At 39.7% G+C, this 144,179-nt stretch overlaps 1 protein-coding gene across 1 annotated transcript; it reads left to right on the top strand.

Moving 5' to 3' along the window:
* Positions 1–40,113: 40,113 nt before the first annotated feature.
* LOC128742538 (mucin-5AC) lies at positions 40,114–132,666 on the top strand. The gene is made up of 13 exons (XM_053838937.1): positions 40,114–40,157; positions 71,768–71,927; positions 103,334–103,491; positions 103,552–104,524; positions 104,582–105,067; positions 105,140–105,922; positions 106,189–106,699; positions 106,796–106,875; positions 122,416–122,593; positions 122,675–122,827; positions 122,896–123,011; positions 132,285–132,440; positions 132,506–132,666. Exons 2-13 carry the CDS (start codon positions 71,768–71,770, stop codon positions 132,664–132,666), a joined length of 3,915 nt encoding a protein of 1,304 aa, XP_053694912.1. The 5' UTR covers positions 40,114–40,157.
* The last annotated feature ends 11,513 nt before the right edge of the window (positions 132,667–144,179 follow it).

The raw sequence follows: 144,179 nt of genomic DNA, 5'->3' as shown, positions 1-144,179 counted from the left end.
CAGTTTTTTATTTCTGCTGCAAAAGCATGAGACTTAAAGGGTAAAACCATTGCCTGTCTGGTGGCCTTCCGTTGCAGTGTGTGTAGGAAAAATCGTGTTTTGAGTGATCTTGTAGGAGCGTATATAAAAGGTGTCCCACATCAACTTGTACCACGGAAGAATCGCTATAGAAAATTACCCGTTGGGTATTTTCTCTAGAAAATTTGGGTACAAGTAGTTTAGAGTGTGTGTATTGTTTACACTGTAATTTTATCGCGGTCAGTTTTTCGAAACTTGGCGTCACCCGAAAAGCAACGTCGCGAATTCATTTTGCGCAAGCACCTGAAAAACCCTAAACGCTTTCATCGGGACATCAGAAAACAAAACGGAATCGTGCAGTCAACGATGAGTCGTGTGATTAAACGTTACTACGAATCTCTGAGCATCGAACGGAAGAAGAAATGCGGTCAGAATGGATGTTCTATTAGTAATTACGATCACAAGCGTGTTACGAAAGCGTTTAAGCGGAATTCCAATGCTTCGGTCAGGGATGGGGCTAAAGAGTTGAATCTGTCTAAGTTTTTCGTTCAGAGAGCCAAATAACGGGAGGGACTGTATACGTACAAAGTGCAGGAGGCCCCAAATTGTGACAAACGGTAAATTACGGTGGGAAAGTCACGGGCCCGGAAACCCAGATGCTGACGAAGCCTCATTTTCTCATCATGGATGATGAGATTTAGAACAAAGCGGACTTCCGGCAGCTTCCGGGGCTACTGTACTTCACCGCCCAGCACAAGTTTGATGTTCCGGAGGAAGTAAGGAAGCTGAAACTTTCAAAGTTTGCCAAGAAATACATGATTTGGTAAGCGATCTGCTCATGTGGCAAACGTAGTCCGCCGTTTGTGACTACAGATATACCTCGATAGTACGTACACCTTTGCTTCGTTTAGCGTACGTATTACCGAAATGTACGTACTATCGAATCACAATTTTAGGCTTTTAAGCATTGTTGTATTATGCTTAATATTGCGTGAAATTTGCAAATTTGCATACACTATTGAATAAATATATGTTTTAGTGGTATTGATTTAATATCGTAGTTAATTTTTAATTTTTTTTAAATCAATGATTTTGCCCTTTGTGAAGCTTGGAATGAAAGAAAGTATTGCTGGAAAATGTACGTACTATCGAGGCAAAATGTACGTATTATGGAGGGTACGTACTATCGAGGTATACCTGTATCGGGACTGTAAACGGACAGATCCAACTCAAATGGTGTTTACAGAACCGTCTGCTTACCCTGTTGAAGCAACACGAGGGCCCTACGATTTTCTGGCCGGATCTAGCTTCATGCCAATATTCAACGGATGTCCTGGAGTGGTACGAAGCCAACGGGGTTACTTTCGTACTTTCGTTCGTTCTACTACTACTTGCCATGAGGGTCAGTGCAGACTTGTTGGCAACCAATTTAGCTGCGTTTGTCCAAGATTTTCGAAATTTATCTATAGTTGTTGCTTGTTGTTTGTGCTGGGACAGCTCTCTCTTCACCAAAGCCCAATACCGCTCGATGGGGCGTAACTCTGGACAGTTAGGTGGATTCGCCTCCTTCTGAACAATACCCAAGCAGCAATGTGAGTTTTATTGTACTCTTATGGTGGTCTTCAAGACCAATTTTGGTCTTGAATGCTATCATAAGAGTGTAATAAAACCCAAATTGTTTCTTGGGTATGGACTCCATCACCATACCATTCCACAACATCTTTGGCGTATTGACAGGATGCCAAATCAAGCCAAAACAGCGAGGGTACATCATGGCTGTGTAGGAACGATAACAATCGTTTCTGCAGGCATTCTTCACGGTATATTTCCTTGTTAACCGTTCCCGTAGTGATGTAACTTTTGCTTGCTTGACCACAGCTGCATATGGCCTGCCATACTACATCTTTTTTGGGGAACTTGGCTTTCTTCGTTGTCCTAAAATGCTCTGCAACGCCATTCCGTTTCATGGCAGTGTAAAAAGACATACCAGGAAGCTGTTTAAAGTCTTCTAGGACATACGTTTCATCGTCGTCATCGTCAATTACAACTTTGTTAAATATTCGCGTTAAAGCTTACGAGAGCGTGTTTTGACCGTCGTACTTTGCTTATCATTACGGTTTGGCACAGTCCTCACCTTGAAAGACTTCATGCCTTGTCGTTGCTTTGAAGTGTGCACGAATGTTGGCGACATTTTTATTTTACGAGCAATGGTACGTACAGAAATATCTGGTCTCCTCCGTAATATTTGTTTTACCTTCGCATCCTTGTGGTGGTTCCTCAGATCCGTTTTTGTTCCACTTCCCTTCTTCCTAGCCTTTGTCAAGCGAGTATCGAACGATTTTAAAACACTGTTAACAGTGCTTGGAGGAAATACAAGCTTTTTGGCAAGTTTTCTTAACGAGAGATCCGGCTTTTCATTGCGACCGCACACAATTGCTTTTGCACCTGCTATTCTTTCGACGCCATTTTACGTTGAGCGCTTGTTAAATAAACAAGTGTTATATTTTCAAAAAGAAAAGACATACGTCTACCACTCTGCAAAATATTTCACTTATTGTTAATGTATTTCCGAAACTGTGTGTGTTTAGGGGTGTCCAAATTTTTTCGCAAACAAACCTTATCTATAAAGGCTATGAAGATCATCCCGATCCGGTGAGGTGGCGTGTTCGCTACAATACCGGCAACAAGTGTGAGTACGAGGAACGTCGATCGACGCCCAATCGCATCCATCCAACAACCAGAAGGGAAAGCGGCGTCGGTCTCCGGAAGATGCGAAGTGGAAGTAGGCGACAGTGGATAGAAAGTGGGCCCGAAGTGAAAATAGAAAGCGAAGAGGTAGGAGATAGACGGTAAGAAAGTGGGATAGAAAGAGAATAAAAAGGAAGTTTGCTTCAGATCGATTCCAAGTGTTTTCTTATCCGGTAGCCAAGCGCGTATGCTGACCTTGAGACAGTGAAGAGGGGAGACTCCGCATTTCTTTGTGTGTCCTCTACCCGCGAGTTACAACAACAACGTCATAATCACATTCGGTGGCCATCAAAAATTTGTCATCAATTTTACTCTGAAGTCCACGAACACTCTGGTAGTATATCTGATATCCAGTAGCCAGAATGTCGTCAATAAGGTCATGGCTCTTGTGTCAAGACTGGAATGGCTCTTGAGTTTAAATATAGTACTGCGAAATGAATCCAGCCATTCGTTCAGAATCAAGGTATCACCATCGTTCTACAGCGACTCCTGGGTCCTGTTAGCCTCAAACTATTCAGTGGGGGCCTCCCAAGCTGCGAATGCAGGCACAGTCAAAACTATACTTATGATCACCATGCAACTCGCAATAAGCGAGCCTTAGCCAAGAGAAAAGTTTACTAGTTAAACAAATGATGTGTTTAACTGTCGTCCCTGTCTGTGAAGCAAGGTAATCATGAAGAAAATGTATGAGGAAATTTGACCTTAAAACTTTTCCTGAATTCTCACCAGCTAGTGATTGAAAATTGTAATAAAATCTACATAATTGAAACATCTATTATGAATCGATTGGTATTCAAACCATCAAAATGCATTAAATAATTGGCAGAGCTATTAGCGTTCAAAATTTTTCATTTTTTCGTGACGCTCGCAAGTTCTGATTTTTTGGAATTGCCTCTGACCAGCTGCCTTTATGAGAGACCTAGTAAAATTTTTATTGTAAATAAAGAAAGTAATAATAGATGTAACAGTGTGTAATATATGAGAAGGTGAATGTGAATATGTGAACGTATACTGACAATTTATCAGTAATTCATAAACTATACTCGATGTAATGCATGAATTGGTAAATTAAATCACTGCCGCAATTAACGAACAAAGTTCCTAGACAAACCAATTAGCATAAAACAAACATGAGAAGTAATATCAAACTACCGTTCCGCTAATCTATTTCACACCCGATCTGGTTCAGCTGCAAACCAGACAGTGCATTCCAGTTGCACTTTCTGGTTCGTATCAGCGGCGATCGCTTGCATGCAAAATAACAATACACTCCGCCAGCCACATGCAAACGACCTCAGCGCGCAGGAAGCGAGGAACCGCTCCGAGTGAAAAAAAATCGACTCGACTCACGCACATCCCCAGTCGACAGTTCGGATTTCCAATGCAACTCTCCACAATCAACTCCAGCAACATCTTTCTGATGATGATAACTCTCCACCAAACAACCACACACAGCTACTAGCTAGGTATGTACATACGTTCAGTGCGATTAAGCTACAACATAAAACCGCACCTCATCAGCGCAGCCGGACAGCCAAGCTGCAGTTTGAAACTGTTGTTTTTCGCTTCTTTCTCGCCGGCTCTTTCTTCTTCGCCACGATCGGGCTTTGACTTCGCTCTCTAACAACATACTTTTGCATCCCCCTTAAGGCAAATTGGCTCTCTCTTGCTCATCTAAGCTGCGCTATGGGATGGCTGTGCCATCGCCGACCGTCGAGTTTTCAGCTGCGCGCTGCGCGGATGGTTCACTCTCTTTCGAATTTTCTTTTCTATATTCCCTGCCGTTGTTGATGAACGACGACGACGACGACGACAACATCATCGGCGCTCAGTGTTGTAGCACACTAGCACACAATCAGACCTCCTTTAGACCACAACGACCGACAGCGTCGACAACGGAGACGACGACGCCGCCACTGCCGCCACGGTCAGGTCACTAGCCAGCAAGTACGGTGTCCATTTCCAAGCCAGTCAGTGTACGTCTAACGTCTTCAGTGTCAAGGTCTCTTGATTCTTTCTCCCTTGCTCTCTGTCCGTGCGACGAAGAAGAAGGTGCTGCGTTGGGTGCAGCAAGGAGACTCCCTAGTTGGCGCTACGGATTTAACTTCAAGTGTTTGGACTCGACTTTATGAGCATTTTTGGCACCTGTTGATTGAATTGCAGTTTTTTCTTGTGAAGTTGTACAACAAGTGATGTTGAAGACGTGTCCGGAAAAAACGCTACTACCGGTTGAAGTTGTCTGCTAGCGTGCCGTGAACTGTGTGTGTCCAGAAGTGCCAAGAATTCATCAAGTGCTGAATCGTGGAAAATAATCTGTACTTCGACTAAATGGAATTAACCTTCCGCTGGGAGTGAAATCAAGTGAGTTCTTTTTTGCTCCTACTGGGGATGATGGTTTTGTTTAAAAGAATAATAATCTGTGGTTGATAGCGTAGCGAACGATTGTGTAATTACTGGAATCTTTTCTTTTTGCTCGAAAGTAGGAAAATGAGAAAAAAAACGCAATGTAGCACTATCGCGGCGAAGAAAAAAGATGCAAAACAACTTTCAAGTGGAAATAACTGTGAACTAAATTAAAAAACCGCGTTTGGCCTCAGTCGCGGATCGAACCACGGATTTGGAGAAGGGGGACACATACGGGTGATTCGATCCGCCGACCATTCGATGGTGCTGGGTCCAAACATACCCGGATAGCAAGAGAGCGAATGAGTGTGTGGCGGGGTTCGTCTTCGTCACCAACTGGGGAAGGGAAAAGCTTTAAGCGTTGAGCACACAAAGTATAAAGGAAGCATAAAAATCATCAAGAAACAAGTCCCGGACGGCGGTGTGTGTATTCTGATGCTGTTGCCACTGTGGCGGCAGGCTGCGGTGACTTTCTTTCTGCCTCTCGTCGGTAACGGAGCTGGCTGCTAGATGATCTTCTTCCCTCTTTTCGGTCCCTCAGCGGGGATGTCGCAGCGCAAAAAGGAACTCCTCGGGGAAGGGAAAAAGTGACCATTAATTAAGATAAAAAAGAAATAATTTAATGTTTTGTTCGCCTTCGGCAGGAAAAGGTAGCATTTTTTTGGAGATCTGGAAATTCCGCTTTAGCGATTCCAGGAAAATCATTGCCGCTTTGTGGTTCAATTCGCGGCTCGAAGTTTAATTTGCAAGACAGTGCCAGCGCCAGAATGCACTGTTTACATAGGATCAAGCGAGTATAACTTTCACATACAGTTTAAAAGGGTCGATGCATTTGTTAATGAGCAATGTAAGCGATGTTGTTTTTGGTTTACTGTTGCGTATACCTAAAAACAGTTATCAGCTTGTGAGCAGTGCTTGTAACTGTACATCTTAGTTCCTGGCGCTGCTGCGTGTATCTTACATACTACAGTGTTTCAACGCAGCACGTTCGAAAATCGATGATTAGCCGGATGTGCTTTCGACGTCCGACTGTATGTTGAATAAATTTTAGAGTAGAAACAGAGCATAGATTTAATTTTTATTACTAGATTGTTGCTGGCAGTATTGGCAGTACAGTGGGATTTTGAATTTGGCAACTGATGCGTGTCGCCTATGTTGCCAAAATCGAAACCGTGCCGAAATCGAGACCCTTTTTTGATATGAAAAAATTGAATGTAAATGCGTTAGAAATTGATTAAATATTGTTAATCAACGATTGCAACCATTTTATGTTTGAAAAGTCCGCCAAGAGCAATCCGTCCGGTGCAAGTAAGCTTCTGGCATTCTCCGGTAAGCCGTAGTCCTACGACAATAAAAATATTATTGTTCGAAACATTCTATAATAGCAAACTATTTTTCATGAAAACACTGAGGGTATCATTTTTGCGTCATTTAAAGCATGTATGTGGACTCTGATTGATATTTATGCATATTTTTGTAAGGGAAATATTTTGTGTTGTCAAAAACGGATACTTTTGTTGCCAAAATCAAGGCATGCTAAAATCGACCTGTGCCAAATTCGAAATCTCACTGTATTCCCTTTGGTTGAACCAAAAACGTATACGTGTATTATTGTATTGCATTGCAGGAATGAAAGTTTAGTGTTTTGAATTGTTAATTATGAACAATAAAAAATATTTGATTTCTTCTATCATGCTGGCTGCCAAGGAATCGATTTACGACAAACACTGAGGTACTAAAAATGATTGTTTGACCCAAAGTGACATTAACCCACTTTCTACGAGAAAACCCCCGTTTTAAACCACCTGTTGGTGAAAGGAAGCTTTGTTATACCATCTTACTTGTTATTTGATATAGAAAATCGACCCGTTTGCAGAACAAAATGCAACTATTTTTTATATGTTTTTAACCCAGAGGGTCATTCTCCAATTCAACTATTTTTCAATGCTGTGTTAGTTGATTTATATCGTACATATAAAACGAATAACCTTACATTTGATTTCAAATCATGAAAATCCGTTCAAACGTTCAAAAGTTATATTTTTTTATGAAAGGTGTGTAAAACGAGAAAGAGGCATACCAGGCGCCAAATGAAAAAATGCGGGTCTAAAATTTTCTCGAAAGGATTAGGTTTACAATATTTGAAAAAATCAGAGCACTTTTTAATTTAAATTCATCTTTTTCTCATGGAATTGTTAAGTAAGTACAGTAAGTAAGTTTTTGGTGATTGGTGTAAGTGCAAGTAAAAGTGAGTTATGAAAGAAAACATAAATCTTTACCATATAATCAGGATTGACTTTCAGTCGTCGTCACTTGAAACAGTCACCAACTTGAACTGAAACTTGCTTGAAACGTTCTGTTCAGCAAAATAATTGAATTGCTTCATCTGAAGCGAAGGTAAGAAGAAGTCAGATTCATTTATTTATTTCGACGATGATTAATCCCAAGTAACAATCCAACAGCAAATTGGTCTTATCCATTTCTTATAGTAATTTTATCGTAGCATTACAGAATCTATCAGGGTTTTTAATGGTTTTCTTCAAGTAAATTTTATCTTAGTTGATTAACAGTTATGAAGTATGATTCAGGAAGCACCATAAAAGTACATTATCAATAAGTGTAATTTACCTTATGAGTGGTTGTAAATGATACTTGATTCTCGGTTCTTACAGTTTCCTTAAAACTCTTAAATAGTTTTGAACGCATACTTGTGCAAGACGAGTTCATCTTGACAATGCTGCCATAAAACTCTCTTAAAACGCATGTTCTTGAAAAAGAAATCATTTTCTTAAAGACGAACATTCTAGCATAGACAACTAATCTGTCAAAATGGACATCTGGATCTGGAGAGCAATGAAAAAGTATGGATGTAAACGAAAATAACCAAAAATCGGTCCAATATTTTGAACACTTCCTTATCTGAATAGTCAGCGAAGCCACAAAACGGCAAAGATGTACAGGGTAGTAATGCGTAATGTAAAAAGTATAAATTCCAACTAAGCTAGTGATGATGCATCAATGGAATATTTGCATGCAATTCTATAAATTTGGTTCGATTGTACCATATTAAGACGATTTCGATAACCAAAGAAATGGACAGCAAAATAGACAACAATGTAAACAACAAAATAGACATCAAAATGAAACATAAGGAACAACAAAATGTACTTGTACAAAACGCAAAGCTAAATGAACGGAAAAAGACAATGAAACCTTCAATAAAATTAACAACAACATAGATAACAAATGGACAACAAAATGGACAGTGAAATGAGTAACAAAATGAACAAAACTAAAAACAAAATTGGCAACAAGACTGACAGCAAAATGGATAATAAAATGGGCAACAAAATTGAGAACAAAATAGACAACGAAATGAACACTAAAATGAACAACACGATGGATAAAAAATTAAAAACCTAACTGACAACAAAATGGAAAAAATGAAAAACAACGGATAACAAAATGGGCAATAAAATTGACAATAAAATGCACATCAATATGGACATTAAAATTAACAACAATATGGATGAAAAAAGTACAACTAAATGGATAACAATATGAAAAATGGATGACAAATGGATGACAAATGGGGAACAAATTGTACAACAAAATGGGCAACAAAACTGAAAGCATGATGGACCATAAAATGGACAACAAAATAGACAACCAAATGTGCAGTACAATGGACAACAAATGAACAACGAAATCGACAATAAAATGCACAACAAAACTGACAATAAAATGCATAACAAAGTGGACATTAAAATGAACACCAGAATGGATAAAAAATTAACTACAAAGCGGACAACTAAATCTATGGATAACGAAATGTGCAACAAATTTGACAACTATGTGAACAACAAAATGGAGAAAAAAGTAAAAATAAAATGGACAACGAAAATATGAAAGTAAAATGAACAACAAAGTGGACAATAAAAACAGCAACAAAAATGTAAAAATTGTAAAACAAAATTGACAACAAAACGACCAACAAAATGGACAATCAAATAGACAACAAAACCGACAACCACATGTACAACAAAATGCATAACAAAAGTGGCAACACATTGACAACCAAATTGACAACAAAATGGATATCAAAAAGGATAAACAAAATGGGAAAAAGGAAATGGGGATGCCAAAGTAGACAATAAATGCGAAATTAACAATAAGGCCATTACACATATTTTATGAAGTTATTGTCCTTCCGGCGTTGAGGCACTGAAGGGGAAGGGGTGGAAACTAAGAGATTTTTTAGTCGAGCAAAAAAAATGCGTTTTAAGCTTTTTTACTTAAACTTTAATCGTGCGAATCAAATCAAATCTTTCTTTTCACATACACGTTATTAGGTTATTACAAATATTTTAAAAAGTTTTTGTCCCTCCGGTGTTAGACCACTGAGGGGGGGGGGGGGCGAAAAAAAACAAAGAGAATTTTTTAATCGAGCAAAAAAAATGGATTTTAGTCATATTTATTTTAAGTTTAAACGTGGAAACCAAATCTATTCTTGCTTTTAATATATAAGTTGTTAATTTCCATGCAAAAATCTACGAAAATAAGACAAAAACGAAAGAAAATTTTTTTGGCCGATTTTCGGAAATTCCGCTGTTTGAATTTCCATTTCTATTTCATGCTAGAAGCGTTTACTCAACTCGTACACCCATTTTTCAAGTTTTTCAGGCTGTACAGCCCACAGGTTATTGATTTAAAAAAAAATTAACTCATATCCTATAAATTATTTTTTTGTCCCCCGATTTTTCAAGCCAATTTCCAAGAGGGGGGTGACAAAAACTTTTAAAATGATTTGCATGGCCTTATTTTCCATGCAAAATCCTACAAAAAGCAAGACAAAATTGATAGAAAAAATTTTCTGCCGTTTTTCGGAAATTCCATTGCTCGAATTTACATTTCTGTTTCGTGTTAGAAGCGTTAACTCCACTCGAACACTCATTTTTTTAGTTTTTTAGGCTGAAGAGCCCACCGGCAATTGCTTTTATAACAAAAAAAAATTGACGAATATCATACAAATTATTTTTTTGCCCCCTGATTTTTTTTCAAGCCGATTTCCAAGGGGAAGAGGGGGGGGGGGGGGTGACAAAAACTTCAAAAATAATTTGCAATGGCCTAAACAAACTAGATAACCACATGGACACTAAAATAACTGAAGAGCAAGATGTATATAAAATGGACAACTAAAACGGACTAAACGGACTAAATGGATAACAAAGTGGACAACAAAATAAAAAAAAATACAACTACATGAAAAACAAAATGGCGAACAAAGAGGACACTAAAATCGACTATAAAATGCACAGCAAAACGAAAAACAAAATAAAAATAAAATAGAGAACGAAAATTAAAAGTGTAAAATGAACGACAAAGCGATTATTAAAAACCGCAGCAAAAATGGAAAAATAGGACAACAAAACTGACGACAAAGGTGACAACATCACAGACAGCAAAAGGAACAACAAAATTGATAAAAAATTGAACTCAGAGTGAACTAAAAATGGACAACATATGGATAACAATGTGGTCAAAAAATAGACTTAAAAATGGACAGCACAATGTACAACAAAATAGAGAATGAAACGTACAACGAAATAAACAACAACATTTACAATTAAATGGACAACAAAATGTACGACAAAATAGACAACAAAATGAACACCAAAAAAGACAATAAGAGGGATTAAAAATATGAAACAACAAAATGGACTACAAAGTGGACTAAAAATGGACTACAAAATGGACAACAAATAGATGTAAAACTGAAAAACAAGATAGATGAAAATGGACAACAAAATGAACAACAAAATGGACAGCTAAATAGATATTGAAAAGGGCAACAGAAACAAAAATAAAGTAGACAGCTAACTAACCGACGAAATGGACAACCAAGTGAAATTGAAAACATTTAAATTGGCAGTTTAATTTACAATGAAATGGACAAAATAGACAACAAAATGTACTCCAAAATGGATAATAATATGGATCCAAAATTGTTGTTGCTATATTTTGAATCAAATATAGTGGTAACCCGATTTTGTTACGCCCCTATTTCGTCTGCCCCCGATTTTGCTACGATTTTTTGCCCTGTTTTAATTTGTCGAAATGTATATTTATATTTATGTTTATTTAGGTCATTACAAATATTTTATAAAGTTTTTGTCCTTCCGGTGTTCGGCAACTGAAGGGGGGGGGGGGGGACGAAAAAAAAAACAAAATGAATTTTTTAATCAAGCAAAAAAAACATGGATTTTAAGAATTTTTATTTAAGATTTAAATGCGAAAACCGAATCTATTCTTGCTTATAATATATACGTTATTATTTTCTATGCAAAAATATACGAAAAAAGACAAAAACGAAGGAAAATTTTTTTGGACGATTTTAGGAAATTCCATTGTTTGAATTTCCATTTCTGTTTCGTGCTAGAAGCGTTAATTCAACTCGGAGACTCAGTTTTCGAGTTTTTCAGTCTGTAGAGCCTACAGACAATTGATTTTATAAAAAGAAATTTGACTCATATCCTGCAAATTATTTTTTGCCCCCCGATTTTTCAAGCCAATTTCCAAGGGAAGTGACAAAAACTTTAAATATGATTTGCAATGGCCTTATTTTCTTCATCTGACTTGAAGACTTTAAGAAAAGGATTCGAAGGAAGCGTTATTCGACTGCGAAAAGCCCCTTTGAGTAAGCCTCATATTCTTAATCAAAATCACACAAAAACGCAGTGTCTTTTGAACAGTCTATAAACGTATATCAATAAGTACAAAACCAATAAATAACTAAAGAATATAAACAAATCAGTAAATAACTTAAGAATAATAAACACACTTTACAATTCCATGAAAGTAGTTAAAATAACATGTTTTTTCTGTGACGATTATACTCGTACGCCATCGGACGAACTAGATCATGAAATCCATAGTTAGGCCATTGCAAATCATTTTAAAAGTTTTTGTGTCACCCCCCCTTGGAAATTGGCTTGAAAAATCGGGGGGTAAGAAAATAATTTGTAGGATATGAGTTAATTTTTTTCATAAAATCAATTGTCTGTGGGATCTACAGTCTGGAAAACTTGAAAAATGAGTGTACGAGTTGAGTTAACGCTTCTAACATGAAAAAAAAATGCAAATTCAAACAGCGGAATTTCCGAAAATCTGCCGAAAAATTTGCTTTATAAACCACGTTAATTCAACAATCGACGTAAAAATAAACTGTATTTTTACAAAACTCATCGTAAAAATAACCACGTAATTCAAAAATGGTAATAATAAATCGTGCAAAAATAGACATGAATGTGAACTTAAACGTTAATTGCGAAATTTATGGCTAGTTATATTACAGTCTTTATCATATGTGCATGTTTGCACTAAAGCACTAGCCCGTAGACGTCTTTGCTTTTATAATATCAGTGGACTGTTCGGAAAAGTTAAGCGAATATTAGATCTCATGCAACGCTTTAAAAAGTTTTTTGTATTTTTTTGCACTTTTATGCAATCAGTCTACTTAAAAATCTTTATCCAAAAATTTATTAGCAATCTCCGATTCACATATGTGTTTACGTATTTTTCCCATGAAGTAAAATGATTTGACATGTATAAGGCGTACTACAGATTGTGAGGCACGATACGCATAGAAAACGAAGCAGTTTATTTTAAGTTATTTAGAAAACTTAAAATAAACAAATTTGCGCTTAAACGGGAGCAAATTTCAATGGTGCGTAAAATTGTTGTTCAGATCACACAATACCGTGCCAAACTTTCCGTTTACCATGAAACATTGTTTACTCTGCCATCCACAAGTAAACACAATCGAGCAATGAACCTCTTCTACTTATGAGACAAAGCTTTTTGAAGGACTACACGACGACCGGGTGCGAAGCACGATGAAGGTGTGAAAACAGTAACTGGAAAGGCTAATCATAAAATGGAGAAAGTAGCAATCTGAAGACCTGTGGTATTCTGTGGTCAGCTCGATGTTAACTACAGGAAGTCTCTCATCGAAAGCGGCGGTTTAAACTGAAGAATGGTTCAGTCATGGTTCCGTGACGCAGGATGTAAGAAAACTGAAGTATGATCAACTTACAACATATTGTCTCGAAGTACCACACCATACCAAATCAGTTGAAATTTCACTATTTGAACAGTTTTTGACGAAGTGCGTTCACTCGTCAAAATATTAAACTCACGGTACTAAGTAAGCACCACTTCACTATCGGCATATGTCTATCCTCGGCAATGCGATGGTGTCATGAAAGCACGTACACATTACGGAACGCCGCCAATTTCACTTTCACCCTGCTGAAGTAACAATAACTGAAACTTCTCATTAGCCATGCATATTCATCCCTAAGCGGCATCGAAGTGCTAAATACATGCTTATTCACCCCCGATGATTTAAAACTTATAACGCCGATCTCACCATCAACAAAAGCACTTAAAGTGACGCATGAAGTATGAGAGCCAAACATATGAAACTAGCCACCATCATCAATATACATACCTACTGTACTGCTAAAAGATGATTGCTCAAAATTAGAGCCACTCACACCGGAGTTGTTGTCTGCTTTTATTTATTTTATGCCGTGTCGTAAAACTGTTCTACCTGTACGCTGCTGTTCAAATGCAACGGGAATATGAGAAAGAATTTTTTCACAGTTCTTGTCTAGTTTTTTTTTTTCATTTTAATTTTCTTAGTGTTGCTAATAACCTTGCAGAACATCTACCATCTTAACCCCATCCAAAGATGGGGCACTCCAGATAGCAGCGTTCTGAGAAACATCGCAATAACAGGTCATAATAATTATAATTATACAACTCTTTTTGTTCGGCTTGGAAGCAAGTCAAGCAAGCAGAAATCGGAAGCTGAGCTTTCGGGTTATTCACACAGCACAAGGAGTTGCTCCTTGATTGACGTGCGGTTCGATGCGTTTAAAGTTATTTTAGTTTCGTTGCATCATGCTCGTGAGTTGATTATGTTACATTTTCTACTAGAGGAATATTGGATTGGATCTTTATTCTTATTGAAAAATACGATGGTCTTGTATTCATCGCATACAGTATAGTGGGATATTAGCGTTTTAAATACTCGAACACATATTAATCGCTTCTACCAAACAATTTTCACTTGAATATTTTATTTCTCAAATTGAGGTTACTTGATAAATAACATTATCACCTCTTGTAAAAATTCTGACATTCACGTAGGCCGCAGTCATACCTTTACAGAGTAAATTTATAGATAAAAATGTATGTACCCACATACGTCACCCGTATTTTTCGATATACGTTTGTACGAGTGCCCAAGCGATCAAAGAGAAAGCGGTAAATATACAATATTCAGCTAATTTGTGCATGCTTATTGCTTACGGCTACAAGGTGATGGATGTACCAAAAGTAGAGTAGTTAAGACGAAAATATAGTGGAGTAGTAGACGAAAATATAAAATTACTTATTAGTTAATAATAATTTTGAATAAAAAATTTAGCTAATATAATTTTAAATCCCAAGATTGTACCATACCATACCATATTATAATTAGTTAAAAAATAATTATTGTAAAATAATATATCGATAATACCAAGAAATTTTTGAATAACCAATTACTAGTTGAACCACAGTAATTCGCTGTAAATAAATTACTACGAATTGAGACAATCTCAATTTATATTCGATACCCGAACATAAAATCAAGGTTGGTTCTAATCATAAAAGCTGAAAGTGTAAACAACAACTGTGGTTCGAATCACCCAACAGTTAATATTAAATTTTTGTTAATTTTAAAACTTTCGGGATTAAACTTACTGTCTATGCAAACTTTGAGAATTTCAACCTGAAACCTGAAAGTAATCTTAAATTGAATTGGCATATTAGTGGTATTTTGGAGACGATATACGTGATGAGGAATAAACATACGCGTTTCATCGATATAAGTAATTATATACGATAATATCCGATTAACGATAAGGTTATCAGAGTACATTTATGGCAGTCAGTATGGCACCGAAAATCACTCTTTCCTTCCCTACTACAGTGTACCAACATGCTTACATAGACTCAGGAAACCATCCCAAAAAATAAAATTAGTTCAACTAACCTGCTAGGCTGGTAGGGCTGGTAAACGGCTTGGTAATGCGTACCATCGGTGCCTTGTGCACTGGGCATAAAATAAACCCCACAGTGGTTTACAGCCTCTTACCTAGCAACTCCTACCCCTACCTTCTCGTGGTACCAGCCGGGATACGAGCAACCTCGGTGGAGATCGGGTAACCAACCCCGGTGGAAACCAAGGTCGTATGCTGACAGGGGAGGAGGGCTCCTTCGAGCTACGTTGGCCCTCCGGCGATACTGTGGGGTTGGTTGCGGGCTTTGCAAGCCTGAACCACTAAAAAAACCAAAGCAATGGACTCCGTAAGTAATAATAATAACTCTAATCGGAACAATCGGCAAAGACCCAGGCGACGAAAATGGATTAACGATTGGAAATTAGGAACACTGAACTGTCGGTCTCTAAATTTCCTCGGAAGTACTCACGTGCTTTCTAAAGAAGTGAAGAGCCGCAAGTTCGACATCGTAGCGCTGCAGGAGGTATGCTAGAAAGGAACGATGGTACGTACGTATAGAGATGGTCATACCATCTACCAGAGCTGCGGCAATACACACGAACTGGGCACAGCTTTTATAGTGATGCAGGGCGCGATGCGGAAGCGGGTGATCGGGTGGTGGCCGATCAACCCCCGAATATGCAGATTAAGAATCAAGGGCCGATTCTTCAATATAAGCATAATTAACGTGCACAGCCCTCACCTCGGAAGTACCGATGATGACAAAGACGAATTCTACGCGCAGCTGGAGCGTGAATACGACCGCTGCCCAAGACATGATGTCAAAATTATCATCGGGGACTGTAATGCTCAGGTTGGTCAGGAGGAGGAATTCAAACCGGTGATTGGACGGTTCAGCGCTCACCCGCAAACAAACGAAAACGGCCTAAGACTTGTCGACTTCGCCGCCTCCAAGAACATGGCCATACGTAATACCTTCTTCCAGCATAACCTCTACCATCGGCACACCTGGAGATCACCCAACCAGACAGAATCACAAATCGACCGCGTTCTGATAGATGGTCGGCACTTTTCAGACATTATCGACGTCAGAACCTATCCGGGCGCTAACATTGATTCGGATCACTACCTAGTGATGGTAAGGATACGTCAAAAACTATCTGTTGTGAACAACATACGATACCGCCGCCCGCGACGGTATAATCTAGCGCGACTGAAGCAACCGGAGGTCACCGAAAACTACGCGTTATCTCTCGAAACCGCGCTGCCGGAAGAGGGTGAGCTGGATGAAGCCCCTCTTGAGGACTGTTGGAATGCCGTGAAAACAGCCATTAACAGCGTAGCGGAGAACGTCCTAGGCAGTGTGGCACCGAATCGACGTACCGAATGGTTTGACGAGGAATGCCAGCAGATATTGGCTGAGAAGAACGCAGCTCGGGTACAAATGCTGCGTAGAGCCACCCGTCAGAATGTGGAGCGATACAAACAGAAGCGGAGGCAGCAAACCCGACTCTTCAAGGAGAAGAAGCGCCACCAAGAGGAGAAGGAGTGTGAAGAACTCGAACAGCTGTACCGCTTTCACGACACACGGAAGTTCTATCAGAGACTCAACGGATCTCGCAAAGGCTTCGTGCCGCGGGCCGAAATGTGCAGAGATAAAGAAGCAGGTATCTTGACTGACGACCGTGCGGTGATCGAAAGGTGGAAGCAGCACTACGATGAACACCTGAATGGCGTGCAGGCGGAAGACCATGATAGCGGAGGAAGTGACCACATTCGTGCAGAAAGCGACGAAGATGTGCCACCCCCATCGATAAGGGAAGTTAAAGAAGCCATCCAGCGGTTGAAGAACAACGGGAGCGGGAAAAAATGGCATTGGTGCGGAACTTATTAAAATGGGCCCGGACAAGTTGGCCGGCTGTCTGCATCAACTGATTGTCAAGATTTGGAATACGGAACGACTACCGGAGGAGTGGAAAGACGGGGTTATCTGCCCTATCTACAAGAAAGGTGATAAGCTGGATTGTGAGAACTATCGAGCAATCACTATCCTGAATGCCGCCTACAAAGTGCTGTCCCAAGTCATCTTTCATCGACTATCGCCAATAGCCAATAGATTTGTGGGAAGTTACCAGGCCGGCTTCATGGAGGGTCGGTCTACAACGGACCAAATCTTCACCCTGCGGCAGATCCTCCAGAAGTGCCGCGAATTCCTAGTCCCCACGCACCACCTGTTCATCGATTTCAAAGCCGCATATGATAGCGTAAACCGACAAGAACTATGGAAAATTTTGGACGAAATCGGCTTTCCGGGTAAGCTTACTAGATTTATCATGGCTACGATGGATGGGATCCAGTGCTGTGTGAGAATCTCGGGTAGATTGTCGGACCCATTCGAATCTCACAGGGGACTTCGACAAGGAGATGGTCTTTCCTGCCTGCTATTCAACATTGCGCTTGAAGGTGTTAGAGGACGAGCGGCGATCGAAATGCGGGGCACAATTTTCAATAAATCCAGTCAATTTATCTGCTTTGCTGACGACGTGGATGCTGTCGGCAGAACATTTGAGGCGGTGGAAGATCAGTACACCAGACTGAAACGCGAAGCAGAGAAGATTGGATTGAAGATAAATACGTCTAAAATGAAGTATATGCTGGCGGGCGGGACCGAGCGCGACAGGGCTCGCTTGGGCAGTACCGTGGTAATCGACGGGGATGAGTTCGAGATAGTCGACGAGTTCGTATACCTTGGCTCACTGGCAACAGAGGACAACAATACCAGCCGTGAGATTAAAAGACGTTTTATCAGCGGAAGTCGGGCCTACTACGGACTCCACAAACACTTGCGGTCGAACAATTTGAGCCCCCGTACAAAGTGCACACTGTACAAAACACTAATTACACCGGTTGTCCTCTACGGGCACGAAACGTAGACACTGCTAGAAGAGGACCTACGAGAACTCGGAGTTTTCGAACGGCGGGTGCTAAGAACCATCTTTGGCGGAGTGCAAGAGAACGGTGTATGGAGGCGAAGAATGAACCACGAGCTCGTGCGTCTCTACGGCGAACCAAGTATTCAGAAAGTTGTTAAAGCTGGACGGATACGTTGGGCAGGACATGCTAGAATGCCGGACAACTATCCTGCAGAAATGGTTTTCGCATCAAATCCGGTAGGAACAAGACGAAGAGGGTCACAGCAAGCGAGGTGGCAAGACCAGGTGGAGCGAGATCTGGCGAGCACTGGGTGCCCGCGGAACTGGAGATGAGTTGCCATGGACCGAAACAGATGGAGAAATTATACTGCGCAGGCCTTGTCATAAGACGTTAGGCCAATTAAGTAAGTAAGTAACCTGCTAGCCATAACAAGATCTTGCAACTCAAAGCACAAAACATTGCATTCAAAAGTAATAGGTTCTATTGCTTTTTGGGGCATAAATTACACTAAATACTGAGATTTCTGCCCAATTAAAATTCATCACTATATTTTCAGTTTTTCGCCGTCGAATTTTCATTAATTTTGTTCGGCCGCTTCATTCGTCACATCACTCGCGAGACTTAACTTGAGGTTCAAAAGACTTTAATTTATCTCCCGAACAGTTACTTAGTAAGATATTATAATGTTTTTGCCCAAACCGTTTACTTAAATTGATAGGAAAAACTTTACTTCGTTTCCATTGCAATTCCGAAACCCCGACCGTCGTTGCTGTACGTTTCCAAGGCAACGGATATATATATGGAGTGATGCCAACGTAAACATTTGAGCGTGAAATTGACCAATTAGGAATTTTCGCTATTAAAACCCGAATTAATCCACCTAGCGGCGTGACCTAGCCTTTCTACTGCCACAATAATCATTATTTAATTCCTCAAGAACTTAATTGTAGATGTATAGATGTTATATTAGACTATATTTTTAAATATCCGTTCCGTATTCCTCAAAATCCTTATTTGCCAGTAAAATTCACAACGTATTGTGTAGAATAATTATATTTTCTTTCCTTGGGTGCGTAAATACATGTAAGCGTCATTTATGTTACTTGATGAACACCTTATTTAGTTTTATAATATTTATAGAAAAATAATGTAAACACAAAAGATAATTTTTACAGACTTGAATGAATATGTATAGAAAATTAGAAATTAACCCTCTAACGGGTCTACAGACGGCCTTAACTTTCGGGCTTCAGAGCCACATACGAAACTTGTTTTGAATTGACAATATGAAGTATTTGTTCATAGCAGATTTTTTGATATTTTGATATTAATACCATGCATTCAAAAGTTAGCATCTTTGAAAAACAAGAGTTTAGAAAAATTATTATTATATTTCGCTTTTGAAGAAAAAGGATATCTACAACAAAATGATTGATCTCAAAATTTTACTATTGGTTTGCTTGGCTTCAATTTTGCAATATATCTGAATTAGAAAAAAATTACTGAATAGAGCATGAGATATGAAAAAACGAGAAATGGAACTATTTCTTAGCTAGCACTCCTTCAGATAATCATTTTTACATGAAAATCAAAACTTAAGCTTCTTTTGAATGTACTTTCATGAAAAGATAGTCATTAGCTTGATCGCATCGTTTTTACAATGTTAGTGGGTTAGGAAAACAAGATGAGGTCGAAAAATAGTGCCAAAGCTGCGCCATAAACATGCTTGAGAATGGGAAATACGATCGATATGATTCCCAGTGCTTGTCTTTTTTGATTTATTTATTAAAACATGACACATGACATAAGACATCTGTCCTTTAAAATGTCACTAACGAAAACAAATCTTGCAAAGTTACTACCGTGCAACGTTTACTTCCTATTTTTCATATAACATTTCTAAGCTCTAGTATCTATTGATTGGAAAGAGCATCTATTGATGCGCAGAATTTGTTTGGAATTTGTACAAATTTATTTGGAAAAATCAACTCACTAGTATTTTTGATTCTATACACCACTATACCTACATGCTTAAATAAATTGCTTTTCTTCAATATTTTTTTGAAACGATGATTCTACAATTGATGAAGGGACGGTAAGGGAAAGTAATGAAGAAGGGTTTTTTCGGGAATGAAGGGGAAGGGTGGAAAGGAAGGGGGGGGGTAATAGGTAGCTATGCTTAATAAGGTGTCGTTGTGACTCCTATCTTTTGTCCAATGCTGGAAGGTGCATGGGTCGAACCAAGCTGTAATCAGAGATTATAACCGGATTCGAACCCACAACACCTGCCAGGGCGTGTCGCTCACTGGTACCCGTGTACCTTTGAACCACAGAGGCGCTGGACAAAAGAAGTCTGCACAACCCCCCTTATTAACCATAGCTGCTTTTCTTCGCTTTTTGCTTTTCTTGTACAATTGTGAGTAACAGCAAGTGAAGAAAATGACAATTGAAATCTGAAATCAAAGAAAAGAAAAAACTTTTCGATTGAATCCGACTATTTAATATTTATTTGCAACAGATACGTAGTTCGCCTACGACGCGCAGGCTTTATCAGTGTCTTATTTCAAAGCGTATACGTATTTGTCGCGAATAAATATTAAATAATGGAATTTAGTCGGTAAAAGTTTTATCTTTTCCTTGAATTCAGAGGTCGTATTCCACTAAGAAGCTTCAAAAACTTCAGTTAATTGGTATGTTTCTCACTTCTCTTGAATTTCAATGCAAATTTAAAAATTGCAAATTGTCATCACATACACACACATACATACATACATACATACATACATACAAACATACATACATACAAACATACATGCATACATACATACATATATACATACATATATACATACATACATACATACATTCATACATACATACATACATACATACATACATACATACATACATACATACATACATACATACATACATACATACATACACACATACATCACACACATCTCATACATTGAATACAATCAACATTTGATTGATATGTTTTGATTTCACACGTTTTAACGGTTTAATATACGGTGCTTAAGTGTTAAAGTTTGAATAACTTTTGAATGAACCGTCCGATTTTAAATAACTCGGTTTCGTTTGATAGATCTCAGCAATAATTTTCAAATAATCATAAAATGTGTGATGTTTTTCATTAAATTAATGCTTATATGTTACATAAATATGTTTTAAATACTATTTTTTCACATTTCTTTACGTAACTTTCAAACTACAAGTCCAATCGTCATGAAATTTGGAAGTTAAGGGTTTGCAAGGCTCCTCTTTCATATGCAATCAATTTTGTTCAAATCGGTTAAGAGACCTATGAGATAATGAAGTCCCATATTTTTCGTATTTTTATACATAACTTTTGAACTAAAAGTCCGATCAGTATGAAATTCAATAGCGACCAATGGGACACCTAGACCTTTCATTTGACACTAAGAACATTAAAATCGGTCCAGCCATCTCCGAGAAAAGTGAGTGAGATTAAAAGCGTCACACACACACACACACACACACACACACACACACACACACACACACAGAAAATGCTCAGTTTTCGAAACTGAGTCGAATGGTATATAACATTCGGCCCGCAGGACCTTCTTTCCATTTCCGGTTTTCCAAGTGATTTCTATACCTTTATACTATATATTTATATAGTAGAAAGGCAAAAAGGGTCGTAGAGTGTCGATAATCTTCTATACATAAAAGTGAGCGTGAGTATGTTTGTATGTTTGTATGTCCCACCATAACTCCAGAACGCCTTGACCGATCTCCACCAAACTTGGCACACATGTTCCTTGATATAAGAGAATCAGCACTGGGGGTCTACAAAAGGGGGGGAGGTTCCCTAATGGGTGGGGGAGGGTCCCTAATAGGGGGGAGACCATAATTCCGAAACGCCTTGACCGTTTTTCATCAAACTTGGCACACATGTTCCTTGACATAAGAGAATCAGCACGGGGAGTCAACAAAAAGGGGGGGAGGTTCCATAATAGGTGAGGAAGCGTCCCTAATAGGGGGCACTGAATCAATCAGCACTGAAGGAGTTGACAACAGGGGGACCGAAATGTTTAGACGGTTCTCCCATAAGTGACGGTAGGACAAAAGGAGGAGTTGATGACCGTAAATTGATGACAAGAAAGGGGGAGGAACGCCCATATAACTGTAACAATTTATCCGTACAATAGAAAAAATCAGTATACGGAACACTAAACTGCAATGCTCGCAGCGTTGCGTAGCGTAAATTTGTCAAGTATAATTATGCACCGAATCGAAGTGACCTGTATAAAAAGTGTTCGATTGTTGTTGTCCGACTCTGTTTGAGTCACAGGGGCAATCATTCAAACAGCGTGGAGTTCATCTGAGAACACCATGTTTTTCCCATGGTAAACTTTATGTGGTATGCTTTAGAGTGGGCTCAGCCAATAATTTGTGCATACTTGCTACTGGTGGTGACACTAAAAACCTTGTTTACAAACAAGTTTTGTCTTGAAGCATGTAATACTAAACTAATAAATACATAAAAAGCTGTGTTAAGAAAAGTACAATAACAAAACTATTCATTTCCTATGGGTGGGGTGGCCATTGTTAAAAGTGGAAGGTGCAAATAGGAAAAATGGCTTTGTTTTTCTTTCTTTATAGGGTTTCGTAGGGATTTCCATTAAGAAAACAGATGTGCAGATGGCCGGGTAGACAAAAGAGGGGGAGCTGACAAATGGGGAGGAACGTCCGAAAGACGAACAAGCGTTGTATTTTTGTATTATAAGCATTTCGGTTACAATAACCGATGTACAAGTGGCTATGAGACAAAGGCTCACCGAGTAAGATCTGGCACTCAGCTAGTCTATATATATAAAAGTGAGCGTAAGTTTGTATGTTCCACCATAATTCCAGAACGCCTTGACCGATCGCACCAAACTTGGCACACATATTCCTTGTTACACGGGAACCAGCACTGGGGGGTTGATAAGAGGGGGGGTCGTAAAAGGGGGGAAGCCATTACTCCTAAATGCCTGGACGGTTCTTCACCAAACTTGGCATACATGTTCCTTGAGATAAGGGAATCAGCACTGATGGGTTGACAAGAAGGGGGCGGAGGATTCATAACAAGGGGGGAGGCCATAACTCCGAAATACCTGGACGGTTCTTCATCAAAGTTGGCACACATGTTCCTAGACAAAAGAGAGCACTGGGGGGTTAACAAAAAGGAGTCCATAATAGGAACGGGGAAGGGAGGAGCCATAACTCCGAAACGCCTTGGCTGTTCTTTGTCAAACTTGGCACACATGTTCCTTGACATAAGGGAATCAGAACTGAAGGAGTTGACAGAAGGGTAAGGCTCCGAAAAGTTTGCACGGTGACGGTGGGACAAAAGGGGAAGTTGATGACGGGAGGTTGCTGACAGGAGGGGGGAGTAACGCCCGCATGACTGTAACAATTTATCCGTACAACAGAAAAAAATCACAATACAAAACACTAAACTGCAATGCTCGCAGCTGAAGGTTTGTCAAGTGTAATTATGTACCGAATCAAAGTGACACGTATAAAAAGTGTTCGATCTTTAGTGCAAAGTGTTGTTGGCCGAGTCTATTTGAGTTACAGGGGGAATAATTCAAACAGTGTGAAGTTGATCTGAGAACACCATGTTTTTTTCATGGTCAGCTTTATATGGCATGTTTCAGATTTCAGGATAAGATGCAGTACTAAACTAATAAATAAATAAAAAGCTGTGTTCAAAAAAGTACAATAACAAAACTGTTCATTTCCTATGGGTAGGGTGGCCATTGTTAAAAGCGGAAGGTGTAAATAGGAAAAATGTCGTTGTTTCCCTTTCTTTTTAGGGTTTTGTAGGGATTTCTGTAAAGAAAACAGATGTGCAAGCGGCCGGGTAGACAAGAGAGGGGAAGCTGACAAATGGGGAGGAAATTCCAAAAGAAGAACAATATTTTATTTTTTTTCTGCATTTTAGAAGCATTTCGATTACAATAACTGATGTGCAAGTGGCTGTGAGACAAAGGCGCCCCGAATAAGATTCGGCACTCAGCTAGTATACCACGTATGAGCCGTTCAACCTGTTTTTGTATGTTGAATTTTTGGTATGGAGCAGAATGATCAATTCCTCCGCATTATAGTGGTCTATGTACATAAGGCTTGTTAATAATCGATATTTGACCATTTTTGATTTCAAAACTACGTTGGAACACAATATTCGGCTCCTGCTCGTTAAACTCTTTCATCTGATACCCGTGTTGTGGGGATTTTTCATTATTTCTAGTCATATGCGATCATTTTCAGTTAACCGGTAGTCGCCATCTTGATTCCAGAATGGCGTCTAAGCATGATATTCCATACCCAGTCGACATACTATTTTCCCAACACCCGTTTTATGGAGGTTTTGCATCATTTGTTAATATTTACAAATCCTATGGATATAGACCACTATGTAGCGGAACGTTTTGGGGATTGCAGATAAATTATATTTGAAATCATAATGGGTTACATTGGTATGAATCCTAAATCGCATATTTTGACAAAAGTTGAAATTTTTAAGCATTGTCATGTTGAATCACATTATGCCCTGCACATTAGAACAGAAGAAAGAACATAATTGAATGGAATTTTTTATAGAGTTTTTTAGACAATTGCGTCTGCTGTGAAATTTGCTGAATGGTCAATACACCACTATAATTCGGAACGGCTCATATAACTATCCACTTTAACTACCCTTCATTTAGTTCAAATTGAAAACATACAAATCAATAATTAGCATTAGCATTAGAATAAGCATTGGCATTAGCAATCAATAATCTTCACGAAATCGGCAAAGCTCAATACCCAATTCACGTAGGGGAACAAGGGGTAAGAAGGCCCGGCGGGGTAAGAGGGACCACATCGATTTCGTCAAGAAATCCTTAAATTTTCTACAAATGCCCCAGTATGTTTTGTTTATTAGCCTATCTAAACACTTTCGAGACAACCTGTGGCACTCGGCCGTATCCAACGTCAAAACTAGAATCAAAACAAACTTTTCGTTCGCAGTGTCTTCATGCGATATAATTTCAGCAGCAACAAATTTAAGGTTTTTCAGCAAAAAAAGCTAAGTATTTTGACGTTTCTCTTACCACTGACTTTAATTGGGCAATTCTTGTTCTGCGTGTGGCGGAAAATGTATATAAAATAGTACGGATTGAGAGATAAAAGCAAAATAATGTAAATTGTTAGTTAGGGGTAAGACGGGCCATTTTTCACGGGGTAAAAGGGCCATACGTCATAGTGCTCATAATTGCCTAAAGTTCTTCTGTTTAGTGTCTTAATAGATTTTAAAAATATTGAATGGAAAAACCAACCTTTTTCCTGTTAAATTTGACTAACTATTTTATTATTCTGACAGATACGCATTTCGTTTACGACTTGCAGGCTTCATTTATCTTTTTCGAAATAGAGTACACCTGTAATAAAAATTATCCCTGAACCTGAGATCATCCTGTCTAACACAGCGCCTTCCACGTCAAAAGAAGCCAACAAGTGCCATTCGAATAACACAATCAATGTAAATTTGGATCTAACGGAATCAAAATTCGATGATTCTAATTCACTTAACGTTGCCTTCTTTACCTTTACCACCTAAAGTTAATGGTATTCGAAGAGTAAACGTCCTGCTGACAAATCAACAAAAATAACGCCAAGAAAAGAGTAAATAAAAACCAGTGGAGTAAAATAACGTCTACTCTTATTTTCAAAATTGAACTAGTAGTAAAGTTCCTTCTTTTAGCAGGTGTCTAAATTAAACTATACCTTCTTTTAGCATGTACCTAAAAACCCCTTAAGAACTTGTTCTTACTTAGTTAATAATATTGAAATTGTGTTTACAACCCAAAAAAACCTTCAAATCTGCCACAATCCGCCTTACTCCGCCATGGTCCGTCTTACCCCTTTGGTGGTCCTTCTTACCCCGCCTGGTTGTGAACGAGTAATTTTTAGACGTTCCGAAAATTGATGAAAAATCACGGAAAAATAAACTAATTAATTCTTTATATAATTTTTAATAGTAGATAAATGAATGCTTTTCCATGTGTGGAACAAGAAAATGTGAATTTTCGTACACATTTTATGCTAGCAATTTATTCGCTTAGGGTGGCCGTCTTACCCCGTCTTCCCCTACTACATCCACCAGCTCCACAATCGGGCATCGGAATCAGCGCCCGGGTTAGGTACGACCTGCTCTGAGTTAGGCTAATCTTCGCCCGCTACCGTACTTTCCTCTGTTCCCGGTCTGCTGGCACACATAGGACTGCCCCTATTCTTCGTGCGATGGGCGATTTGATGGACCAAACAGGTTTTCGAAGAAGCATTCTCAAACGTCGGATTTGGAAATCTGGTTCTAGCAGAGGTCGGTCACCGGCGAAGGTCGTACGTGGCAACACTTTCGATTTTCTTTTCTCTCCCACGTCTCATGTAAACTAATGGAAGGGAGATTGCGCAGGTGGTGGAATGTAGGATTAATTTCACTTCGAAATGTGCCTTCATTAACAGGTTATGAAATTTGAATGGGTTGCATGTTGTTAGCTGTGATGAATGAACTTCAATCGACAAATAGTTTCGAGTGTTCCAATGGACAACACTTTTAAAGATCGAACAAAAAAGACAGCAAAACAACAGAAAAATAAAAAATACATTAGCGCGGTAACTACTCCAGGGTACAAAACGTTCCTAAATGATTAAATGAAGTTATAAGATTTACGTGTTAATTCAAGTTTGCAGCCATCCCATTCTGCGGTGATATTCATTTGTTGGTGTCGACTACTGTCAAGCCATGCTGTCTATGTGGAAAAACCAGATTAATGTGTCAATTAGCATCTTCGTTAAAGTCAATCCATCTTCTCCGGATTATCCACTAAACTGTACCGAGGATAATCTGTTGAATCGATTTGCTCATGTCTACCTAAAAACAGGTCTTGCAGAAAACTCCTGCCAGCAGATGCGAATTCCAATCCATATGCGGCTGCGTGAAAGGGGCAAAGCGCTCGTTTTTCGCTGACAGTCAGTTGGTTGGTCGGTCGGTCGCTGGTAGCTTCAATAAAATTGATTCTTTCCAGGGGAAAGCAACCCAATGACAGCAGTAACAACAACAACAACAACAGTAACAAGTAAGCCAGAGAGAAAGAATGAATGACCTCATAACGATGGAAATGCGAGAGGCTTGCGTCGCCGACGGTGGAGAATGCGTTGGTCACTGCTGCTGCTGGTACGGCATCGAACACTGACCACGCCGCCGTGCCGCCAGGCAGTGCTGCAGTGAAATGGTGAGGTGGAACTGTTAGCATAGCATGACTGGCAGCAGTTCGCGTAACCTCAATTTCAGGTGACTGGCGGTATTAAAGTGTAAAGAATTTCTCATTTCCTATGGCATTTTTAGTAGGGTACCACACAGACCACACAGTGATGATTGAGTTGTACTGAAATATTTATCTGACTACTGATAATATATTGAGTTTTATTCCAGTTTTAAAAACCTCGAGGTCAACGCATCCATTTGATAAAATCGGAAAGGTTGTATTCCACCCTAATAACACAGTTGTTAGAAAATAGTTGTAACAACCGAAATACGACTAATTCCAGTCATAAACAAGTTGCTGCAACTCGAAATGTTAAAATTTAGCTTTCATTTTAAGATACAACTATTGAAGGTTTCTATAACATAAACGTAGTGATGCATTTTAACACAAATAATTAAATTTTTTAAATGATAACTTTTGACGTAGGACTACGTCTTTGTTTACTATACTGGGACTGGGTAGCATTTTGTGAAAACGAAAATAGAAGTGTAACGTTTGAATGAAAGATTTTAAATGATTATAACTACTAAACTACTGGACGAAACTGAACAGTTTATATGTCGTTGGATAGATAAAATGACCAGCAATTTTATGGGGGGATAAAAGAGCAATTTCAAGGAAGGTGTAAGAGGGGGAGGGGGGCTCCTATACAAATGAGACATAAATTTCCTCATAACTCGAGAACTAATCAAGCAAATGAAACCAAAACTGGCATGTGGGGGTTTCAGAAGACAGGATTGTTTTCTATGGTGTACTTAGACCCCTTCCCCTTCTAGAAGGGGGGGACTCCCATACAAATGAAATACAAATTCCTTCATAAATCTAGAATTAATCAAGCAAATGGAACCAAATTTGGCATTTGGCGGTTTCACAAGGCAAGAATTTTTTCTATGGTGAATTGAGACCTCCTCTCTTTAGGAGGGGGGGGGCTCCCATACAAATAATATACAAATTTTCTCATAACTCGAAAGCTAATCAAGCAAAAGGAACCAAATTTGGCATGTGGGGGTTTAAGAAGGTAGGATTTTTTTCTATGCTGTACTGAGACCCCTTCCCCTTCTAGGAGGGGCATACGCAAATCTTGTGATCTATATCATGTGATATTTCATAAATTTGCAATGAAACTACTAACAAATTGCCCGGTTCTGTAAAGAAGAAGAGCAGGGCTTTCAAATGAGGTAAAATTTTTTTGTCGACCATTTTGGATTTGGTCGCCATATTGTATTCTATGAATAAATCGCCTTTTTCGCCATGCGCCCCCAACCGATTTTCGTTTTTAAACCACCACTGGAAAGCTGAGAACAAACATGTATAACTTTGCAAAATTTTTGTTAATCAATAGCTGTCCTGAAGATGAGGGGATATCCCTCGAAACGTCGACTGTAAACGGAAAATAAATATTTTCGCACGTAACCCGTGACCGAAAGCCAACCAAAAATTTTAAAGCTGAGAACAAATACTACAAGAAACATTCATAAAATTAGGTGTGCAATGGTATTTACTAAATAAAACAACCAGTTAAGGTTCACAAGTTTCGTATAATTATTGTGATATTTCCAAAATTTGCTATGAAACAAACTACAAACGACAGGGTTTTGTAAAAAGGAGAGATAGGGCTGATAAATGAAGTAAAAAACTACAAGGTATACAGCCCTAAGGGTTGTTCGTATGGTGACGTAGGACTATATCAGATCATTAGATCAAAGACTAATGTAAACTGCATTTCTGGCATATGTATGTTTATAAGAATCTGTGAGTGCCATGGTTAAGTGAATGTTTGAAAGAGAGCGAAATATTCAGATTCAATTCTTCATTGAATGCAATGGTGGCTTTGAAAATGCATGGACGGGGGCTCATAAGCACAACGCCTGCAACCATTGAGACATAGAGATTTCTTAGAAGAGATTCTTAGAAGGGTCTCAGTACACCATAGAAAAAATTGTTACCTACAAAAACTCCCACATACCTAATTTGGTTCCTTTTGATTGATTAGTTCTCGAGTTATGAAGAAATTTGTAGATTATTTGTATGGGAGCCCCCCCTCCTAAACAGAGAAAGGTCTCAATTCAACATAGAAAAAAATCTTGCCTTGTGAAACCGCCAAATGCCAAATTTGGTTCCATTTGCTTGATTAATTCTAGATTTATGAAGGAATTTGTATTTCATTTGTATGGGAGCCCCCCCCCCCCTCCTAGAAGGGGAAGGGGTCTAAGTACACCATAGAAAACAATCCTGTTTTCTGAAACCCCCACATGCCAGTTTTGGTTTCATTTGCTTGATTAGTTCTCGAGTTATGAGGAAATTTATGTCTCATTTGTATAGGAGCCCCCCCCCTCTTACACCTTCCTTGAAATTGCTCTTGTATCCCCCCATAAAAATGCTGGTCATTTTATCTATCCAACGACATATAAACTGTTCAGTTTCGGTGGACAATTGTCCACCATCTTGGATTTGGCCGCCACGATGGATTTTATCCATAGGTCGCCGTTTTCGCCATGATCCCCCAACCGATTTTAATTTTAAGACCGCCATCGGAAAGCTGAGAAAAAAATGCTAGAAGAAATATTCATCAGACTGGATGTGTATTGACATTAACTAAATGAAACATTTAGTTTTCTCTAGCAAGATATATTGTTATAGGAAAATTGTAAACCTTGATACAGATAGGGTAATGTCGTTATCGTCGGGCCACTGTTATGGTCGGGCCACCACGATTTGTTCAGTTTTAGTAACTCGTGATACCTTTGTACAAGTATTGTAAAACTTCTTACTGTGACAGCTAACTTTTCACAATATTGTGAGTTTCAATCGTGTATTCAAAACACGCGTACTGAATTCACTGATAGAAACAATACAAAAAAAGTTTTGCAGGTGCAGTTAACTTTTCTTCAAGAAATGATTCCTGAAATGCAATTATCGGGATAAATATTGAAAATTTATTAAGTGTGTTGTGCTCTTTTCGAAGGCTATTGAAAAATCCCGTCCTGTTAGGTATTTGGGTAGGGTAAGGGGGAAGATGCTACAAAAGCGCTTATTGTAAAGGTCGGGCCACTTGTGTAGCCATGATTGGGCCACCATAATTTTAAGCACAGAAGCGCAATTTTCGCTTGAGAACGTCAGTCGCGGGAAATGTGATGAAATAAAGCCCAATTAGTCCAATAAAAACCTAGATTGTTGTTGATTTTTCATTGCAGTAGTACACATCGGAAAACGCGATTGTAGTAATATTGATTTTACAAGATCACCAAAAATTTCGCAAGGATGTTATTAAAAATAGGATATTTATACTTATATGGGCCGTTGCTCACGAAATTCATTCTTTTAATGTCTCTACATAGAGTTTCAATACGTATTTCTTGGATTAAAAGCGGTGGCCCAACCTGTACAACGTGGGCCGAGTATGACAACATTTTTTGTCTTTACGTAAATGCCTATAACTTTATTATTTTTTAAGCAATCAGTTCAAAATTTTCCAGAAGTATAGCTTATTCTTAGACCTTTCCAACGATCTATTTAGATTTTAAAAAATCTTTTTGAAACCGAAGTTATGGGCGGATGTCAAAAAGGCGGCCCAACCACGACGACATTCCCCTAATTAATTGTTTCGCAGTTTCTGTTATTTATAATCTGAAACTAGAGCCTATATAACTTCCGTCGCAAACTTTTACTACATAGTTTCACACCGATAACATAATCCGACATCCCTTTCGCGAAACTACCGTTCGAACAGTACACCTCTACAAAACAACAATTTTGACCTCGATTCGAACCAGTACCTAGGAGTGTGCGTACCCTCATCTTCGAACCGTGGCCACCTGTTTCCCTTTGGTTGTTAGGTTGATCGCAAATTTCCAGATATTCTTGCAATTATAGAGTGCTCGTTCGATGACTCGCGTCGCCCAAGTGCTCCGGTTGCCAGTCAGGCAGTCAGTGTGAAGATATTTAAAAACCTCTCTCTTCCGTTTCGCACATTTTCCATGCTGAGGCTGGCGATGATGCTGTTGGTTGGTGTTAGCGTTCGGCTGACGAGAACTCATTAGGCCCGCTTTGAGCATCGACTTACGAGTTTTCCGGTTCTCTCCATTTGCCCTGCCGGCCCGGCCCGATGCCGATGGGACGGCCCCACTTCTCTGCCGAGTTCATAACCGGTCAGAATGGCTCGCTTAGGTTTTCTTGAACTTGCGTTTGGACGTGGACGTGTTTGTGTCTGCATATTCCTCACTGCAAAGCAGCACTGTGAAACTCTGACGAGTAGTGCTGGAATTCATAATTACACTAGATCGTAGTTACAGCCAAGAAGAGGAGCATATAAATAATAAAAACAAAACAACAAAAAAGAACCGTCAGACTAATCGTTAGAAGCATGAAGTAGCGTAGAAAAACGGTTGTTTCCACTAACGGTACGACCGATTGGAAATCGATTGATTCTATACCCGTCTGGACCGCCACGCCGCCGCTGGTCGGGGACGTTTCACGGGCGCCGCCCTCCGGTAGAAAATTGTTTTAATTCTTTGCGCTCGAGGTAAAATCTAATCAAGTGAGATTATTATTAATTATAATATTTTCAGTTGGACAAACTATTTGATATTTAACTAATGCATCATATCATACAAATATCACATGTAACGGAATGTCCTCGTGATTGAACCATCATCTTATGAGTGAATACGCAAAAAAATCTGCTTCAAAAGGAATTATGGAAAACTAAATGCATCGTTGGAAAAGTTGGAAAAGGAAAACATTTTGCGTGACTGTCGTCCATTAGTGAATACAATAATGCTCCGATTTTGTCAGCCCCATGTTAAATTTTGGGCTGACGAAATGGGAAAACTGACAAAATCGGGAAATTTGTTCAAAATTCAATACCTTGCAATATCGAAGACTTATACTAAAAATTAAATTTTAACCTTCAATTGGTCAACCGGAAGCTCAATGAACCGGGCACAGCACTCTGGTCCAGAACCTTTTTTTTATTGCGCATTGGCTTTGAGCGGGAAAACTTGGTTCCAGGTTTATGGAACCTTTGGAATACAGTAGACTCTCGGAAAAGTTAATCGATTGGGGAATGGGTCGATTAACTTTTCCGAACTATTAACTTTTCCGAGTAGTCCTAAAAATCACTGAAAATGATAAATACAAAAGCGAAAAATGCATTCTGGAATATAGGATACACATTTTTATGTATTTGGAAGTTGTAATGGAAAGAAATATGTAGCAAGATCTTTATGAAATAATACTTAGTTCCTTCCAGTAAGTTTAAAATAATCGGTTACACTAGTTTACTTTTGTTTTTTCTGCGACTACGTTTTGATAATGTTCGCGCATATTTTTAGTTCCTTGCTGTTCCTTCTTTGGCATTTAAAATTCATCTGAGTTTGCGCTTTTCCAGTATGTTATCAATAATCCTGAAGTATGTACCTGTATTGAATTATTGTTGCGACTATCCGGTACAAAAGTTTAATTTAATCCCAGTTATGATGCGACTCTGTTTGAAACTGCGCAAAGGCGACAATAAACTGAAAAATGAGAAATAAAGATAGAAGGTAAACTCACGTCCACGTGTGTGGACGAACACTTGGACAACCAATAAATTCAAACTCTCAGAAAAGTTAAGGCAAAAATTAACTTTTTAGAGCGTTGCTTGAGAGCTGATATACGCTTAACTTTTCTGAACAATTAACTTTTCAGAGAGTTAACTTTTCCGAGAGTCTACTGTACTTTCATAAAATTAAAGGTTCTATCGTCCAACGGAATTCAAATTTTGATTAATCCCCCTAAAAGTGCAATAACAAATTTGGTTTTCTTCAGTTTCAATATAACACATTGATGTGTTCTGCAAAGTTCTACAGCATATTATAACAAGAAATTTTGCTGAAGACAGTAACCTTTTATCTCTTCACCAAAGATAGAAAACTCCTATTTCTCATAAATGAAAAATCGTTAAAATCAGTTTTCCTATTTTAGCGGTTTTTGTTGTTGTTGTATGACTTTTTACTGTTTTACAAAGTTGTACAAATAGTAAACATACACAACATTACTGAATATAGTATACTTCTATCATTGTTTATTTAGGAACTATAGAACTTTTACTATAAAAATACCCTAACTTTGACCCCGAATTACTTGCAAGAAGGCATCATTTCATTCAAAAACTGTCCACAGAGAAACAGAATAGTTTCAAAAGGCTGAAAAGTTTTATAAATCATGTTTAAAAGCACAAAGGTTAAAAAAAATTCATAGGCTGACAAAATCGACATAAAGCTGATAAAAACGGGGGTAGACAAAATCGGAACATTACTGTATTGCGTTCTGCGCTCAAAACTATGGTGGTCCAACCCTTACTATCACAAGTGGTCCGATCTTTACAATTAGCGTAACGGGACCGGTTTGGTATGGTCTTCGTATAAAGTACATAACATTTAAAACGTTCTGTATAACTATAATGTATAATTCTTGATAATTTCATTATATGAATCACTAGCTGAGTGCCCGATCTTACTCGGGGTGCCTTTGTCTCACAGCCACTTGTACATCAGTTATTGTAATCGAAATGCTTATAATACAAACATATTAAAATATTGTTCCTCTTTTGGAAGTTACTCCCCATTTGTCAACGTCCCCTCTTTTGTCTACCCGGCCACTTGCACATCTGTTTTCATTACGAAAATCCCTATGAAACCCTATAAAGAAAAAGAAACAAAGAATTTGTTTTCTATTTGTACCTTCCGCTTTTAACAACAGTTACCCCACCCATAGGAAATGAATAGGTTTGTTATTGTACTTTTTTGTATGCAGTTTTTTATTTATTTATTAGTTTAGTACTGCATCCTATCCTGATATATGAAACATGCCATATAAAGCTGACCAAGAGAAAAACATGGTGTTCTCTGATCAACTCCACACTGTTTGAATGATTGCTCCTGTAACTCAAATAGAGTTGGCCAACAACACTTTGCACTAATTATCAAACACTTTTTATACGGGCCACTTTGATTCGGTGCATAATTACACTTGACAAACCTACAGCTGCGAGCATTGCAGTTTAGTGTTTCGTATTGTGTTTTTTCTGTTGTACGGATAAGTTGTTACTGTCATGCGGGCGTTACTCCACCCTTCCTGTCAGCAATCTCAGATCATCAACTCCCCCTTTTGTCCCATCGTCCCTTATGGGAGAACCGTGTAAACATTTCGAAGCCTCACCCTGTTAAGAACCCCCCCAATTTTCACAACTCCTTCAGTTCTGATTCCCTTATACCAAGGAACATGTATGCCAAGTTTGATAAAGAACGGTCAAGGCGCTTCGGAGTTATGGTCTCCTCCCTTATTACCCTCCCCCCTTCTTTGTCAACCCCTGGTGCTGACTCCTTGATGTCAAAGAACATGTGTGCCAAGTTTGACAAAGAACCATCAAGGCGTTTCCGAGTTATGGCTCCCCCTTATTAGCGACCCTCCCCCCTTCCTATTGAGGAACCTCCCTCTCCTTTTTGTTAACCCCCCAGTGCTTCTCTTTTGTCGAGAAACATATGTGCCAAGTTTGATGAAGAAGCGTCCAGACATTTCGGGGTTATAGCCTCCCCCCTGTTATGAATCTCTCACCCTCTTCTTTTCAACCCATCAATGCTGATTCTCTTATGTCAAGAAACGTGTGTGCCAAGTTTGGTGAAGAACCACCCAGGCATTTAAGAGTTATGGCCTCCCCCCCTGGAGTTATGGTGGAACATATAAACTCACGCTCACATTTATATATATAGATAGATAGATAGATAGATAGACAATGGGGCGAATATTTGTGTCCTAACAAAGATTTTATTACAAGTGGTATTTTCTAATTTAGATAGTCAGGTTACAAAACGGTGAGCGCTTATGTATGAAAGCTAATCTGATATATAAAAATGGATTTCTGTGTGTCTGTCGGGATGTTCCTTATAGAATCGGAAGCTACTGAACCAATCGGCGTGAAAATTTGCATGTAGAGGTTTTTGGGGCCAGGGAAGGTTCTTATGATGGATAGAGACCCGTCCCCCTACACCCCCTAAACACAAATTGTTGCATTATTCGCGAACTAATCAAGCAAATGGAACAAAATTTGGCATGTGGATGTTTTTGGTGACAAGAATTTTTTCTATGGTAAATTGAGACCCCTCCCCTCTTTAGAAGGGGAATTATGACTACTCTGCCCTTTAAGAGGGGGGGGGGCTTCCATACGAATTTCCTCATAACTCGAGAACTTATCAATCAAATGGAACCATATATGGCATGTGGGTGTTTTCGGATACAAGAATTTTTACCTTTGTTATAGTATATAACAAAGGTTTAGAAATTGGTCGAAAAACGGATCAACTTCGTATCCGAGGCCCGGAGGGCCGAGTCACATCTACCAGTCGATAGAGCTCGACGAACTGAGCAATGTCTGTGTGTGTGTCCAGCTCATTTTCTATCGTCTGTTTCTCGGATATTGCTGAACCGCTTTATGCGCTATTAGTCTCATTTTCAGCACAAAATCGTAGAGTAGTACGGAGCGACTGGCGCTTAATCAGATATTATCGTATATAAATACTTATATAGTCGTAACGCTCAAAATTATTCGTATTCACGTATATCGCCTCCAAAATAGTACGGATATGCCAATTTTGCGCATGAAATACGATTTATTTAGCACGTATATCTGTACGTAATGCTGATTTTTACCTTTTTTATACATATGAAAATGCTAGCTGGGACTCCCCTGATTTTGTAGGTATGATTGTTCCATTTCAATTCGGTCGAGAGTGAGAGACAGGAAGAAAAAGAGAGAGTGAGAGAGGAAAATGAGAGATGAAGAAAGAAAGTGAGTGAGAGACGTAGAAAGATAGTGTGTGTGTGTGTGTGTGTGTGTGTGTGTGTGTGTGTGTGTGTGTGTGTGTGTGTGTGTGTGTGTGTGTGTGTGTGTGTGTGTGTGTGTGTGTGTGTGTGTGTGTGTGTGTGTGTGTGTGTGTGTGTGTGTGTGTGAGAGAGAAATTTTTACAGATTTTACAATCATTCGAAGAAGAGGCGAACCAGCCGCAGGTTGAAAACTTCTTAAATAAGGCCATTGCAAATCATTTTCAAAGTTTTTGTCACTCCTTCTTGGAAATTGGCTTTGAAAATCGGGGAGCAAAAAAATAATTTGTAGGATATGAGTTAATATTTTTTTATAAAATCAATTGTCTGTGGGTTCTACAGCTTGAAAAACTCGAAAAATGAGTGTACGAGTTGAGTTAACGCTTCTAGCACGAAATAGAAATGGAAGTTCAAACAGTGGAATTTCCGAAACTCGGCCAAAAATATTTTCTTTCGTTTTTGTCTTTTTGTTCGTAGATTTTTGCATGAAAAAAACAACGCATTTATTAAAAGCAAGAATAGGTTTTCTGAAGTTTTTGGAGCGTCTTAGTAGAATACGAAACCTAAAATTAAAAATCAGAGGGGTTGTGTACAAGACACGACCGCGTATATAGGTGACGGACGCAGGACTACGTTAGTCTCTTTGTAGTGATAGTGGCATGTATTCATGCTTGTAATCATTGGATTCTTCATGTATACATGCTATATGCAACATATATACATGCTACATGCGTAGTATGTAACATTTATCAAAGTAATAACATTGCATACGTTCAGTTTGTGATTGTGGATTTGAAAATAATTTAACAAAATCAAGAACACAAACTATTGCTTTCCTGCTACCTTACTGAAATTAAAAATTGTTTTTATTATCCATGGTTTCCCACGTAGAAGGGATACCAATTCAATCCTATTTTATCAACAGCACATCTTTTCACTACACTTATAATGGAACGGCAAGCACGCGTATTCATACAGAGTCGTATTATAGCCGAACAGTACAGCTGTAGCATATTTTCCAACACAGATATCAAGTTCGCCGAGGTTTAATCGTCTCGCAGTAAAAAATTTGCGATCTGTTGGGACAATGAACTTGCGTCATTTTTTCTGGCACATTTCTCTAACACAGACATCAAATTGGACTAGGTTTAATCGCGTTCGTAAGAAATCTGTTGGCACGAGGGGGCTTTGTTACTCTCTCTGGCGTACTTCCCAAGCAAGGACATCAAAATGGTCTAGGTTGAACCGCGGTGTTAAGAAATCTTGTTGAAATGAGGAAACTTGGTCACTTGTTTTGGCTTACTTCCCAAGCACAGATATCAAATTGGTATAGGTTTAGATCATCGTAAAGAATCTTCCAACCAATCACGAAGCGAGAATTCTAGTAAAACATAGGTTCATCATTTTCAATTTTTCAATAGTTCAACATCAAGAATCCATACTTTTCTTCATTTGGGTCAATTCTTAGAAGACTTTCCGATCGATTGGTGTAAGAGTATTGAAAATCGATCAGAAAACCGCTGAGCTATTAGCACTCAAAACCTATCGCTCGCATTTTTCGATTTTTTGGAATGACACCCTATCTCAAAACTTGCCGTAAGAAGTAGTCCTACGTCAAAAATTTATTCGTGTCCAACAAATTTTTTTTAATATAGCCAGTTTTGAAGTGGGGCGGGGAGTTTACAAAAACATCCTCAACGACAATGAATTAAGCGTATTTTATTATTAGGAATAAAAAATTCTCCAAGATTGCCCAGCCTGATGAGTTTTTATAGTTCTCCCTTGCACAATACTGCCTTGTATCTTGCACTGTTGTGTCACTTTGCGAGGATCGAGTGTGCCTAGGGTGATTGATCTATTTTGGGCAGGCTTCACAAGTACTCTATTTTAGATATTTCCATTCGATTTTGCCGTAAATGTCTAAAAGAGAGTGTGAGTAAAGCCTGTCCGAAATAGATAAGTCGCCCAAACATTATATTAATAATTAATACAATCAATCAAGTTCCAAATATTTCAAGAATATCACAAAACGAAAACAACATAATGTGGTATTATCCTCATAAAGCCAGTGGAGCTTGTGTCCTATACTCTAATTGGTCTTAATTAAACCAATCATACAATACGCATTAACCAGAAAAAAAAACAAACAAAAAATTAAAAATTGAAATATATCAAAAAGCATACCACTGTGCCAAAAATACAGACAAATCATTAACCCGAGAAGAGTGCATCATGTTTTGCGCAGCTCGAGTCTCAAATTGAGTAAGAGGAGAAACACGCGAACTAGTAGTAAGGCAAGTTCGATTAAATAATTACATACCTCATCCGGCTATCTCCCTGGATACAAAAGATACCGTAGAAGATGAAGAAGAAAAACGACCATGAAAAGAAAAACTCACCGATATCGAATTGATAAATTTGCATCCACAGACAAACCTAGCGAAATAAAAAGACTTATGCTTTCCCTTCTTTTTTCTCCGTATCGTTTCAGTTCATCATACAACATTTAGCAATCGGTGCTCTCGTGGCCAGCTGCCGTCGATTGATCGGACAAGCTTTACCCGACGAACGCAGGCAATCAGCTTTGCTCCGTGCAGACCACGGGGAGGAAAGTTCGGTGCACAGCACAGTGAAATTCGGCAGCATCGCGAGTTTCTTTAGAATACGACTCGGTCAAAACCGGGCGGTGACGCGTCCCCGCCAGTGAGTAATAGCTTTTGGCCGCGGTAACATCGCGTGGTGGGTAGAGAAAAAAGTGAAATTTCGGTTGGCTTTCGCTCGTTATTACTTTGCATCTCGCGAAGAAACACACGCCGATAATGGTGTTAGTCAAACACTGAGTGTCATTGGCAGTTGAGTGGCAGACAACGTCAGGGTTAAGTGTATTGGCGAAATATTTTTGGTCGCGATCAGGAAGTTTTAGTGGAAACCAGCGGTGACATCCTAAACTTACACTGTGCCCGCAGAAGTGATTCGAAGTTTAGAAATCGATTCTCAACCGTTCCCAGCGAAACTTGTTTCGAGTGTTCCGTGAACCGCGTCACCCTGTTCGGGGCAAAAAGTGTGTTCGATATCGAATGTGCAGCGCGAAACTCGACAGCTGAAGAGTCCTTCCATAATGATACCGATTTGCATCGCTAACGGTAGTGTCTATAATCGTAGTTCCATCCCGCAGAGGCAAGTCGTCAAAGTCTGTAGTTATTACCACGTTAATAATCTGCATCATTAACCGCCGAGGTTTGTCCCGTGAACTACACAGCGCCATCAGCATCAGTAACATCCGTGCTAGAAAATAAAATCGATCGGTTTCCTGTCGCCGTAGTTTCGCCGACATCAGCGGGAGAAACTAATGAAAATAGGCCTTCTCTGACGGGTTGATAAATCGGGATCGCCGCCACCTGTGTCTGTGCGCTCGTCTTCCATCTTCCCGTGTACCCATTCGGTCCGTTTAACTCTCCGTCTTCTTATGCTGAGTGCGGGGCGTTTCCGACGCTCTTGAGAAAGAAAAAAGTGGAACACAGTCAGGCCCCAGTTCAGAGCATCCGGCGGCTAGTGCCGCGCAGATATAACGGGTTCAGTGGAGCGTATCATAGAATTGGTCGAACAAACGCAGTTTGAACAAGCGAAAAAAAATCTAGCTCGCGCTTCAACACACACGTGCAGGAAGAAAACATACAGGTGCATGCGAGGTTCCAAGCTGGACGTGGAGACGTAAAGTTCGAGTTCAAGTGCCGCCGATAAAATACGTTGTCGTCGTTCAAGACGAGCTGTCAAGGTGAGTTGAACTTGGAACGAAGTATTACCACGCGCGCTGGGGCGGGTTAAATATTTTCATAGCAATTTCAAGGAGGATTTCTGTTGTGCTGCCAGCACTTTGAGTGATTGATTTTTATTTCACACGGTTAAATGAAAACAAAACGTGCTCTGTACTCGCATGCAAATTAGAATATGTATTTTATAGCACGATGAATACAAGTGATATTGGCGAAAAGTTCTTCCCTTTGCCTACAAGTTGCATTAAACACGTCATTTCAAACTGATCTTAATACAATTTACTGCACAAACCCATATCTAATCATTCCCCTAAAGGATAGCTTTCAGCTTTACTTTTCCGTAATAAACCATCAGTCAACACAATGCGTTGTTGAGTGTAAATTTCACGCCTATTTTCCACAGCTCACTCTCCCTGCTGGATTAAGATTAAATCCAATTACCAATAGTGGTTACGGATGCTTTTAACACCTCTAGACTCCGGCAAGACTGGTTCATGACTATAGCTTAAGTCTTAACACTCACTTGTAACGTATAAGTGATTTAGCTTAAGAAAAAAAATTTCTTAAAAATAAACCATTTTTTAACCTTGAAAATAAACCAAAAGACACATTCCGCCGTGACGTTACAACGTTTTGACTCTTCTTTGCACAGTATTTGTGCTTCAGCTGGGAAAATCGTTGAGAAACCCCCAAATATTATTATATATTTGGAAAGAGCATAAAATTTCCTATTAAAAGTGAACAAATTAATAGCATTTGTTTTACCTAGATGGTTTTGGGAAGCAAATATGTAACGTGACGTTACAACGCGCCAGAAATTCGTCTATTGGTTCTTCTGTTCAAAAACATGAAAATTCTGCTCTCTTTCAAATTTTATCTAAAAACTTTCTTCTATGATTTAATAAGAGATGAATACTGAACAACTTGCCATTTACAGAATTCCGATAATCAGTGAAGTTAATTTTAAACGAGCTTTTACTTTTCGTGACGTTACAACGCTCTGCTTTACACAGAGAGGGTCGTAGCTCCGTTGTAACGTCACGAAAAATCTGTCCAGTTAATATTCGTTAATTATCGCTGTTGCTGCCTTCTGTATATAAGAGATAATCCAAAAACGTGTTGTTAGTTTGTCTTTCACTATTTTGACTACGTAATTGTGGGGTTGTTCACAAATTACGTGGCGTAGTGGGAGGGATTCTAAGAAAGTGATACAAGTAATATCATCGAAACCTTAAGACATAGCATAATAGTTGTTTCAGAAAAATTTCTTCATTTAAAATGCACTTTCTAACGGTGAAAAAATATTCGGACATTAGGGTGTCCTCAAGCAGATACAAAAAATATTTTCTTTATTTTAAGTCAGAAATGATTGGTGGCTGCAAAAAATTTGTAGTCAAACTAATTTTAAGAAACTTTGTTGACCACTGAAGATTTCTATTTCTTACATGAAAAAAGTTATAGAGAAAAACTCTTAGGGACACCTTTAAAAATAGTTTTTTTTTCATCTAGCGCTTTAATAACGCTTCGTATACCTTGCAAATGTTCTAAGAAATTGGTCATCTAATCAAATTGCACATTTTTGTCGAAAATAGTAGAGCTCTATCCTTTTCCCTTTAGAAGCTATCACTGCTTTTTTTTTAATTGTACATGTAATCTTTAAGGGGGTGTATCTCGGGGGAGAGCAGCTATGAGCAGCTAAACTCACTTGTTTTTTGTGAATCAATTTATGCTGTATTCCACCATGTACAACTTAGGGTAGAACATTGTGGAAAATCTAAAAAAAGTTATTATGAGATGCCAGAAGTGAAGACATGTCTTCATTTTGAAGACATTTTTGTTACAAAAAAGTGAAATGTCTTCACTTGAAGGCATGTGAAGACATGTCTTCACCATGCAATTTAAATGGGCGGAAAGCCGAAAGCAGACAAATGAAGACATTTTTCCTTGATTCGTGAAGACTTTTCAAAAAATCACCTGGCATCTCTGGGGATAGCTCCTAACGGGAAGAAGATGGATCTCTACTATTTTCCACAAAAATGTCCAATTTAATTCGATTACCAATTTCTCAGAACATCTAAAAGGCGTACGAAGTGTTATTAAAGAGATAGATCGAAAAAAAACTATTTTTAAGGGTGTCCCTAAGAGTTTGGCTCTATGACTTTTTTCATGTAAGAAATAGAAACCTTCAGAATTCAACGAAATTTCTTGAAATTAGTTTCTCTACAAATTTTCTGTAGACAGCAATCATCTCTGACTTGAAATAGAGAAAATAATTTTTGTATCTGCTTAGGGACACCCTAATGCCCAATTGTTTTTTCATCACTAGAAAGTGCTTTTTAAATGAAGAAACTTTTCTGAAGCAACTATTATGCTATATCTTAAGGTTTCGATGCTATTACTTATATCTCAATTGTTTTGAATCCGTCCGGCTGTCTGCCGTGACGTTACAACGCAAGCTTTAATCAGTTGTAATTTAGGTTCTACTTAACTTAACTTCATTCTTTGGGCACCGTTTTAAAGGTGATTATGAGTACAAAGAGAATACGGATTATTAGATTGCTCGAATTTGTACTTTTCTGCGAAAGCGAAAAAGTACACCTTTTTCGTGACGTTACAACGCAAAAAAATGGTCCTATTCAATCCACTTGAAATTAGTGTTCGACATCGGAACGAAAATTGAAGTCCGGGTTCCGGTCCGGTCCGGTCCGGTAAAAAATCGGAACGAATTTTTTAGGTCCGATTTCGTTCCGGTCCGATTTAGCTCTGTTCCGGTTCCGGTCCGATTCCGGTCCGGAAGTCCGAAATTGTCCGGATGCAAAATTGACCAATTTTTAAAAAATAGGTAAATGTCAAAGGCAAAGCTTTGAATGTGTGGAACCTTCCGTAACTACTAAACGCTAACCGGCCTGAAACGGATAATTTAAAAAAAATGGAAATGCGACACCATTAACTGGTGCTTGGTAGCTTACCAATCATGGAATGGTACACTTTTAGACATGAAAGTCAGCTTTTAATTAAATAATTGCCTGTCAATCGCCAGTTTATGTTCTTTTAATGAAAATTAATTCAAATTCGCGATTTTTTATTTTCTCAGGAAACTTCCAATCAAATTTTACAGTTTTCTCGGACATCACTTGCTTCAAAAGTTTATAACTTTTGAACAATTTGTTTTATGAAACGGCAAAAAAATTCTTAGCCGCTTGACAAAAATACCAGTTGGAAAAAATATTTCTCACGGTGGCGGAAAACTCCTGTAGAAAAATAAAATCACTGCAGTTTCTTACAGAGTCTCATCATAACTGGGATTAAATTAAACTCTTGTACCGGACAGTTGTAGCAACAGTTCAATACGGGCACATCTTATCTCAGGATTTTTGATAACATACTGGAAAAGCGCAAACTTAGATTGAATTTTAAATGCTAAAGAAGGAACAGCAGGGACGAAAAATAAACGCGAACATTACCAAAACGTTGGCGTTGATTTCGAAAAATCAAAAGTTAACTAGTATAACCGACTATTTTAAATTTACTGAAAGGAACTAAGTATTATTCCATAAAGAGGTTATTTTTCTTTTTTTTTTTTTCTTTTTTTCGGGTTATCTAACTGGTCGCTTAATCTTCTATACCTATAAAAATGGATTTCTGTCTGTCTGTCTGCCGGTAAGTTCCTTATAGAATCGAAAACTACTGAACCGATCGGCGTGAAAATTTGCATTGTAGGATTTTTGGGGCCAAGGAAGGTTCTTATGATGGCCAGAGACCCCTCCCCCCACCAAGAGGGAGGGCTCCCATACAAATCAAACACAAATTCTGCATAACTCGAGAACTAATCAGGCAAATAGATTAAAACTTGACATAAGGGTATATTTGGAGATAATTTTTTTAATGGTGCACCCTTATTCTCTTTAGGAGGGGAATTATGACCCCTCCCCCTTTAGGGGAATGAAATACAAATTTCCTCATAACTCGAGAACTAATCAAGCAAATGGAACCAAATTCGGCATGTGGGGGATTTTGTAGGCAGGATTTTTTTGTCATAGTTTAAGATCCCTCATCCCTGTGGTAGGGGAATGAGAACTCTCATACAAACAAAACAGAAGTTTTTACGTAACTCGAAAACTAATCGAACTCCGGAAATTTTAGACTTTTTCATAAAACATAACAGACAATAACAAGACCACCAAAAACTTTCTGCAGCCCCCCGCAGAAATCAGCTCTGTCTAGGTTGATTTGTTTTCCTAGGTCTACCTCTATTACTTTCCTTCAGTTGGGTCCGAACGAGCGACAACGAGTGAGGAGAGGATCACCCCGAAGATCGAAATGGTACTTTTCATGAAAAGGTTTTCCGTGAAATGGGACATTCCGCGTAAGGTTTTTCGCGAAATGGTATTCAGCGAAATGTTATACAATCACGGCGCATATTTAAGTGCTATCCGCTTAACAGGGGGATTGTTTTCTACTTTATTGTTAGGAAAAATTGAAAATTTGTAAATTAAAATACCCATGCTCTCATAGTGACGTAACTGCCAAAATGAGTTATCTTAGGTTGAGCTCCTCAGAAACTTGCTAAACTCGAGATTGTGACAGATTCACGATTTATGTACAACACATTTTAATTTGTGGCAATACGAAGTTTGCCGGGTCAGCTAGTAGCATATAACACTCTGCGCTGAGCCCTTTTGTGATGTTAACAAAGTGTCAGGGAGACCTCAAACATCAGTTATACCTGACGAGGCAGGCAATGTCGCCCACTTAAAAACAGGTAGAGTCCCAAGCATAGCCGTCACGCCTTTGCCCGCAGGCGGAGGCGTTCCGGCCCTGCGCAGACTCCATGAACTGGCTCTAAGATCTCTCTGCGAAAGGCCGGAATGCCATATTTGAAATATAATGATGATGATAATGATGATGACGATGACGATGATGATGATAATGATGATGATGATGAGAAGAAAAATGATAGATCGAATTTGTAAATGTGCTTTGGACTTTTTGTACTACTTGAGTTAGACTAATCTCACATTTTTATTCTTGACCTTGAAATGCGATCATACTTGAGTTATAAAATGTAGTATAGTGAAGTGGAGGATTCGTCAGCCCCGTCTGACACCGGTCATCAACCGCGCGGCCGCTTTCTATTTTCTAACACAAACAACGACAAATGAACTAATAGGAAAGACAAATTTCGGAGCATTGGCGGTTATCAACTTATCAGGGCAAATTGAATCTTTCATTCCCCCAGCATTTATGCACTGTCCCAAGATACAAAGTAAATTGAGCGCAGTACAACTCGGACGTTCGCGGTAGTCGACAGAAGTTTTAGAGCTTATAAAGCTTTATAGAGACGCACCCGCCTTCCTACCCTCGAGACCAAAGAGCTAGTGCAGTAAAGCTGTGGGCTTAAACGTCTCTCTAAGACTCAACCCCTCCCTATCGACAGACCCCGCGGCCGGCCATCAGAGCACAGGTCAGCCACGGGGTCAGTGCAAAAATCCTACTGACTATTTAGCAGCACCGCCCAGCTGAGACTCGAACACACGACACGAATTGACCTAATTTTCCCATCTGCTATCTAAGCACATCTATTATTATACCCGTAATCATTATAGAGTGGTCCTTCGGCATCCAACAGGATCTGGTATCCCACTTACATCCCCTTACTAGCCCTAAGCCAACCAATCCGACATTTTTCGGACATATTTGTGACAGCTGTGATAAATAGGGATGAATCCCAAAAATCATCTATTAATTATCAGAGATCCCCATACTGGCCTTATTCTTAAACGGAATAAAAGCACTTTCTGAACAACGCAACAATCGCATTTGGTAAATTTTCACCCCGAGTTCTCAGCTCGAAATCACAAAAGTATTTTGACATATACCCACAAAGCCCTACACCACGACAAGGTTCAGTTTTATCGTAGGGAAGCATTATTTCATAAAGATCTTGCTACATATTTCTTTATGTTACAACTTTCAGATACTTAAAAATGAGTATTCTGCATCCGAGAATATATTTTTCGCTTTTGTGTTTATCATTTTCAATGACTCTTAGGACTACTCACAAAAGGTAATATTTCGAAAAAGTTAATCGACCCATTCACCAATCGATTAACTTTTCCGAGAGTCCACTATATTTCAAAATTTCTTAAGACTTAGAACATGGGCTTTCCAACATTTGATTAGAATTTTGCACCGTCATAGAAAATGATGTGGAAAGCTTGTTCCAACTAATATTTTTCCTGGATTGCTGAGAAAATTTTATTGCATTTTCATAAAAAAAATGTTCTGCAATGCTTGGTTTTAAAACTATAAACTTTCGAAATGAGCTGTGTTCGAAAAAATCGAAAAATTTCTAGTGGAGTTTTCTGGGAAAATAGGACAGCATATTGTTTTCATTAAAAAGTTAACATCCTATGCTCGTAAGCAAAATTTCATGAAAATCTGAGACTCTTCGGCCTAAACCTATACGATAATTTTGAAAAATCCGATGAAACTATTGAGTTATCTTTCATATTGGACCATAAGCGTGAATATCGGTTACCTTTGAAATTAAATTTGAGGGATCATAAGGCACGAACCGATGCTGCGAAACGTTCGGTTTTAAGACCCACAGATATTTTCTAATTTTTCAAAAATAAATCGATTCGCTGGACTTGTTTTGGAGCCTTCAACAGAAAGTGTATTATTGCTAGCGAAAGTATTGCCTTTCCTCAATACTGAGGAAGTGAAAGGAAATTAGTTTTAAACATACATAGAAAGCAAGTCCTAGTCATCGTTTCCACTGCGGTCAGTTTTACGATCAAAAGTGCTCCGGACTTTTCCGGACTTTCAACGGAAGACCTGGTCCGGTCCGGTTCCGGAACGCTTCGTTCCGGTTCCGGTCCGATAAAAAATCGGACTCAAAAATTTCGTTCCGATCGGACTTCGGACCGGGTATCGGACCGGACTTTCCGGACTTTACCCGGTCCGATGTCGATCACTACTTGAAATACAAAATAACTGCAAAATTACATCCAAACTATTTTTGAAATGGATTCAGTATATATTTCTTTGTATGTTGGTCGAAAACAAGTGATATTATTAAATGTTTTAGCGCACTGTAGCAACATTTTTAAAAATATCACGAAAAATCATTTATTTCTTGTAAATTTTATCTATTTTCGATGCACGTTTTATATAACTTCCGAAAATGCTAGAATCCCACTTATGGCAGTTTTTAAAGGTTCAAACATTGCCCAATCATGGAAAAATATTCAACTATGCTAAAAGCAACTTTTATAAAATGTCTGATTGGTATACCGGCCCGCGGAATGTGTCAAAAGCATTTTAATTAAATGGTTGAAAAATAATACAAAATCTGTCGAAGAATGGTTTCAAAACCATGCTTCAACTGCAAAAGACTAAAAATCACAACGCTCGCACAAACGACGAACCCCGTATTAAGACAGACCTAAAAAATTATCGCACTCTAGCAACATTCTTTTTCGGTAGAATAATTCTAAAAAGCTGATCCGATACGCTATATGCAGAGCTCATTTCGCAATGCTTTAAACTAATTTCGCTGCTTTCTAAGGCGCTCCGTGGCGAAAACCACCCAAGCAACGCAAACACCACCGTTTCCCACCGTCGCGACGCGTCGATCGGAGAGTTTTTTTTTGTAGCACCTACAGTGTCATTGACAGCTAGATCCTATCTTGAATTGTTTTAGTCCATCACAGGTCAGAAACGGATTGCATATTGTTAAAATATGCGAACATACTGACAAGCACAGGAGGAAACGTCCGTGATGCGCCGAAGCGTATCACCGTAAAGTGGCCGAAAATATGTCCGTTCGTTCAACTCGGGAACCAGGTATGCGATGGCGTCACACAGTGAGACACGCCACTGAAGACCTGGGACAAAATTGCAAAAAATAAAGTCAAACATTGAGAAAGAATGTCTATGTAGAAACATGGAAAATAAACCAGCAATTTTAATGTAAAAATTCAAAATTAAAATGAATTGAAAAATCTTGATATTAGTCTAAAAATATTAACTAAGCGAAGGTGTGAATGACCTGGGTATTCTATCCCACCATGCAACCGTGAGCTTGGGATTCCTTGATGTATATGTCTGATAGTTCGAGACTGATATTGAATGTGAGACTTCTGGTTGTTCAAATTATGCTATTAAATTAAATGAAATGATATATTATGAAAGAGTTTCGCATTATTTCCTTTAAAAGGGCTGAGTTAATAACTTCTACACCAGTTAATGGCTTAATTGCTTTCAGTCCAAAGCAGTTGTTCTTGGCAACTGTTGGCAACAATTAGTTAGCCACCAACTAATTGCGACTTGTAACTTACAACTTTACTATCGAAACCGAATAACTTAATAAATTAGACGTCATCATCAAACCGCACATCTACTAGTACATCAGCATCATTTTATGGCAATTTATATTATTTACTAGCTGACCCGACAAACTTCGTATTGCCACAAATTAAACTGTGTTGTTCATAACTCGTGAATCTCGGATGACCTTTCTCACAATGTTGAGTTTTGCAAGTTTCTGGGGAGTTCATTGGTGTTTTAATATACAAATTTTCCTCACAGTAAAGTAGCAAACAACTCCCCCCATTGCTTAGCCTGATAAAATAAAGCGGATAGCATTTAAATATTCGCCATCATTACAATACCATTTTGCGGAACATCAATTCTCGGTTGACCATAACGCGGAATATAGAATTTCGAAGAATACCATTTCGCGAAAAACCTTACGCGGGATATACCATTTCGCGGAAAATCTTTTCGTAGAAAGTATCATTTCGCAGGGGTGATCCAACTGAAGGAAAGTAATAGAGGTCAGTAGATCTAGGAAAATAAATAAACCTAGACAGAGGTGATCTCTACGGTGGGATGTCTCCCCGCAGTGGCCGGCAAATCCGACGGCAGGTCGCCGGCAACACTCGCGGCCTGTGGCCGTCTCGCGCTGAATTATCTAATGTTACTATTGATAGTTTTTGGTGGTCTTGTTATTGATTAATGTTTTATGAAAGAGTCTAAAATTTCTCGAGTTCGATTAGTTTTTGAGTTACGCAAAAATTTCTGTTTTATTTGTATGATAGTCCTTACCCCTCTACCACAGGGGTGAGGAGTCTCAAACCATTAAAAAAAAAACTTCAAAAAAAATCCTGCCTCCAAAATCCCCACATGCCCAATTTGGTTCCATTTGCTTGATTACTTTTCGAGTTATGAGGAAATTTGTATTTCATTTGTATGGGAGCCCCCCTCCTAAAAAAGTAAGGGGTCCTAATTCATCATAGAAAAAATTCATGCCTCCAAAATCACCCACATGCCAAATATGGTTCCATTTGATTAATTAATTCTCGAGTTATGAGGAAATTTGTATTTCATTTGTATAGGAGCCCCCCCTCCTAAAGTGGGGAGAGGTTTCTATTCACCATAGAAAAAATTCTTGTCTCCAAAAACACCCACATGTCAAATTTTGTTCCATTAGCTTGCTTGAGTTATGCAGAAATTTGTGATTCATTTGTATGGGAACACCCCCTCTTAATGGGAGCAGGGGTCTCTAACCATCATTAGTATCTTGCCTGGCCCCAAAAACCCCTATATGCAAATTTTCACGCCGTTCGGTTCAGTAGTTTTCGATTCTATAAGGAACATTCGGGCAGACAGACAGAAATCCATTTTTATAGGCATAGATTTGTATGGGAGCCCCCTCTTGGTGGGGAGAGGGATCTCTAACCATCATAAGAACCTTCCCTGGCACCCAAAACCCCTACATGCAAATTTTCACTGCGATCGGTTCAATAGTTTTCGATTCTATAAGGAACATAAAACTGACAGAAATCCATATTTTTAGGTATAGATTTGTATGGGAGCCCTCCTCTTAGTGGGGGGAGAGGACTTTTGCCATCTAGAGAACCTTCCGTAGCCCCAAAAACTTCTACATGCAAATTTTCACGTCGATCGGTTCAGTAGTTTTCGATTCTATAAGGAACATAGGGACAGACAGTCAGACAGACAGAAATCCTTTTTATAGGTATAGAATATTATTAGTTTTTGATTAACTATTGACGTGAGACTACTCTCTTGGACCTTCCCTTACAAAGTTAACGCTTATTTAAGTTTTATTTTTCCTTAACATCACGAGCCAAAAGCGATAACTTTGTAAGAAAAGGTCTTAGAGATTTGCAATCTTCTGCAAAAACATGTATTTTGAGTTCTTCAATAATCGCCTGGAACCATATATTCTCGTAAAATGCAACCAACATAAGCCAAGTATGAAAAACTAATTTTTGAAGAATTTTCAAGAAAAATGCTCTATAGGTCTGCACTCGATAGAGATAGAAATGTCATTTCTTTAGTAAAGTTGTTTATCTTTATATTTTCCATAACTTTGCCGAAGAGACCATGTGTCTATCTACTTACATAAAAGAATGGACGTGTATCGAGCCTTTAGCGAACGCAAACGTATGCTTGCCCTACTCTTATTTGGGTGGTTGAGGACAAGGAGAACCCATAAAGTTTATAGTACTCGACTTAAGCTTTAAGATGAAGCAATGATTTCATAAACCCAATTTCCCCATTCAACCCCATAGGCTCGTGAAACTATGGAAATTTAAAGCTTGAATATATGATATCTTAGAAAGTAAAAGTCCCAGAGATTTGCTGTCTTCTGCAAAAACGTGTATTTTGGGTGCTTCCATAATTACTTAGAGCAATGCGTTCTTGTAAAACGCAACCAACAAAAGCTAAGAATGAAAAACTAATTTTTAAAGAAATTTCAAAGAATTTGTCCTATAGTTCAGCACTCGATAAAGATAGAAATTTTATCTTTTCAGCAAAGTTTCTTGTTTTTACATTATTTATAACTTTGCCGAAGAAACTATGTCTGTATTTTCTAAAACAAAAAAGTTATTTTTTTATTATAGGGTAGATGCTCCAGTAGTTGTGGTATTACCAGTAGTGGTAGAAACTCGAAATATATCATAATTTTAGCGGATTTCGAGATAATTTCAGTTGTCTATTGTTAAATATATATTTGTTAACAGTTTTATCTAAGATACACAGTTCAAATTTAAGATGTTGGTGGAAAAATTACAAATTCCTTTTGAGCAGACCAATAAAGTGCAATTGCTTTAGAAATTCGAACCAATCCATAGCATTTTAACAATCCTGCGCTGTTATCCACCTGCTGCCATGCTCACTGCAAGCGTTACTAAGGCGGTAAACAACATTCCACTATTATAGGCAAATTTTCCACTATTAGAGGAACATTACCACTACTTTAGGAGCACATACTAATGTCAAAAAAGCAATATTTTAGATATCTCAACCAGTAGAATGGTATAATTTTGGTATGTATTTAAAGCCAGCATTATGGTGCACCATATTATCATGTAGTTCAATTGGAAACTGATAAATTAAGCGTTCAAATTGTCTTTACACACTATCCCCGGACATAATCCCTCCATTACTGGAGCTTCTACCCTAGTAAACAATGATTAGCTTTTTACAGATTTAGATTAAGAGGGATGTTCGTACGAACAAAAATGCTGAACACCATAAATGATCAAATGAAAACAAAAGAAACTAGAAAAAAAAGTTCCACTTTTCGCCCTTTTGGAGTATAGTGCACCGTAGCCTGCCACATTGTACTACCTTCACTATATCATTATATGTATTTGTATACTTGATGCCGCTCGTGGTTCTTGCGCTTGTGCCACACTCCTTTTTTCCATTTTGCCACCAAGTATTGATCGCGGAATTTTACGCTCAAAAACCCCAAATACTCGTCGATTCCTTTAGCGTCCATATTTCATGTCCATACAAAGCCACAGGGAGGATTAGTGCGAATTTACAAACTATGGGACTTCAGCTGGCTACGTAATCCATAGAAAGCCCGAATCGCGGCAATTCGTCGTTTTACTTCGCGGTTTACATCGTTGTCACATGTCACGAGCGAATCAAGGTATTTTTTTAGCGAGTAGGGAAATCTGCTCAGCACCTTAGAAGATACGGTACTATCAGATACCTGAGAAGACAACTCAGGGAGTGGGGTTTGGTTTCCCGACCCCCCTAATGGGGCGTGAGGACCCAGACCCACTACAACTCTACTCGAGTCTCCAGCCTCAATCCCCCCTGGCACCACCTTATCGGTATAACTTCAGGGAGGAGCTATTGTGCTCAACGCACCCTCCTAAAAACTACTGGACTATGGTAGTTAGGCTGCCTATTCGCCCTTGATCGGTTCTCCAGCGGTTTTGTAGCTCAAGTACAATCTGGGTAGCAACTGCATTGACCGCTCCCCAGACGTCCGAGCTAGAACACATCCTTTCGACTAAGTTATCCGGTGTAGTGTCCTGTCCGCTCACTGCCTGCATGTTGCTTCTCGCGCCCACGAAACGAGGGCATATAAAAAAACATGTTCTGCAGTTTCTTCTACAACCACGCATTCGGGACACGCGGGGGACTCCACATGCCCGAACTTGTGCAGATACTGTCTAAAACAACCATGCCCTGACAGAATCTGTGTCAGGTGGAAGTTAACTTCGCCGTGGCGCCTGTCGACCCATCCGGATACTTCCGGAATAAGTCGGTGTGTCCACTGGCCCTTTGTAGAATCAGACCATGCCCGCTGCCATGTGGTCATCGAGGCCGATCTTGTGGTACTCCGTATGCCTCTAGTTCCACGTTGGTTGAAGCACTTTGCGTCCTCACTGATGATGATGCAAATAGGCATCATACCCGCTAAGACGCAGATTGCGTCATGTGAAACTATACGATACGCACTCGCCACTCTCAAGCACATGAGACGATAGGTACTTTCCAGCTTACCTAAGTAGTTTTTGGTTCCTAACGCCGATGACCACGCCGGCCCGCCATACCTGAGTATGGACTGAACCATGTTGGCTAATAGCCTTCGCTTGCTGCCATATACCGTAGAGCTATTAGACATCATACGAGACAATGCCGAAATAGCTGTGGAAGGCTCTCGCATGCATAGTCGACGTGGCTGCCCCGAACTTGAGCTTGTTGTCGACCATGACTCCCAGGAATTTTAGGGACCGCGTTGACGAAATAGTGCAATTCCCGACTCAGATATTTGCTTGCTGCACCGACTTGCGGTTGTTCACCACGATAACCTCCGTTTTATGATGCGCTAGCTACAGATTCCTGGATCGCATCCAATCTTCAACAATGCTCATAGAGTGGGCAGCCGTCAATTCAACCTCTCTGATAGATTCATCGTAGACTACCAAGGTGGTATCGTCCGCAAAGCCGACAATCACCACCCCTACCGGGAACTTTAGCTTCAACATCTCGTCATATATGACGTTCCACAACACCGGGCCCAGTATAGAAACTTTGCGAAACCCCTGCGGTGATTGGAACACACTTCTGACCCTCCTCCGTGTTGTAGCATAGCACACGATTCTGAGATAATAATTTTCCAGAATTCTGTACTCCCCCGGTCCACTCGCCACCGGTACTTGAACGTTCCGAAGCGAGCTGGCTATGGAGTCCCAGCTAGCGCTATTAAACGCATTTATCACGTCGAGCGTGACAACTGCGCAATAACGGATATCTGTCCTCTTGGGTTGGATTGCCACCACGGCTGTCTTAGTGACAGACAAGATGGCATCCACCGTAGATTTGCCTTTTCAGAAGCCATATTGGTTCCTTGACAGACCGTTTGTACCCTCCGTGTACTGTACGAGTCTGTTAAGGTGGGTTATCCTTCCTCCTTGCTGGAGGGTTATCCTCCAGCACCTTGCCGGCAGTATCGAGCAGACAAATCGGCTTATTTGACGAGGGGACATCTGCAGGTTTTCCCGGCTTCGGCAATAGGACCAGGTTCTGTCGCTTCCAAATGTCCGGGAAGTGGCCATCTTCCAGGCATCTACTCATTACTGCCCCGAATAATTCGGGAGCCTCTAGAATAGCCGCTTCAATGGCCATATTCGGGATTCCGTCTGGCCCCGGCGCCGTGCTCACCTTTAGGGATTTAGCGATCTCAATGAGTTCATCGTTCGTAACCGTCACTTCCTCCCCGACCTCCAAACCGCCGTCGCCCACGTTACTATGGATGTTCGGCTGGGAGGCCGACCATCCTACGCTATGGCCTGAGATACTGGAACGTCGACCGTGGGACGACTCAGCGGCCTGGGGCCAGGGCCTTGGCTCGTGGCGTGGAAAGAGGCCCTCGATGATCCGCTCCGGCATCTCTGGCGATTGTTTTGCGGGCGCCATCACGCGCTTGGTCTTTGCCATTACGACCCTGTAGGCATCACCCCACGGGTTCGCATTGGCACTAGCACATAACCTTTCAAAGCAGGCTCATTTACTAGATTTTATCCCACTCTTAAGCGCTGCGCGTGCAGCAACAAGTGCTACTCGATATTCAGCCCTGCCTTCGTCCGAACGAGCTCTTTGCATAATTCTCCTCGCACGAAAGCGCAGTTCCGCAATTTCACCTGACCTAGGTCGACCTTTCCTAGGCATGGTAGCGTCACATGATCGCGACAGTACCTCAACCAAATGACCAGCGTTCGGATCGGGCATACCGCGATCACTGTACTCTCTCCGGATCGCTTCCACAAATACTCCGGGATCGAAGTATGATGTCTTCCATCCCTGGGTAGTTGGAGTGTTGGCTCTACTCGCCGCCTGCCGCCTCGTTATCTGACCGATACCATAGCGGACCGCCTGATGGTCACTGTGAGTGTGGCCATTGTCTACCCTCCAGTCTCCTATCAGACCAGGACTGCCGAATGTCACGTCGATGATAAACTCCGCACCGTTCCTACTGAAGGTACTTGTGGTGCCGACGTTGGCCAAATCTACGTTGAGCTTTGCTAGAGCCTCAAGCAGAATCCGACCCTTATGGTTCGTGCGACGACTTCCCCACTCTACCGCCCAAGCGTTAAAGTCTCCCGCCACAACCACCGACCTTAGACCAGTCAGCACAACTGATACCCAAGTAGCACACGTTGTCACAATTAAGTCGCAGCGGCTGATATGCGACAAATTTAAATGTAAAATTTGGGTTACAGTAACTCAAAATATAACCTTTGTGTAGCCGAAATAGCGCAGCTTATGTAACTAAATATGGTTACATTAACAGTTACTCAATAACCAATATGTAACATACACAAAATGGTTACTATTGAAGTTACACTTTAACTATAAAATGATTTTCAATTGGTGGCAAATTAGTTATCTTGAAACTATTATTGCATGGCGAAAACAATGCAGCAGGTTACAATATTGCTTGAATGCAAGAAGATTTATTTCAATCTATGGCTATCAACGTCAAGCAGTAAACTTAACTGATGAATATAGAAGAGCGTATTAATTTTGCCCGTTATCTCAAGAATAATTTTAATGCAGTTTCAAATTTATGGTGAAACCTATGATTCTAGCTTTAAAATATTTACGCGCCCTAATTTAATCTAGCTTTTCATTACTTACTACTTTAATAAATTTATTTTTTGCAAAACAAATTTTACAAAAATATTAAGATTTTAATTTTTTTCTGATTTTTTCAATTTATTCTTTGCCAGAAATCATTCAAAAAAAAAATTGAAATTCAACAAAAGTAATTTTTGAGTTTTCGAGTGATAACTTAGAAAAATTCATAGCCATTTTGCCTTTAGTTAATCATACAAGGTTACATTTCAGTTACATTCTAATTGTATGTAACCTAAACTTTGCATCTGGTTACGCTATTGGTTACGGTAACCAATATCAGATCTGTTGTCGTCACCTGGTAACTAAAATATTTCTTATATCATTTTTAAGTTACACAGTAACCTTTTTACATTGCCGGTTTCGTTTCAATGTAACTTGAACGTTTTGACGTTTGAGGGTAAACAAAATTGATAATTTAATAACAGTGTCTCCGGAGAAGATTCCGTATATCAATCGAGTAAGCAAACGCATTTTCAAGAGCATTTTGCAACCCGTGTACCAATGGTTTATCTTTACTATGAGTAAAATTTTCGAGATCTACGTGTTTACAAGGTACAGTGGACCAGTTGTTGCGAAAATGTTACTAGCTAACTTTTTTCGACTTCGTAACTGCTCGTAACGGAAAATTAACTGTTTTGCGACCACCAAGTTGACAGCATGAATAATGGTTTCATTTGTGTCATTTGGTAACTACTTGGTAACTTTTTGAGATTTTGGTCATCACAAAACTAAAATGGAATAATTTTTAATTTTATGTGACCTAACTCGTTACAGGTATCATAATTCATTTCATTGTTGTGCAATCTTTTTTTTTTGTTATTTGTTTATAGAAACTTATAAGTACAACTTTGGAGGCGAATCAAATTATTTTTTGCTCAATCCGTCGTGTTTACAAGGTACAGTGAACGAATTGTTACGAAAATGTTACTAGCTAACTTTTTTGCGTTTGTAACTGGTCGTAACTGAAAATTAACTGTTTTGCGACGAACAAGTTGATGACAGTTCGAAAAAAAGGTTTCGATTTTGTCATTTGGTAACTATCTGCTAACTTTTTATGATTTTTGTCACCACCTAACTAAAAAGTAACTGTTTTCAATTTTATGTAACCTAATTCGTTACAAGCGTCCTAAATGTAACTGTTGTGTAACCTTTTTCATTTTTTTATTTGTATAATTAGTTACAAGTGCTACTTGGGTACTGAAATGATCTGCGTAAACTGCTCGATAGACCATCTCGGCGGAGCATAACAGCTGCAGTAGAACACTCCACCCACTTTGGCAATCGCAAATCCCTCGTCTGCGGTTGACACAACCTCTTGAACCGGGAACCTGCTTGTCGTCCATATAGCCGCCGTCCCGGACCTATCCGAGACCCAGTTGCCGTTTCCGGCAGGGACGCGATATGGGTCCGAGATGATGGCCATCTCCGTTGCCGACTAGGAAACTGCTTGGTGTAGCAGCTGCTGAGCCGTGCTGCAGTGGTTCAGGTTGAGTTGTGCCACTTGCACTATGATCGTGGCTCGGTCGCCGGCACACCGGCCGGACACCATGGACCTCCCGTTACGTGCTTTGCGTCCCGTTTACCGGTACAGATCAAGTACTTGGGTGGCTCCGCGCAGTCCCTTGCTTTATGACCAGCAATGCCACATCTCCTGCACAATTGACTCCTATCTGGCCTCTTGTAGTTCCAGGCCTTATGCCCGCGGTCGAAGCACCGGAAGCAAGCCTCCGACTGCTTGAGCACGCTCAGTGGGCATACCGACCACCCCACTTTTAGCCTGGCAGCTTTCAGGGCTTCGTTTTCGTCCGTCAGCGAGAGTCGTATGGTGGCTACCTAGGTCCCGACAGGACCCCTACGCAGGCGAATCAAGGTATACAAATCGCTCAATTACTTCATATTATTCCCCATCCAGCTCCACTACGGCACCAACACCATATGGACTTTCACGTTCCCTGCCAACGGCCATGTACTACATTTTAGAGGTATTAATGATAAGTTTGAATCTTACTGCCTCCCGTTGAAAAGACCTAAATTCCTCTTTCACTGCTCGACAGTTGATTCCGATGATATCGACGTCATTCGCAAAACCAAGAAGCATGTGAGATTTCGTGATCATAGTCTTGTTCCTTTCCACGTTTGTTCTTCGTGTTACACATTCCAAGGCAATGTTTAGTAACAACTTAGAGACTGCATCCCCTTGCTTCACGTCACCCAACGTCACGAAAGCGACTATTCTGACGCTTGGTTTTGACCCATTCATCGTCGCACGAATCAGCGTAATTAGTTTCGTCGGAAAACCATGTTCTAGCATTATCTGCCACAGCTTATTTCGTGTGACTGAATCGTGCGCCGCCTTAAAGTTCACGAACAGATGATGAGTCTGCAAGTTGTACTCCTTGTGTAGTCTAGTAACGGACGCAGGGTTAACATGTGATCCGTCGTGAAGCGACGCTCACGAAAACCAGTTTGATAGTCGCCGGCGAAGGACTCCGCTAACGGTTTCAGTCAACAAATCAGGACACGGGAAAGCACGGCAATGTTATTACTCATCGCAAGCATGGGAAAATTCCTGCACCTCACCCTTCTGTAGAAACTCTGTATGTCATTGCTGGCGAACAAAAATAAAATTTAGTGTGAATTTCATTATTTGATTATTTATGACATTTCTGTAGACTCATAATCATTTGTTGATATAACTGAAGTACAACAATGTTTTCAAAGACGTCATACCGAACAGAAAATTTAATTTCCCGTATAAAAAAGTTTTAAACAGATTTAAACAATGATGTTAATCATTTAACTAACTTATTATGTGGTCGACCACGCAAATGAAGAAGCAAAAACATAAATCTGTCATATTAGATTTACAATCTGCTTTGAACGAGCGGTGATGTCTCGTGATAAACATCAACAGCACCTTCCGCAAACAAAATAACCGGACATTTTTTTTTTTTTCTTCTTTGGGCAATCGCTCGAAATCTCTAGGTCTCCGATAGTCGAAACCATTTTCCTACATAATTTGCTGCACAACCGCATTCGACTGGCAAGATCGCCAGAGAAGCCAACGAACCGTGGCAAGACATCCGAAGCCGGCGCACCATCGCCATCGCGGCAAAAACTGAATTACAGCCTTCAACTTGAACCTACTTTGTAAGGCCGCTTACCGCACGCAGCTCATTCGAGCAACATTTCAACGCGATTTTTCCCGTACGGGTTTTTTTCCTGCTGCCTCCGGTCGCTCCGATGGAGTTGGCAATGGTCGTATTTACATTGAATCCCACATTTCCACTGTGCAGTCTCACACCGGATGATCGCGATGAGAACGTGTTCGGTATTGTTCCAAGCCAGATGTGAAATCAAACCACGACAGATCGCTCGACCGGCAGATCGAATTAGCTACTAATTGCCGTGAGCCGTTCGGTTCACGTTCAAATAGCACATATTTTTCAATCAGCTTTCCAGGCATTCCTAGCATTGATCCGACTACAAACCCTTTGAACCAGAGACGGAGCGAAGAAAATTGGCTTGAGAAATGCGGTCACCGACATTGCTATTGTATAAGGTCTTAATAGAGAAAACAAAACATTGAACCCGAAAAGGCAAACATAAGAAACTGCTACATGGGAACATTATGCAAATATGGATTACGACCTGCCGGGCGGCGGTACGCTGTGATGGTAGACAATAAAGAAAATCGGGAGGAAAAGCGATGGAATTCTCCCACGACAATGCCAAGATTTGTTGCAAAACGTTGAACTTTGATGTTATTCTTCAAAGCTATATAACTTACAATGTTAATCATTAGTGTAGTTTGGTATACACTGAACACCAGAACTTTCACTACAAAATTTTCGATATTTTTTTTATAATCAAAGGCACTTTAAAATAGCTTTGTCGTAAGATTCACCAACTATTAAAAAAGCGCATTCTCACTCGACTGTTATTAAAATCGTCGACATCCTTGGGCTGGTGAAGCTGAAAGGGGCTGACAAATTTGACCCATTTCAGGAATGATTTATTGTTGCATTCCACACACGTTCGAAACCTGTTCCCCGATCTGAATCTCGCACCTTCGTATCACTGCATCCATCCTTTCACAAGTGTTGCCTTTCTCTGACCGACGCGATGCAGCTCAAGCATATGAAGCACAACAGCCGCTAGTGTCAGAACAGGTTCACCGATCGTTTAGGACCATCAATCTTGATCTCGATAGTTGTTGCTGCTGCTGCTGTTGCTATGTTAAAGTGTTGATCCCGAAGAAGAAACTATGCATTGAACTCAACTGGACGTACATGATCAAATCCGTCAATCACTTGCACAGCGGGACAATTACCTTTAGAAAGAAAATAAATCTACCATAATTGCTACCTGTTCTTCATCTACTGATCGTTTTGTTGTTCAAGTTTAATAGAGCCTTCCGCTTCAATCTTATTAACAAGATTTGTGTACTATTTTGTTCAATAAAGAAAATAAAAATAATTTTACAATTCAGTCTCTAACGGTTAACTAATCAACAAATTTTAGAGCATTATTGGCAACAACTTCCTGACTATCATTTCTTGATTGAAAAAAAATTACATACTGGTTGTTTTGCGGATAAATAAATTAAACAGAACTCATTCTTTACGAGAGGAAGTTGAACCATATCTACCACAGTATCATCATATTAACATCTATACAGCATTGATACTGCATTCAAATGCTGAATGAATGTTCAGTTCTCATTGATAAAACCGTGAATTGTCAATTTGTCGACTGGTGCGGAAGTTGACGATGAATGGGAAGGTTTTGTTCATTATTCATTCATAAGATTGTGCTTAAACATACTTCTCTGAGGCATAGAACCATTATCATATGCTGCAGTACATTAAACGACGATTGCTAGTTCGAGCATTCTGATTTAATGTGACTGCATTTTTTATGTTTTGCTTCCCTTCCGTCGTATTGCACTCATCGATAAAATGATGAAAAAAATATATTTCATCAGCAATCCAGCCAGAACACTTATAATCCTATATTTTCAAATTAAAAATGCTTTAAATATAACCGTTCGCATCCTATACCTTGGGCATAATCGGTAAGACTTGACACTAATAAAAAATGATAAAAGACAGTTGATGGCATTGTGCATGGAAAAATAACAAGTGACATAACACGACTTATTTTTTATTCATGTTGTCTACCAATGAGCACAATATCCCAATTATTTTGCTAAAAGCTGAGATGCTGAAAGCATCAGTTTTCGTCTAAGCACAATCTGATTAATTCCGAACAAAAAACAATTCCACGCAGCTTTTCCGTGCTTTTACTCACTGCGTGACTCACAGGTGCGAACATCCGTTTCAATCGAGCGCATTTCCTCCACTTAGTGGCACACTCCGCAGTGTCCTGGTTGACTGGGCATGAAAACGAAACTGAAAACAGTGCTCATTTAGTCAACGATCTGTAACGTTGCATAACCGTCTGAAACTAGCGGAATAAACTACGCTCTATGAACACCTATGAACAACATAAACAGAAAACTGTTACAGCATGCCTGTTTCTAGTAGATTAAACAGAAGCAAAAACTTATACTGGAAGTCGATAAATCACCGATTAAATCAACGGGTATTGTTAGCAATGCTGGTGAAAAGTTCATCTGTAAAACTGAGATTTGTTTCTGTTTATTATTGAATACAAAATTGTTACTTCCTTCTATAAATTCGTATCATTATTTAATCACCCATCACGAATAAAACATGTCGATCAGGTCAACTCTCATCATTACGTTTAAGTTTTAATTCTCCCTTCTTTATAATTATTATCATAGCACCGGATGAGGGCAACTGTTTGCGATCTGCAAGTAACTACGGTGAAGCCTCTAACCATCGGAAACCTTTTGTTGACCTTTCGTACAATGCCGTCGGTTTATCCGAGACTTCCTTCCTTCCTCGGTACATACCTACCTACACCGAGAGGAACGCTTACTCCCCAAGCAATCTCGTTAGCTAATTTACAAATCAATTACAGTCAACTATTTCACACTTGCCGCTCTGCTGCCACTGCCCATCTCCGAAACCTCCGGGCGCATACAATGAGACGCATTTCATCGACAAGAATGGGTATTAATCCTTCACAGTCCTTTACAACATCCCGTGCTAATTTTATGGTTATGCAGGCATCATTAACTTTATACCGACTGAACTTACGACTGAACAATTATCATCGTTTGTGCAGTGCAAATCCCGATGGTGATGCCGATTAACAAGTCACTGAGCTGGCCAATCAATCAGTGACGGGACCTCCCTGGAGTTGTCGGATCATTAGTCATGCCGTAAATACTCTCGCAAGGAGCTGTAATGCGAAGACCACCCTAACTTTACGCTATGCTGAAAATGTTTAACAACCGCAGGATTCGCTCGCGTATTGATGTTGCTTGTCACTATGCGCTGCTGCTGTTGCTGCGGAGAAGAGTAAGTCGTAATCACAAAACAAGAAGCTACACAAAATGGATGCATTCTTTTACGATGGTTCCTAGGAATCTTAAGTTTATCTTTACTCCATACGCATCATCTCTGAAACAGAGGGAAGAGATATTTTTAAATATTTTATTTTTTTTCCATCTTTTTGTTAATTATTTCTTCCTTTAGGTCATTACAAACTTTGCACGTCTTTTAAATGAATGTCGTAAAGTTAGCACCATATAAACCGAAGCTTTCAGATACATCCTGTTGATTCTTAAGGATTCTCCTACGTTTCGTACGTTGAAACATAGCAACATTCCGTAATGAATGTAGTTAATAATCTTTAGAAATATGACGTTGTATTTTATGCTGATTCATAGATTTCCTGAATTATATTAAAATTTTATTCTCTTGTCGAAATATGAACGCTGTGAGGAAATAATTATATGCCTATAGGCACTTTTGAAAACTCATGTGTTATTTATACTTCATTGCTGAATGGTGTGTCAGATAGAGTATGAATTCACAATCGTGAATAAATATTTGCCAACTACACTATAATGATTGTAATCAAATTAAATTGGATTAAGTGTCACTATCGTTACAATTAGATGCTTGATGCCATCACCAAGGTATTCTCAAAATAATCAAAATGTGTGCAGTAAGTTTATCCAGCTTTAAATTTCACTGAATGTCTGACAAATGTCTGACTCACTACTCTCGACATTTATGCGGGAAACTGCCAACTGACTCCGACACTTTCTCGCTGTGCCAATTTCACGCTACCGGCAACTACCCTAATAATGAATAAACAATACATTTCATACATGCCAGGAAAATCCTCTAACTCTAAAAAGCAAAGCTAAACCTAGGTGCTACATTCCGTTATCAAAACTTGACCTTCTGTTTTTATACGACAGACTTCGCAGCCAGCTGTTAGAGTCCAGGACTATTGCAGGGTCAGTTGCTACGATCTAACTCTAGTAAGGTGCTAATCCTCTAAGTCTAATAAGGTGTAAATATCGCGATGCCACATCGTTCCCCTGCGCAAAATGAACAATTCAACATATGATATTATTCCAGGTTTTATTGATTATTTACCAATATTTTCACTGGTGTTGTTTTACACACCTATCGACGATATAGGGTACCAAAGAGATAAAGCCCTTAATCAACCGACTACGCAGTCTACGCAAACCTACTAAATAGGAAAAAAAGAAAGAGGGTTCGGCCAGTTTCGTTTGTTGTTATGCAACTAGCTACCCCTTTCCAGGCTAAACCTTTGAAATCCCATTAATGCAGCACTGTTCCACCCGAATAACCAATTTATGGCCCTACATAATATATTCACTTTTTCTTACCTTATAATCAACCCCTAAGGTTAAATTTGGCAATGGATCACCAATGTGATATCCTGCGATTCGCGATCTACCTGACTCACGCCTTTTACGCTGGAAACTGTCAACTGACTCCGACACTTTCTCTCTGTGCCAGTGAATGTTGTGAATCGAGCGTAAATTCAACGTTGCCTACTCACACGCGAGTGAGTATGAGAAGCATTGCATTCAACGCTCAAGCAGGCGTAAAAGAAACAGCCACCGTTGCTGTGTGCAAACATTCTGCTACCCACACACTCGCGCGCACACATCTTCACATCGTCTTCTTGCATAGCTTATTCGCGAGTCAAATAACTCGTGAGCAATCAGCTGCTCTTGAGGTTTCTAGCCTTCGCAGACGACTTTGACATCATTACTAGAAACCTTGAGACGGCGGAGGCAATCTGCGCCAGACTAAAAACGAAGGCTAGGAGGATAGGGTTACAAATCAATGCGTCGAAAACCAAATTATGGTAGGAAGAGGCTCCAGCGAAAGTAACGTTTGTCTCCCACGGACAGGGACTATTGACGGCGATGAACTGAAAGTGATTGATGAGTTCGTATATTTGGGATCTCTGATCAAAAGCAAAGCAAAGAAAGCAAATTGACCAAACTCGTGACTTTAGTCATGACCTTGAAATGCGGTCAGGCATATATTAATGTTTTTTTTTTGAAACGATGATTCTACAATTGATGAAGGGACGGTAAGGGAAAGTAATGAAGAAGGATTTTTTCGGGAATGAAGGGGAAGGGTGGAAAGGAAGGGGGGGGGGGGGGTAATAGGTAGCTATGGTTAACAAGTTGTCGTTGTGACTCCTATCTTTTGTCCAATGCTGGAAGGTGTATGGGTCGAACCAAGCTGTAATCAGAGATTATAACCGGATTTGAACCCACAACACCTGCCAGGGCGTGTCGCTCACTGGTACCCGTGTACCTTTGAACCACAGAGGCGCTGGACAACAGAAGTCTGCACAAAATTAGTATGAAAGTCTTGCCTCCAAAACACCCACATGCCAAATTTGGTTTTATTTGCTGGATTAGTTCTCGAGTTGATTAAATTTGTATTTCGTTTGTATAGGAGCCCCCTCTCTTAAAGTGGAGAGGGGTCCTAATTCACCATAGAAAATATTCTTGCCCTCGAAAACTTTCACATGCCAAATTTTGTTCCATTTGCTTGATTAGTTCTCGAGTTATGAGGAAATTTGTATTTCATATGTATGGAAGCCTAAATTCGGGGGGCTCTGTAGCCGCAAGGTTACCGAGTCTGCTTTGACAAGCGAATGGTCATGGGTTCGAATCTTAGTAGAATCAGGCCATTCGATGTCAAAGTGACTTTAGCATGGGTTTATTCTCAGGCCCCTCATCGCCCTTCCTTCATGCTGAGTTCTATATTATCCCGATATGGCCTATTGACAGTGCAAAAATGAGACCCTTGTAGTAAAAATGCACTGGTTTGCTACGCCAGGGATGACTATAATTGGGGACTGTGCGCTGTCATGTGGAACGAGGTGGATAAAGTAGAGTAAAGCATTGAAAGAAGGGTACCCAATTACACACAAGCACGCATAAAAAAAAGAAATTCAATAAGCATATCGCTCACTCAATAGCGACTATAGCTAAAATAAATGCAGTGCGGGTTATACAACAAACACCCGGGCGATATCACAATAGATCTAACTTACTGGTCGCAGTGATGAGTCCATACAGGAAAAACAAAAAAAAAAAAAAAAAAAAAAGCCTAAATTCTAAAAGTCCCTTTCTAAAGAGGGGAGGGGTCCCAATTTACCATAGAATAATTTCTTGTCACCAAAAACACCCGCATGCCAAATTTTGTTCAATTGGCTTGATTAGTTATCGAGTTATGCAGAAATTTGGGTTTTTTTGCATGGGAGGCCCCCCTCTTAGTGGGGGGAGGGGTCTCTAACCATCACTAAAATCTTTCCTGGTTAATAAGGGGGGTTGTGCAGACTTCTTTTGTCCAGCGCCTCTGTGGTTCAAAGGTACACGGGTACCAGTGAGCGACACGCCCTGGCAGGTGTTGTGGGTTCAAATCCGGTTATAATCTCTGATTACAGCTTGGTTCGACCCATACACCTTCCAGCATTGGACAAAAGATAGGAGTCACAACGACAACTTGTTAACCATACCTACCTATTACCCCCCCCCCCCCCCGCCTTCCTTTCCACCCTTCCCCTTCATTCCCGAAAAAATCCTTCTTCATTACTTTCCCTTACCGCCCCTTCATCAATTGTAGAATCATCGTTTCAAAAAAAATAGAAAGAAAGCAAAGTTTTTTTTTGTCGGAAGATTTGACCACTGCGACCATTATTTTGATCTATTGTGGTAAAGCAAAGCCTAGGTGCTAATGTCTCACTACGTGATGCTAATATATATGTAATATTCTTATATAAGGCTTGTTCGCGACAAAATATGGACACCCCTAAACACAAACAGCTTCGGAAATACATTAACAATGAGTGCAATATTTTGCAGAGTAGTACACGTAAGTCTGTTCTTTCTGAAAATATAAAATTTGTTTATATTACAAGCGCCCAGCGTAAAATGGCGTCGAAAGAAGAGCAGGTGCGAAAAGCAATTGTGTGCGGCCGCAATGAAAATCCGGATCTCTCGTTAAGAAAACTTGCCAAAAAGCTTGGATTTCCTCCAAGCACTGTTCACAGTGTTTTAAAATCGTTCGATACTCGCTTGACGCGCATGCGTTATAATGGACGATGAAACGTATGTCCTAGAAGACTTTAAACAGCTTCCTGGTATGTCTTTTTACACTGCCATGAAATGGTATGGCGTTGTAGTGCATTTTAGGACAAAGAAGAAAACCAAGTTCTCCAAAAAATATTTAGTATGGCAGACCATATGCAGTTGTGGTCGAACAAGCAAAAGTTACATCGCTACGGGAACGGTTAACAAGGAAATATACCGTGAAGAATGCCTGCAGAAACTATTGTTACCGTTCCTACACAGCCATGATGTACCCTCGCTGTTTTGACCTGATTTGGCATCCTGTCACTACGCCAAAGATGTTTTGGAATGGTATGATGCTAATGGACTCCGTATTGTACCGAAGAAGGCGAATCCACCTAACTGTCCAGAGTTACGCCCCATCGAGCGGTATTGGGTTTTGGTGAAGCAAAAGCTGTCCCAGGCCAAACAACAAGCAACAACTATAGATAAATGGACTTGGACATGGAGAAGATTTTCAATAATCGGCTGAATACAACCTTCCACGAATACATATTACGAAATGAGTCGAATGACAAGCAGGATCCGTCGTCGTTTTGGGCTTTCGTAAAAAAGCTGCGGCCTAATGGCGGTGTACCTCAGGACGTGTTCCACAAGGAAGCTCGCACTGATGCTGCTGAAGGAGCTGCAGACCTCTTTGCAAAGTTTTTTGGTAATGTATACTCGAACACCCCTGCAGTCCATTCTTCGGACGAACATAGAGATTGGTTGAATAGTGCGTTACGATATGCGTCTGCCGCAATTGAACGTTTCGGTTGAAAAGGTGAAGGAAGTTCTTTGAATGTTGACTCCTCTGAAGGTCCGGGTTCAGACAGATTGCCACCTTCGTTCATTGAGCAATTCGCCACGTCCCTCGCCTCGCCTGTTTCAATTATTTTCAACCTGTCACTAGTTAGTGGAGTATTTCCCACAGTGTGGAAAGTCGTCTCCATCACTTCAATACATAAAGGTGGTAACATCCATAATATCGAAAACTACCGTGGGATTTCTATCTTAAGCTGTCTGCCCAAAGTTCTCGAAAAAGTGGTATATGATGTAGTATATTGTGCGGTTCGGTCAATAATATCTGAGCATCAACATGGCTTTGTAAGGAAACGCTCCACGACGACTAATTTGATGGTATTTGTGAACTCGTTAATCTTCAGCATCGAAGAAAGACGGGAAGTTAATGCGATTTATATTGACTTCAGCAAAAAGAGATGCTTAGGATTACCCAACTGGGTTACTCAGTGGATGCTGTCCTATTTAACCGATCGCTCAGCCATTGTCAGCATTAACTGTGTTAGTTCGGCCAGTTTTGTGATACCATCGAGTGTTCCTCAGGGAAGCCATCTTGGGCCCTTAATTTTTATTCTCTTCGTTAACGATTTGTGCAGTAGATTACGATCGTCTAAGCTTATGTTCGCTGGGACAAAACACCCAAAATGGAGTTGAAGTTTTTCATGAAATATTATTTTTCTATGAAAATAGACAGACTAAATAACTATATTCCAAAATTTCAGAGCACTGGGAATGATACAGCTTTTTGGAGAATTTTTTGAATCTGAGGTTTGTCTGACAACTTCCTATATTTTTCATTCAACACAAGAAAAACTGCTTTCAATCGTATCCTGTTAGGTATTTGCGCACAAAGAAAACGTGATTTAGTATTGACGTGATTTATAGATTAGCACCTTATTTTGCAGATTGACGAAAATCAAGTACACTCTAAAACATATTTACTTCAAATCTCAAAATAGTAACATGTGTGCTACATGTGTGACTTCGCATTTTCAAAGTTGAACATCTTTTACATGTTCTATTAAACTATCATATCTATTCTATTATCTATAATACAACTATTATAGATATTTTTAAAGTAAATCTTTGAGCATTTAGCAGCTAAAGATTAGTACCAGGTAAGCGGAGCGGAAATGACACTTTGATATTCAAATTTTAGTGAATAAACATGGTTATTGGCTGGAGGAAGCGCAATTTTTAAAATTCAAAATTTATTTTTATATGTGGCTCAATGTTATAGATGGTCATTACTACTTATCCCAATGCAAAAAAAAACACAAAATAAAAATATTGGTTCAAGTAGTTATAAAACTTTTCTTAGAAAATTATTTTAGAGAAGCCCTACTTATTGATTTTTTTTAAATATTTGAAAACTTTAAATTTTAGTAGTCAATTTGGTTCACAGTTATATACAAAATATGTAAGTTCCATGCTACTTTACCAATTTTTAGTTCCACAAGGTAGCCATTTCGGTCCGTTTGATTAAAAAATCTGCTCAAAAGTCCTCAAAAATCAAATGTCATATGTTGTTTCGAAGGTCTCGTCTCAGTTGACATTTCTGTTTCGGTCTGGCAAATATCTCCAGGATGTCTTTTGCCTTACTGTGCCTCAGTGCGTTCAACGTTCGAGTATTTATAGGTCACTAGCTGACCCGACAAACTTCGTATTGCCACAAATTAACCTGTGTTGTACATAAATCATGAATCTCGGATGATCTTTGTCACTTCTCGAGTTTTGCAAGCCCCCCAGTGGGCGGCGCTTCCGACGGCGGGTCACCGGCAATACTCGCGACCGGCTCGTCCTGAATGATCTAGTGTTACTATAGATAGTTTTTGTGGTCTTGTTATTGATTAATGTTTTATGGAAGAGTCTCGAATTTCTCGAGTTGGATTAGTTTTTGAGTTTCGCAAAAATTTCTGTTTTATTTGTATGAGAGTCCATATCCCCCTACCACAGGGGTGAGAGGTCTCTAACTATCATAAAATAAATTCAAGACTCAAAAATCTCCTACATGCTAAATTTGGTTCCATTTGCTTGATTAGTACTCAAATTATAAGGAAATTTGTATTTCATTTGTATGGGAGCCCACCCTCTTAAAAGGGAAAGGGGTCGTAATACACCACACAAAAAAAATTCAGCCATCTAAAACTCTCACATGCCAAATTTGGTTCCATTTGCTTGATTAGTTCTAAAGTTATGAGCAAATTTGTATTTCGTTTGAATGGGAGCCCCCCCCCCTCCTAAAAAGGTAAGAAGTCCTAATTCATCATGGGAAAAATGGTTGCCTCCAAAAACACCCACATGCCAAATATAGTTCCATTTGCTTGATTAGTTCTCGAATTATGAGGAAATTTGTGTTTCATTTGTGTAGAAGCCCCCCCTCTTGAAGTGTGGAAGGATCCTAATTCACCATAGAAAATATTTTTGCCTCCAAAAACCTCCACATGCCGAATTTGGTTCTATTTGCTTGATTAGTTCTCGAGTTATGGGGAAATTTGTATTTCATTTGTATTGGAGCCCCCCCTCCTAATGTGGGAAGAGGTCCTAATTCATCACAGAAAAAATTCTTGCCTCCAAAAACACCTACACGCCAAATTTGGTTCCATTTGCTGGATTAGTTCTCGAGTTATGAGGAAATTTGTATTTCGTTTGTATAGGACCCCCCCTCCTAAAAGGGGAAGGGGTCCCAATTCATCATTGAAAAAAAAATTGTCTCCAAAAACACACACATGCCAAATTTGGTTCCATTCGCTTGATTAGTTCTCGAGTTATGAGGAAATTTGTATTTCATTTGTACAGGAGCCCCCCATCTTAGAGTGGGGAGGGGTCCTAATTCACCGTAGAAAATTTTCTTGCCCTCGAAAACCATCACATGCCAAAGTTGGTTCCATTTGCTTGATTAGTTCTCGAGTTATGAGGAAATTTGTATGGAAGCCCCCCCTCTTAAAGGGGAGAGGAGTTACAATTCCCCTTATAAAGAGGGAGGGGTCTCAATTTACCATAGAATAAATTCTTGTCACCGAAAACACCCACATGCCAAATTTGGTTCTATTTGCTTGATTAGTTCTCGAGTTATGAGGAAATTTGTATTTCATTTGTATAGGAGCCCCCCCTCCTAAAGTGGGGAGAGGTTCTTATTCATCATAGAAAACATTCTTGCCTCCAAAACCACCTACATGCCAAATTTGGTTCCATTTGCTGGATTAGCTCTCGAGTTATAAGGAAATTTGTATTTCGTTTGTATAGGAGCCCCCCCCCTCTGAAAGTGGGGAGGGGTCCCAATTCATCATAGAAAAAAATTTTGTCTTCAAAAACACACACATGCCAAATTTGGTTCCATTTGCTTGATTAGTTCTCGAGTTATGAGGAAATTTGTATGGAAACCCCCCCTCTTAAAGGGGAGAGGAGTTATAATTCCCCTTATAAAGAGGGGAGGGGTCTCAAATTACCCTAGAATAAATTCTTGTCACCGAAAACACCCACATGCCAAATTTGGTTCTATTTGCTTGATTAGTTCTCGAGTTATGCAGAAATTTGTGTTTCATTTGTATGGGAGCCCCCCCTCTTAGTGGGGGGAGGGGTCTCTAACCATCACTAAAACCTTTCCTGGCCCCAAAAACCTCTACATGCAAATTTTCACGCCGATTGGTTCAGTAGTTTTTGATTCTATAAGGAACACAGGACAGACAGACAGACAGAAATCCTTGTTTATAGGTATAGATATGGCCATTTCTCAGAGAATCATCAAAATGGGGGGCTGTCCAACGCAAGTTCGTATAATATGCAGTACGTCAACCACCGAAATGGAACAACCGAAATAACCTGCCTCTTTATACTGCCGTTAAGATTGCTGCTCAGTTAATCCACCTTGACTCACTCAGCGTTAGGAGTGATGTTATCATTGACTGATGCGTCTTCCATACTCATACGTTTCTCAATGTAGGCAGAACCAGGACAAAGCGCGAAATGGATGAACCGATAAAAGTCACGCTTTTCACGCTTGCTTTAAATGCATCTATTTTAATTTGCGTGGACGAGTTTTTTAGAATAATTTTTTAAGAACTTGTTGCGATCTGTCTGTCTAGAAGACTGTCGAATGAAAAGCAGAAAGTCAAATTCCGTATGCGGAATGTAGTGCAAAGGTTTTGCTTTATCCATCTGATGTTGTTAGTCATGTTAATTTTACTCTTTAGTTGATTTTAATAGACGGGTTCTTTAATGTACCAGAGTTCTACGTGCAGCTTTCCTTTCCAGTTTACCAACTTCTCGAGTCTTCCCCAGGGTAGCAACATGGGTCCTCTCCTGGTTGTGCTATATTTTAAGATTCAAGGTCATGCATGCTGATTACTTAACATTCCGTGACACGTTCCGTAGTTGATAGTATCTGACATCAAAAACTCTTGTTATTATTAAAACTATTAGTGTTTTAATTCTGTTACATTTCGTCTATTTAAGTCTATCCCTTTAAGTTCGATTTTAATCTTACTAACTTTTTAGCCTAATGTATGTATGACAACCAATTTTCAGCATACAGTAAATCAGTATTGGTGTAGTGACATTCATATCTCAAACGCCGAAGACTCGGGATTAAATCCCAACTACGTAGAAGTCACGAATGAAAGTGCTTAGTTCCCAAAATTTCCATTTTTTTGCTACCAAGTGGAATAAAACGCATTTCATGAAAAGATATATTTTCCCCACAACGAATTCAAGCTGTAAAATATCTAAAATGATAGAATGATCCAAAATGCAAATTTCATCCAACTTTTGCAGATGTCCAGTAAGCCACGTCGAGGGACAGACAGACGGAACTATCAGCGATGTACCGCCTCCCGCACGACGAACGCCCTGCTGCTGACCTCACTCACAATCTTTCTGAGCAATCTGCTCAGTACGGCACACGGGAACCCGATGCATCCGTTCTCATCGGCGTGTAAGTATTTTTCACTTTTTATTGCCTAAACCGGCACCTTAAATTGACCGTGAAATTCCAACCCGAAGGTTCGTTATTCGAAAAATTAAATCTTAGAAAAGAGAGTTTTTGTCAAATTAATCAGTTGTTGTTGTTGTTCGGTATAGCTAATTGATAATTTCTTCAAACAATGGAAAAAAGGAAATGTGAAAAAGATGTTGCAATTAAAAACTTCAAACTTCGGTCTTTATCACAGATAAACAAAGCCAATTCTCTATAAATATAACTTTCGTCTGGAAGCTACAGTGTGCTGAATGAATAACAGCAGACTCTCACGCTTTTTATTTGATGAGCAAATAAATAAATAAATTAAGAACCAAGCTGTCAGGTTTGTTTTTCGTCACGAATTGGTTATAGTTAAGATTTACTTATCTTATTTCGCAATTATTTCAACAAAAAGGAAAGAAGATGAACAAAGATTTTAATTGAATAAGATATCATCAACCCCCCATTCCGCAGCCAGTTCAGTTTCTCGGAAAAATCACGGAACACAATCAGAAGCTTGTGATTCGCATATTCTGTAGAATAAAAAAAACCTGTCAGCTTCCAACTCAGCAGCGTTCTACGGAAACCGTTTCGAATTATGGCCTAGCCGTTTCGTCGCTTTCGGAAACCATAATACAGGCTAGAATTAGCCAATAAAAACAGGCACAGGTGACAACGGGACCTGAATACACCAGTGACGGCTACCGTCGAAAAAGAATCACCGTTAGCCACTGCGTTGCGTTGTCAGTGTGGCTTATTCCTTTTCGGCGGCTTGCCCCTCCTCTCGCCAGACACGGAGCTTTGGAGCTTTGGCTGTGAATAAACAATCCGTCCGCCCACACCCGTCTGGCCGACGACGACGTCGCAGTTGTTTCAACAAACCTGCTTTGAAGTTTGTGAAATGAAAGTGAATTTCCAACGACCAGTTTCAGTTTGACCCAGTTCCATTGCGATGTGTGAGGTGTGAAGTTAATTTCCTGTTAATGGAGTACGATTTTTTGACGTTGATTTTTTTTTTGAAAATTTATCGACATAGCTGATGCATATAATCGAAGGAGAGTCGTTGACCGGTGGAGAATGCCTCACAATGGGAGATGAGTCAAAATTGGCGCTTTCTTTACGATTTATGTTTTCTGATTGGTATTCAGACGGGCGTCTGCATTGAAATGCCATGGATCATAAGACAGACAGGTTGCATGGTGCTGTTAGAAGATGCCTTGCGGGTGTTCGTGTGCCATGTCATTGCGACGATTTGTGAATATCAAATACATTCTTTCTATTGGTTTGAATCGACGATATGACGCAATCATTAATCTAGGTATGGTGATAAATTTATGGGAAATTATTTTTTAAACTTGCATCCGATATCGGTGGTTTACTGAAATTTTTCTAAGTCTGGTTTTGCTTGCGATGCTAAAAAGTACATACGAGTGAACAATCACGTTCTTATTTGTTTGACATTGGTCATTTGAACTAAATTTTCAGTCCGCTATTTATCCCAAAGATACCTGTAACTTAAAGAGTAACCGTTTTTCTGAAATCAGAGAACCAGATTTAACTTCTTTGCACTGTATCACTCCTTTCCGCTTCATTTACACAAGACCAGAAAGGCAACTGATAGCCAGAGCTTGTTACCTGCCCACCGGTCATCACATTGCATAATAGTTCTGTAGCGGCTAAAACTGGTCCCCGCCGGTTCTGGTTTACGGTACATGATACTTGTCCCTGCGTCAAAAGACAGACCTTTTGGCCGTTTTGTTTCGCATGAACTCTGCGGCAGCGGAAACCGTTCACTGCGGGACGCTTCGAACGAACTACTGCTGCTTAAGTATAAAATCCAGAACCAGAGAAGTTGCAGAAGTTGCTGCTCGCGAACAGAACAAGTACAGCAACCAACACGCAAGAGATGCAAAAGTAACGGACCTTTCGACGGGTTTATGATTTTGTAATGTTTCAGGTGTGGGCCGATTTGGGCGGAAGAAAATGTGCGCCTCGTCAGTTATCTGTTCCAATTTTAAATGGAAACTGTTCGTTGAACCATTAAATTATGCATCCATAATTTCAGTTCGTCTGAACGAACCACTTTCTGTTGAATAAAAGGAACACTTAAATTGGCATCGCGGTAACTATGCTACTGTATGCTAATTTCAAACATAGTAGATATACTCGCAGTGAAGATCAAATAAATCAGCTGTCTTGTCTAGCTCCATATTTCGCACGAAACCTTGCATAATCCGTGCTCGGTCACGGAGGCCAACTCAGCCAATAATAGCGCAGACTCCCAGCAGGGCATAACTGAGCATGATCACGTGAGAACTCACTGTTCTTGCTGTGTCTGCATACGCCGGGCCAGTTGGTGTGGACGTACCGAACCACCTCGTTAATGACCCTTTGGCGTTCCTTGCCTGTCATTCTAGTGCAAAAAGCCAACCGACACCGACTTTTGTTTTCGTCGTAACAGGTCGGTTGTCTTCATTGTGCGCCGGTCCATGAACTGAACTTGGCTAATACTTTAAGTACAGAATCAAAACTTTGCTTGGAACATGATTGAACAGGGCCAACGACTTATGTTTGCCTTTGTAGTTGCCACGATTTTTGTTTTTCGCTGTCTTATACTTGGAGCAAAGTATTACAGATTTCCTCTTCTTCGATGTGGTATGGTGGCCTTTTCAAAGTCAAGTTCAAGCTCCATGACGCTTTGCTCCATGCTACTGCTAGAACAATGTATTTTGTGATTCTTCTTTATGGAAGACTATGGCTGAGCTCACCACTAGCATGTCAAGGTAATATCTATCATGTACAAATCTAAGAACTAAGATGCATTAGCAGGTTATTTAACAGGTGGTCGGCTATGATGAATAATGGAAAAGGTGTAATCGAATTGTCATGATAACGTCTACCTAACTTGAACTACGATCAAGAAATGGCCTAGTTACTTTACTGGTAACGACTACGCCTGACATTCTCCATGTGAAAGGACTGACTTTGTATCATTTCTACAAACAATCAGGGTAGAATTTCACTATTTACCGGTTTAACATTGCCTTTCAAGGTATTAGTCGTTGCTTTTCCGCAACAACAAAAAAGCTCAGGTAACCTAACTAGTCAGGTATCAAAGGTCAACGGTGTCAAATCACGATCTAGGCGGTCAATTTACATGTCCAATATTTGTGGTATGTAGTGCCATCTTGTTGAAACCACACATTTCCCCGATATAATGAATGTCCCTGTAACAAACAAAAATTTGTTATCATCAACCGGTATCGAACCAGAGACAATACATTGTACATTTTTTTCCTTTTGTACTTGTATCTGACTCTGTACGCGTATTTTTTTTTTTTTTTTTTGCAAGTGAGGAACTGTCTAGTGTGAAATATTATAAAAGCTTAGCTTGGCTTAGCTTAGCTAGACTGCACGTAGTTCGTGCTTCGTGATTGGCCGGACCAGTAAGATTGCACAAAGAACCCATTGAATAGTGCTTGGGATTAGCATAACAATCTCATTGTGTAACTTCTACTGATTCAATGCCTTGGAAATTGACCAATAACGACGCCGACCACGACCAAGAGGCTGAAATACACGAGAAAGGGAAGGAATAATTAGTTCGATACTTATTGCTAGAGATCACGGGTGCCACTACATCTCCACAAGCATCACAAGATAGGATTTGTGTTAGTAAGGGAAGGTACAAATCAGGATTTAACTCGGTAGATGATATGATCCAACGAAACAATGCGCCCGTCAGCAATTATATTTAATCCATTACGGAAACTTTCGCGCGATCATCATTGTAAATTGTCGTTTGGAAAGCGCGTGCGACGTATTTGGAACTAATTTCGACTCGATGAATGTTATGCTTTCGACATATAATTCCATATTATTGAATGCCGTATCAAGAATTCCTCTCCATTGTACTCGGTCTTGGGCTACTCGTCGCCAATTCGTTGCGCGGCTCGACACACACAAGTCGGTTTCGACCTGTTCGAGCCATCTAGCACGTAGGGTCCCTATATTCCTGGTGCCGGTGGGGTTCTTGAAGAGAACGGATTTCACTGCACAGTCGTCCGGCATGCTTGCGACGTGGCCGGCCCACCACAGTCTGTCAACTTTTGCCAGGTGTACGATAGGAATCTCTCCAAGCAGTGCTTGTAGCTCGTGATTCATACCCCTCCACCAAAAATAGTCCGCAACACCTTTCGTTCAAATACGGCAAGTGCACGTATGTCTTCCGTAAGCAAAATTACTAGTCCGCAGAGGACTACTGATCTGACTAACGTTTTGTACATCGTCTGCTTTGTGCGGCGGCGTATGGTCCTTGATCGAAGCGTCTTGCGGAGGGAAAATTTAGGTTCGATTTCCAGCTTGAATGCGTCGTTGGATCTCCTTACTCGTATTATTGTCGGCGGTGACCAGAGATCCCAAATATACGAACTCATCAACCACTTCCAGTTCATCGCCGTCAATAGCCACTATCCGCGGGAGGCAAACGTTGCTTTCCCTGGAGCCTCTTCCTACCATACCTTTGGTTTTCGATGCATTGATTTGTAAACCTATCCTCCTAGCCTTCGTTTATAGTCTGGCGTAGATTTCCTTCGCCGGCCGACCCAAGGTTTCTAGTAATGATGTGGAAGTCGTCTGCGAAGGCTAGCAGTTGACTACTCTTGCTGAAAATCGTTCCTCTCGTTTCGATACTGCAACCCTCTGCGCGATTCGAAAGAACTCGAGAGTGTCCCCGAAACGCACATGTAGCACATCACTCCAGAGTAGTTTTGATCAGCTACGTCAGTTTGTCCGGAAAACCGTACTCGTGTATTATCTGCCATAGCTGTTCTCGTTCAACTGTATCGTACACTGCCTTGAAATCCACGAAAATATGATGCGTGGGCACGTTGTACTCTCGAAATTTTTGAAGGATTGTCGGAAAGTAAAAATTTGATCCGTAGCAGCACGGGCTCGCATAAAGCCCGCCTGATACTGCCCTACAAAATCTCTTGCTATTGAGAATTGACGACGCAATAGCACCTTTTAGGTGGCGTTGACCAACGGATGCTGCGGTAATTACAACAATCTAGCCGGTCGGCCTTTTTGTAGATGGGACAGATCACACCTTCTATCCACTCCTCCAGTAGTTTCTCATCCTCCCAAATCCTTGAAATTATCCAATGAAGTGCCGTTGCAAGCGGTTCTTGGCCATTTTTGTAGAGTTTTGCCGGGAGTCGGTCATTTCCGGCGGCTCTATTATTCTTTCTATTATTATTTATATTATTTCAGCTGACAAATTTCTCACCGGATCTCTTCGAGATCGAGAGCCAGCACACTGTTGTCGTTTGTGAGCACTCCTAGATTAACTTCCACTGTGTCTCCTTCTGCTTCTGAGGTGCTCATAGCAGAACTGCTTCCATCTGTCGACCAGCTCACGCTCGTTTGTGGTTAGATACTCTTGCTCATCCCTACACATGTCAAATTTAGGCATGTAGCCCTTACGAGTTTGATTCACCATCTCGTAAAACTTGCGCGTGTCATTAGCCCGGAATAGTTATTTAAGCTTCTCACGATCTCTGTCCTCCTTCTGGCGCTTGTTCCTCCTCAGGATCGTGATCGACTCATTCCGCCTTCGTCGATACTTGACCAGCTTCTCTTTCGTGAGTATTCTTAGATAGTTTTTCCAAGCTCTTTTTTTTTCTACCTATCGCTTGTTCATGTACTCGAGGTTTCCACACCTAGCACAGCGGTTGCGGCCTCGTAGACGGCTGAGCGTATCATACTTCATCCGTTTTAGAGGGTCGAAGCAACTACCTCTACAGAGACAGAGCTTCATCCACTACGCGCGTGTAGTTTTCTGAAACTTTTTTGGTCTTTTTTGATCACCGTACAATTTTCTTATCAGATATAAAATTGACTCCTTTCGGTGAATTATTAAATTAACTTAGTATTGTTAACGTTTCCGCTTACTTTATTCAGCCATCCTCAGAAATTTATGACAAACAACTTATCATTTAAATTCAAACTTGAACGTTTGTCGCCGCTATCTTTTTACTGTTTCCTTGTCTGTACAGACTGAATTTAAATTACAAGTTGTTTGTCATAAATTTTTGAGGATGGCTGAATAAAGTAAGCGGAAACGTTAACAATACTAAGTTAATTTAATAATTCACCGTAAGGAGTCAATTTTATATCTGATAAGAGTTTTCTGAAACTTGCGGGTTGTTTAATTGCTGATTGTTTAGCCGAGGAGGGCGGCTTTGTCGCGAGGTATAAACCGTCGATAGTTTTGAGCGCACGTGTACTGCTACTAGGTAATGGTCTGAGTCGAAATCTGCGCTCCGTAGGGAGCGAACGTTGGTGATGTTCTAGAAAAACCGGCCCTTGATGAGAATGTGGTCGATATGGTTCGAGATTCGTTGGTCAGGTGATCTTCAGGTGGCTTTGTGGATATCTTTGTGGGGAAAGAAAGTGCTGATCACCAAGCCTCGGGAAGCTGCAAAGTTGATGCATCGCTGGCTGTTACCGTTCGTGTCGGTGTGCAGGCTATGGGGCCTGATCACCGGTCTATACATTGCTTTCTTGCCGACCTGGGCGTTCATATCCCCGATGACGTTCTTGATGTCCCGTCGTGAGCAGCTGTCGTACGTTGCCTCCAGCTGCTCATAGAACGCTTCCTTCTCGTCGTCAGGTCGACCTTCGTGAAAATAGTTCTGTATAAATCTTAGATTTCCGGAGATATAAGCATAAGACTAGATTGGTTATTTCAGAGATTCTAAAAGGCGCATTAATCCCTTTTATAAATAAGCTAAAATAAATGGCTTTGGTAAAAACAGGTCTTTGCTTCAAAAAAGGAGGTGCGAGTTAAAGTCCAAGCGGCGCCAAATTTTAGATCTTAACTTTTGCACCTTCAATTAACAATCTGGAACATTTTGCCTCAAGTCCGAGAAGGTCGATAATCGCGTTTGAACTTTTTACGGTCATTTCGTGGAGAATGTCCCTCTCCAGTCGCTCCTAACACCGGCTGCTCTAGCATCCTCGTCTAAAGCGCTCATCCAACGGGTATGGGGAATGCCTCGAAGTCATCGGCCTCTGTCGGGTACTCAGCTAAATATTGTTTTCGCTCTCTCATCCGGCATCCTTACTTCGTGGCCAGTCCATTGTAGCCTGCCGTATTTTAATCGCTTCACAATATTCGCATGTATACTTCATGATTAATGCGCCTTTGCCACTCTCCTTCGTCTAATCTTCCGCCAAGAATTTATCGCAGGATCTTACGCTCAAAAACTCCAAGAGCTCGTCGATCGCTCTCTTTAAACGTCCATGCTTCCTGGCCGTAGAGTACCCCCGGGAGAATTAGCGTCTTATAGTGCGCGAGTTTTGTACGGAGCTGCAGGTAACGGGACCTCAACTGGCTGCGTAATCCGTAAAAGGCCCCGTTATCAGCCGCTAACGTACCAAGGTAAACAAACTCGTCGACTACGTACTAAATTATTTCCATCTATCACCACCGGAGTTCCAACACCCGAAGGGCTACCATGCTCTCTACAAGTCACCATATACTTTGTTTTGGTAGAATTTATGATTAGTCGCAGCTGATGTAGTCCTTGCAGCCTCCTCCATAAGATGCGTGAACGCTTCTTGCACAGCTCTACGGTTAACACCGATGATATCGATGTCGTCCTCGAACCCTAGGAGCAAATGAAATTTCGTGATGATGATATTGCTTCTCTGCAGACTTGCCCTTCGAACAGTCCATCACCTTACTTCAAACCAACTAACGTCACAAACGAATTTGTAAAAGGTAACACGTATCAGCTTAATCAGTTTTGTTGGAAAACCATGTTCAAGCATAATCTGCCACAACTCATTTCGTTTAACTGAATCATACGCCGCCTTGAAGTCTATAAACAAATGGTGAGTCTGCAAGTTGAATTCCCGGCAATTATAGAGGATCTGTCGGAAGGTGAATATTTGGTCTGTCATGGAGCGTCCCTCTCGAAAATCGCACTGGTATTCGCCAACAAAGGCTTTCTGCAACGGGAGAGAATTTTGTTTGCAGGTATTACTCAATTGAGGTGAGTAATGCCTCGATAATTGCTGCATTCAAGACGCTGGCCCTGTTTGTAAATAAGGCGTATGAGACCTTCCAACCAGTCCGTAAGTAGTTCCACCTCAGTCCATACCTTTAGTATACAGCCGTTCGCACCCGACTTTCAAAAGTTCGGTGGGATGCCGTCCTTTCCAGCTGCTCTGCCATTTTTCAGCTCTCTCGTTGCTTTTCTAACCTCGTCCAGAGTTGGTGGATCCACAGCTTGTTCATCATTCTCAATCATTATCCTATTTTTGTTGACCGCTCCATCTTATTCAACAATGCATCAAAATGTTGTTTCCAACGCCTCAAGTTTTCCTCTTTGTCGTTGCACATAACAAGGGTTGGCATAGTCCGGTTCCTGAATCCGTTGAACGTATTAAAGAAGCTTCTCGTTTCGTGCTTCTCGAAGCAATTCTCCGCCTCCGCAAGAACGCGATCCCAGTGCTGATGTTTCTTACGACGGTGATGTCTCTTTTCGGCTGCTCTAGCATCTCGGTATCTCTCTCTCTGCACAGTTGCAGCCATTATGTGACTTCTGATTCGATTCTTCTCATCAGTCACCGGTTGGCCAAACCACTCGCTGGAAGTGGCTGCAGCCCAATACTACTCGCGCTGTAGTATTGATCACGTCATGGATATGCTTCCACTGTTCATTCAGGTTCTCTGCAAGTTGTTCACCGCTCATCAGTCTTCCGAGATTACTCTGCAGCAACTCCTTCCGCTGATAGCTGCCGAATGTTCAGTGGTTTCTTCCTCGTTGGTTTCTATTTGAGGATCGCACGTCTGCGACGTCAGAACCATGCCAGACATCAACCAGAACGTGGTCGATCTGAGAGCAATCCTCTCAATTAGGGTGTTTCCAGATGTCCTTCCGAATGTTCCATCGTGCAAAATCGGTACTAGAGATAGCCATTCCCATGGTTGCAGCGAAGTTGATTAGCTTCAGCCATTGCCATTTGTGGTAGGATGGAAGTTTTCTCGAAAGAACTCTTCGCGTCCGATCTGTTTATTTGTATACCCGATGACTATCTTTATGTCATGTCCTGGGCCCTCCTCATACATCCTTTCAAGAAGATCATAGAACTCCTCTACGTCATCGGGTTTGCCGTTCGTCGGTGCGTACACATAATCAGACTATAGTTAAAGAATTTGCCCTTAATTCTCAACACGCATAGATGGTCATTGATGGAGCTCCACCTAATGACACACTATAGTAGATGTGATACTTAAATGTTGTGCCAGTAATAGGATACTGCAATATCTATTTATATAAGATATTTATAGATATTTATTTATTTAAATAACAGGCTTATGTCTGTACCGAAAACCGCGTCACCAGGACAGGACGTCATAAGAGACTTATCGGTAACTAAAAACAGGTCCCTGACAAGACGTCATGCTTTCGTAACAATGGGTTGTATTCTCAGTCACCTCACTGGTCGACTGCTGGACTGCTCGATTTGATTGCTCGACTGGACAGCTTAACTGAACTGCTCGACTGAACTGTTCGATTCGACTGCTCGACTCAACTGCTTGATTGGACAGATCGACTTAACTGCTTGACTGAACAGCTCGATTTAACTGCTCGAGTGGACTACTCGACCTAACTACTCGATTCGACTGCTTGGCACATTTGCTTGACTCGCTACTCGACCCGACTGCTGGACTTAACTGCACGATTGAACTGCTCAACTGGACTGTTCGATTCGACTGCTCGACTGGGCTGCATGACTGGACAGCATGATTCATCTGCTCGACTAGATTCGACGCTCGACTCAACTGGTCGATTCAACTGCTAGATTTCACTGCTCGACTGGGCTACTCGACTCAACTGCTCGAATCGACTGCTCGAATGAACTGCTTGACTCAACTACTCGATTGGACTGTTCGAATCGGCTGCACGACGCAACTGCTCAACCCGATTGTTCGATTCAACTGCTCGACTCAACTGACAGCTTGATTCAACAGCTCGACTAGACTGCTCGACTTAACTGCTCGACTTAGCCACTCAACCCGACTGCTCGACTCAACTGCTTGACTCAACTGTTTGATTCGATAGCTCGACTTAACTACTCGATTCAACTGGTCGATTGGGCTACTCGACTGAACTGCTCGACTCAACTGTTCTATTTAACTGCTCTACTGAACCACTTGACCAGACTGCTTGACTTAACTGCCCGATTCAACTGCTCGAGTAGACTACTCGATTCAACTGCTCGACTGGACTGCTCGACTGGACTGCTCGACTGGACTGCCCGACTGGACCGCTCGAGGGGCCTGCTCGATTTAACTGCTCGACTTGACTGCTCGACTTGAATCGACTACTCAACTGGACTGCTTGACTGAACAGCTTGATTTTACTGCTCGATTTGACTGCTCGACTTGACTGTTCGACTCGACTGCTCGACCCAAATCTCTCTTGCCAGGATACCCGTGCGTGCCGATTCAAGTAGATTCCTGACATTCCTTCAATAATCGTCCTTTTCTTTTATCTGAGTCTATACCAATTATTTCGTTCTAGCTCCTTTCATGAATTTCTCCTGGCATAAGTTTTTTAAGCGTAAGCGTTTTTTAAGGCGGTATGCCTTACTAGGACTACGATACATAGTCTTGGGCCATAGTCTGCCATCTTGGGTATAGCTGGCGAGACACAGCGTTTCATAAGCGAGCCTCCCGCTCCGGATCAGTCACGGTTGTATGCCGCCCCTAGCCTGGGATACAGTACAGGCGCATACCTGGTACAGAAACGGCGTTTCACCGTGTAGGGGGATCACCGTCGTGAGCCACCCCTAACCTGAAGACAGACGCACACGGCTGGCAAGGCTCTTTCTACAGAGACTATAGATTACAGAGGTGGCGAGGCACTCAAAATCCGCTAAATTTTGAAACAAAACGGAGAGTACCATCATAAACAAAGGTATCTCTCCGCTTTTGTTCAAAATTTAGCAGTTTTTGAGCGTCTCGGCGCCTCTGTAATCTATAGTCTCTGTAGCTGTTCCTTTTGCCAACACTCACCAGAAGCATGTGTGCCTCCTTCCCTGTCGGTATACGACCTTAGTTTCCACCGGGGTTGGTTAGCCGACCTCCACTAAGGTTGCTCGTATTCCGGTTCGCACCATGAGGAGGTAGAGATAGGAGTTGCTGGATAAGAGCCTAATGACTACCGTGGAGTCTATTTTATAACTGCAGGTATGTGAGGTACCGATATTACGCATTATCCAGCCATTGCCAGCCAAAAAACTATAAGGTATGCAGCCCTAAGGGTTGTACGAAAGGATGACGTAGGACTATGTCAGATCATTAGATCAAAGACTAATAGTAAACTACTAAACTGCATTTCTGGCAATTGTATGTTTATAAGAATCTGTGAGTACCATTGTTTAAGTGAATGTTCAATAAAGAAGTGCGAAATATTCAGATTTAATTCTTCATTGAATGCAATGACACTTTGAAACGCCTACAACCTTTGAGACATAGAGATTTCTTTTAAAATCAATTGTGTGCATCATAAAGGTAGTAATGAATGACCAGTCCACAGCTTATTGTATTAAATAGGATTAGGCGTAGCTTGACATGTTTCAATAATCTTACTTTAACTCGCTTGTGGCCTTTAAAAGGGCCATTGGTTACAAATAACCAATTAGAGCCATAGCACGTTCATCACTTATATGACGTGCCATTCGAAAGTCCTTCTCTTTTGACATGAATGGAAACAGGAACGTAAGTTAGCGGCGTCGATTCACTGTCTTTCTCCGAGAAGGTTTTGCTAGTTTATTTTTACAGTTTACCGCTTGTTACATAGCAGAAAATATAGCACATATGTAAAAATTTCTGTTTTAGTTGTAGGTATAAGAGTCCTTATTCTCCTACCACAGGGGTGAGGGGTCTCGAACCATCATAAAATAAATTCATGCCTCCAAAAACGCCTACATGCTAAATTTGGTTCCATTTGCTTGATTAGTGCTCGAGTTATGAGGAAATTTGTATTTAATTTGTATGGGATCCCCCCTTCTTAAAGAAGGCAAAGGTCCTAATGCCAAATTTTGGTTCCATTTACTTGATTAGTTCTTGTATTTCATTTGCATGGGAGCCCCCCCCCCCTCTTAGAAGGTGAAGGGGTCTCATTACACGAAAAAATTCTTACCTCCAAAAACCCCCACATGCCAAATTTAGTTCCTTTTACTTGATTAGTTCTAGAGTTATGAGGAAATTTGTATATTATTTGTATAAGAGCTGCTTCCTCCTTCTGAACAGAGGTCCTGAAGAGGGGTCTCTATTCACCGTAAAAAAAAAATCTTGCCTTCTGAGATCCCCTCATGCCAAATTTGGTACCATTTGCTTGATAAGTTCTAGAGTTAGGAGGAAATTTGTATTTCATTTGTATGGGAGCCCCCCCCCCCCCTCTTAAATGGGGAAGGGATCTCAATACACAATAGGAAAAAACCCTGCATTCTGAAACCCCCGCATGCCAAATTTGGTTCCATTTGCTTGAATAGTTCTCGAGTTTTGAGGAAATTTGTGTTGCATTTCTATGGGAGCCCCCCTCTTACGCCCTCCTTAAAATTGCTCTCTTACCCTTTCATAAAATTGCTGATCATTTTATCTATCCAACGACATATAAATTGTTCAGTTTCGTTCAGTATTTTAGTACCGTCATCCGGGGATACTTGCAACACTTTTAAACTTTGACTTAGTATAACTTTCGAAGTATACCGTTTAGGTCCAAGTGTAAGTAGCCAAAACTTGTATAGTGGTGAGTACTTTTGATTTATGATTATGAGAAAAAATATAAACTAAATGAATCTGCAGAATGAACCGAAAATAGGGGTGTTGCAAGTTACCCAGTAAACGGGGTTACTTGCAACACTTTTCTGATTTTGCGTTTCTTATGATTTTATATCTGATTTCAAACCGCGAATGACTATTTTGAGATATTTTGAATGCATTTGTAGTTAAACAAGAGATACTGGAGGCGTTTTTTGTTTCCCAATTTCGTCTATCGCTTTTTTAAAGATATTCGGTGAAAATGCAGCATGTCGGCGAACTCCAAATTGCCGTTTCAAGGCACGTAGAATTTTTCACAATTTTAATTTTTCTGGAGATGGTGGTAGACAAAATAACATCGTACAGATGCAAACTTGCTTTGTACATACTGTCTATTACGATAATTTTCATTTTTACAAGTGCTGCAAGCCGCGCCATATTGGAAGTAACAACACGAACTCATCGTTTCTTCTCCAAGTTCAAAATATAAACAAAGCTCAAAGTTCATATTTGTTAGCTTATATGATGCACTTATTGTGTACAGGAACCAAACAATAAATAATAATTCCATGGCAATGAACTGACGCAACTTTGCACATCCATTTTTCCTACTCCGAAAGTGACATTACTTACCAATCGTATAAAAACAAGCAAAACAATGATGTAATGGATTAAACTTAAATAAACAATAGGTAAACATCCCTTCTTTAAAATGGCATTGGGTACAAATGGTTATGTTAACAAACAAATGCGTTAGAGCTGTCAAAAGCGCGATGCGCCAAAGTGTTGCAAGTAACCCCGGTGTTGCAAGTATCCCCGGATGACGGTAGTTATTAGCATTTGAAATCTTTCATTCAAACGTTACACTTCTATTTTCTTTTTCACAAAGTGTTATCCAGTCCCAGTATAGTAAACAAACACGTAGTCCTACGTCAAAAACAACTATTTTGCAAAAATAAAAATCCTCTTGGTCTTTCTATCTGCCTTGTATGTGACGATAAGCACCAGCAGCAGATCAGTAGATTACTCGGAGTAAATCACCGAAATTTGAGTTCTGATTAAAACTACATGCATTTTTTTTTTGTACAAGTTGGATAGCTCGTGCACATGACATAACGAATACATGCATAGATTTTTGCAAATAATTGTGTTTGTCCATACTAGACGAAAGCAAATCTTGTTTATGACGAAGTGCAATTTGTGTATGACGAACTGCCGCTGAAATGGAAAATTTGTCTCTGTAAAAAATGTAAATTCCGAAACATTTTATCTGTTGAAATGCTTGTACATGTATAGACAAGAAGTGAAAGATTGATTTCGTGGCAAAAACTTGAGTACTTGTAAATATAATTCCTTTAAAAACGCGTTACGTATGACCAGGTGGCTCCGTCACCCTGCTAAGAAATTGAAAACATCATTCAAAAAGACTTGAGTTTTAACATGTTTTTTTATGATTTTTAATGTGAAAAAAGACTGAAGTGTAATTTTAGCATGTCATGCCGGTAGGCGGATTTATACAGATAATTTTCGTCATTTACCATGAAATGCCACCACTGCTGAATTGAGTTTTAAGCTTTTGAAAATAATTCCGAATGAATAAAACATATGTTTACACGGATATTCAAGTCAATAATAATGCTTTATCATATTGATAGCTACTCAGAAACCAACGTCACAACTAATTAAGCCACCGGAAACCGCAATTTAAATGATAATACGATTCGAAATCTATTAATTGTATTTTCGTGAAAACCTTTCTACGTCCATTGGTCGAACTCTCTCTCCCGTTTCACTGTAGTCGCACCATAATAATCGTTTTATTATTAATACACCCGCACACGGCAGGAAAGTGAAAGCATCAGCTGTTACAACCAGAAACGATATTCTTTCTAGCAAAAATCAACTCAATCCAGAGCACGTCCAAACCGCGCACAGCAGGAACCACCAACATCAGGTGGGTGTTTTGTCACTTTCGTTTCACAATTAATTGGCGGAAAGCGATTTTGGCGCAGAAGCTTTCACCGCCGCGGCGGGCGCCAACGGCGACGGCGGCAGTGTCCCGGTCGGACTGTCTCGAGCAGTTCGCATCTCATCCGAAATTTTACTGACAATTGAACGGGGCGGGTGGGGTGTTTGCTCTCGCTGATGGGCCATTAATAATTATCCCATTGTTTGCGAAGTAAAAACCCGCCCGGCGGCTGGCAGGTTTAATTGAATATTTTCGCCGAGAAGCCGGCAGCAGAGCAGTGATTTTAAACTATCTAACGAAAATGTTTTTAGGATTTTAAAGTTGACGTTTTATAGGTAGATATTATAAGCACCTCAGTCAGTCCCACCATTTTCAATACGAATACAAGAATTGAAGATAATATTGAAAGCCTAGTCTAAACAGCCATTACTTGTTTTTGTTACGGTCGCTTATTACTAGTCACATAGTTAGCAATAATGTCCCCAAGAATCATCACAAAATTATACAATCGTTGACTCTCCGTTTCATTTACCTCATTTTTACCGGCAATCGTGTGCAATTTTTCCTTGCAAAACGAACCGGAATTCCCATTCGAATTCCGTTTCCACTGATTAATGCGCGAGTCTGCCAGCTTTGTCAACTCGAATTGAATGACGTGTGAGCAAAAGGTGAAAGTGAAATCAACAGCTACCACGGGGGAGTCACCGTCCGAGCTAGGATTGTATTATGACTAAAACATTTCAGGTTTTTCCCGTTTCACAAAAATAGTAGCATAAATACGAGACCTATTCTAAAGCAAGTTCCAACCCAATTTAAATGCATGCTATTTACTTTCTTTGACCATTCGTCTTATGGGGCAAGTGTGTCGCACCCACTCACGGCATGTTTCACCTTTCAATCGAATTCAGTGTTTGCTGACTTACAATAAACTGCATTTCTCCTTGGCCTCGAAAGAAATGGTCGTCTGCGAGCCCCCGCAACAAAATAGGTCAATACCGCTCAATTACCGGACTTATTTGCATCTGAATGGTCACGAACAGCACCAGCAACAGTAACGTCCCAATCAGTCAATCCGGAATCAGATTTCCGTCACGTTCGGGTATATTTATAACCATTTGTTGTTTGCTGCTGATTTCGGGACAATTGCGAGCCAGATTAGCATATTCCATTAAGTGAAACAAACAAAACGGGAGATGAATAAAAAGCACCAACCCTACAATGGGATTCTGCGCGAAGATAAATTTCTACAGCTCACGTGACCATCCGACTTCCCCAAGGGAATCGTGATGCTGCTGTGGGAAGGCCTTCAAGGCACTGCATGCAGATAGCCAGGAAAAAGAAGCAAAAAATGTGCGACTCCAGCCATTGCCCGCTATGTACCGATGATGCGGAGAAAGCGAAGGTAAAAGTGAACGAATAAGTGGGTCACTTTACTTTCTTTCCCTATGCTGACTCGCGCTGTCCGGGGACCAAAGCACTCGGCGAACGGAGGATTGTTCTTGTGTATTATAATAATAGTGGTACTAAAAATTGAGATACCAGTTATGAGGGCCCCGTCATAGTGGTTGCCGGATGCTTTGAGAAGGAGCGAGAGATGTTAGAGGTGCCTATCGGCGGAGTAATTCTTGTTGACATTTTCGCTTTGAAGCAGTGAAAGTTACAGTGACATGTGCGTCCCGTATTATTTCGAGTTTGCAGCTTGCTTCCACTGATTGCTTGCATACGGCACTATTCCGGTTGTAAATATGATTCATCAGTTACCTATACGTTCCTTTTCATATTTTCAGACCCGTATGAATCTTTGATTACTTGGTCTTCTTTATGAAAATTAGGTTTACTACGGTTTGATGGTGATAAAACAAAAAATCTTAAAAGAAAATATTTCTGTAACAGAAGCGAGCATATCTGCTGGTTATTATAATGATACTGATAGTCATAACAAAAGTTTTATATACTCATGCATGCAGCAATTAAAAAAATCGAGCGAAGGGTGAAGCTCACTAGGGCACATGTCCCAACTTCTCGGTAAAATTTTGTGTAAAACAATATGATTTCTGCAACCCAAAAGCCCGCAGTTTTTAATTTAATCGGTCACAATTTTTGCGCTAAGTAAATAATTGCGTAAAAATGGTTTCAGCTTTAATTGCAATTAGAAGTCCAAGTTATACATTAAAGTTTAGTTGGAAGCCTAATTTAAACTCAACTGGAAGTTCAAATCCAAGTCTAATTGCTGTCTAATTTGGCGATTGTTAATCTTTGTTAAATTTGTTGAAATGTTCAGCAACATTTTTAATGTTCCTGAGTTATGGTCGAACAACTTGGTTTTCCGGCTTTTTTCCTAATTCAAGAACCAAACAACGTAGAGTCCTATGAAAATGTTAGTAAACTTTCTTAGCATTTTCACAGATGGATTACCGAGGGATCTAGAGGTAATCCTGGCGCTCCCTGCAAAAAGAAACAAACGGGAAAAATGGGAGGAAGTGTCTGCTGAAGTGATTGAACAGCGATCGCAAGTTGACTGTGACTGCGTGAATGCGTACGCTCTCTGACTTTCACCTTGCACTTTTAAAACGAACATTTGATTATTTTTTAAATCCAGTCAATCTGCCGCTTGCGCCGTTAGTGTGAGGACTGCCAGTCAATTCACTGTTATACGGTCATTTGTTGGTAAAGTAAACTTGGTCGAAATGAAAATGTAAAAAAGATCAGAATGCATTCAGTCGCTGTACAATCGGAGGTATGACTGAGCGAACTACTGGTAGTGTTATGCGTAGCGTTCGTATTCCACCACTAAACAGATGGTGTAAGTCTGATGCGAAGAAGGATTGCCTATACGAGGAATGATAGAATTGGAAAGAATAAAATAAAATGCGGTATTAGACTACCAGGCAGCATTAGTTTAGTGAGTAAAACATTCGGGTACCAACGGAAAGAGCGTGGATGCTAGCCCCATCTGTCATTGTACAACCGGATTTATTTTTGGTCTATACCGAAATTTGCCAGTTCACCTTTTTTTGTTAGATTATAGTCAGTGTAACACTTTTAGGTCATTCGAAACTTCTGCGGGGTTGGGATTTGAATCCGGGTCCTCGGCATGAAAGACGTGAATGCTAACCGCTACGCCGGGATTGACCCCTTCCAGTTCATTTGTATCAGACGCTCCCTTTCTAAAATAATTTACGTCATACTAGCGTATAGTCTTATACGAGTAAATAAAAAAGAAAAAGGAGAAATAAAACAGAAGGAGAAAGATCAGAAAAAGCATGAAGGAAAACGTGACAAAAACTGAACAAATGAGATGATGATGAAGAAAAACCCCAGAGAGAAAAAGTAATGAAAAAATTATAAACAGGAGAGCAAAAGAAGGATAACGAGACAAATATCGAGAAGACTAGACACAAAAAGATGAAGGATGAAAGAGAAAAGAAGGACAATGGAGAAAGCGAGAAAGAAAATGTGGATAAACCGAACAGAAAATGACGAAAAACAAGACGAAAAAGGAGATAAAACGAGAGGAGGAAAAGAAAAGAAGAAAATGTGGGAGAAGGAAAATGAAAAAAAACGCTAACTGGAAAAAAAAGAAAACGGGACAGAAAAAAATGTAGAGAACATGAAAATGTAAAATAAAAGGAATAAAACGAAAGAAGAAAACAGAACGTAGCAGAGATAGTGCGAAAATAGGACATATAAGAAGGGGAAACACAGAACAGACAAAATCAATAAATGGGACACAAAAGGAATTAAAAAAACGTCAAAAGTCGAAAACCGGAAACGAAAAAACCGAAGCGGGGCAAAAAATTGGCTTAGACGAAAGAAAAGAAAAACGGAAAAAGGGACATGACTCAGGAAAACGGAGAAAAACGGGACATGACAAGAAGAAGAAAGAGAGAAAGAGGAAACAGCAAACAGCGAACAGCAAACGAGACAAAGTAGAAATGATCGAAAACGAAACAAGAATTAGAATACGGAACAGAAAATAAGAGCAACCAAATGGGAAAAAAGTATAACGAGAGAGGGCAAAAACCGATAGAGGTAACGAGGCAAACGGGAAGCAGAGATCAAACAGGATAAAAAAAAGGGAAAATGGCACGGTAAAAGAAGAAAAGAAAAACAGGAAAGACGGCGTAAGATGAAAGGTAAAATAGAAAGGGAAAAGACGAACAACGGGATGTAAATATTAAAAAACCTGAGAGGATATGGGAAAAAGGGAGCCAAAAATAGCAATAAACCCTGTTATGAGCGAATTAGTGGAATACAAAAACTACTGTCTTTTTTTAGTTCGACAGACACTGATGAAGCTTACAAGTCGTAGGTGAAATATGTTAACTGTGAATGAAATCGTCACACGGGGCCAAATGCGCGACAGTAATATTTTACGCATACCAATACACTTGTTAACAGTAATTATGGTGCCACCACAGAACAGAAGTGGAAGTAGAAATCCAAACACGTACTTGCTACTTTCTACAGATACTAGCGAACCTGGCGGTAGCGAGTCACTTTTTCCCACGAAAACACACGAACGCATACGATTGCACATGAAAGTATATGAAATCTGCTATGCGATTGGCAGCGAGCGTTCTGCTTATATTGCTGTTATTCGCTTCTATGCGAAAACCTTCCCAAAGAAAAAGAAAAACAAAAATGTCTCTGTTATCAGTTTTGATCGCCGAATCGTTCGGATTTCCACTTCTGTTCTATGGTGCCACCCTAGGGCTGTCGGTATTGGGGGCTTTTGGTGAAAACCGGTATTTCGGTATTGGCGTAGAAAATACCGGTAGTACCGGTAAAATACCGGTATTGGCAGATTATTCGAAATCAATAGAAATATCGATGTTTTTCAGTAAATCTTTTTATTTTGAAACATTAGCTTCAGTATTGTTGCTTAGCAAAATAGAATTGAAGCAGATATAATACACTTAGCGATTTAATTCGCTTACTATAGAATGAATTTTATTGCCAACACTTCCAACAATTGAAAAAACTTCCGCTTTCATCGATGTCTAACGGCTCTAAGCCCATCAGGAATTTTCCTTTCATTTCTTCAAATTTATAGTAGGGAGACCCGCCTTTAATTATTTACAAAATATCTTGTATTGTCGCTTCCAGCATAATTAATGCCTCGGTCTCCTACAGCCTTTCAACAATTTTTTCTCCATCCCCAAACCGGAACTCCTGCAGAACGTCATCCTCTTCATCATCATTCACAAATACCTTTTCTTCTCTGTTATCAATCCCATTATTCGAAGATAGTGGGTTGCAGATTTCATCTCCTTGTATAATCAATGTATCACTCGAAAAACTTGAAAAATATTTCAAATTCTTTCCTGGCAGATCCTTTGTTGGCAAGAATGCTCAAAACGCGCAAAGATCCCCGTATTCTGATCAGAGCCCGGCATCGTCGAAACAAGTAAATGAAGCTAACTTTCCGTTACATTCGCTTCATATATGAAGCGACTTGTTTCATTTGTTGAACAGAACGTTTCGAGCAAGCTTCAGCTGATGCTACTGACTGTGTCAAATGATGACGATTGACAGTCATGCACGATTTGTCGATGTTGAGTAGATTAATGTAGAAAATGTTACTCAAAATCCATTCAATTGCATTAAAAGTCTAGGCTGACCTTTTTCTGAATATTTGATAGAGATTTGATAGATACAAATGAAACTTTAAAACCGGTCGTCATGATGAAGTGAAAATCGTTTCAATGACGCTAATTGAAGCCAGTTTTGAAACAAAGCGGCGCTGCTTCTGTTAAAACTGAATCTTCATTACCTCATTGTTGAATAACAATTTACCAGTATTGGGTACCGCTAATTCGCTAACCGAGCAATCGCGAAACGCTAATTAGGCTTCATAATTTATACTCAGACTAGCCGAATTGTTGCTGATCCGTAATTCTAAATGAAGTGCCGCTGTTAATTTTGAAATTAATAAAAGGTAGAGCATTTTATCCATTATTATAGGTTTTGATCTTAGTTTTATTAAGAAAGTAATAATTTGTACAGTGATAGATTACAATGCAAGTTGTTGTGATATGTTCAAAAATAAACTGGCTGTTAATTTGCAGTTTGCGATTAGTGATTAGCGAAATTTCCTCAATTATCGAGCAAATTGAATTGGTTAGCGTATTAGCGAATTAGCGAATTAGCGGTGCCCAACACTGCAATTTACTATTGTAAGTGACGTTTCTGGGCCCTGATCTTGTTTCCTAAATTTGTTATTTGAGAGCTTCGAATAATTTGGTGGCTTTTGAATATCAAGTTGTTCAAAAATAAATTGAAACGCGACGTTTGGCTCATACAATGAATCATTTTTACAGCAAAGTTGCTCTACTGTGCCTTAAACGGGTTCAAGAGCTAAAATAATTTGACCCACAATTGCACTCTCTTCATTTTTAGTAGTCGAAGAATCTCGTCGGCATTAACACCAAGTTGTTTTTCTGAGAGTTTTATAATCTTTTATCAAATTTAGTTCTTATTCGAATAAGGAGTTGGAAAAAACAAGGAGATTAGAAAATACCGGAAATACCGGTTTTTTGCCTTTCTAAAACCGGTATTTCGGTATCCAAAAATTGGCCGGTATTACCGGTTTCGGTACTACCGGTACTACCGGTTAGACAGCCCTATGCCACCCTCTTCTATTTTACATTATAAACTTATGTGGATCATATAAGCTTCCTGCACACTTGGCAAAAAGCAGCGAGCTCGGCAAAATTTTGCCGAAATCTCAAGAGCCGACCGTTCGGTAAAAATTTTTATGTTGCCAAACGTTACTAAAAATCCGTAAACGTCGATATACACCACCGACATTTTTACCGAACGTTCGGCTGTTGAGATTTCGGCAAAATTTTGCCGAACTCGGTGCTTATTTTTAAGTGTGTGTATTACATGAATTTTACTAACAAATGAAAAATACATGACTGTGGCGCGTTTTGCCCCGACTGGAAATTTTACCACCAGTTCCCCTACGTATCTGTCGTGGATAAAATTTTTCTTTCATTTAAAATAAACGTGACAAAAAAGATAGAAAAATGGGACATCAAAGAGAGGAATAACGGAAGAGACGAAGATGAAAAACGAGACGGAAAGGAGATAAAAAGAGATTAAAAAAGACGGAAACTTGAAGAAAAAAGTAAAGAAAAAACAAAAAGAGTCCTCGAATGTGGCAATTATCGGGGATTATTCTCATCAACCCTGCATGTAAAATTCTTTCCCGCATCCTATTTCATAAATTGAGGCCGTTGTAGGAATCGTTTATTGGCAAAGCCGGTGCGGCCAGTGCGGTTTTCGAGAGAGACTACAGACCAAATATTAGACTTGCGAGTCGCAAGTTGCGACAAATCCTCGATAAATTCCGGCAATTGGTTTATATTTAATAACAATAGGCTAATGTCGTTAGCATCGGGCCACTGTGGTGGTCAGGCCACCACGATTTTTTCAGTTTTAGTAGCTCGTGGTATCTATTAACAAGCATTGTAAAACTTCTTACTGTGACAGCTAACTTTGCACAGTATTGTGAGTTTCAACCGTGTATTACAAAAAAAAAGTCGCCGGTGCTGTGAGATATTTTGTTACCCACAAACTCGCGTATGCTCATCCTCACATCGTCTTCCTGCATGGCTTATTCCCGAGGCAAAAAACTCATTCTCCACGAGTGCCCGTGAGGCTGGTGACGCACTGGGATACAAATTTTGCGTTACTTTTTCTTCTTCTTCTTCTTCTTCTTCTTCTTCTTCTTCTTCATCTTCGCCCTCCATTCTACTCACGGGCAGGGATGCCACATATAATTCTGTGTTTTTTGTTGGAAAAACCTCACAATCTGTAAGGCGAGGAAAAATATCTGTGCAAAAATCTGTCCAATGCAAAACAATGAGAGTGAAAGAGATAGAGAGTCATTTTGCTGTCTATTTCCGTCTCCTTCACTCTCATGTAAAAATCTGTTTAATCTGTGTAATTTGGCGAAAATCTGTATTCTATACATACAGATTCTGTACAGGCGATTTCTTTTAAATATCCTGACCGCATTTCAGTCAATTTGGTCAATTTTAAATATCTGTTAAACACAGACTAATCTGTGCATGTGGCAACCCTGCTCACGGGTGTGAGCGCGAGTCCTCGCGTGTCGGCATCAGCAGATCGGGCTGCAACGACGAACGACGAGCGACAACTGTAGCTGTTAGCTAAACACATACGCGCAGAAACTCGTTGATGATGAAATAAAAGGGGGGGCTTTAAAAAAATTCTCATGCCGGCGTGTTCGTTAAAATGAGTACGCGTGTGTGAGAAACTTAGACCGCACGAGTGCGGGCTTCTCAACACTGCAGGAAGCAGTAAAACAGTAAATAAGAAAATTAGAGAAAGAACGGGAGAAAAGTAACAAAATCAAAAACGATTCATAAAAAGCGAAAAAACGAAACAAAAAGAGAAAAAATGGTACAGAAAAGAGGTAAAACGTGTGATTGAATAGGCGAAAAAGTTAACACTAATTTCAACTAAAACTTCGTACCTAATTTCGTGTCCATATCCGGTTTGAAGTAAAACTGCATGTTCATATTCAAGTCTAATTCAATGTCCAATGTCAAATTTAATTACTTGTCCGATTTTAAGTTCAATTTCAAGTCTAACTGAATTCCAACCTTAGATTCAATTTTGGTCAAAATTATACGCTTATTTCAAGTCCAATTTTGAATTCAATTTGAGTTCCCAAAATATTCTTCTGAAAGGTTGTGTGCCCCAGTTTTTGTTTATGTCCGAGCACGCTACTGCTGAAGGATCAAAAATATTTAACGCTCTAAAGTTAATCTAAAGTTAATAGTTTACTTTTCTTCCTTTTATCGAGGTTAGATCACTTTACTTTTCCTTTTTCGGGAAGAATAAATCTTAATCTTAATCTTAGACTAAAAATATCTATGCGAAAATGCGATGGGGACTCTCACCTTAAACATTCAACAATTACCCTTCCCGGAAAAGTTAATAGTTTAACAGAATTTATTGCATGAAATGTGCATTTGTATAAATGAGTTTCATTAGAATTTAGAAAAAAAAAATTCGCAAAAATCTACAAAAATACTTCCAAACCTAAAACATTTTTTGCGAGAAAATCGTGTCATTTATGTTTAACCCGTGCCAAGAATAGGCTCCAAGGTGAATGGGGTGAAGTGGAAATAGTGTTGGTCAGCCGTAATCGTTCGTTCTTCACAGTAGTTTAACTTTATATAAACGAGCAAATAATCAAAGCAAAAATGTATCAACTAACCGTCGCCGGTGTGTCTGATATAATTAAAAGTCATTGACATTGGTATCAATCACTTTGCAGTTTTGCACATATAAACTGATAATCTGTCATTTATTTTTACTTAACTTGATTGCACTTGTTTGCTACTTTTAACAAATTAATAGCAAACGTACGGTTGAAAGCAATTTCCGATAGCGAAGGAAAGAAAAACTAAGGAAATGCTTTAGTTGTCATTTTCTCCATTTGCTGTTCGTGTTATGCCAAACGACGCAGTATAATGGTTGAGAGTTTTATTGTCAACAATTAGTGCACTGCAATGAATATCGCATAATTACTTTTTGCAGAAAAGAATGTAGGTAATCATAATAGCAACTATTTAGATGATAAATTCAAAACAATAAGTGGTTACTTGCTCTTATAAAATGTTGAATTAGGAATTTCAGACAACAAACAACAAAAACAAACTTATGTGCAGATAAAATTATCTAAGAATGTGAGAAGAAGCCGTTAAATAGTCTTTTATAATTGTTATTCAAAAGTGCTCATTTCATACGGCTAAATATAAATAGATTTCACGGAATCAGATGTTTCATGAAGTAGGTTAGGCCCTAGGCCCTAGTCTCGCGTCCGACTACTACCTATTATGGGGATGAACATATTGTAAGTTGTTGTAACTTGTAAGTCTTCTTCTCTATGCTTTCGGGGACTGCAAACTTAAAAATATGCAACGTAGAATTCCTGTACCGGCATTTGTCTGGGGACGACCTTAATGCAGGTTTCATCAGTCATCATAATGCGGAACGGTTAAGTGAACCACTTCCTGAACAACTTTCTTGCACTAGTTTTGGCCACCGTGGTCCAATTATCACTCCAGTTCGGTGGCTTCCGAACTTTGTGCATTTGTTGTCCAGAATGTGTCATTGACTTTTACAGAAAACAAACTTAAAATTTTGCCTTTCATGCCGTATATCGAACCAAAATGTGAGGTTGATGCTCTATTTAAGTTAAGTACCGTCCTTCGGATGTCCAATGCTGCGTTTTCTTCCCCGCCATCCTTCCGTTTGCCATTATTCTATTTACACACACGATAAAAAGTTACAAACAAGTGACCGAATTCAATTTTTTCGAATACTGTCTTATAATCAATACTGGATGGTGGATAAAATCTATATTACCTACATGCTGGATGTCAAAAATGTTCTGTTTGTATCCGAGAAACAATAAAAAGATTAATCCCTACCTTGATCTGAATGACCAGTAAGAACATTAGGACTAGAAGTGAACTATGGGATATTAAAAGTTTACATGTTATGGACTTGCTTGTAAATTTAAAATATAACATAATGATTCAAAATGTTTATATTTGGAATATTTTATATATCGGAAAATTAATTGGCAGGATGTGACAACGTCACTCGGAAATCAAAATAGCTCGCGAGTTTTGTTGAATTCAGCTGAAGATGCTTCTATTAACTTTAAAACTGGTCGTCTCAACCAGCTTCAGTGCAGCGAGTTTTCAATTGATTCTTTGATTCAGTTTCAATGGATCAACGAAGAAAGCAGGTTTGGAATTCACAGCTACTTATTTCTGGCCTTCAGCCATCGGAAAGCAAACGTTCATTACTGCGATTTTAAAACCAACTATCTCCGATGATCCATTTCCATTCATCATTGCGATCACTTTTACAACGTTTCAGTTTTACTTTTTCCGATTAGCCTTGAATGGAAATGAGTTCAAATTGAATACAAGTTTTCAAGCGCTCATGCTCTCGTTAGTCGAGTTCATCAGCAAATCGTGTTTGACTTTAAATCGCGGTCACTTGAAAGTAAAGGTTTCGTTTTAAAACTGAAATGTCGCACCCCGGATTTAAGTAAACCTAAACACAGACAAGTAGACATAACACTCATTGCCTCAATTTAGCGTTCGTTGGGAATCTCTTCATCTTCGTTAAAGTGGTGCTTTTCAACGAATGGAGGGGAAGGCCACTCATAAAATACTTTCTTGTCCAAGGCCAAGGGATATTCCTGTTGCAAGCTAATATTTGGAAATGTCGATCATAGATGGTGCTAGTATTAAGGTAAAACTTGCGTGACGATTTTTTGTGCGAGAAAAATGGACCGAATAGATTGAAGTTGACTTGCGAGTGTCGAGATGCTTGAGAAATTGAGGACGAGTTCTTGATACGATGCGGCCCAACAAATATTTTTATTTACGAGTAGCTTATTGAATAATCATATAGCTAATACCTGTGGAACAAGCACTTGATAAGCTGCTTTACAACAAAAATGTTGCTTGAGCAAGTTTTACCATAGCTTTAAGATGCTGAAAAAAGAAGAAGAAGAAGAAGAAGAAGAAGAGCTCCAACGGTAGACAAGGAATTCCTTCAACATACTATCCCTGCTTTGCTAGGAAAATGGTAAAAGTAGTGGTAAATTGATAGAAGTATTCTTTGAGTAACCACCAAACTTTGGCAAAACAACACTGCAAAATTTCTAAATAAACTGGTGAATATATAGGGTAATTGATCTTGAATGGACCTATTTAGCGCTTTTTAACACCACCACTCGCACTCCTGCTCAATTTACTCGTCATTTATAAATAATATGTGGTGATGTTACTATTTGTTGGAAAGTACCACCTTTTTTCTACATTATCAGTACTTTAAAAATGTATAATTGATGAAACTTTTATTAAATATATCGTTTTTTGCCAAAGCCTTTTTTTGATCTTGAATGGACCCAACATGATCTTGAATTGGACCTATTTTTGATTTTGAAATGGACCTAAATTAGGATTGTCATAGTTTCTTCCATGTAAATGAACCAAATAATAACAAAGAATTTTTTTTTAATAGTACAACTATACTACTGTTATTTATTAATAGCACACAAGGTTGAACAGCTTTTACCTTTCTTATACTCTGTTAGAAAGGTATGAAAGTCGGTTGAAAAATTTGAAATCGGTCACAGTCACCGAGGGTCTTGTTTTTATGTCAGCCCAACAATTGAACAATGTTTCAGTGACTTGATATGCGTTGTGTATGTATCTGTGTGTGACATTTGTATATTGGGAAGTTATTATTACCTGTTGTTCAGATATGGTTGAAACGATTTCCACGTCATCAAAAAATTATGTCGCCTATTAGTTTCAAAAATTTAAACCATTCATTAAAAATATGTAATATAACTTGTATTAAACGTAGTTTATCAAGTACAGCTGGGTTCGAGTTTTTATTTAGTGACTACATATTTCGAAAGGTCAGACTTTTACTGACGTAGGACTACGTCTTACTGCAAAGCATCTAAAGGTTTGCGACAGCCCCTGTCGAACATTTTGAATATAAAACCGTTGCAATCGTGAAAAATTCGTTAATTAGTGGTAATTATTCAATTTTTGACACATTTATATGCAATTTTTTCAGTTGAAAAATGGTCTAGATTTTGCCACGGTTTCGATTTTGGCAACATAGGCGACACGCATTTTTTGTCAAATTCGAAATCATACTGTAAATGGTGCTTGAAAAAATCAGACTAGGTTTAAAGGTAAGCTTAGATAGTAGGTTTTAATTTTAAATGATAGTCGATGAAGAACTGTACCAGATAGAAAATAGGAAATTTCAAAATTGAATATTTTAGATCTCAGAGTCACTCAATTTCGGTGGACAAGGAGGTATTAATTTTGTCACAAGTCAGAGGGGAGATGTGCTTAAAGAAAACTTTACATCCCCCAAGAAAAAAATCAGAGGGGTTGTGTATAAGATACGACCACGGATGACGTAGTACAACGTTAGTCCGGTTGCATGATTTTGAATATTTTACTAAACTGATTTTTAATCTATCTGTCAATCGACCAAAAGGTGATGTGAAGTCAACCTGCTTACTTATCGGCGGAATATAAGGCCTTTGCAAAATATTTTTTAAGTTTTTGTCACCCCCCTTTTTGGAAATTGGCTTGAAAAATTGGGGGGCTAAAAAAAATTTGGAAGATATGAGTATAAAATCAATTGTCCGTGGGCTCTACAGCCTGAAAAACTCGAAAAACTACTCGACTGTACTTAACGATTCTAGGAAATTCGAATTCGGAGTTTCCGAAAATCGTCCAAAAAAAATTCTCTCGTTTTTGTCTTCTTTTCGTACATTTTTGCATGGAAAATAATAACGTATATATTAAAAGCAAGAACAGGTTTTCACGCTTAAACTTTAAATAAAAATGCTTCAAACCCATGTTTTTTGCTCGATTAAAAAATTCACTTTGTCCCCCCCCCTTTAGTGGCCCAACACCGGAAGGACAAAAACTTTATAAAATATTTGTAATGGCCTAATTTTACTTTATTCTGAGCCTCATAATTATTTTAACTAAACTAGAAAATTATCAAATACAATATTATTTTTTTAGGCATATCCAGTTCGAAAATGGTCCAGATATTGATCCAAATTTTATATTTTTTGCACCATATCATTATCCAGGCCTTTACCTAATTTCTAAATCCTCCATTGACGCACAGATGATTTTATTGCCAAACCGGGTAATTTTGTAGGACGGTTGGGCATCACAAAGTTTCACGAGGGTGAGGAAGTTGGCGTTCTTAACCATCAGAAGTGGCTGCTTCTTTTTACTCAGACGAGTCTGATTTTGTGATTACAGGACAGGACCCGGTTGAATTTTATTGGCCTTAGGGTTTTCGGTCAGCGCGCTAAAGGTGTTTTGAAGCTTTGGTATATGCTTGATTAACGTGTTTAAACTATTTCTCATCTGAGTTTTGTCAAAACTTAAACTTACAGCAAAACTTTTTGCTGTATTTATATGGAAAATACAGGACGTTATTTGTCCATGTAAAAAAAATGTTGATTCCAACCATTTTTACGATGTTGCCTGTAGATAGTTAAGCAGGCATAACCACTTTAAATAGAGTTTGGAATATTAGCTTCGTAACTCAATTCGAAGTTACAATATTAGAGTTTCCTATACAATAAAGCTATATATAAATCTTCAGAATTGTATTCTCAAATAACTTGTTTCATTCTTCTGTGCATTACTATTAATGATACAAGAATTGTCCCGTTTAGCATAATTTGGGATTTTTTTACATAGGGCGAACAAATTGGGAAAATTTTACTCTACTTATATAGATTACTTATATAGATTATATAGATTACACTTTTGCTTCGTGCTAAAACAAATACGTAAAATTCAATTGAAAAATTCAAGTGTAACTGGTTTTGTGCTAAATGCAAATGAAGCAAAAATAGCTCTTTTTTAAGGGGCATAGTACCTTTTACACCATATTTTTGGCCTCATTTCAAATAATTTTTTCTCGATAACGCGAAAGGCAAATTGAATCGGGTTTTTTGCATTCGAAACATTGCATTTTATACTAATATTTGCAATTTTGTTTTCATAAGAGAACCTCTTCCCCTTGCGCCTACGGCTCCTTGAAGATAGTCGTTCAAAAAAAACATGAATTGCGGTACCATGGATTGGCGCTGGGGGGCTTATCCGAATTGAAAAATTCCAAAACGACATGAAAGAACATTAAATTATCTCGTGTTTGATCCATCCTTTTTTAGAATTCGAACACATAACAAAATGGCGGACATTGAAACATAAAAGTATGGTTTTTAAGCGAAAAAATTGACTTTAATCATTTCTAAAAAATACAGAAATTACAATATCAAGAAAAGGATGGGTCAAACAGTAGATAATTTTGTTGGCTTTGAAACAAAAAAAGAATCATGAGAATTGCTTGAGTCGTTCTTGAGATATTTATGGTACCGACTTTCAAAACCTGGTTTCGAGAAAAACGACGTTGAAGTTTTTACTCGTTGTTTAATCGCTCCAGACATGCGCGGTACAAATAGCTGTAACTTTGTCAATATTTGGAATTCATGCAAACGACTTCAAACACATATGGTCAAAATGTTAATCTTTCGAAATAATCAATAAAAAAAATGTAGGTTTTAAAAAATTGAAAAGGTACTATGCCCCCTTAACAGAAGGCAGTTAGTATCCCTCTTATCTTTTGATCCATCTTATCTTTTAATCAATGATGGCTAAAAATTTTGTACAATACTGAGAATAAATTAAGTTTATATTGTTTTAAACATAAAATGACATATGTTAGCTAACTAATTAGGAAGACTTTTTAGTTTTAAAACTAGAGGCTACAATGTACAAACACTATGAAGCAACTACGAAATAGGATGAGTGATAGTTAGTTTTATCAATATAATTAAGTTTTTATTTAGGCTATAAATCAAGCCTACTTTCAATATCCCGTGCTTATAGATTAATTATAAATGGAGATACTATAGTGACAACAAACAGTTTTATGGAATATACAACGGCGTGTTCGTTAGTGGTAGGCAATGATAGCTACCGCCAGTGATGTCTCGGAGCGCAAAACTAGGTCCATTCTAAAATCAATACTAGGTCCATTCAAGATCAAAAAAGGGGGTTAACATTTTTAAGGAATTTGAAGATTTTACTGGTTTTACTGAACTTTTAAATACCTAAATTGAAATTACACATATTTTAGCATCATTTTAAGAGTATTGTTTTATTTCAAACCAGAAGGGTTCCGGGTAGTAACAGTTTGAAAATGCTCTATGGTGACAGCGAAAACGCTGAAAAATAGCTACTTTTAAATAAGCGGCAATAAAGTGGTTTTGGCTATAATTTTAATTTAATTTTAGTATATTTACGTTCAGAAATGATTAAAGATAAACATAAAAGCTAAATACAGTACAAAGACTTGATAATTATATCCTAAAATTCTTATTTAAAAATAGGTCCATTCAAGATCAGAATTCGACTAGGTCCATTTCAAAATCATTTACCCTATATTTATACTCGAACGAACGAACCATTGATTACCGCTTTCTGAATTATTTTTTATAATGTGCACATTAAATTAAATAATCTTTTGATTCCAGCAGTTCGTTTACATGTTGTTTATATTCAGTAATTATTTTTAACTTTTCGGATCTTCACCATCAGCGTCCTTGAACGGATATAGAACCAATATTATAGGAATTAAGAAAAAGCGAGTATGATATTCTACAGAAAACGGGAAACGCTAGCTAAAACTAGAGCTCAATTATCAAATTTTCCCGTTACAAAATGCGAACTTAGTTGCATTCGAAATGAATCAACCTAAGTTCAGCCGTATGAAACGTCGTTGCTGAACCAGTTTTAAAACAAGTGGCATGTTGGAACCAATTCAGTGATAATCTGCTATAAATCATCCGGCGTTCTGAAGATTCAAATCATAAATTTTACAAACTTGTTTTATGTTGCTGACAACTTATGCAAATTTTTCTCTTCTTTCTTTCAGTGGCAATCGGCCGCAACCTGCGGCATCTGCCCTGTGTTGTGCGGAGCTCGGGCGATGAAGGAATCTGCATGTTTGCCATCGACTGCTTCAAAGCAAACGGGACCCACTTGGGAGTGTGTATCGATAAAATTTTCTTTGGCTCCTGCTGCCAGGTTCATGTAAGTACCAATACAGCGACTTCGGAATTGTGGGCTAACAGAGAGACCTCAAAATTTCAGGACGATAGTTTGCTGTTCAACCATGAAATAACGGACAACAGTATAGATCATAATCACAGCTCCGGCTTGCACTTTCAGCACTTTCCACCGTCGATGGTTGATACTAATAAAAAGCCACCGCTAACTGAAACCCGTCTGCCTACGACGGTGGCACCAAAAACTACGACGAAATATGAATTGGTCAGCACTTCTTCAACGACCACCCACCGAACAACAACGAAGATGACGCGTAGGAATGCAACTACACCAACTACAACGATAAAAGTAGAGCTTAAGGATGACTTGCCATCTACAACGGACTATTGGGAATTTTCCACATTCCAATATGTTCAGAACAATAAAAAACCTACCCACACATTCAACAATCGTCGTACCACCACAGAACCACCGGTTAAGACAACTACCAGAAGGCTGCCACCTAGGACTACTGCTTCAACTACCAGCACAACAACTACTACTGCCAAACCGACTGTAACTCGCAAACCTGCTCCAAGTCGAAACAACACGAGAGCTCCAGCCCCTCAACTAACCACCCAAAAGACTGTAGTTAATACCTTAACAGAAAATAATAGAAATTTTACGACTTGGTCAACTATAACGCGCCGTCCTGTGACTACTGTAGATACTACAACGAGTTCCTCCAGACGTCCAACCACCACTAGCTCTACTACCGTGAGACGAACGTCAATTCCACCCAGAAGACCATCGACGACATCTGCTGAATTTTCTGAAGAAACAACAATATCTAGTACAACAAGACGACCAACGACAGCGCCTTCAATACTTCCCATGACTAGACCAATCAACAGACGAAGACCTACCATAACGACCACTATGGAACCAGATACCACCAGAGCAACTAGACCAAGACCACGACCAACTTCAGCAATTGTTACCGTACCTGCCACCTCCCTAGATCATCTACTGGAAGATCTTGTAACAACACTCTATACAGAACGAACTCCCGCTGCAAGTACTTCACTCACGAAGCCTAGCTCTAGTAGTAGCAGCAGGTATTCATCTACCACAGTGAAAGTAACAGAAGCAACAACCCCCACACCCACACCTACAGTTAATCGCCGATCTAGTACAACGACCACAACAACCACTAAACCAACTACAACTTCAACATCCACTACCACTAATTCTACAACTACAACAACCACTGAAAGGCCCACAACGACCCGCAGTACAACAACTAGTAGTACTACTACAAGTACTACTGTTCCTACAACAAAAACCTCCACAACTGTTCCTACGACCGCAAAAACTACAATTAGCACAACCACTGCTAGCACTGCTTCAACGACAACAACCACTAAGCCCACAACCACTACTACCGCTAAACCCCGCACAACGACATCCGGAAGAATTACACCTCCAGCAGATATCGACTATCCACCGGAGACATCGCAGCTGTACAATCTTCTGGATGAGACAACAGCCGGTTCCGGTTTAGTTACCTGGTCAAGCATTGTTGATGACGTTCCTTACGAGAAACTACCAGGTAAGTCAAGTGTGCCAGCACATTAATAATCATTACCATTCGTCAATAGCAGCCGTGTGACTAATTTCGTTCATTCATCAGTGCCGGCAGGTCCCACTACCTCAAATAGTTGGATACTGATTCATACACTAACCCCCGAAGAGGTGCTTGGCACCAACGGGAATCAAACGAATAACCACAACTCAAGTACGCAACCATCATCGTCCGCTCCGTTGATAGACCAGACGCTACCAACGTTGCCGGAGGATATTGCAATACCAGTGCATGACCCAAGTAGTAATCTACCTCTACCTGAAGCCGCATACATTTACACCATTCATGATGAAACTAACCATTCGCTAAGCGATGAGCTCATCTCTCATTCACAACTTGCCTCAACACCATCACCCACCGCAGTCGTCCTTAATTTTTCATCTGTAGCTACCCAAAAACCCAGCAGCACCGCTGGTAGTAGTATTTCCACCAGTAGCACTCCTTCCACTACGACATCAAGAACGACGACAACGACGACAACCAGCACAACCACAACAACTTCAACATCTCCACCACCGCCGCCAACAACTACAACAGTAACAGCAACAACAACTACAACTACAAAGTCAACGACTTCAAGTACTTCATCTACTACACCAACAACAACTACTACTACTGCCAGCACCAGCTCTACTACAGAAGCGGATCGCGAGGCAACAAGTAGTAGTGTTACCAGTAGTACCGCTCCAGATTCAACTCCATTGGGTAATCATACCGAAGCAACCAAAACTCCCGAACCAACCACAAGGCCTACAACACCATCGACAACAACCAAAACAACAGCCCCAATGACTACTGCCGCAACCAGCGAGCAAACAAGCACTAGCACAAGCTTCGCCACCTTCCAACCTGCCAACAACAACAGCACTACAATCACAGACATCCCTACCTCCCTCCTGAATGGAATCATTACTCAACTGCAAACCGGCTTAGCCACCCAAACAAACTTACAGCTTGCAAGCACAACCACAGAACAGGACACCTCGCATGGTAATGTAGTCTTTCGTTTCGTTAGCTGTCATGTTCTGTCTATTTTTCCGTTTTTCTCTATTTAGATGCAACGAAAATCATCTAACGCTTCCTTTTATTATCAACAGCTAGCTCAACAAACGCGCCAGAAATTCTAATCGAAATTATCGATCCGGTAACCTCCTCTCCGAAGGAGCCAACGACGGTGCAGACCGCTCCGTGGGAACAATCCACTACCGCCGAATCGGTGACCGACTTCGTTACCGAGGACGGAAGTTTTGAAGAAGGCAGCGGCAGTGAAGAAGAATCCGGTGAGGAGGGAAGCTCCAGCTTCGAAAGCTACGAATCCACCGCGGAGTCCGTCAGCTCCACGCCGGTTCTACTACCGGTGACGGACGATGTTTTCAATACGAGCGTTTCGTCCGAACCACCAGGAACGATGACTTCTACGGGTTCTACGACCGAAAGTAGCACCGGTGCTGAAAGCACCAGTTCTACCGGTTCAACAACTCCGTTGAACATTACCAGTTCACTGCAATCGATTGCTTCCATGTTTAATATTTCCACCAGCACCGGAATGCCGATCCGGTTTCCGGAGGACAACAGCACCGAAGTTAGTAGTAGTAGTAGTAGTAGCACCATCATCAGCAGCACCATTAGCAGTACTAGCAGCAGCAGCAATACCAGTAGTGCCAGCAGTACCAGTACTATCAGCAGTAACATAAGCACTCCTGTTACCGATGGTGTTACGTTGTCCCCCGATTTTCTAACCACTTCGGCGATTCCGACATTGGAAGGCGTGGATTATCGTACTGGTAAGTACAGAAAGTTTATTTTGTTTAAATTGGTTTACTGTTTAAGTTTACTGAATTTACAGAAATGTTTATATACCTCAAGTCATATTAGAAATATCTTGTTAAAATAACGTATGCTTTAAAAAAACTTATTCCAGATGACTATGAAAAAAAAAAACTAATTCGCTGGAACAAAGTTTCTTTAAATCCTACGTTTATGATGCCTTCTACAAAAACACTTTGATACCCTTTTGAGCGGCCTTACGGAAGATGGTCGGAGCCTTAGCCAAGGCCGGATGAAAAGATAGATGTGGTCATGTTTTTCAGCTCTTTCATGGCCTTGGCGATGCTTCTTCACTTTGGCCACGACATTTTTGAAGAAAACCCTCCGTTTGAGGTTCTTCCGAAGCTTTTCTATCGGTCGCAGTTGGCGGACGCAGTAGCTGAGGGTTGGGTAGGTTGGCAGTCTTCGATACAACGTTTATTTTCAGCTGGTCCATACAGTGATCCTCCACTGATCTCTTGACGTAATGGGCCGAAACTACGTCTGGTAAAAAAAAACTCCTTCTTCCTTCCTTCAAGAAGAATCACTTAATAACTTCTGACAGGTACTTTGTTCTGTAGATTTCACCGTTCATCACAGAAACTTCTTCGGGAACTTGGCATAAGAGAGATATTAGACGTCATTATTTACCTTCTCGGTATGGGACGTAAAGTGCCCTGTTAATCGTCGCCACCCAGCCTCATGTGGGTCTCGTAATCGATTTTGACCAAAACGTCACGCTTCGCGGATAAGATGTTTTCACCAGCATTTTTGCCCACCTCCTTTTGGGGAATTCCTTTCTGCTCAGACATGGCCGGCCTCGACTAACGCTTCCGCATGAAAATGTCCATATTGACAAAGTACTGCTTCACCATTTAACCCGTTGTTCCGCCCTCCCGGCCCAAGGCGCGGAACGATGAGATCACCTTGCTCTTGATCTTCCTCATCAACTTCTGCTGCCACATTACGGTCCCGTAGCACTGTCGGGTTATCGAGCTTCTGTTCAACGCTCTTGCCTTTCTTCAAAAGAGACATTTACTCACTTACGTGCTGTGTCCATGTCCGCGGGCCGGCAAACCAAAGGGAGAGATCAAAGATCTCCACTGCCGACGGTTACCCGCCATGGCTTTTACCTACCGCCAAGACAGGTTCTCGCCTACAGTCCAGATGTCGTTGGCCAAGCTGCGTCGCCATGAGCCTCTGGGTCTGCCTCTTCTACGCTGTCTTTACGGATTCTAGTCGAGTGCTTCTCTGCAGATGTCGTTCGCTCCTTTCCTCAAGGTTTGTCCGATCCACTTTTACGTATGTTCGCAAATTTCTGTGGCTATCGGCCGTTGATGACATCGACGATGGAGTTTCTCATTGGATATCTAGTTGTCTAGACACGAATGATATATCGCATGCACCGGTTTATAAATACCTACAGTTTTTGGGTTGTCCCCGCTGAGACGCACCATGTTTTGCAGGCATACAGCAGTACGGATTTAATTCGGGTTGAAAGTTCAAAAAAAGTTTCAAAAAGGAGAGGATATTCTAAATGACGCTGTATCGCTGTATCCGGCAGATACGTTTGTCCAACGTTTTCGCTCCGGGATGGAGCTGGCTGTACGAACAAAGCATTGACCGTAGTTGCGTAACTGTTTCCGCCATGACGGCTGCAAATCAACTGATAACGCTGTTATATTTTTCTGTAAATAACAGAGTTACTGCGATTGGCGATTAATGGTGGGATTCATCAACTATGTGGCAGAGTGATCGCATGCCAAATCGCTACAATCAGTCCAGTTTTAAACGCATTTTCTTAAACTCAGGTTTACTCATCCTTTGACTATAATTTTAAAAAGTTTGAGTCAGTCGAAGATCGATTCAGCTTGTTGGAAAAAATATGTGACACATTCCGCCGTGACGTTACAACGTTTTGACTTTTCTTTGCACAGTATTTATGTTTTAGCTGGGAAAATCGTTGAGAAACCCCCAAATATTATTATATATTTGGAAAGAGCATAAAATTTCCTATTAAAAGTGGACAAATTAATAGCATTTGCTTTGCCCAGATTGTTTTGGAAAGCAAATATGTAGCGTGACGTTACAACGCGCCAGAAATACGTCTTTTGGTTCTTCTGTTAAAAAACATGAAAATTCTGCTCTCTTTCAAATTTTATCTAAAGATTTTCTTCTACGATTTGATAAGAGATGAATACTGAACAACTTGCCGTTTTCAGAATTCCGATAGTTAGTGAAGTTAATTTTTAAACAGCTTTTACTTTTCGTGACGTTACAACGCTCTGCTTTGCACAGAGAGGGTCGTAGCTCCGTTGTAACGTCACGAAAAATCTGTTCATTTAATATTCGTTAATTATCGCTGTTGCTGCCCTCTGTACATAAGGGATAATCAAAAAATGTTTTGTTAATTTGTCTTTCACTATTTCGCCTACGTAATTGTGGGGTTGTTCACAAATTACGTCGCGCTGTGGGAGGGATGCTAAGAAAGTGAAACATAAGTGATAGCAACGAAACCTTAAGACATAGCATAATAATTGCTTCAGAAAAGTTTCTTCATTTAAAAAGCACTTTCTAGTGGTGAAAAAATATTCGGACATTAGGGTGTCCTCAAGCAGATACAAAAAATATTTTCTCTATTTTAAGTCAGAAATGGTTGCTGCCTACAGAAAATTTGTAGAAAAACTAATTTTAAGAAACTTTGTTGAATACTTAAGATTTATATTTCTTACATAAAAAAAGTTATAGACTTAGGGACTCTTAGGGACACCCTTAAATTTTTTTTTTTCGATCTAGCTCTTTAATAACCCTTTGTATGGCTTACAAATGTTCTAAGAAATTGGTAATTTAATTAAATTGCACATTTTTGTCGACAATAGTAGAGCGCTATCTTTTTCCCTTTAGAAACTATCACTGGCTTTTTTATTTTTATATGTACTCTTTAAGAGGGTGTATCTCGAGGGAGAGCAGCTATGAGCAGCTAATCTCACTTGTTTTTTTTTGAGTTAATTTATGCTGTATTCCACCATGTACAACTTAGGGTAGAAAATCTAAAAAAAAATATTATGAAGGCAACCGTAGGTGAACATGTATAAATAAAAGAAACAAGGGATAGCTCTTTAAGGAAAAAAGATAGATTTCTACTATCTTCGACGAAAATGTGCAATTTAACTCGATTACCAATTTCTTAGAACATCTAAAAGGCGTACGAAGCGTTATTGGAGAACTAGATCGAAAAAAAAAATTTTTTAAGGGTGTCCCTAAGAGTTTTGCTCTATAACTTTTTTCATGTAAGAAATATAAATCTTCAGTATTAAACGAAGTTTCTTGAAATTAATTTTTTTACAAACTTTCTGTAGACAGCAATCATTTCTGAATTAAAATAGAGAAAATATTTTTTGTATCTGCTTGAGGACACCCTAATGTCCGAATATTTTTTCACCACTAGAAAGTGCATTTTAAATGAAGAAACTTTTCTGAAGCAACTATAATGCTATATCTTAAGGTTTCGATGCTATTACTTATGTCTCACTTGTTTTGAATCCGTCCGGCTGCCCGCCGTGACGTTACAACGCGAGCTTCAATTAGTTGTAACTTAGGTTCTACTTAACTTATCATCATTCTTTAGGCACCGTTTTAAAGGTATTTTTGAGTACAAAGAGAATACGGATTATTAGATTGTTCGAATTTGTACTTTTCTGCGAAAGCGAAAAAGTACACCTTTTTCGTGACGTTACAACGCAAAAAAATGGCCCTATTTCATCCACTTGAAATACAAAATAACTGCAAAATTACATCCAAACTATTTTTGGAATGGATTCAGCATATATTCCTTTGTAAGTTGGTCGAAAACAAATGATATTATGAAATGTTTTAGCGCACTGTAGCAGTATTTTTAAAAATATCACGAAAAATCATTTATTTCTTGTAAATTTCATTTATTTTCGATACACGTTTTATATAACTTCCGAAAATGCTAGAATACCAATTAAGGCAGTTTTGAAAGGTTCAAACATTGCCCAATCATGAAAAAATAGTCAACAATGCTAAAAGCAACCTTTATAAAATGTCTGGTTGGTATACCGGCCCGCGGAATGTGTCATGTACAGGAACATGGACGTTCATATCTGGAAAAAGAGATATTATAATGAATTACCGTAAAAAAATATTCTGAAAAATCTTGTGAAAAGAAACTCGTCTGATTACTTCTACTCATTTCGTTCAACCAACCAACCAACCAACCTTTCCACATTCGGAAGCCATCATCATCATTGGCAGTTGGCACTTGGATCTCGAAAGGGATGCACCTTTTTCCGTAGTAGGAAGACGCGCTGTAATAAAATGTATAACAAAATAATTGATAATAGCATGAAACAATTTCAACCTTGAAAATGAAGTTCATTGCTTGCCGGAGTCACGATCGGTTTGTCGGTTGGAGCGCAGCAGTTCGCCCGGTTCGGCCGGCGCAGAGGACGTATCGTAAAAGTAGTAGTACCCGGTGCTAGTAAAAACAGCACCACAGCAGTAGTTAGTCGAAAGCAAAAGCAAAGGTGTGGAAAGGTTGTCGTCATTATTCGCAATGCTACATGCCCGTGCCCTGCCGGTGCGATCCTGCCGTCTCAGCCGATAGGCTGGAATAGGTTTCACGACGAGCCGAAGTGAGGTGTAGAAAGATGGAAAAGATATGGAAGGTCTTTTCTTGTGTAGTATCCCTGTAAAATGATTCAGTAACAAATTTTAACAATGATCGGTACATCTCGTTTCTCTGTTTCCTTTTGTTCTTTTGTTCCTCGTCTATAGAAAAAATATTAGCCTGAAAAAATATATGTTTGTGAAAGAATTTAAAACACATTAAGAATTAATAGATGCGTAGGTACGGTGGGCTCAACAATGGAAAATTTTATTGATGTATTTTTCAAGTATCTTCCACAGTGTAAACACACTTGATACATATATCATGAAGAGATGTCAGTGATACTGCATTGAAAGTTAAACGAGTTATTTGCAACGCTTTTATTAATTTTATTCGTTGATACATGCTACATTATAACATGTTACGAATGTCAAACAATGATCCTTTAGTTCAGAACCGCAGCCAGAAAATATTCAAGAAAGGGGAGAGGGGGGGGGGGGGAGATTGCCACAAAAAATATCTAACATAACCTAAGTTCAATACAAAATGGCGAATTTGAATTACTTTTGGTCAAAAAGGTTTGGCAAAAAATTGCACTTAAGGTAAAATTTTTGGCATTGTTTCAACCGCGAATTCTGAAGCTTTAACTAAATAGTCGGTTTAAAAGGTAAACTATCCGTTTCGTAAAAACTATTAGTGTTGTGTCCCGTTCACTAAATACTGGTTTAAGCAGGCTAGGGTTTGTGTTTGATCTTGTGCCAGGGTTAGGGTTAGGGCTAGGACTAGGCTCATAGCAGCCGGGACCTCTTCCGCCTTATTGCTGGGAGAGGCTTGGTAGGTCCGCTGGTTCTTTGCTACCAACTTAGGCGTTTCATCAGACGTTCCCGCTTTCCGCTTAGCGATAAGTGGTGTATTTGGTCGATTATAGGTTCGGTTATGTCCCAGCCGGCACGGAGGTAGGGATAAGAGTTTCCATAACGAAGACTATCTAGGTAGTGCAACGCCAATCTAGCCCTGACCAACCCATAACCCGCAAGCTAAGGGCCTCTACTGACCGGGGCCTAGACTCTAGAGTTAGGGCTAGGGCTAGGGCTAGGGCTAGGGCTAGGGCTAGGGCTAGGGCTAGGGCTAGGGCTAGGGCTAGGGCTAGGGCTAGGGCTAGGGCTAGGGCTAGGGCTAGGGCTAGGGCTAGGGCTAGGGCTAGGGCTAGGGCTAGGGCTAGGGCTAGGGCTAGGGCTAGGGCTAGGGCTAGGGCTAGGGCTAGGGCTAGGGCTAGGGCTAGGGCTAGGGCTAGGGCTAGGGCTAGGGCTAGGGCTAGGGCTAGGGCTAGGGCTAGGGCTAGGGCTAGGGCTAGGGCTAGGGCTAGGGCTAGGGCTAGGGCTAGGGCTAGGGCTAGGGCTAGGGCTAGGGCTAGGGTTAGGGCTAGGGCTAGGGCTAGGGCTAGGGCTAGGGCTAGGGCTAGGGCTAGGGCTAGGGCTAGGGCTAGGGCTAGGGCTAGGGCTAGGGCTAGGGCTAGGGCTAGGGCTAGGGCTAGGGCTAGGGCTAGGGCTGGGGCTAGGGAACACCCTACTTAGAAAATAGTCAGATAGACAGATAGTCGGAGATCCCTATTCTGCGCATTGTAACACTGTCGAAGGCATTCTTGACGTCTAAAAACTATACTAAAAAATGAGGCACACAAAAATAATCGCTAAAATTTTCTAGATTTCTCCTTCATCGCTTTGTCGGATCTCCTCTCCAAAACAGAATGCCTCCATCTTCCCTTTGACACCACTCATAAGGTTTTCGGCAGTGGTGAGACCGTAGACCGACTACTTTTGATACTATAGCCCACTGTTTCTTCAAAGCCAGCTTGTTCTCTATCACCTAAGGTCTGATCTTCATGATGGCCCAAAATTTATCAGTCCACGGAACATGTCTTTTGGTACAAAAAATAAAGCAAAGCCATGGATATAAACGACCTTAAAAACCTGACTCTTCTTTATCGACAAACTTCCCAGCCGGTTATTAAAGTACAGGAAAACTACGGAGCTAATGTAAAGATCCTATTGACTCAACGGCACAGCTCAGTCGAGATTCGAACCTATAGGTCGTATACGACCTAGATCAGCCTCGTACCCCGGAGCGAATTGGGCGGGCTTTTTTGGTACAAAAACAACAATGATATCTCTGTACTAGTCTAACACTGGCCGCGCGTAGTGGCAGGATAAAGTCAATATATGATTGCGCCTCTATGAGATTGCGGGAGGGGCAGCAGACGCTTCTGGAGGCACTCGTCCCGAAAAATTTACCCGTTGATGGTGCTCGTCGTGATGTACGAGTAGGGCTGTCGGTATTGGGCGCTCTTAGTGAAAACCGCTATTTCGGTATTGGCGTAGAAAATACCGGTAATACCGGTAAAATACCGGTATTGGCAGATTATTCGAAATCAATAGAAATGTTGATGTTTTTCAGTCAATATCTTTATTTTTAAACATTAACTTCAGTATTGTTGCTTAACAAAGTGGAATTTAAGCAGATAAATACGCTTAGCGATTTATTTCCCTGGCTAGAACGGGCCTTGTAGCCAACGCTTCCAACGATTAAAAAAACTTCCACTTTCATCGAAGTTTGACGAACGGTTCTCAGCGCATCAGGAGTTTTCTTTTCATTTCTTCAAATTTATAGTAGGGAAACTCGCTTTTAACTATTTTCAAAAAAAAACCTGTATTGCAGCTTCCACCAAAATGAATGCCCCGGTCTCCTACAGTCTCTTCACAAATTTTTCCTTCATGCCCAAACCGAAACACTCTTGCATAGCCTCATCCTCTTCATTATCGTTCACAGATACCTTCTCTTCTCTGTTACCAATGCGACTATTCGCAGATAGTGGCCTGAAAATTTCATTTGCTTATATGTCTGTATGTATCACTCGAAAGACTTGAAAAATTTTCCAAATTCTTTCCTGGCAGATCTTTGATGGCAAGAATACTCAAAAAGGGCGAAGATCCCCGTATTCTGATCAGAGCCCGGCATTGTCGAAACAAATAAATGAAGCTGACTTTCTTTTATCTTCGTTTCATAAATTAAGCGACTGGTTTCATTTGTTGAACAGAATGTTTCAAGAAAGCTTCAGCTGAAGTTATAGTGACTATTTCAAATGACGACGGCAGACAGTCAGGCACGATTTGTCGATATTGAGTAGGTTATTTATAATATGCGTTAAATTGTAGAAAATGTTACTCAAATTCAATTCAATTGCATTCAAAGTTGCTGGCTTTCTACTAATCTAATATTTGATAGAAAAATACAAAATCGTTAAAACCGGTCGTCATGATGAAGTGAAAAGCATTTCATTGACGCTGATTGAAGCCAGTTTTAAAAAGAAGCCGCACTGCTTCAGTTGAAACCGAACCTTCATTACTTCATCGTTTCATTATTGTAAGTGGCGTTGCTGGGTCCTGATCTTGTTTCCAAAATTCGTTATTTGAGAGCTTCGAATAATTTGGTGGCTTCGAAATATCAAGTTGTTCAAAAATAAATTGAAACTCGACGTCTGGCTCATACAATGAAACATTTTTACAGCAAAGATGCTCTACTATTCCTTAAACGGGTTCAAGAGCTATAACTACTGGACACACAGTTTTACTCTCTTCATTGCTAGTGGCCGAAGAATCTCACCAGCATTAACACCAAGTTGTTTTTCTATCAAATTTACAATCTTTAATCAAAATTAGTTCTTCTTCAAATAAGGAATTTAAAGAAAAATAGGATCTTAGGAAATACCGGAAATACCGGTTTTTTGTCTTTCCAAAACCGGTATTTCGGTATCCAAAAATTGGTCGGTATTACCGGTTTCGGTACTACCGGTACTACCGGTTAGACAGCACTATGTACGACTGGCTGTTCTTGTCAAATTTCGAGAAACTAGTTTTCGGCGAGATTTAGCCAAGTAGGGGCTCGGCCTTTCGTGTTGTGGCCTTTTATGATTCGGCCAAATAGGGGTTCGACCTTTCATAATACGGTCAAATGCAATTTAAGCCTTCGGTGACAGTGGTTGAAATTCGGATTTCGGTTATTTGTTATTCGACCGTTCGGTATCAACTCGGCGAGTCGATGCGAGGGCTAGGGAAAACTAACAAAGGTCGGTAGACCTAATCGAATTAACCTAGACAGATGTGATTTCTGTGGAGAACTGCGCCCGCAGTGGCCGGTACTTCCGGTGGTGGGTCGCCGGCAACCCTAACGGCTGGCGCCCAACTCGCCCTTCGCCCTGAATCATCTGTCAAAAGTCATAAAACATTTTCCACGGAATTATACTAAAAAGTCTTTATGTAATGTGTTTTTCTGCCTAATAGTCTCTTATGTTTATGCCGATGGTTTTATGGCAAACGACGTTATGTCAAGCAGAAATTTTGTAAATTATACCTAACGTCCATTATGCCTATCATGCGTTATGCCTAATGTACATTATACCTAATGTCCTAACTGCCTCCTAGTTGGCTCCGAGGTATGACGCTGGCCTAATGAGCCAGTCGTCGTATGTTCGAATCTCGACTGGGAGAGGCTGTTAGAGTCAATTGGATCGTAGCAACTGGCCCTGCAATTGTCCTGCACTAGGGCTGTCTAACCGGTAGTACCGGTAGTACCGAAACCGGTAATACCGACCAATTTTTGGATACCGAAATACCGGTTTTGGCAAAGCAAAAAACCGGTATTTCCGGTATTTTCTAATATCTTAGTTTTTTCAAACTTCTTATTCGAAGAAGAACTAAGTTTGATGGAAGATTGCAAAACTCATAGAAAAACAACTCGTTGTTAATGCTGACGACATTCTGCGACTACTAACAATGAAGAAGGTGAAATTGTAGGTCAAATAATCTTGAATCCGTTTAAGGCACAGTAGAGCATCTTTGCCGTGAAAAAGTTTCATAGTAGTCAGACGTCCCGTTTCAATTTATTTTTGAACAACTTGATATTTAAAAGCTACCAAATTTTTCGAAGTTCTCAAATAACGAATTTAGGCAACAAGATCAGCGCCCAGCAACGTCACTTATAAGTGATTTTTCAAATCACTACTCAACAATGAAGTAATGAGGCTTTAGTTTCAACCGAAGCAACGCCTCTCCGTTTTAAAACTGGCTTCAATCAGCCTCAATAAAACGGTTTTCACTTTATAATGTCGACCGATTTTAAAGTTTCGTTTGTCAAATCAAATGTCTATCAAATATTCAGTAGAAGACTAGCAACTTTGAATGCAATTGAATTGAATTTAAGTAACATTTCCGACAATTTAGCGCATAGTATAATTAACCTATTCAACATCGATAAATCGTGCCTGACTGTCAATCGTAGTTATTTGAAATAGTCACTAACTTCAGCTGAAGCTTGCTTAAAACGTTCTGTTCATCAAATGAAACAAATCGTTTCATGTATAAAGCGAAGGTAAGAGAAAATCAGCTTCATTTATTTGTTTCGAGGATGCCGAGCCCTAGTCAGAATACGGGAATATTTCCGCTTTTCGGGCATTCTTGTCATTAAAGGATCTGCCAGGAAAGACTGGAATATTTTTCAAGTATTTCGAGTGATACATTCATACATTGATCAAACAAGCAGATAAAATTTACAAGCTCTATGAATAGTGGGATTGATAATAGAGAAGAGAAGATATCTGTGAACGATGATGAAGAGGATGACGCTATGCAAGGGTTCTGCTCTGGGGATGCAGGAAAATTCGTGAAGAGACAATAGGACTCCGGGGCATTTAATATGCTGGAAGCTACATTACCGGGACATTTAAAAATAGTTAAAAGCGGGTTTCCCTGCTATAAATCTGAATAAATGGAAGAAAAATTCCTGACACGCTTAGAGCCGTTTATCAGACTTCGATGAAAGCAGAAATTTTTGTTGGAAGCGCTGGCAATAAAATCTAGCAAGGGCAATAAATCACTGAGCGTATTATATCTGCTTAAATCTGCTAAGGAACAATACTGAAACTAAAGATTGAAAATAGAGAGATTTATTGAAAAACATCGACCTTTCTATTGATTCCGAATAATCTGCCAATACCGGTTTTTTACCGGTACTACCGATATTTTCTACGCCAATACCGAAATACCGGTTTTCACCAAAAGCACTCAATACCGACAGCCCTATCCTGCACTCTAACTGCTGGCTGCGAAGTCTGTCGTATAAAAACAGACGGTCAAGTTTCGATAACGAAATGTAGCACCTAGGCTTTGCTTACCTAATGTCCGAAGCTGGGATGGGAAAACTATCATTAATTACTGATAGTTATCAGTAAGCAATAATATCACTTCGTATCAGTAAGGTTTCGCAGTTTTGATGCTTACTGAAACAGTTACGTCGTCCCGTTAGAAAAATCATTTGGATTAAAGTTAATGGTCGGAAGTTGCGTACGATAGACGAAAGTGACACAATAGGTCGTCGTTGTCGTCAGCAGCCTAGAACCGGGGTGGGTCGTGCTGTTTCAAGCAGTCGCCTCTATTCACGTTGCCCGTATGTACGTGTGGGTGAAAATCTGCCAAAATGTTTCGATCTCTTGTGCTCTTTAAGAAATTCCTATTCCGCTTCACCCCTACAGTAAACTTTTGGAAGTGGCAGCAGCTTACGTTCGTCAACGCGAATTCAACTCGATCTAGGGTCATTCGTAACAAATTTCTCAGTCGTCTCAAAAGTCATAAATCAGTTTCGACTTGGTCAAGCCATCTTGCATGTTGAGTCTTCGTGTTTCCGGTGCCGGTGGGGTTGTTGAAAAGAACTGCTGTCGTTTTTCTGCCGTCCGGCATCCTTACGACGTGCCCGGCCCACCGTAGCCTACCGACTTTCGTCAGATGTAGATGGGAGTCTCTGGGATTCTCAAGCAGTGAAAATATGTCGTGATTCATATACTTCTACCCTTGATGCAAATCATGCCTCTCGTTTCGATACCCGCTGGTCGGAACACCGCCTCAAGAGTGATTTTGAACAGCATACTGGATAAGCTGTCACCTTGTCCCAACCCTCGCCGCGTCTCGAAGGGACTCGAGTGTGTCCCCGAGACGTGCGAAACACATCACTCGTTCTAATGTAGCTCTGATTGGTCGCGACAGTTTGTCCGGAAAACCGGTTTCGTGCATTATGTGCCATAGCTGGTCTCGATGGACTGTATCGTATGTTGCTTTGAAATCAATAAAGATGTGATGCAAGGACACGATGTACCCTCAACATTTCTGCAAGATCTGTCGGATGGTAAAAATCTGGTCGGTAGTTGCGCGAGACCCCGGGAAGTCCACCTGATAAATTACAACGTAAAGTTACAAAAAATAATGCCGGTATTACAATTTCCTATTTTTTTTTTTGCTACAATGCCGTGATGGGTAAAATTACTGATATTTACTGATAGTTATCAGTAAACGTACTGAAACTACTGATAGTTATCAGTAACGATTTTTAATGATAGTTCCCATCCCTAGTATATTCGTTCATCACAGCTTCCTAGCGCGTTTGTAAATCGTTCCAGTGCAGTGCCATTCGGATGTTGAGAATATGGAGACCGGTACGTTTCATCGGTTTTTGGACAAACTAGATGAAACCAGCTGTCTTCTACAGACACAGACTCAACGCCTTCCTGTCCTTCACCAGGTCAGTTGTCGTTGGTTTTCTACCACTGGCCGCTGTGCCGTTGTGTCGTATGGGTCTCTTTGAATGACATCTGCATCCGAGACACCGTCTAATCATGGATTCCCAGATGTTAACAACTCTTTTTCCACGACGGTGCACATGATCTTTTGGCAAATCTGCTTTTGCTTCGAGGCCATCTCGATAACTTAACAATAGCTTAACACCTAACAGATAACTGCTGCTACTGCTGCGGCAGTTTCTAAGCCCGCTCGATCAATTCCTGCAATGCGTTACCGTGTTCTCTTTTGAGAAACCGAATTGCTTGTTCGCTCAATTTGTTTAGGACGACTATTTCTGGAAGTTTTCCCCGAGTGTGTGCAGCAAATTATAGGGCTACGCGACGCAAGATCTGGCTTAGGTAGCAACACCAGCATCTGTGCTTTCTGTAGCTATCTGGTAAGCAGCTTTGGTTCAGATATTTCTGCATCACCGACCTAAACGTGTCCGAAAATGCTTGGATTGCCAATTTCAAAGCAGCGTTGAAGTATGCGGCGAAAAGAGTTTCTTCGATGATCGCCTTCAGCTTGGCTTGCTTGTTACAGCGAGGATGTACCTTTGATCTTTCGCATATTGATGCGGTATATGTCACTTCAGAGATTAAGAGTAACATATCGACACAGCTCTAGAAAGCAGTTAGATTTGCCCCGCTTGATGTTTTGTTTAAGTGTGCCCCTAGTCACTCTGTAGACGTTTCCACGTTTCTCCTTGTCTGTCACAGATCTTGCTAGCTCTGCATGTCTGCTGTGTTTGGGATAACTATCTCCAAGGTCGCTTAATACCTCATTCCACCAGTACACTAGTCGCGGTCAGTTCATAGGTTCAAATTTTGTAGCATAACAGTTCGCTGACGCACTTTATGGAGTTAGTTCTTTGACTCAGCTCATGAGCCGATAGCCCATTTCTAATTTCTCGTCTGGTGTCCAAAGCTCATGCACCCAAAGCGCCTCTCGGGTAGTTGGGTAGTCAACTGGAATGCGCTCATTTGCATGCATATGACTAGTGACTTTGGCCATCAATAAAAATTTCTAGAATTCCATATATCTATACTAAACTGTAAAGCAAAGCAAAACAAAGCCTAGGTGCTACATTCCGTTATCGAAACTTGACCTTCTGTTTTTATACGACAGATTTCGCAGCCAGCTGTTAGAGTGCAGGACAATTGCAGGGCCAGTTGCTACGATCCTATTGACTCTAACAGCCTCTCCCAGTCGAGATTCGGACATACAACAACTGGCTTATTAGGCCAGTGTCATACCTCGGAGGCAACTGGGAGGCTATACTAAACTGTACTAATCAGGAAATTCTGTTAATTATTTTCACCTAACGAAAGCAAGCTTTGTACTCCTTTATTAAAATTGCATGTAATTATTATGTTCACATGCTGAAGGATGTGACATGTTAAAGCATCCGGTACTTATATCTGGTAATATATCTCATGTCGCCTCCGCTATCGATACCACTTGATACGATTCGCTTTGTCGTCTCGTAATCACTGATGAACTTAAGTACAATGGACCTAAAAACACACCCCCTCCCCGAGCGGCTCCGGTGAGCAGCAAACATTCTCGTATTTATAGCGTGATAATTACACCATACGCGAAGCATTACCACTCAGTACCACGGCGGCCGGCAGTTATGCAGCCCGATTCTGATGCCCACCAGGACACCGACGATCCGGTTTAAGGGTCATCGCCGCGAATGTTATTGACGTCGACGCTGCTGTTGCCGTAATCGTTGTTATTGTTGCTGTAAAGACAATTAATTACATAATGTTAACAAGTGTTACCAAATGAATCGTGACAGCATGAGCTAGCTGGAAGCGGCGGAAAGTGGAATGACACACGCTGCGATTATTGGCTGCACCCCAGCGAGTCCAAACTTGTTCTGATACCGTAATGTTCAGCCGGACGGGTCAGTTCACTAAATGGCAAAAACGGTAGGATGCTGCCCATTGTATGTAGCTCTTACTTATCTCAATCTGAGGAAGTCTTATGAAATAAATCAACTTTTTCCGCCGCTTCGATGGTAATGAGAGTATTAAGTAAGTACAATTGTAATTCATGCCAGCTCAGAGAATAGGGGGATCGTCCAGAACGGCAAGACCGACAGAAACGAATAAGGCATAGCCTCACAGAAAACCAGTAAATCAGGTGTACCCTGCGGTCTTTGCACTACATTGTTCTCCGGCATATGCAACCGAGTGCATTCGCCGGTGGTATTGAGCAGGATCAACATGGTGTACCTACACGTTAAGGATCGAATGCCCGACCGGATCGATAAACATGCGCTCGCTGGCGATAATTCATTTGAGCGAAATATTTATTGGATTTTTTCGTAATTCGAACAGCGTGTAGAAGATTTTTTACCTTGCAGTAAAGTGTTGTTTCTGGCTGAAAGATTGGTGCTTACATAATGAAGTGGAAGGGGTAGAGTTACTGGTTGAAACATAGTGCTGAATTCCGATAAGTAGTGTACTGTACTTGCAAAAATTGTTATAGCGACGTTTCACATTCCTTGAATTGCCTAGTTAGCTGTATGTAAAAACTTTTTAAAGTTGTATTATATAACAATGCTGAGTGATTTTCATAAAATGTTAAAAATCCTAGGACCACACGGCCCAATTCGTACGATAATTGCTACCGGGTTCAATCGTTATGTTTACAACATCCCTGGCACAATTAACCGACTTGCTCCAAATTGATTGATAGATACGCAAGCACATCATAGTTTCGATTTCATTGTTAACTAGCAAAAATTTATTGCAATTCAATGCTAGAAAAAAACGCTTCCCCGGCCAAAGTCCTCATCCAGCGAACCACTTTCGATGCTGAAATCATTCCATTCCATTAACCAGGCACTATTAAAACCAATTAGCAAGTTACTTTACCATGACGCTAAATCCTAGCTACGAATCACCAACAATCGATTCCGAATCAACACAAATTAATCTTGATTACCTAAAGGAATTAGTACCGCCTTGCTGGGCAGAACAAATGTAGTAAAAAAAGATGCTTCAGATGAAACAGGTTTTCGTTTTAGCATCCTACCGCACTAATCGCAAGCAGAATCGGTTCAACTCTTGATGAGCCAGCATCCTAGCATCACTTCACTGAAAACTGTTGATTTTTTTACGTTTATAAAAATTGATTTCACTCAACATACATATAATTAGTTACCTCAATCATGATTAACGTACTAAATGCAACTCTTCTCGTACTGACAGTGTGTGGCAAGCGAATGTTTCCTGAGCCTCGGATCGTCGGCGGAGCTAAGGCATCCTTTGGCCGGTGGCCATGGCAGATTTCCCTGCGACAGTGGCGAACCTCGACCTACCTGCACAAATGCGGAGCCGCTCTGCTGAACGAGAACTGGGCCATCACGGCAGCTCACTGCGTGGATAAGTATGATAAGTTCTGGTTATCATCTTCGACGGTACAGCGATGCAAGTATTAATGACGAATATAATTTTGCTTTTTTGTTAGCGTTCCACCGTCGGATCTACTGCTACGTCTTGGCGAGTACGACCTGGCACTGGAAGAGGAACCCTATGGCTATCAGGAACGGCGGGTGCAGATTGTGGCATCCCATCCTCAGTTCGATCCCCGTACGTTCGAGTACGATCTAGCGTTGCTAAGGTAACAGTTTTTGATTGTAGTACTCTAGAGACGGAGAGAGACCTCTAACAAATGAACAAATATTTTAGATTCTACGAACCAGTGATATTCCAGCCAAATATTATTCCAGTTTGCGTTCCCGATGGGGATGAGAACTTTATCGGTCGGACAGCGTTCGTAACCGGCTGGGGGCGATTGTACGAAGGTGAGTGCCTGTTATTATTATAAATGCAATTATCTGCGCGATGCATGATTAAATTGCATTTGAGTTGCTATATGCAGTGTTAACCCACTCATTTGAATGCCTGTCCACTCATTGAACTGTACCGCCTCAGGGAAGCAAAGCTTTCAATGTAATACTGGTAGAACTGCTCATATGTCTACATTGTTGAGTTAAATAAAGCAGCATCGAGCCTAGGAATGTATTATGACATTTAGCTTTAGCAATGACTCTTGACTTTTTCAAATTATGTTTGCTTCAAATGAAGTAGTTATCTAGAATAAATTCCTTCTACTTAAATTTCATTTTTAACTGAAGGTCACTTGATTTTTGTTAGATATTTTGTTAGATTAATACGAGTCGCATTATTGGTTCCATTTTGCGAGAGATATTCCGGATTGCAGAAGGATTTTTATGTCACATCATTGGTAGCAGACGAAAGAGAAATAAAAATCTGTTTAACGTACTGCACCATTTTCTAAAAGCATGGCAAATGAGGTATCCAATCGCACGATTTTTCAAGACGAGTAGTTCGATAAAGCAAATTTTGCTGATATATTTATTTATTAAAGGCCGATCTAATACGGTCCTTGTGATTTCCTGTAGTTGACCATCTGCACGACTAACTACCCGAGCAAAGTTTTATAGCAAATTGAAAACAAAATTTGATACCTTGATGAAACTGATTTTTATCTGAAATTAAATAAAAACAAAACTATTCCAATTAAATTCTACTATCTATATTTATTCGCGACAGATACATATTTCGCCTACGACTTGCAGGCTTCATCAGTGTCTGTTTTCGAACTGCATGTCATAGGCGAAATACGTATCTGTCGCGAATAAATATAGATAGTAGAATTTAATTGGAATAGTTTTCTTTTGATTTATTTTCAGGTTTCGTATTCTACTAAGACGTTCCAAAAACTTCAGTTACTCACCTCATTTTCGCGAGCAACTGTCCACTGATTCCGACACTTTCTCTCTGTGCCAGTTACACACTAGCGGTAACTACTTAAAGAATGTGTAAACAATACATATTACACATTACAGGCGAATCCTTTAGTAAGATATAAATGCCCGGATGCCTCATCTTCCCCCTGCGTAAAATGAGCAATTCATTATATTATGTTATTATTCCTGTTTGTTATATTGAAATTCGTTAGCTCTGCCAGATAGCCTGTGGAGAAATCGCTTTCCGTTTTATAATGCTACTTCTCCAAAAATCTTTGTTAGAAAAAGCGAAACCATCTCAGTATTTTGGTAGATAGTAGGTAGATCTTGTCGTTGATATTGTACACCTATGTACCTTACCTTCCTGAAATCAATGGTCATGGCATTCTACTTGTCCAACATTTTGGTAGTTTTAAAACTTTGGCCTTAGGCTCAAAGCAAAACCTTGAGCTTAAACATCTTTATCAGACTTGACCCTTCTTTACCGACAGACTACACAGCCAGCTGTTAGAGTACAGGACAATTACGGGGCTACTGACACGATCTTACTGACTCTTTATCAAGCGCCGACCAGCCATGATTCGAACATACGACGACTGGCTTGTTAACCCAGTAACATATCACGAAGCAAACTGAGCTTCCTTAGATTCAACTCTACTTAATTTTCATAGATGTTGGCCTTGGGCTTTTCCCGAGTCAACCCTAACGAATGTTTGCTATGGGCTTTTCCCAACTCGATTTTAATGTGCTTTGGCAATGAAGGTTCCCTGTCTCAACCATAAAATAATTTGACTATGGACTTTCCCTCTTTCAATGCTAATTTGCGTTGGCCTTGACCTTTCTCTAGCTTTCTTCCTTAATATACTTTGGCCATGGGCTTTTGCCGACTTAATTTTAATGTTGGCCATGAGCTTTTTCCGGTTCCATCCAACAACAACGTTGCCAACAAATGTTTAAATTAGCCCTACAAAATATATTACATTTGTCTTACTTCATAATTTAACCCTAAAGTCACCCGAAGGTTCAATTTGGTAGTGGATCGCCAATGTGATATGCTGTAGTTCGCCACCCGTACGACTAACTACTCACCGCATTTACGCGAGAAACTGTCAACTGATGGACTCCGACATTTTCTTTCCGTGCAAGTTACACGCTAGCGGCAACTACCCAAATAATGTGAAAACAACTCACATTACAACCAAATCCTCTGATATGCTTTAAATATCAAGATGCCGCCAGGTTTCCAAATTCTACTCAACAAGTGAGTACTTATGGACTCGAATCTAAGTAGAGTTGATCCATTCGATATCCAGTGGCTTCTCAGGCCCCTTAACATTCGTACTGAAATCTGAATTATCAACCGTGAAACTAGATCTTACCAGAACAAATTATTTCAATTTCACCATCACAAGCGGAGCTGAGTTGTTTTTAGACAAAACTGACCAGATGCGTTCCGTTTTCCCAGTTAGGATTGACTGCAATGGACGGGAACGAGGCACAATTCGTGTCTAAAAATAACTCAGCATCCCCGATGATGGCGGACACTGAAAGACGTCGCACGCTTATTCAGCGGTTATAGATATTGCCTTTGACTAACCCTCTATGGGCCAAGGGTTACGCAATATCGGCGAATCATGGTGACCTAGAACCTAGAAGAAAAGTGGGTTCGAATTTTATGAATGGTTCCTATTATTACTTGATTCAATCCGCATAGCTCCTAGCTTTAAGGGGGCATAGTACTTTTTCAATTTAAAAAAATCGAAATTTTTTTTATTGATTACTAGCTGACCCGACAAACTTCGTATTGCCATAAATTAACCTGTGTTGTACATAAATCATGAATCTCGGATGATCTTTGTCACAATCTCAAGTTTTGCAAGCCCCCCAGTGGGCGGCGCTTCCGACGGCGGGTCACCGGCAACACTCGCGACCGGCTCGTCCTGAATGGTCTAGTGTTAGTTACTATAGATAGTTTTTGTGGTCTTGTTATTGATTAATGTTTTATGGAAGAGTCTCGAATTTCTCGAGTTGGATTAGTTTTTGTGTTTCGCAAAAATTTCTGTTTTATTTGTATGAGAGTCCATATCCCCCTACCACAGGGGTGAGAGGTCTCTAACTATCATAAAATAAATTCAAGACTCAAGAATCTCCTACATGCTGAATTTGGTTCCATTTGCTTGAATAGTACTCAAATTATAAGGAAATTTGTATTTTATTTGTATAGGAGCCCACCCTCTTAAAAGGGGAAGGGGTCGTAATACACCACAGAAAAAAATTCTGCCATCTAAAACTCTCACATGCCAAATTTGGTTCCATTTGCTTGATTAGTTCTAAAGTTATGAGGAAATTTGTATTTCGTTTTTATGGGAGCCCCCCCCCCCCGTCCTAAAAAGGTAAGAAGTTCTAATTCATCATGGAAAAAATGGTTGCCTCCAAAAACACCCACATGCCAAATATGGTTCCATTTGCTTGATTAGTTCTCGAATTATGAGGAAATTTGTATTTCATTTGTGTAGAAGCCCCCCTCTTGAAGTGTGGAGGGATCCTAATTCACCATAGAAAATATTTTTGCCTCCAAAAACCTCCACATGCCAAATTTGGTTCTATTTGCTTAATTAATTCTCGAGTTATGGGAAAATTTGTATTTCATTTGTATAGGAGCCCCCACTGCTAATGTGGGAAGAGGTCCTAATTCATCATAGAAAAAATTCTTGCCTCCAAAAACACCTACACGCCAAATTTGGTTCCATTTGCTTGATTAGTTCTCGAGTTATGAGGAAATTTGTATTTCGTTTGTATAGGACCCCCCCTCCTAAAGTGGGGAGGGGTCCCAATTCATCATTGAAAAAAAATTTGTCTCCAAAAACACACACATGCCAAATTTGGTTCAATTCGCTTGATTAGTTCTCGAGTTATGAGGAAATTTGTATGGAAGCCCCCCCTCTTAAAGGGGAGAGGAGTTATAATTCCCCTTATAAAGAGGGGAGGGGTCTCAATTCACCATAGAATAAATTCTTGTCACCGAAAACACCCACATGCCAAATGTTGTTCTATTTGCTTGATTAGTTCTCGAGTTAGAAGGAAATTTGTATTTCATTTGTACAGGAGCCCCCCCTCTTAAAGTGGGGAGAAGTCCTAATTCACCGTAGAAAATTTTCTTGCCCTCGAAAACCTTCACATGCCAAATTTGGTTACATTTGCTTGATTAGTTCTCGAGTTATAAGGTAATTTGTATGAAAGCCCCCCCCTCTTAAAAGGGAGAGGAGTTATAATTCTCCTTATAAAGAGGGAGGGGTCTCAATTTACCATAGAATAAATTCTTGTCACCGAAAACACCCACATGCCAAATTTGGTTCTATTTGCTTGATTAGTTCTCGAGCTATGAGGAAATTTGTATTTCATTTGTATAGGAGCCCCCCCTCCTAAAGTGGGGAGAGGTTCTTATTCATCATAGAAAAAATTCTTGCCTTCAAAAACACCTACATGCCAAATTTGGTTCCATTTGCTGGATTAGCTCTCGAGTTATGAGGAAATTTGTATTTCGTTTGTATAGGAGCCCCCCCCCCCTCCTAAAGTGGGGAGGGGTCCCAATTCATCATAGAAAAAAAATTTGTCTCCAAAAACACACACATGTTTATTTGGTTCTATTGGCTTGATTAGTTCTCGAGTTATGAGGAAATTGGTATTTCATTTGTACAGGAGCCCCCCCCCCTCTTAAAGTGAGGAGGGGTCCTAATTCAACATAGAAAATTTTCTTGCCCTCGAAAACCTTCACATGCCAAATTTGGTTCCATTTGCTTGATTAGTTCTCGAGTTATGAGGAAATTTGTGTGGAAGCCCCCCCTCTTAAAGGGGAGAGGAGTTATAATTCCCCTTATAAAGAAGGGAGGGGTCTCAAATTACCCTAGAATAAATTCTTGTTACCGAAAACACCCACATGCCAAATTTGGTTCTATTTGCTTGATTAGTTCTCGAGTTTTGCAGAAATTTGTGTTTCATTTGTATGGGAGCCCCTCCTCTTAGTGGGGGGAGGGGTCTCTAACCATCACTAAAACCTTTCCTGGCCCCAAAAACCTCTACATGCAAATTTTCACGCCGATTGGTTCAGTAGTTTTCGATTCTATAAGGAACATGGGACAGACAGACAGACAGACAGACAGACAGACAGACAGACAGACAGACAGACAGACAGACAGACAGACAGACAGATAGACAGAAATCCTTCTTTATAGGTATAGATTTCGAAAGATTAACATTTTGACCATATGTGTTTCAAGTCATTTCGATGAATTCCAAAAATTGACAAAGTTACAGCTATTTGTACCGCGCATGTCTGGAGCGATTACACAGCGAATAAAAACTTCAACGTCGTTTTTCTCGAAACCAGGTTTTGAAAGTCGGTACCATAAATATCTCAAGAACGGCTCAAGCAATTCTCATGATTCTTATTTTGTTTCAAAGCCAACAAAATTATCTAGTGTTTGACCCATTCTTTTTTCGATATTACAATTTTTGTATTTTTTAGAAATGTTTAAAGTCAATTTTTTCGACTAAAAACCGTACTTTTATGTTTGAATGTCCGCCATTTTGTTATGCGTTCGAATTTTAAAAAAAGGATGGGTCAAACAAGAGATAATTTAATATTCTTTCATGTCGTTTTGGAATTTTTCAATTTGGATAAGCCCCCCAGCACCAATCCATGGTACCGCAAATCATGTTTTTTTCGAATGATCATGTTCAAGGAGAGAGAGAGGAAGAGGTTCACATATGCAAACAAAACTGCAAATATTAGTATGAAGTGCAATGTTTAGAAAGCAATAAGCCCGAATCGATTCGCTTTTCGCGTTATCGAGAAAAAAATATTTGAAATAATGCAAAGAATATGGTGTAAAAATTACTATGCCCCCTTAAAAGGACAACGAACCACAAACATAGTAAGTGATGCTTAAGTTATCTTCTCTTATTGTCTCACTCTAGGGATACTATAAAACATTTTTAATTTCAACATGAAAAAAAATTTTACTTTTGTGACTTATTCGTAAAAAAATTTACATTAAATGTTGTAGTAGAAACAATGCGTCGACAACAGTTTTTATTGTGCACATTGAAACTTATGGTAAATTTATTGTAAAACTGCCTCAAGTTTAAATTGTATTCATATTTATGTTTCTTATTTTGTGGAATAGAATTTTCCATATTTCTTCACAAATTTACTGCTGTTTTAACTATATTTAGTTTTTCCCCTTAAAAAAATACCATAAAAGGACGATAACTTTTACTGTACATGATAATTTTTGTTCGCGAATGAATAGATTTTTTATTGATACTTGTTATTGTAGAATGATTGTTATGGTAGAATCTCTCAAAACCATGGAAGTTATGGTGAAATACAATAAGTTTAATAGTTTGGTTATATTTTCTGATGATAAATTTTATTATTTGACTGTATTTTGTATCCTACTGTTACAATTATGTTTATCTTCATGTTACGGTTATTTTTTTTTTCGGGTAACCACACTGTGGAAAGCCACCAATAAAACGTGAACGTAAACGTCATTCTAGTCAAGGGCTGATTTTGACTTACATTTTTTATTTTATATCGTCGTACTATGAAATATATTTCGTTTTCCTTACCTCGAAAACCTCATCCATCACCGCATCGATTTTGAAATGTTCGTTTTGACTGGAATATTGTTTCAAGCTCCATTTACACGAGAAGCTCATTGCGCGGGAATAGTCCCTTGACTGTTTAGGTGGGACATTTCCCAATTAGGCGGAGCTCTGGCGTATTGGGATGGTTCTTGTCCTAAGGCATCACCTACACTTTGTTGGCTCCATACCACTCTATGATGTTTATTCCGTAATGGCAGGATACCAAATCGGGCCAAACTAACACGGAACAAGTGTGTTACAGATGTTTTCCTAGACGCAAATTGGTCGATAAGGAGAAGCAATTCTTCAGTGAACACCACAATTGCGAAGTTGCAGAAAGAGGTGAAACGGAACCTAACCGAGGAATGTAATGGCCCAGCAGCTGATCTCCAAGATGTCAAACGAGAAATTAGGTTGCTGAAGACCAACGATACCACCGATATGGACCGCCTACCAGTAGAGCATTGTAAACATGGCCGAGGAACGCGGGTAACGGATCTGCACTGGCTTATTTCCTAAATTTGGGAGGAGCAGAAGCTATCGGAGGAATGGATGGAAGGAGTGGTTTGTCCCATCTACAAAAAGGGTGTTTGGCTCGGCTGCTGCAACTATCGCGGCATAACGCTAGTAAACGCCGCCTACACGGTACTCTCCCAAATCCGCCGGCTATCACCGATAGCATAAGGTTTCGTAGAAAATTTTCAGGCGGGCTCATAGGGGCTCACGTCACTACGGACAAAATTCACCGGAACCAGATATTGCAGAAATGTCGGGAGTAAAACGTTTTCACGCATCACATCTTTATTGACTTTAAAGCAGCATGCGATACAGTTAGTCGAGACCAGCTCTAGCAAATAATGCACGAACTCGATTTTCCGGGTAAACTGATGCGACCGATCAGAGCTCATTGGATCGAGTGATTGGGGATACTCTCGAGTCCTTTTGAAATGCGGCGAGGGTTGACACAAGGTGACGGCTTATTCTGCATGCTATTCAACATGCATGCTCTTGAAGGGGTGACCCACAGAACAAGCATTTAAACGAAAAACATGAGCAGAAGTAGCTATCGCCTAGGCTTCGCAGATCACTTTAATAGCCAAGGCGGCGGATGCAATTTACATAAATCTGAAAGCGTAATCTATTATGAATGTTACGAAGACCAACTACATGAACGAAAGAGGTTCAAAAGAGACAACCGCGCATCTCCCACGGATGTTAACCGTTAACGGCGACGAACTAAAAGCGGTAGATGAGTTCGTGTACCTAAATCGCTGGTGATCGCGGATAACACTAGTAAGCAGATCCCGTGGCGCATTCAAGCGGGAAATCAGGCCTACGTTGCCTTTTGCAAAATGCTTCGATCAAGAAGCATATGCTGCTGTTTGAAGCTGATAATATTCAAACCGTCATTGGACCAGTAATTCTTTAAATTAGGATGCCGAACGGCAATATGATGAAAACGATCTCTTTAACACCAGGACCAGGACACCAGAAACAGAGGGATCCAACGTGCAAGATGGTACAACCAGGCCGAAAGCGACTTGCGTCTGATACGCCTGGAAAATTGGTGACGAGTGGTCCAAGATGGAATGGAGATGACTGCTTGAAACAGCACGAGCCACCCGAGCCATCTATGCCAACGACTACCTTCTTATAAGTCGCAAGTGTGACTGCCAACTCTTAGTTCGATGCATAAGTATAAGTATAAATCCCAAGCAGCGATGTGAGTTTTATTGTACTCTTTCATGACCAATTTTGGTCTTAAACGTCATCATAAGAATGTAATAAAACCCAAATTGTTACTTGGGATAACACCTCCAGCCTTTTTGCGATATCACCGCGTGAAAGCGCTGATCGTTCTTTTAGTCTTCGCAGCGTCTTCGTCAGCGTCAGCGTCTGATAAGAGATATGTCTTTCGATAGGTTTCCGATCCAGTCTTCATAGATATCGACGGACTTTGAAGTTAAAATTACCTATAGGACACCAGCATACGAACCGTTGCTTTACAAGAGATGGCGCTTTTCTAGTGGCAGTAAAATCAAAATTTCTCACTTGTCTATGTTTACCAACCTGAAAAACAATCGCTATTCATATCATCTTACTACCATTCATCCGAGAGCGTGGAAAAGTGAATTGATACTGTACGAGAGCCTATGTACTGAATATGTTTGTGACATTTCAATTCGAAAAAATTAAATTTCGTAACATGAACGCAATAAATAAAAACAATGTCTACCAACTATTTATTGGTTCAGGTGTCAAACGTTATATTGCGACTAGCGATAAACACAAAAGAAACTGAGATGCTTGAGAGAGTAATGTTGCTGCTTTGAGCAAATTTATTGTCGCCAAAATTGAGCTGTTTCCGAAACGTACAATATACTTTACAAAGTAACGACATCTGTTGTATTCAACAGCGAAACATTGATAGTTTCAAGCATACTCTCACGCATGGCGCATGATGAAACACTAGAGTCAACTTCTGTTAGTTTTTACCAGGAACCAGAGGCGGTGTCCTGTTGAATATTTTCGCTGGGGATGAGGTTAGAACTTGTTACGGCCGCGATCAGCATGTATTTAATAATAGCCAAAGAGCTCCGTCTTTTTAGTTACACAGATTCGGAATTCACAACTTAATGTTTCTATTTACAGATGGTCCACTGCCAAGCGTCCTACAAGAGGTAACGGTTCCTGTGATCGAGAATAAAATCTGCGAAACAATGTACCGAAGTGCCGGTTATATTGAACACATACCACACATATTCATCTGTGCTGGATGGAAAAAGGGAGGATACGACTCCTGTGAAGGTAATTTTCAAATTTCAAATCCTCCAATAGCCCATTTATTCACATTTTCCTTTCATTTTCCACAGGCGATTCCGGAGGTCCAATGGTGATTCAGCGGCAAGACAAACGCTTCCTGCTGGCCGGAGTCATCTCCTGGGGTATCGGTTGTGCAGAGGCCAATCAGCCCGGGGTGTACACGAGGATATCGGAGTTCAGGGACTGGATCAACCAGATTCTGCAGTTCTGAGAATTGATGACGATGGATGCCAGCCCGATGCGGGATACTACTACGTACAAGCTCTAGGACAATACGAAAGGGGCCGGCTGCTACTATTAACCATTCTCAGATTGGTTTAAAAAGCAGTCAGCGTAACCGGTAGATTGCGAACGTACATTTTGAGAAGTGAAAGAGATGAGCAAAGTTGAGGACTCTGAGTCTGAATTGTTGATTCGTTTTAATCTGGCAACCGTGCCACCATGCAGAGTTGCGCACATTGATCTGTCGATGGAATCGGCGACTGAACACAAAATACTCGGTCCACTAAACTGCAAATCAGTACATTTCATCGATAGATCGATTCAGTAAATGTTTTATCGGCAAAGGGAAGAGTTTTAACATAAACATAAACGTTTAAAATAGAGTGCTGCATCACTCGAACATAAACCAGTGTACGAAAGCACATACAAGAAGGGGACTATTTTGAATTTTTAGTTGACAACCGAGAAAAGTGTGCTAAAGTTTTAAGACAATTCGAAGTATGTTAAGGGAAGTATGAATGAGAGTATGCATGAGTTAGTTTTAAAAAGTCTTCTCTAAGTTGTGATAAATAGTTGTGAATGGATGAGAATCACTTATTTTTTTCTGAAGCGCAAACGAATGGTTGTATCCTAGGAACAAACAAATTTCGCTGACGTATTAGATTTTAGAAAGTAAAGGAATTATTTATTTATTTATATTCATAAAAGTTAGTTAAAACATTACACATCATCTAGCATTTTATCTCGAAGCAGAATTTCCACATTTCACAGAATAGAAGAACATCTTTGATGTGGTGAGTGCGGGGTCTGGCCCAATTTTAAATAGTAATGGAAATGAAGAGTATTAGACGATAACTAGGAGAAAGACAAGAGTCAGGCAAGGTGTGATTGAACAATGTTTGTAAATATTTAATTATAACTTTCAATCAAGTAGAGGAGTATTTTGAATTCGGTGAACCGTTGAATAAGTTCAAGCGTTTGGTGACAATGCAATTGTCGTAGATTATAATTAGTGTTAATAGTACTTCATTTAGACTTTAAGTCAGATGGGTTGTAAAACAATAAAACAATTGTTAAGGATTTGAGCGAGAAAGCATATAAAAATATTGTACAATATTCACAAGAACAAAAAAATATATTTTTGATTTGAAATAAAAATTTATAAAATGTATTTTTACATCCGAAATACACCTAATGTGTCACAGTACGAATTCATATACGTAATCAGAATAGTAAAAAAATCGGTTTTTACAAAGAATATCTGGTAATTTTCGGTTTCCAATCTACATCTTTCATTGGGAAGAGACTAAACGGAGGAAATCCGGAAACTCTCAACTAGTACTTTACGTTGTGATTTAGTAACTCGTAACTCATCCAGCGAAATGTCTATATTTTTAACTACTAAAAAAAAACAAAGCCGTGGACTTAAACGTCTTTTCTAAGACTTAATTTTTCTTTATGGACAGACTTCTCTGCCGGCTATTAGAGTACAGGTCAGTTACGGGGCTTCAGATTCGTACATACGACAAGTAGCTTGTTAGACCAGCATCGTACCTCCAAACCAACTACCAACTACTATTTATTGGTTTAAATATAATATTCGAGAGGCCTTTATCAAAGTTCAAAACCAATATTGAAAACATCAAAAATAGATTAATATCTTCGCGTAAATCGCTAGGGAAAATGGATGTTGCCAATATTAAGGCGCATGCAAGAGCAAAAACTAAACTAGATGTGTCCCCCCCTCTTTGAAACTGATATAAAAAATCGGGGGGCAAAAAAATAATTTGTCGGACATAAGTCAAAATATTTTTATAAAATCAATTGTCTGTGGGCTCTACAGTCTAAAAAACTCGAAAAATGAGTATTAACGCATGGAACAGAAATGGAAATTTCCAACAACGGAATTTCCGAAAATAGGCAAAAAAGATTTCACGTTTTCACGTTTAAAGTTTAAGTAAGAATGCTAAAACACAGTTTTTTTGGCCGATTAAAAAAATATCTTTGTTTCTTTTTTTGCCCCCCACTTCAGTTGTCCAACACCGGAAGGACAAAAATTTTTTTAAATATTTGTAATGGCCTAATGAAAAAATTATGATCGAGTAAAATTCTGATTTTTTTTAACGGACATTATTAAATCAACGTAAGTACGAGAAGTTCTTAATATAAACCGCAATTTATTACACAAATACTCGAATATGGAAGAAGAAATATTAAAATGGGGTTGTTTTTTTGTTTTCTAAGTGTACTGATCCTCTAAAAAAATACAGTAGGTTTTCAAATTTGGCAACAAATGCGTGTCGCCTATGTTGCCAAAATCGAAACCGTGCCAAAATCGAGACCCTTTTTCGACATGAAATTTTTTTATGTAAATGCTTTAGAAATTGACTAAATATCTTTGATCAACGATTGCAACCATTTTATGTTAGAAAAGCCCGCCAAGAACTATCCGTCCGGTGCAAATAAGTTATTTATACCCTACGTTAAGACGTAGTCCTACGGCAATAAAAATATTATTGTTCGAAACCACATAACTTTTTTTCATGGACATACTGAGGGCATCATTTTTACGTCATTTAAAGCATGTATGCAAAAACTGATTGACATTTAAGCATATTTTTGGAAGTGAAATATCTTGTGTTGCCAAAAACGAATACTTTTGTTGCCAAAATCGAACCATGCCAAATTCGAAATCCAACTGTAATTTTATCTATTTTGAGCAGACGTTACGAGTACTCTATTTTGGACATTTATGGCAAAATTAAATGAAAGTGACCAAAATGATGTACGCGTAACACTAATCTAAAAGAGATAATTCACCCTGATCCAAACTCACAAATGCCGCTGATTTTGTTACTGTATTCACTATATTTATTTTTACATTGCCGACGCAACTTATTGAAATGTTTTCATAATTTGTTTCAAGTTATTTTGCATTTTTGCTATTAATTTTTATGAAGACATTGCCATTTTCAACAAAAAGTTACTCTTAGTGGTTGCATATATTGTGAACGCCAGAAATTCAACCAACAGTGATGAAACATAACGCGTGCACCGCCCGATGGGTATGCAAGACAGTAACGTAAGAGCCCCATAGGTAAGCAGTTGTAGCATAATACAGAATTCACCACATCATCACCACCGCCATTCAATTTAAAAATTTCGTTTATCAATAGATTCTACAGATATTCATATCAATCGATTGGAAATTTTCCTAAGAAGCCATAACAATATTTCAGTATTTCGGTTTAAACGGAACCTAACAGCCGTTTAAAAGTTAAATTAGGATAAGGAACCTATTTTTGGTAGTCTAAGCGGATCACTGATTGTTTTATCTTATTATAAGCGATACCCAATAATCATCTTGTATTATAACAGCCTATAAAGCGCCTACAAGCCTGTTAATCGGTAATTAGCTATACAACGGTCGAATAACCTACTATTCAACAAAAATGTTTGTTGGATGGGTTGACTAACTGGGGGATATCAGCATAAGATTGGTATGCTAACTTTAGTTCTTTAAGCACTAAACGTCACTATTATTAAGCTGAACTTCTGCTTTTCACATTAACAAGTGAGGCGCTGGAACTAATTTTAATCAGCCGAACGCAACGCATCACAAAGGTGCTTTCTTAAGCTGTCCTGAATTTTCATTTAAGCTTATTTCTGTTCTACTGATTAAAATAGGCCACCCCTGATTGATCCGTTTCTTCGTAGACTTTATTTTATAGGCGTTAAATCCGTTATCGTTCTGTACCAAATAAATTATGGTTCTCCAGTACTGTTGGTCTGGGACTGCGGCTCTCTAAAAAGAGAGCAGAAAGACCGATTCGCGACTGCAATCTGTCGTTTTACTTCGCGTGACGTCTCACTTGGTATTTTGGCGTGTGATTTTGAATCATCTAGCATCGTACCAATCAGCTTAACCATTTTCGTCGGAAAACATATCCAGCATAGGCATTTTCTAGCATTTCGTCTGACTGAATCGTACGCAGCCTTAAAGTTAACAAACAAAGGATGGATCTGTGGCTCTCCGGAACTTGTCTAGCAACTGACGTAGGGTAAAAATCAAATTCATTGATTTTCACAAATTCTAGTTTAGTCCTCGTCGACGAAGCACTCCGCTAACGGTCTTAATCAACACAACAAAATACGAGATGTTATGCCTGTTACACTCAAGACTGTCCTTCTACAAAAATAAGAAAAGTTAGGTCATCCTGCTACCCCTCCGGGATTTATTCATCCCCACGGGTCTTAAAAATAATCCGATGGATTGAGTTGTACAGCCGTTTGCTTCCCGATTTTAGAAGTACAGCCGGGATACTGTCCTTGCCCAGCACCCTTTCCGTTTTTCAGCTCACGATAATAGCTATAGTAATCATGGGACTCCTAGTCTGATTCTTCTTATTTGTCACTCTCTGGTATTAGGCATCAAACGAACTGTTACAATGTCTTCCATTCGTTGTGCCTACCAACTCTCTCGCAGTTATTTCAATAGCGCCATGGATGTGCCTCCTCAGCCCAGTTATATATTCTACCTTTTCTTTTTGCTATTCTGTGATTCGATGAACTTCGTTGATCTCGATCCTTCGAATAATTTTATATTACTTTATCCAATCTACTGAACTCATACCAACAGGTTTCAATCATTCCGTTTCTTTTCTTAGTCTTTTTTAAGCTGACCAACATATTCGAAAGAAAACTTTACAAGACACTCCTTATAGCAAATAGCTACTACATTTATTAAAAACATGTGTACACTAATATTGATACCCAAGCAGCATACTTTTGGCACTTTTAGTTAAGGGAACTTATTTACGACTGAAATTGGTTTTAAATCAGTTGCCACAACTGCTTTATGACAACTGTGTTAATAGGATAGTACTCCAGGTTAAGAGCGCCTCACGATAGCGTCTGATCAATAGCGGGCAGCTGACTGAAGAAATATGTTGTGTAGGCACTAAACTTACGATGGCAGCCCCATTACGAGACTCGGTAGGGTGGCCTAGTAAGGCAACCTACTTAACTAAATCTACCTTTCTACCACCAATCAGGGAAATTTGACTTAGAATCATCGGCATGGACAAAGGTAAGGAATTAAAGACATGGAATGACTGCTGTGACAGGGTGCTGATAAAATATAGCTAAAACCCCGAAAGTTAGACATCGTGGCACTGCAGGAGATCTGTCACAAAGTCGAGAAATTTTGTATGTAGCTATGTCTGGGGGCAGCCACTATCACCTCAAGGGTTTCTTATTGTATGCAAGTAGAATTACTGCAGAATCGAATTTATCTACCTAGCAACTTTCATATCAATGCTGTTCGTGAAGGACCAAAAGGGGTTGGGTTGATCTATATGAAATGTCGCTTATATGGTTTCACGGGAATATAAGACACTCCTTCCAGCATAGACTTCCGGTTTCTAGATACATAACTTCGCCGTGCAAACTTATCTTGCGTGATGATTTGTGTGCTAGAAGGGCGCGTCAAAGTCCTCTCCGACCTCATATGACTTGGGCTGGTTACGATTCATTCGATACCATGATGCTCCTTCCCCTTTACGATAATGATGGTATATGGAAATGTAATAAAACATGTGTTATATGAATATCTTCTTATTCTATATATATATATATATATATATATATATATATATATATATATATATATATATATATATATATATATATATATGAGCCTTGTCTGTAGCCAGCTGTAACCCGCGCGCGTCGTCTCGCATCTAATTAAGAGCAAATTTGAGGTACGCTATGTAACTAGGGCTGTCGGTATTGGGCGCTTTTGATGAAAACCGGTATTTCGGTATTGGCAGATTATTCGAAATCAACAGGAATGTTGATGTTTTTCAATAAATGACTTCATTTTCAAACTTTAGCTGCAGTATTGTTGCTTAAGAAAGTAGAATTTAAGCAGATAGAATACGCTAAGCGATTTATTTCCCCTGCTAAAACGGATTTTGTTGCCACCTCTTCCAACAATTGAAAAAACTTCCGCTTTCATCGAAGTCTAACGAATGGCTCTAAATGCATCAGGATTTTTTCTTTCATTTCTTCAAATTGATAATAGGGAAATCCGCTCTAAACTATTTTCAAAAATCCCGGTCTTGTAGCTTCTAGCATAATAAACGCCCGGGTCTCCTACCTCTGCACAAATTTTTCCTCCATCCCCAAACCGGAACCCTTGCCTAGCGTCATCCTATTCATCATCGGTCACACATACCTTCTCTTCTCTGCTATCAATTCGCAAAGAGGGTAGTGGCTTGGAGATTTCATCTGCTTGTTTAATAAATGCATCACTCGAAAGACTTGGTAGATCTTTCGATGGCAAGAATGCTCAAAAAGCGCAAAGATGTATTCTGATCTCAGCCCGGCATCGTCGAAACATATAAATGAAGCTGACTTTCTCTTATTTTCACTTCATAAATGGAGCGACCTGTTTCATTTATTGAACAGAACGTTTCAAACAAGCTTCAGCTGAAGTTAGTGACTGTTTCAAATGACGACGATAGCCAGGCAAGATTTGTCGATGTTGACTGTAGTAAATGTTACTCAAATCCAATTCAATTGCATTCAAAGTTGTTAGCCTTCTACTGAATATTTGATAGAAAAATATTGAATCGCCAGCACTAAATTGGACTTCCGAAAAAACGGCAAACGATTTTTCTTTCGTACCGTACCATACATTAAACCTAGCGTCGGAAGTAGTGCGCTGTATATAACGTCTCATTTGCTATTTGTCCCAGTCGTCACGATAAAGTAAAAACCTGTCATTGACGAAGCGGCGCTGCTTCAGTTGAAATTGATGCTACAGTACTTCATTCTGGGTGACGATTTACTATTGTAAGTGACGTTGCCGGGCTCATGCAATAAAGGATTTTTACAGCAAATACCTACGTTCTACTGTGACTGTTTGAACCACAATTTCACCCTCTTCATTGCTAATAGTCAAAGAATCTCTTCAGCAAATACCAAATTGCTTTTCTAGAAATTCTACAATCTTCTATCAAACTTAGTTCTAATAAGGTAGGAGGAGATTAGAAAATATCAAAATATTAGAAAATACCGGAAATACCGGTTTTTTGTCTTTCCAAAACCGGTATTTCGGTATCCAAAAATTGGTCGGTATTACCGGTTTCGGTACTACCGGTACTACCGGTTAGACAGCCCTATATGTAACGCTAACGCTATGTAACTCTATGAGGTGCAACTACGTTACTTTTGCTCGTCTTGAATGTAATCTGGTATGATTGGTTTGAGCCTTTGCTTAATGTGGGCGACTATTACCACGAAAATACATATCGCGCCCCTCGTTTTGGCGACAGACATAAGCCTCTTATATTTATGACTAGCTGACCCGACAAACTTCGTATTGCCACAACTTAACCTGTGTTGTACATAAATCATAAATCTCGGATGATCTTTATCACAATCTCGAGTTTTGCAAGCCCCCCAGTGGGCGGCGCTTCCGACGGCGAGTCACCGGCAACACTCGCGACCGTCTCGTCCTGAATGATCTAGTGTTACTATAGATAGTTTTTGTGGTCTTGTATTGACTAATGTTTTATGGAAGAGTCTCGAATTTCTCGAGTTCGATTAGTATTTGAGTTTCGCAAAAATTTCTGTTTTATTTGTATGAGAGTCCATATCCCCCTACCACAGGGGTGAAAGGTCTCTAACTATCGTAAAATAAATTCAAGACTCCAAAATCTCCCACATGCCAAATTTGGTTCCATTTGCTTGATTAGTTCTCAAGTTATAAGGAAATTTGAATTTCATTTGTATGGGAGCTCCCCTCTTAAAAGGGGAAGGGGTCGTAATTCACCATAGAAAAAATTTCTGCCATATAAAACTCCCACATGCCAAATTTGGTTCCATTTGATTGATTAGTTCTCGAGATAAGAGGAAATTTGCATTACATTTGTATGGAAGCCCACCCACTTGAAGGGGAGATGGGCCATAACTCGCTTTCTAAAGAAGAGAGGGGTCTCAATTCACCATAGAAAAAAATCTTGCGTCCAAAACCACTTACATGTCAAATTTGGTTAAATATACCATAGAAAATATTCTTGCCTACAAAAACACCCACATGATAAATGCAACCGCTTGATTAGTTCTAGAGTTATGAGGAAATTTGTATTTCGTTTGTATGAGAGCCCCCCCTCTTAAAAAGGTAAGGGGTCCTAATTCATCATAGAAAAAATGGTTGCCTCCAAAAACACCCACATGCCAAATATGGTTCCATTTGCTTGATTAGTTCTCGAATTATGAGGAAATTTGTATTTCATTTGTGTAGAAGCACCCCCTCTTAAAGTTGGGAGGGGTCCTAATTCACCATAGAAAATATTCATGCCCTCGAAAACTTTCACATGCCAAATTTGGTTTCATTTGCTTGATTAGCTCTCGAGTTATGAGGAAATTTGTATTTCATTTCTATAGGAGCCCCCCCTCCTAAAGTGAGGAGGGGTCCCAGTTCATCATAGAAAAAAATTTGTCTCCAAAAACACCCACGTGTCAAATTTGGTTCCATTTGCTTGATTAGTTCTCGAGTTTTGAGGAAATTTGTATTTCGTTTGTATAGGAGCCCCCCCTCTTAAAGAGGAGAGGAGTTATAATTCCCCTTATGAAGAGGTGAGGGGTCTCAATTTACCATAGAATAAATTCTTGTCACCGAAAACACCCACATGCCAAATTTTGTTCTATTTGCTTGATTAGTTGTCGAGTTATGCAGACATTTGTGTTTCATTTGTATGGGAGCCCCCCCTCTTAGTGGGGGGAGGGGTTTCTAACCATCACTAAAACCTTTCCTGGCCCCAAAAAGCCTCTACATGCATATTTTCATGCCGATTGGTTCAGTAGTTTTCGATTCTATAAGGAACATACGGACAGACAGACAGACAGACAGAAATCCTTCTTTATAGGTATAGATTAGCGTTCATCAGCACAATATTGTGTCGAATGAATTTTTATAAATATAACAAATAACAAATAAATAATGGTGTTGCTGATATTTTTCAGGCTTTTCCGTAAGAAAAAATCACCTCATTTCAATCATCACAATCAATTTTAATTACATTAAACATTAACACAAGACATGCGGTGAAGAGCAATATTTTAATGCAATGGTCTCGTTTTTGTAAGTGCTATATCGCAATCTTATGTTCTTACAGATTAATTGAACTTTTATGTTGAATAATCGTTTTTATCAGCAACATCCACCAAAATAGTACAAAAATGTCAAAATAATGCAATTATGCGTGGTAAGCCAGTGCTCCAAATCATTACACATCACCTTTTAACAGAAAGATGAGGGGCTCTGTAGCCGCAAGGTTATCGAGTCTGCTTTGACAAGCGAGTGGTCGTGGGTTCGAATCTTAGTAGAATCAAGCCATTCGATGTCAAGTGACTTTAGCATGAGTTTATTCTCGGGCCCCTCATTTACCCTTCCTTCATGCTGAATTATAAATTTACGCACTGAGAAGCTTCTTGACAGTGCAAAAGTCCCTTCTATAGTTAATTGTACTGGTCAGAGTAACGAATGAGTCCTCGCCAGGGACGGATAGTACTGGCAGCGAGGAATAAGTAGGTAAAGTAGATCAAGCTTTGAAGGAAGGGTAAAACCTAATACACACAAGCACGCATACAATTTAATAAGCATATCGCTCATTCAATAGCGATTATAGCAAAGGGAAATGCAGTGCAGGTCATACAGCAAACACCCGGGCGATATCACAATAGATCAACTATACTGGTCGCAGTGATGAGTCCACACAGGAAAAAAAACAGAAAGATAGAAAATTCGTAATTCGGTCTGGTTCATCCGTTATTGTAATATAGCTTTGGCATTTAGTGGAATTTGGTCTACATTTGGTCAGTATTAAAATTGAGTTAATTGTTACAGACGAAGCTTCTTATGAGCTCTAATTTAAAAACTTACATTTGGGAGGAAATTGAGGTGTTTCTTCTGTGAGGAAGATAAAACCTTAAAAACAACCAATTTTTCACGTTAGCTATTCATTGCCTATTGCCTATCATTATTTATCATTACCATGTACTGAATTGTATCAGTAAACGACAAATGTAAGCACTGAAAAGTCGAAAGTGCTTTTCAAACGGGAAAATTGGAATTGGGAATATGATGTCAAACCCATTCGCCGAGCAATTAAATTAGCCAAATTATTTAATTTGGAAATAATAGGCGGCCATAATATTTGGAATTTAGAGGAAACGAAACGCTTTCTCTTCTCCACCCACGTTGAGACGTCGTTTACGTCATTGTAATTAAAGCGCAATAACGCTATCAAAAAAAGCTCAATTCACATTTTGTTATCAATTAATTTGTATTGAACTATATCCGACGGAACGGTATTTAAAGTTGCATAAACAACTAAATTAAAATGCTGCAGCGCACCGGATCGAAGTGAATGACCTTTCGCTTCACACCGGCTACTTATATCACCGATCTCGGTTGCAGCGATATCATTACCATCGTCATTATTTTTAGCTTCATATAATAATATAGCTCGTACGTGTTGTCGTCAAATAAAATCCACAGCAGAATTAAACGAGAGAGAAAAAATAATATTCGCTATATTGGTTTATTCAGTAATCAAATTCGGGCGAACAGGCAGGACGAGCGACCTCGACGAGCGCATAAAGGCCATTATTTCAGATTATCATTACACATATTGCTATTAGCGTGTGTCGGTGTTTGATCGCAATATCATGTGCAAAATTTCTTCCTCATCAGCTTTTCATTCGAACTGAAACGATGCGTAATACTATTACGAACCAAAACCAATTCGCGAACGATGCATGACGTGACGGGTCGGGTCATTTGCAGGTTGGCAATAACCGGCGCGATGGTGGTTGGTGATTCGAATAACATATCAGCTAAACGTACCCTAATAATGTCGTGGTTGGAAGCTTGAATTTTTAATTTTCCCGAATCGAGAAAGTGTCTGAATTTAGTATGCAAATATGGCAAATTATTATATCCCCCGAAAAAGGTATGTGCAAAATAACGAAATAAAGCCGGTCTTCCCTTCGATCATATTTATACTTAATGAGTTGACGTCGATATACCTACCTATCAACACATCTATTGAGGTATAATATGAATAATTTCTAAAACTTTCAGGATCCTGAATCAAGGACTTTAAATTTTAATTGCCGATATTTCAAGATGGTGAGATTTTTGAGTCAGATGCTTAGAATATATTAATCTTTGTAAATAAAATAATTAGTTGCATAAACTTCACAAATTTCAATAGCGTTACGACAGTTAATTGTAGTGTTGACACTTATGGAGTAATCAGAATAGTTTGTTCCGTCTTTTGATCAGCTGAGTACTTTATTGCGGGCAGTTTGCTTGTCGCTACAAATCTTCTATTAAACTGATAATTGAACTTTACCCAAATGGCTTCGAATAATACGTTTCAAATCACTTTAATTACCATATCATGCCATTACAATGCTGAATCTCTG

Source organism: Sabethes cyaneus, chromosome 3 (assembly GCF_943734655.1).
Source record: "Sabethes cyaneus chromosome 3, idSabCyanKW18_F2, whole genome shotgun sequence".
NCBI classification, from domain to species: domain Eukaryota; kingdom Metazoa; phylum Arthropoda; class Insecta; order Diptera; family Culicidae; genus Sabethes; species Sabethes cyaneus.
This window is presented reverse-complemented; position numbering and strand designations above follow the sequence as displayed.

What these genes read in the sequence shown, in the direction of transcription:
- LOC128742538 (XM_053838937.1), top strand. Translation starts at nt 71,768, where the DNA reads ATGTCCAGTAAGCCACGTCGAGGGACAGACAGACGGAACTATCAGCGA. An exon ending in AGAACGAACTCCCGCTGCAA is followed by an intron (nt 104,525 to 104,581) that starts GTACTTCACTCA and finishes CATCTACCACAG; the next exon opens with TGAAAGTAACAGAAGCAACA. An exon ending in AGGCGTGGATTATCGTACTG is followed by an intron (nt 106,876 to 122,415) that starts GTAAGTACAGAA and finishes TCGTACTGACAG; the next exon opens with TGTGTGGCAAGCGAATGTTT.